Here is a 144179-nt window from a genome sequence, read left to right on the forward strand (position 1 = left end):
TCTTTCCTTCCCACTAAGATGTGAATACCCCAGTTTATAGGCTTATTTGTCCTCCAGTCACTTTGTAAAATCTTTATTCGGCCGAAGATATCTTTTTAAATGCGAGCCTCGCTGGAAGGAATGGCAATAAAGGTTTTGGGGAGGGGTGGGAAGAGAGATCAATGCAGAATGTATTAGCCGGCACTACCGAGACCGACTCCAATAATAAAAGCATTGATCCTTTAAAGTGAAGCTTATTCCGGGTTCGGCGTGGTGACGGGAGGATGGTCCATTCCAATACTGCACACGGGCCAGATGGAGAATCACAGCAGGCGGTTTCACCCCCCCCTTAATATTCACATTATATTTCAAACCCATATTAGATTCAGTCGCACAATTACTGAGGGATTCTTGTGGAAAAGCATGCATTATGGAGGAGCATGTCCAATAATACAGCATATGGAATAACATATTCAATTGGCACTACTAAAGCTTTGCCAAGTACAAAAGAGGGCGAGGAGACAAGAACAGAAGGACATGTAAGGAGGAGAATAAAGTTAAATGAGGTGGGAGACTTTTAGGCGCACTACAGGAGGACATTTTCACTTATAATTATTTTTTTTATTATAGCACAATTCAGATAACAGTTATGTGTGACACAAACTTGTTCCATTTTTTTCCCTATACCCTAATTTTCTATGAAACGTCTTGTGTTCAAAACATGAGCCGCTAATATTTCCATTAGTCACCGGACACATGAGATCCCAGCAGTGTCTCTGTACACAGCCATCGGTAGTAAAGCGGCAGCAGTAATCAAGCGTGAGGGCTGGATATATAACAAGCACACTTCACAGTATGCCTAACAAGCACACTTCACACACTAATCAGCTCGAGTGGACTTTGCTTTGCATCCACATCCTGCCGTTTAGTTTCTGCCTCACAGACATGAGCCCCTGGCTTAGATTATGAAATTATCTGGAAAGCATCGATCGATAGATTATTGGGGATTTCCCCATTGTAACAGGTATGGTCTTTGTATAGTGGGGAGGGGGATGGTTTCTGTGTTGTTAGGGATAAAGTGCCAAAAGTAAGTTTAGGAAGTACACACAATGTGGCTTTTTTCACAGCACACTCAGTCTTAAGAGGCCTGGAAATGTTGGCTAACCTCGAAACAGCTGCAAAAATTGCCACCTTAAGCACAATAATGCACAGAGAAAAGCATGAGGATGATATACGAGACTATAATCAGACGCAGCAATGAAGCTGCACCCATCTAGCACTTTCCTTAAAGTTGAATTTGTTTTTTTTATTCATTATAAATTATAAGAAATAAGCACCAGTCGCAAGTTGGGAGAGCTAGTGGTTTCTTTGAATGTAAATAACCGCCCTAAACCAAAATGCATTCAGTTCTACAAATTTGACAATATATTGATTCAAATTTTCCTTTTTTTTCCGATGAATCTACTAAGGGGGTTCAGCTCTATTCAGCAGCTTGTGAAAGCGTCATTTTCACCTGAGAAGCTAGAATGAACGTGAGATTATTCCAGCATTTAAAAGTTAAGAGTTGTTGATTTTCTACACTCTGCCAATATTTAGATCCACCTTTAAAATATGTGTTGTATACTTGTCGTATTTTCTGGGAGTCCAAAAACACCTCTTCACTTTGTTCTTCTTTGAATTTTGTACATAAGGTTGCCTAAAATGTTAATTACTTTGCAGCCTAATTTGAATATCACATTTATCAGTTTAAATATTAAGATACAACTACACACACACTCACTCACACACACACACACACACACACACACACACACACACACACACACACACACACACACACACACACACACACACAGTGACTCCCAGCTCTATACCTATTGCTCCTCCACTCTTTGAAGGACAGGGCGAGCTGGGGGTAGAGGGACAGAAACCCGCCCCCCCCTGTAATCCCATCAACTCATGTCAGACAGCAGTCTGGATACAAGCCTATCTGTGAGGCCTGTAATCCACGGCTAAGACACACCACACACACTTATCTGGAAACACACACTCACACACTCAGACATACACAAAGTCAGCCGTAAACATACCGGGAGAGGAAAGTGATATCTGGTGGCTGCTTGTAGAAAAACACAATATTGTACTGTGAGGTATATAATGAACATGAAGAGGAAAAGCTCGTCACGTCAGCATGTGCGCCAGGTAATAAGCCCGCTGCATGGTTTCTACACACAAACACGTATGGATTGGGATATTTCAAAAAAGAGAGAGTAGAAATGGATTAGAAATAACAGAAATTTACTATTTGAATTTAACAGGAAAGGCTGAAAAGTGGAGAGAGGGGTCAAATAATTTTAAAGGTGTTAATAAATCAGAAAATCAGTTTTGCAGTGTTTCAGGCACAGAAGGAAGAAAGAAAGAAAGAAAGAAAGAAAGAAAAGAAAGAATGAAAGAAAGAAAGAAAAGAAAGAAAGAAAGAAAAGAAAGAATGAAAGAAAGTGTTTCTTAATGTACAACCTCTCAGACTTTGACAGATCTTAAAATTCAATTTCTGTCAGAGAGAATAAAAGTGCACTATTCTGCCTGTGTACATTTTCTGTGTGACATATGTGCACATTTTAGACGCTTCCTCATTCAATGACATGCTTTTCTTTTCGGGACAGAACAATCTACCTTTCTGAAGCCCTGCACCCTCCCATTGTGGTTAGAAATCAAACAATGTAGTGTTCAGATTAAACATGAAAAACGCATCAAAAGAGATTCAGATGAAGTACATATTGAAAATAGTACTCCTAAAGGGCAAAAGACAATATAATCTACAGCTGGGCATGCACAAATCCAATGTCAAGACATTCAATCAATCACTGGTCCACGGAACAATATGTCCCATTATCATTCAGATACATGCAAAACGCCACAAAGAAGAAGAAAAAAAGAACAAGAGAGAGAGAGAGAGAGAGAGAGAGAGAGATAAAAAGGCACGTCGGACAAGGCACCCCTGCTCATGTCTTGCTTCAAAGAGAGAGAGAGAGAGAGAGAGAGAGAGAGAGAGAGAGAGAGAAAGCGAGCAAGAGAGAGAGAGCGAGACGCAGGGTGCAGGACCCACACGGTGTAGTTCCAGCCAATTGCATTCCAGAGAAGTGACCATGGCCAGTGATAAACAAAGCACCATAGATCATTCCTCTCCCAGACGGAGCCCGGCGCTGGAGGCAGCGGAAGGGAGAGCGGTCAGACAGACAGAGAGAGAGAGAGACAGAGAGAGAAGACGACAGAGAGCTCACCGCCTATATGCATCTGCCCCCTCTGCTATCCTCTGATGCTACAATTTGACGCCCTTTTTTGCAACTGGAATGCCATTAAAGCCGGCCGCGCCGCACGCCTGCAGATTTGCTTTCCATGACAAGAAACGAGAGAGCGAGCCAAAGAGAAAGACAGAGAGAGAGAGAGAGAGAGAGAAAGAGGGAGGGAAGAGAGCTGCTGCTTCCCTCTCCCACTGCCACTGTGTTGATGCATCGCATTCAACCAAAAAAAAAAAAAAAAAGCAAAAACCTTAAATTGTTCCCATTTCCCTTCGAGAACAAAAAGAGGCATTCAACACTTACCCACTCCCAGACACAAGCCTCAGACTCAGTGTTCATTTGAGCCCAGTGTGCGTCACAACAGAAACCTCAGATATTCCTCCAAAACAGATGTGCAAAAAGAGGAGCAGTGAGGTTCTCCCTCTTTTGTTTGTGAACCTGCCTGGCTAGGTTTCTCTATTTGCATCAGCCGGCTTTTTTACAGCTTTGAAGCAGGTGGATGACAAAAACATCAATCTCTCCAGGCACATTGTGTGGCATGCACGCTTTGACACACTCCCCTCACCAGCTCTGTACAGTATAATCACACATTCCTATTCTCTCCTCACAGCTCCACGAGTGAATATGGGCTCGAAAGGAAACTGAAGGACAAGTGTGCATTGTTGGAGTGTGCTTTTGTTGTAATCATGTTTTGATTGGATTAAAATGGGAATTCGCTGTATCTCCAGAGTTCCATTATCCGCATGTTGACGCAATTTTTGAACACTGGTTTAAAAAGAGGTTTTGGCTGATGGATGGAGGATGAAAGTAACTTGACAATAATCAGGATCCACAATCTTTTTTTAAAAGATATTTTTTTTGGCATGTTTTTCCTTCGTTAGATAGCACAGCTGTGAACAGGAAATGCTGGGAGGAGAGAGTGGGGGATGACATGCAGCAAAGGGCAGAGGTCGGACTCGAACCCACAGCCGCTGCGATGAGGACCATAGACGCACATGGGGCGCGCAACATAAGCGCAAGGCTATCGGCGCCCCATGATCCAGAATCTTAACATTACGTTGATTCCCAGTCCAATGGAGGTCAAGTCAAGTTATGACCAAAGTGCAAAAGAGTTTCTTATTAATATTGTTCATGCCTATCGTATCAGAGTTGTACTTTCACACATTTTCAGTTCAAATAATATCTGTCAAGTCACTCTTTATCGCCCAATAAGTGAGTGTGATTGTGATTGAGCCTACAAATCGTTAAAGCCTGCAGCATTCATATTTCTTTGTTTTCTTCGTATTCTCATTCACTTGGGGTCATGCAAAAAAAAAACTCTTAACAGTGATTGTCGGTCTGCCAGAGAGTGTGCTCATGCTCGATGACTGCAGATGATGAGTCTGTGAAAACAAGTGCAAATCGAAAGAAAACAAAAAGTCCGATTTTTAGATAAAGACAAACAGCGAAAACTACCAGTATGAGAACAGTTCAGATCAAAGGAAGGAAAAGCTACCTGTAGTTATGGCTTACTGCAATGGGTGCCACCAAAAAGAACAATACTTATATGTTTAATATTTTGTCTTAATAGAGGGACCATAGACTGTAAACATTAATGGACGAAGCCTGAGTGATGTCAGCTATCTCTTCCTGCAGGGGTCTCCGGAGGCTCATCGGCAGCAGCAGCCAAATGCTGACTCAGCCTAACTTTCAGTCAACCTAACGACAGGCTGAGAGCTGGAGCTGAGGAGGGTTTTAAGCCTCTTGACAAACCGTTACATTGCTTCAACCTGTTGATCATTTCAGCTACGCGCCTAACTATGGATAACACGTATTGTTTAAAAAATCAAAACAGAGCCGTTCACCCCCCGTACAGTGTGTGCCAGTGATGACAATAACTAATCAGGCTGTAAACATGTTCATTTCTGCTTTGAAATCGGCTTTTTTGCCTGCTTTGTGTATGTGACTTCCTGGGTTCCTGGAGCCAGCCACAAGCAGACGCTCGACGAACTGCAGGATTTTGCACTTCCGCATTGGCTTAATTTTTCAAGACCTAAGGATGCCGCTTGAGTGGGACTGACCAGTATTTGTTGTCATTTTATCTTTTTCAGATCAATAACACCATTCTAATAAACATTCTCTCGCTTTAAAGCAGATGTGTTTTTTTTTCAGTGAAGAAGTGCTGATAAAACAACTATTTACTAAGTACACGCCTGGAACTAAACACCTGACAGACATAGTATGTGCCTCGGTAGTCATTTTGATATACGTAGCTTTAAGTAACTAAATGAGAGCAATAAGACAATATACAGGATTTCCTAGCTTAGCTTAAAGCAACAACAAACAAAATACAGTATTTTTATGCATTTCATTTGTTAACAAAGTTACATCAAGGTTAAATCTTCTTCTGAGTGGGTCTGTAATGTGATGATGCAGGCCTATACCAGTTAACATCCTGGTTCCTTACCAACCTGACATCAGCAGTGGATGAAACATTCCTGGATGATTTCCTTTACAAATGATTTTTTTGGACACTGGCTCTGCTCTGCACTTTCTCTGACCTGAGGATGATTACCTTCTCTACATCTTCCTGTAATGTTAGGTAATTGTCTAACATCGTTTTTTTTTACTTTCTTTTATCAATAAAAAAAAATGCCATTAAGCATGGTAATACTTAATGGCATGTCCAGCTTTAAACTTCACACATACTTGAATCTACAAGCATTGTTTCAGAGACAAGAAGAGTAAGTTTGGGAGAAAAATTAGAAAGAAATAAAGGCTATAGTATGACATCTTAGAAAATGCAACATGATTATTTGGAATTTGCCTTAATCCACACGTATCATATCAGACTACCTATCAGATATGATTTTAGTTTATGAACCAGTACGGCCCCTCACATCCTCCAGTTCCTCTCTCTTAGTTGTTCCACAGAACAGGACAAAAACCTTTGGTGATGCTGCTTTCAGCTGTTACGCTCCGAGACTGTGGAACAACATTCCTGAGGGTCTGAGAGGAGCCCAGAATATCGAGATTTTTAAACGCAGTCTTAACACTTATTTATTCAGTCTGGCTTTTATATAGTGCTTTATATCAATTCAAATCTTAACATTACTGTATTGTCTTTTTTATCTTACTACAATTTTAAATATTTTCCTCTTATGTATTTATTTTAATATCTTGTTGCTTTTATCTGTCGTTTTTTTATTGTATTTTATTTTTATACATATTTTTAATTCTTATTGGTGTGCATTAGTCTCTCAATGATTTTATAAACTACTTTTTGTCATTAACTTTTCTGCACTTTTCTGCACTCTTGTAAAGCACTTTGAACTGCAATTTAATTTGTCTGAAAGGTGCTATATAAATAAAGTTTGATTGATTGATTGATTTATTGCGGGCAAAATGATTATTATTTTTTTACTTGGCTAATTGAAATTATATAGCCAATGACAACACATTAGTTCACACTGCTTACCTGACCAGACTTTATGGCATATGCTATTTGAATAGACTCATTTAATAATGTTGTAATTAATCATCTTTCAGTCAGCTTTCATTCAATATTACAACTTTTCGTTTCAAAATCAACTTGCAATACTAACCTGAGCAGGTGACTGGTAGAAAAAGATTAATCAAGCCAGAGAAGTGACGCTTCCGGTATTACTTTCACAGTTAATGCGACGTTGAAATGCATCAAGTAAATATAAAAATTCTCTCTGAGTTCTAAATCACTCACTGTGTCTACGCGCTCTCTCTGTCAAAAGTAACTACTAAATTGACCTTTTAATTACTCTAACTAAAATTATGAACGTACAGCCAAATGATACGGCTATAAAATGTGTTTACTTACTCTAATACCATAAGACATATCGAGTGTTTTTATTGGAATTCCGATATTTCTCAAGGTCTATGAACGCAGCTGGGTGACGTCACTTGTTTTGCTTTTGATGGCGGGAGGCGAATACTTCACACTCTCCTTTGCAAAATGATCCTCGACTCAAACGAAGGGACTACGTGTTTTATGTTTTATCAAACAACATTTATTGAAATGTCTCATTCCGAAATATTGAAACGTCACCAATAACTACAGTAGTTCCTGTCCGGCTTCCTGACGTTAGCGAAGTCTTCCTTGTTTGAAATGTGCCTTAAAGTTGGATTAATGAATGTCAACATGGATAATTCGATGGCTGAAGACAACCCAATGCTTTTACCCCTGAACAAGGAGAAAACAGTCTATGATGGATTCATTACAGTGCAGGTACGATGAAGTGTTAAAAACAACGGGGGTACCAAACTACATTACAAAAATGCAACAATCATTACAACAATGATTTTGACACATTGAGATGCTATGTACATTTTGTCTTTATACATTTTACAAATGTTTATATGCAGCATTTAGATTCGGCACATGTGTCATCCTCAAACACTTTACAAAATGCTCTTATTGGCGTCATTTATTATTTGACTGATGCTTAACATTTTACGTTGTTTTGTGCCAGAGTTATCTGCAATCTCTGTCAGTCAAATAAGTAGCCTAATGTTTGATGTTATATTTACTCTATGTTAGGTTTAATGAGGGACAAAAAATGACTAAAGTATAAATAAATAAATGAATGTTGGGAGAAATGCATACAATAATGTATAAATAAATAAATAATTACATAAATGCATCAATAAATATATAAATAAATATATATATATAAATAAATGCAACAATTCATATAAAAATGAATATATAAAAAAATATATTCATATATTTATTTATATATTTCTGTGTCCATGTTGTACAAGGAAAAGTAAATATGTAAATTAAGTGGGCTGTCTTAACATTACTGAAGTAGGATTGGTCAATTTTGAAAAACAGACAGAAGCAAATTTACATATATACTTTTCCTCTTACGACCTGGACACAGAAATAAATAGATGTGTAAATGTAAAAATACGGAAATATATTAATAACTCAATTAATGTGGAAATGTATGCATTGATACATATATAACTGTAGAAATACGCTAATAAATGAATAAATACATGTAAAAATATATAAATAGCCTTTTTCATTAACAAAGTGTATTTATTATTTATTCATTGACGTATTGTTTTCTGCATTTATATATTTATTGATGCATTTATTTAATTATTTATTTATTTATACATTATTGTATGCATTTCTCCCAACATTTATTTATTTATTCATTTATTTATTTATTTATTTATACTTTAGTCATTTTTTGTCCCTCATATAATGCTGAGTTGAAGAGTTGATAATGTTGGTGCAGATGTGAAGCAATGCTATGTTAAACCTAATATGCACACTTAACAACTTGTAGCCTATATTATTACTTTGTTAATGAAGTTTGGCAGGTCACATGTTATTAATTCATTCATTTCGGCTGTTTAACTTGAGAACTTGTGACTATTAAATGGCAAACGTACTAAACATGCTGCTCAGTGTCTGTCATGTAATTAACAGTCTTGATTTTCTTCTCACAGGAACAAGACTTTCGAATGAGAATTTTACTACCACCTGATCGTCAGATGAAACAGGCCAGGTATAATGTTAACACCTCACCTTCATCTTTTAATATGACACTAAGACCAATTGATTCTGACAGACCTCACACTCTTTTTTACAAACGGATTGTTCTCATTTATGTGCTTTATTTTCTAAATGAGTCACTGTATTTAATCATGACTTTGTTCTTATAGGCTGCATTGCTGTTGGCAGTTAAAACACCTGTTGCGTGGATATGAGCACATAGTGAAGCAGGTAAACTACATGCAGTGAAAAACCATGGGTTGTATTTGGCTGAACAGTGTGCCCTGTATTTTTTTTGTTGTTGTGTTGCATCTGCCTGCTCTGACTGCATTAAAGAGCCCATATTATGCCCTTTTTGGGGTTTGTATATTTAATCTATGTAACTACTTTTGTACGTTCACAATAGCTAAAGTCCGAAAAAAGTGTCTGTTTTCATGTACTGCTCCTCCTTGCTCCCTCTCCGCTCTGAGTCCGTCAGCTACGCTCTGCTGAGCCCAGACTGCAGAGCCCCACGTGGGCCAAGTCTGCTTGAAGTCTTGACTTTGAATTTTTTCACATAGATGTTCCTAAACATGCACAGGACACTTGGAAAACACACTAAAGAGCATATAAAACCAGAAAAAGCAGAATATGGGACCTTTAAGGCTGATTCGTCTGTGATTAACATTTTTTGTTGCGTCATTTTGGCTCCTTTTGTGTTTTCCTGCATCATGCCAGGCGTCCCTCTCATACTTATGTGCCACCACTCAGGCCGGCCCTCACTCTCAAGCAGAGAAAAATATTTTTCACTGTTTAATTAACATCGCCTGGAAAATGTCCCTATTTGTTATGTGGCCCCTCAGGGTTATTTGGATGAGATTGATATTTCACCCCGGGCTGCAAAGTTCATTATTTTCACAGCCTTTAAGCTATCATTAATTATTAAAGCTGGTGGCAGCCCCCATTAATCACAAACAGTGTGTTTGATTTGAATGGCTGGCTAGAGGAAAAATCGACACTGTCACTTCATTATCCTCCCATTCAAGGATGTCTTTTCTCTCTTGTTTGACTTCGCACAGAGGCTGCAGCAGTCGGCCGAGCTTGTCAGTTTCATTCTGGAGCTGAAGACCGTCTTGGTAAGGAGGAGAAAGACACAGTGGTTAGCACGGTCACTGTGACATTGTCGCTTACGAATAGGAACCTTCAGGCTCTATCAATAGCCTTGATTGTGAGGCACACATGTACATGTATATTTTGTTAGATTAATGAAAAGTGTAGCAGCCTTTGTGCTTGCCACCAAACAAAGCATGCGACTTATTGGCCCTGATTTATTTCTGCTGTATTAATGATGTTGTGCAGAGTGGTGAAGCTGTGCTGTGATGTGTATAGTATGTAAGGTTTAGAATAAAAAAAGCCTTCTCTCTGGTTTTCTAGGAAGTGTGTCTGAAGAACCGTCCTGAGTGCCGCTCCATCCCGCCTCCTCAGTATTACTCTCAGCTCATCTCTGAGATGGAGACCCTTGGGTGGGACAAGTAAGTGACCACTAGGAGCACCAATATTGCAACTGGAACTAGGTTAACACAAAACATGACAAGATAAGTATTAATGCAATTAATATAGGGAGATGCTGGTATTCTTAAACCTGGACCCTATTTTTACATATGTAATGTCTATCTAAGTATGTCCACTAGAAGTGCTTGTTCTCGCCTCTGAGTGACTTAGACTGTTATTACAGCTGATTAACAATATGCCACCCAGGCACACTCGCACTCAAGGATGAACAGATAATAGTTTGGTGATCAAGGACGGTGAAGATTCCAGTTTTCAAAAATGTTTTGGCCTTTCCTAAATAATTTATCAACTTGACTATGACACAATTTCAAACAGATGTCTAACTGGGTATACCACCAACAAAATGATGGGATTTTATACACAAAATATCTAATGTCAACTTCACTGTGATGTCATAAAGTCCAGGAAAAGCTCTTATCTGGTACTCATTTCTATTTCATTGTTGTGCATTAAGTGTGTCAAGTATGTATGAAAGGAATATCTTTAGATTAGGCACAAACATCTACTTGTGCTCAAGGATAAACTTGTCATATTTCTATGGTCACAAGTCAGCGATTTAACATAATTTCTGTCCTGATATCACAATTGCAATTGCAGCAACTTTTGCAAACTGAAAGTCTATTGAAAGTCTGCTCGGGGGGAGAGCGGGGCTCAGGAAGCAGGACATGTTGTGTTGTAAAAAGGACAATGGTAATGAAGCAACAGAGTTTGACATTGATTACAGTTTTTGACTTTATATCAATGCTATGTGTAGTTTGACATAGTCATGGTACCAATGAAAGAGCAGAGAAGAACATACTGGGGAACAGAAAATCTATTGAAGCAGTTTCATTACATGTACACGAGTTCACTACGGCCACAAGATATAAACATCTCCATCTCGCTCACTGTGAATTTTCCTGAATATTTCCTCCTGCGTTCTTTTCACACCGACTCACTCAGTCGGAGTGTAAAATCCGGCAGGTTGCTTTCACACATGAAGCTCACCCTGAACATTTCAGGAAGTTTTCGGGAGTTTTGTTTTTACTGTAAGTCCACTGAATGGTTGCTGCACGGGAAATTAATTAACCCTGTCATTCTGTTCCAAAGGGTGACAGGTATAAACTGCATCTTGACTGGTTGGTGGAAGCAGACATCCATGAGGGGGTAATTCTAGTTTTAGGAGTACCATCATCACTTTTGATGTGCTTCAGATAAAACTACAATCATTGGTACCACAATAAAATACAAGTGCCACACTACTTCTTAAGGCATTGCCACTTCATGTAAACAGTTGTTTGAAATTGCTTACAGCACGAATCAAGTGATAATTAAATAATTATTTTCTCTCAATATACCGGTACAACATGGTAATGTTCCCATTCCCACTTACATGGTCCCATGATACTCTGGGAGTAATTTGCTCCGTGATGAAGATCCAAAATAACCACTCGGGTGTTTTCTCTCGCCTCTGTAGAAGTGCCTAAAGGAAATGTGTAGTTTACTGTAAATCTCAGAGATTGTGGGCCAAAATTTTTTACTGTAAGTTATTAATATAGACCTTTTTTTTGGTGCATTCTCCCAAGAGGTAAGATTAACATAGAGAGGTGTATAAATGTCTCCAAACCTCCTCTGCTTAGAACAGCTTTACAGAGCTCTCCTTGTAGTCCTCCCAGCAGCGTTAACTGATTGGAGAGCCTGCAACAACACAGCTTCACATTTACAAACGGCTCTTAATGACTTCCTTATTTTTAGTTATTGAGTTATAGTTAAATCCAGGTCACATTTAATAACTCTCAGCCCACGCGTGGTGACAGGCCTGGCTAATACCGTCGTCTCCACTCATCAGGAGAGGAGAAGAAGGAGGAGACGGAGGAGGAGGAGGGGGGCGGTGGTGGTTCGTAGGAGATATCTATTCTCCCCCAGCTCGGATTAAGCCTTGACTACTACACTCATTTTCCACTTTCCTATTAATGACCGCGGCTACAATTATGATATTAGCAAAATGCAAATGGCTCTAATTGAAGACTCTCAGGTTTTAATAGGAGAAGAGGGGGTGAAGGTATGCTTTATGCTGGAAATGGGACCAACATCATTTCCAGTGTCGTGTTACGGTTAGAAGGCATTATACACAGTGGGCCTCAATCTCCAAAGCACTCGAGATTCGCTTAGCGTCTTAATTGGTATGGGCCGTGCTAATAGCCACCAGGGGTTTTCAGCTGTAATTCTGTCTGCTGATTGGGCCAGGTAAGTGAGTCTTTCTCACTCTCCATCTCCCTCCCTGTGTCTCCATTTGAGAGTGTGGTCATCTTAATTGGCTGAAGATGGCATACCACATGTTAATTAATGGAAAATGAGGTCAAGTAGGTCAGCCGCCATCACTCGGTGGCCTCAGAACGTGGCCCTGGAAGCTCCGGGGCTCATTACGGGCACAGCTGGCACTTCATGTTCACAGGCTCTCAGTGAAACGTACAGAGTGTCGTCTCTTCTTCTCACAGTGTTATCGCTCTGTCACATTGTGTTGCTGCTCTTCTGAGGACAGTTATTGTGGCTCTCTGACAGCAGGACTCTGTTGGGTCAGCCAGGCCCCAGGGCTGAAGGGTTAGATGTTTTCTCACCATTGGGTTTATCCAAGAATTGATGTCACCCATTAGATTGTAGAGCCTTGAGTTCTACGTTTTGCCCATTGCCATCCCGCCTGGAATGACCATATTCAGACGAAAGGGAGGCTGGTTGGAGGTGTGTGTTGGTAACCTCGATGTTATCAAAGTTATACATTTATACAGTCCATTTCAGGCTTGTACATTATCCAGCTAAGTATCTAGTTTAGGCTTTCCCACGGAATTACATTCTATTTGCTGTTGTAGGACTGAAGATATTCCTGTACTAGTCTAGAAATGAAATAAGAGCTTGTGGAATGTAGTAAACTTATTGGTTGCTGGCGGCTTTCTGGCAAACATCTCTCAAGTAGGGAGAGTCAGCTGCAGGTGAGGAAATGAACTGGGTTCATTTGGAGTCTGATTACCTGCATACACCACCAATGTTAGCCAAAACACCGGTGAGGTATTTTGCCCTTATGCTGTAAACCAACACTTCCGATTAGGGATGTAACTGTACATTTGAATATGGGGCTAAAGAAACCGCTTGAAGTAGTCTCAGCCTCTAAAACTTGTTGGTGTCATTTCTCAGTGAAATTAGTCTTTTTGTGTGTGTGTTGTTTTCACCATGTTTTTTTTGTTCCATCATTTTGTTACGTAAGTAGGCCAGCTAATTAATGACTCCTTTAATGATTTGATGTAAATACAATTACAAACAGTATCAGGATTTATGCAGTTAAGTGTAGTAATTAATGAGAGTGGCCTGGTTAGTGTAGTCTGACTGCATGCTTGGCTTATTAATATTCAGGTGTTTTTGTGTCTTATAAGATAAGTGTGCATGTTCTTCTTTGTGCACATGATCTGTACATACATAACTTACACCGCCCTCCACTTCCTTTTACCCAAACCCTGTTTATACCATTGCATGGATATTCATTTCTAATGCCCTACACACATGCACTACATATGTGTTGCTATCACTGTTCATTAATCATTTTGTCGACACAAAAAAAGAAGACATACACAAATACACACAACACACACAAGCACAAATGTGCGTGGTGTGCTCTGTCTGGAAACGGCTCACTTGGCTGTTGAGTTGCAAATGGGATGCTCTCATCAGTCTTCCCAGTAGGACGTCTGACTGTCACGCTGTTTCCATCACGGCCAAGTAGCAGCGGCAGCTAGTCTCTGCTATCCTCGGTGTAAGAACTCAGAGGAGAGGAGATGTGTGTAGGCGATATACTGATGATACTTTTTCACTTCTGATACTTTTTTCTAAAGTGGTAAACTTTAATAAATGGTCAAGCACTGGTCTGACTAGTCCGCTCTTTATATAGAATGAAATACTCATTTGAACTGTTAAATGTTGTTTTTTCTGTCTGGTCAAATTCAGTTCGACTTATTAAGCATCTAATCTGAAATCGAATTGTTCTTTTTGTATCAAGGCATCAGGTCAAGTCAAATTGTAGGGGTTAGAGTTTGGTTTATCACAATCTGGGAACCCATTGGCAACCATTGTCTGATGGGGATATATGCCTCTGGAAATGAATGTCAGCCGTGAGACGTTAACATTGAAGATGTATGCTGTAGTGTCTTGGTCCATTACATCCTCTGGAGTAGTGCCTGTTCATCTGTTTCTCGTGAGTCTCCGTTCAGCAGTAAATAAGAGTTACACAGAGACTTCACTCTGGCTTCCTTCAGTTGTTTCACTTGTGTGTTGATATCTGTTTATAAAGACTGGTGATTTGTTGTCAGAAAACTGCTGATGGGAGCTGGTATGTCAATAGCACAGAATGTGTTCTGGCTGCTTTGGCTTTCCTTATGGACTGATATCCCTGCATGCACCAAAGCCTGCTGATACTGTATGTGATTGGTCACTTCAGACCGCAAGCAGACTGCTGAAAAGAAACCCTCTTCCCATGTTGAAAATCCAGACACACAGGTACAGATTCTACAACTTTGTAAAATCTGTAAATAAATATATAGTCGTTAGCAGAATATGGTGGTGGAGAAAAGTAATATTGGATTTCTGCAGCCCCAAAAGTAACCAAAATAGAAACTACTCATGAACGCGTAGTATCCAGTTGCTGTACAAGTGTTCTGCTCCTGCATGTATTTCACTTCTAGGGGCAGTTGGTAGAGTCGTCGTCTCCCAACCGGAAGGTCTAGGGTTCGACAACATGTCCAATGTGTCATTGGGCAAGACACTTAACCCTGAATTGCTCCCACTGCTTCGTCGGCGGTGTATGAATGGGATTAGATAATACTATAATACTAATGGTCTCACTACATAGCAGCCTCTACCATCAGTGTGTGAATGTGTAGGTGTGACATGCAGTGTAAAAACTCTTTGAGTAGTCAGAAGACTAGAAAGGTGCTATACAAGCTCAAGTCCATTTACCATTTACTACTGGAGAAGTACAAGAGCTTGGGTGTTTGTCTATCTTAACCTTAGCAAAGAACAACCCAAATTGTGATGTTGGTGGAACTGCTATGGTGCACTGGATGAGATTGGATTATGAAGATAACACTTACTGGCCATAGGGGGCCACTGTCATGTAATACATTGTGGTCACAGAATAACTTTGTATTGCCACAGGCCATTGGGCTATGGTTAATGAATGAAATCATTTTGTCCTGATTGGTGACATTAATACATTTAAGTGGGTGTGCACAAGTGTTTGTTTAATAGGGAGGTTTATTTAGGATCTCTTAATATAAAGATGATTTAAAAAATAGTGATGGGTGTCGGTGAAATTGCAGAAATTGAAATGTATAATTTCCCATGCAAGAAGGGCAACCAGAGTCAAGTTGGCGTTATCGTGATATTGGGTGTGTATGAATTGTAAATGTAAGTTTACATATGAACTTCAGAAGCGTTGCCCTTCACTGATGTTTGGTTTCATGTGTGTGTGCGAGCAGGCGCCTTTGTGAATCAGGCACATTGGACTCCATCATTCCATCACTTCCCTAAATGTGTGTGTGTCATTCCTGAGCACACCGCTCACATCACTCCTTTCTATCTCGACTCCATAAATCCTTGGCAGATATACAGCCCATGTCAGCCTCGGCACAGAGCGCCCGTCGTAAAGTACTGTAAATCTAGAGGAGGACCATCCACATCCTTTGTCTCAGATCAGTCTTTTGTCTCCGGGTCTTCAGTAGACCAGAGAAGGACTCGAGAGGGGGAGGAAGGAGCGACTCCTGCATAGTGTGCAGGAGCAGCAGTAAATCTGACTGCAGTCTTAAGAGTGTGTGCTCTGGCCGGATCAGTGTTTTGTCCTCGGCCTCATAGGTTATAATTAGCTGAGGGAGGAGGGGGTGTGATTTACAGGTTGACTCAAGCCTGAAACTGTGAACCAATGCTAAAGTCACCAGGGGACGGATGATTTTAAGTAGGCTCTGACTGACTGCCTACTAAAGTCCCTGTAGAGTGAGCATTACATTCATTTACTCAAATAGTGGCAAGTTTGTTCAGAGTCGTATTACTGTCAGACTGTGCACATGTACTGATAGTCTTGATCACACCACTACAGCTTTAATAACATACTGTCCTCTGGTTAAATGATTCTCCAGGCCGTGTGATTGGATTACTTTTTTCAAGCTTTGTACTAAGGCTGTCTAGAATTTTTCAATACAACATATTGTAAAACAATACAATCACCATTATTTTAAGGATCAATAGTATCGAAAAGTACTGAAGCTTTAAAAACAACCTCAGATATTCAGTCACTGTATATCTTTGACCCAAAGCTGCCATGAGTTAGAGATAGAGAACTGTCTAAATTACACAAATTCATTGTGAATCAAAATGTTGACAACATATTTTTGCAACTTCAACTGCAGAGTGCAGCAGTTGCCTGCCTGCATATTTGGAAAGCAACAAACAATTAGTTACCCAAATTACAATGTCTGGGACTTGTGTTTTTGTTGCCATGGAATCATAAAAATGGTAACTGGTAAATGGACTTGAGCTTATATAGCACTTTTCTAGTTTTCTGACTACTCAAAGCACTTTTTACACACCTACGTGTACCTATAAGTCACACCTACACATTCACACACTGATGCTAGAGGCTGCTATGTGAAGTGACCATCAGAAGTAACTTATCACAATAATACACATTCATACACCGCTGGCGAACCAGTGGTAGCAACTTGGGGTTAAGTGTCTTGCCGAAGGACACATCGGGCATGTGGCTTAGGTTGACTCAAGGTTAGGCTGAGACAGCATTTGGCGGCTGCTGCCGATGAGCCTCCTGAGCCCCCTGCAGTAACAGATGGATGACGTCACTCAGGCTTCATCCATATATTTATATATCCAATATTTACAGTCTATGTATGAAGCATGATACTGTATATGATCTATAATTATGATAATATCCTGATACAGCAACTCTGCAATTATTGTTATATTGTAAGACAGTGATACATCCATTATCTGATTGACTTAAGAATACAGAATGCTACTTGAAGGGTCAAGTTGTATTCTTTACTTACTCACCACAGTTTCAACTCTCATCACAAATCATCTCTTGACTTCTTTTACCTGCTGTCTGACATTTCCTGCTGTTTTCTTTTTCTTTGACCAGTTATCTTTAGTTCATGTTACTCCCATGTATGTCATCAGCACCGCCATGAGGAGTCATGAATTGGTGACCCAGTGAGTCGTAAATAACCCACATGTCATTCCCCTCTCTGTCCCCTGGATTTTATATTGCTCTATCTTTATTTTATCCGTCCCAAAACATGCATTCAGTGTGTTTTATTCCAGAAAGCATGTCCATGATGTTTCTGTGTTGACTCAGCATAAAAATAAATGCTCTCAGCCTAAGCGTGATTGGATTACATTCCTCCATTAGAGCATTACAAAATTAGAATTTAAAGAAGGAAAGCATGTAACAAGTCGCGTATGTTTATAAAAGTGAAGCCGTCGACTGATGCAATGTCACCGTGTTGGTACCCGGGGTTATAAATCTAAAGAGTTGATGTCTCAATATTGCTCTCTGCCGCTGTGATTAATGATGGATGATGGCTGCTGTCAGTTTACACTGTTAAGTGTTCCCTGCTCTGTGTACGGATGTTGATTTATCGTGTTATGTATTGTGTGTGTGTGTGTGTGTGTGTGTGTGTGTGTGTGTCCATCTTCAGGCTGCTCTCTATAGACACAGAGTTTAGGACGGTGAAACTGAAGGCAGAGGACTCCTCTGGAAGGCAGCACGTCCTCACTATTAAACTCAAGTCTAAGGTAAGCCACACTCTCTCCTGAACACACACAAACACACACACACACACACACACACACACACACACACACACACACACACACACACACACACACACACACACACATAGAAACACAGTTTACCAAAAGGACTTTTCACACTGAAAATTATCCCCCATCAACTGGAAAACTCTACAATTTGAGGTTGACCTACAGCCAATCCAAATCCAAAACAGGCCAACTCCACTGAATGCATATGGGTTGTTCAATTTGCTGATAGCAAATCAGTGATTTACATCTGCACCCCGAAATCTAGGTCAAACTGGAGAGGCTGTGGAGAGACATGATAACCCACTGTGACTGAGATGTAGCACAGATAAAACATCTCCACATAGACCTCAGCATGATGGAAAACCTTCCTGTATGCATAAAGAAAACCAATACACCCACACTCATCTGCATAGTGTCTGTTTGAGCTCGCTGCTGTTGATGGGGGCATGTACAACCTTTCCCTGCTGTAGATAAAGGTAAATGTAGGTTTGTTGGAGTATCAGGATGTTTGAAAGTTTCCATGTCACAGATCTCTAAATTGTCAGACACGAGGTGACAGAGTGTGTTTTATAATCCCAGGAACGGAAAATTGCTCTGTGTTGTTTTTTTGGTATGAATTGTAGATGCATGTCGACCAGGCTCCACAGTCATCTGAGTGTACTAGAACATCATTCTCAGAATGTGATAATTTTGTGTGAATTCAATTATTGTGGCATTAGAGTCGCTGGTAAGTCCCTCTAATAGGCTCAAGGATCCCCATGAGTCCCCCCAGCCCCATTATAAAAAAAACCACTAGGCTAGAGAAAGACTGTTAATAAAGAATAACAGTCCAATCAGACGTTATTGCTTCTTGTTAACCTTAAAGGGTAATTCCAGTTCATTATGACTCGGATCTCATTTTCAGCCTTGGCCATCATTTCTGTCAGTTAAGACGAAATTGTCCTCACCATATTGTTCTCCTACTCACCAGCTTAGAATGATCGGTAAGTTTACCATCGTAAAATCGTTTATTTAAGGGTGCCTTTCAGGTCACTCTAGGTCACCTTGAAAAAAATAAATAAATAACAGCGCACTATCAGGGTGCTAAAAGGCGGAAGCAATACACAGTAAAAAGCAGAAAAGCGCATGAAACAATGATAAAAAGTATTGTGCCAGGATTTAAAAGTAGAGAGAGAGTCAGGGTCAACGGATGGCTTGTAGGAGTTCCAGAGGCGAGGGGGCTGCACAGCTGAAAGCCGGAGACCCCATAGGGGTTAAGCAGACAGGAGGAACAATGAGGAGCATGGAGGAGGAAGATCACGTGTAGGTCTGTACATATGAAAGAGATCAGAGAGGTACGGAAGTGATGCAGAGCCTTGAATGTAAGAAGGAGAACATTAAAGATATCTATTTGATAGATATTTGGCAGCCAGTGAAGTTGTCATTTTGATGTGATTGAAATTGCATTAAAGTCATTGTAGAATCTAAAATGTTTACAAATACTTCTTAAAAGTAACCTTCACATTTCTTGTAAAAATCCCTTTTCGCATGGGATAAGTTTAACTTGGACTGGATAAGTCTGTAATTCATTTCAATTTACTGACACTTCCGATTGTAAACATTGAGGAGCTGCATGACACCCATCTTGTAGTGCACCTTTCGCTTTGCACGCGTCAATGCCTTAATGAACACATAACCTACTGTTAGCACAATTTGAGCTCGAAAGACAGAAAATTTTCTTTACGGCATGCTGTAAAACATGTCATCCATCAAATCACTCTTCCACATCTGGTTCTGCTGACGGATTTTAGTTTGCTGTTTTTTTGCGGATGGCATTCTGTGAAGCCCTGGAGACCTTTTACAAAAAAAAAAAAAAGTATCACTCCAAATGACTGAGATGCTGATTCGGACTGGATTACTGCTATCAGAGGACTTCTTGGTTTTGCTGAGATCTGGTGGGTAATTTGCCCTTGACTTTTTTTTTAGTCACATGGTCAATTCAAACAGGATTAAAATCACAGACGTCCTCTGCAATTATTACCAATCATCAGAGGTCCTCAGGTTATAGTAATTCAGTGTGAATAGGGCTCAAGTAAAGGCACATCTCTCTGTGTTCATGAACCACATGTTTGTAGATCCTGGCAAGAGCACCAGTATCTCCCAGTGCGGTTGTGTATATTCCAGGCGTAGTGGAAGAGCAGCAGGGTGAGGTGGTGCTTATCTACTATAGGCGCAGATGACATCCACTAGAGACAAGGGAGGGTGGTGGACCCCACTCTGAGCCCACCTGCCCACCTGGCCCTCCTCACCCCTCTGGCACTGGGTAAAAATAGCTTGAAGTCCTCCAGCTGCTTCCGCCAGATTCAGCGCCAGGTCATCCCTCACCAGGCACAGCCAGGGAGGAGGCAGCACTGGCATGGACTCGTGGATGGGGCTTGGACGACAGGGGAGTGAGAGAGGAAGAGCTCGGGGAAAGGACAGAAAGTCGCTGGTTGGTGAAGGTGAACAGAGAGAGAGAGAGAGGAAATCTGGCTCATATATTCTGACCAGAGCCTCTTATGAAGGAGCTTAAGGAGGTTTGGCTACATAAAAACACTAATGTTTATTGTTATTTCATAAAAGACGGGCTCAACACAAATCATGAAGAAGTAACCAGTTGCTAAAGAAGAAAACGGCAAGGACAGATGGAGTTACCCTTTGTTATAATGGCTCTCATGTAAAATTCAGCATTATCATTCACAGAACTAACTGCTCATTGGTGCCTTGTTTTATCAGAGACTGTCATTTAGTAATTCTAGTAAGAACTATACCATTTTGTCATACACCCACAGCATCCTGCAGAGGCTCCTGAATGCTCAGCTGACCTGCCCGTCCCTCTGGCCTTAACATGGACACCACAGGTACAGTATGTGTATGTGCACACATCCTCTCACCAAACTAGTCCTCCATCTCCAATTAAAATGACTAACTTTTATTTTTAATTTGTTTAAAAAATCACTCACTTAAGGCCACAAACTTCCAGCTGTAATGTCAAGGTGTCAGCTTATCATGCACACTCTGTATCTTAACTATCGGTCATATGCAGATGACAAAATACAAAGTGTTTTGTTTTTTTTTGGCTTAACGTAGGGTATGGTCTCTAATGTGTACAGGGATGTGTGATGTAAGCTGATGTTATGAAGCCCTCTGAGACTCCATGATTTAAGGGATGGCTAGTGTTTTTTTTATCAACAGTACGTGTACAACATGCAGAACACAACAGTCTGTCACTTAAATGTTGTCTGACATAAAGGACTTTTTTTGAGGTACAGTACATGTTTTCATCAACCACATCTGCAGCAATACATAGCTAAGTGAGGGAACACCAGCTTCTCTATACGAAGAACATGAAGACTTTTACCTACTATACATAGTACACTTGCTATTGAAGTACCTCATACAACTCCATTTAAAAAAAGAAAGAACCAACAAACTATCCTTTTAAAGGTCACATTATACAAAATCTACTTCACAATGGATTTCTGGCTGTAACATATCTCCCTAGTCTGTCTACAAACCTCCTCAATTGTGAGAAAAGTCCATCCTCTTCATCTTTTGCCTGCTCCACTTTTCAGAAAATGTGTGCTCAAACAGGCCGTTTGGGCAGTAGCCCCTCCCCCAGGTGGGTGACACTCCCACAGCTAGGTGTTTGTTCTGCCCTCTAAGTCTGCCTTCTCACTGTAAACAATAGTGCTTGGAACAAGAAAGTCCAAGCCATTCAAGCCCTTGAAGAGGGGGCGTGGTCAGACATAGCTCATTTACATATTTAAAGGTACAGACACAGAAACAGTCTGTTCTGAGCAGGGCTGAAATAGAGGGGTTTATAGAGATGATCAAATACAGGATCAGAGTGGATTTAGAACAAGAAACTTCACACACATGTTTTGGGGAGCTCTGAGGCTTATTTTAAACTTGTTAAAAAGGAAGATAATATGTGACCTTTAAGGGCGACACAAATACACTTGTCTTATCCTGTGCTATTCATTATTCACCGGTTGTATAAAGACATGTTGCTTTCAGCACCTAAAGTGTAGTCCACTGTTTGCATGAAACTATTTTGATTGAAAAACCAGCTCTGCTCTCCCTTCGTCTCCCTTTGCTTCCTAGTTGTTTTTTTTGGTTTGCTTTCTTGCTTCTTTTACTGTGGCTCTGCTTCTTCTCTCTGTCAGTGCCTTCAAATCTGTGTGTCATTTAAACAGATACACATACTGAGGTATCCAGTTTGATTTCATTTTTCAGTCACACCAACAGATTTCTATCATAAAAACTACTGCTCCGTGTCTTAGCATTGCACTGGACCGTTCTACCCAATGTTTCAAATGTATAACAGGGGGGTGTCTGTGTGTGTGTGTGTCTGTGTGTGTGTCTGTGTGTGTGTATCTGCGTGTGTGTATCTGCGTGTGTGTGTCTGTGTGTTTGGGCAAAAATCAGAAAGACAGTGAAAAGGAGAATTTGAGCTGAGAGATGCTAATTTGTGTGTGTGTGTGTGTGTGTGTGTGTGTGTGTGTGTGTGTGTGTGTGTGTGTGTGTGTGTGTGTGTGTGTGTGTGTGTGTGTGTGTGTGTGTGTGTGTGTGTGTGTGTGTGTGTGTGTGTGTGTGTGTGTGTGTGTGTGTGTGTGTGTGTGTGTGTGTGTGTGTGTGTGCTGTTGAGCTGATACATGGCAGGCGTACAGTGAGGACCAGCTTAGAACAGCGCTACCGTATGGAGCCTGTCTGCCTGCTGGGCTGTTGATGGATCTCTCCCACACCGCAACATGAAGTGTGTGTATATTTGTGTGTGTGTCATATGTGTATGTGCTTGCCTCTGTGCCAAGTGTGTTTCTTTGTCGTATTTGTGAAGTGTGTGTGCGTGTGTGCGTGTGAGCGTGTGCATATGTGTGGTGGGGGGAAGGGCCTGTCTGTCGGCAGTACTGACATGTTCATTTGAATGAGTAATTATTGCCTGCTCTGTTGCAGGGCCAAGACATGCCACTCTGCGTTTGTGTGGAACTAGAATGGCAAGAGAAATAAACCTGTGTGTGTGTGTGTGCGCCTGTGTATGTGTGTAGTTTAAGTCCTCATGTCCTGCTTGCTGTCCATGTAAAAGGTGATTTTTAACAACCAAAAACGGCATAAATTCAGAAACCAAGGAGGTTGCACTGTTAATAAAAAATAAATAAGGCTGGCCCATTGATCCAATGTTAAGACTAAGTGCAGTAGCTGTCAGATCTTTTTTTTTTTTTTTTTTTTTGTTTAAATGAGTTTTGCCGACCTGGTTCAAAAAGCTTTAAGGATTGACGTCTTTATATCAGTTATCAAACGTCTTTATCAGGCTGCATGCTTCTCATGTTTTACCTGTAAGAAGCTCGTTCATCAGAGTTTCAACAGCACCAGCTGTCGGCTGGACATTGAAAAACATTTACAGCTGTCTACTTTCTCTGTTTCAAGATCTCAGTAGTTAAAGAACAAAAGGTATATTATGTCAAATGTAAAGTGGGAGAAGTCAATAAGATTACAGATTAATTGTAATATTAACATATAATGTAACTATGAACACAAATATTCTGATCCTGAATGAACGGAGTTAGCTGGAACACCATCGTCACCATTACTGGAACCCTAATATTCATGTTTCTGGATTCCAAGGAGAGTATGATAGAATGAACTAACTCTGGAATATGTGGGAATTCTTCTGCTCCCTGACAAAGGTTAAAGGGGCGATATGTAAAGAGCACATAAACAACATGTTGTAAAGACGTGGATTTCTTCAAAAGGGTGGCTGTGGGTCAGTGGGTAGAATCGGTCGTCTCTCAACAAGAAGGTCGGGGCTTCGCTCCTGCAGCCACATGTCAGATGTGCCCTATGGCAAGACGCTTAACCTCTAACCTCTAGTTCTAATCTCCACCACTCGAGAGTCTGAAGAAGATAGCTGGAAGAAAAAATAACAAGTCAAATCATTTCATGAAGATACTTCCCAATGTTTCTCGCCAACTGTGTCTGCTGTGTCCGCTTTCCATCTGCACGTTCACTTCCTCATGCACTTACCCTACATACTGACAGGTCACAAAAAGATTAAACATTTTGGGGGTTTGTTTAATGCCTTTATTTAGAGATAGGACTGTGGATAGAGTTAGAGAGAGTTGGGAATGCCATGCGGGGGAATGGAGCCACAGGTCAGATTTGAACCCGTGCCATCCACTTAGAGGACTGTAGCATTCGTACATGGTCGCGGGCAATAACCCCTAGGCTACCAATGCCCCTGAACTCTTAAATTTCTTAATTTTTCTGAAAAACATGAAAATATCAATCATGTCAACATTTATTCTAACCATTGATATATGAATTAAATCTTGGTTTTATTCTTCAAACTAAGCACCAGTACAGCAGATCACACCTCCTCCTTTTAGTGCACGTCAACTCAACCATCATAATCTGATTCAAAATGTGTAATTATGTTTTTCTTTACATTTGTTTCCTCTTACTGTTGGTCCCTTGGTGTTGGCCACTGGGCCTTGACTGCTCTCTGTCAGAGGTTCAGCTCAGGTATTAGAGACGATCAGCTCTGGTACCTCTTCCTACACTTGTTGGCCTCCTTTTATTGGATCAGACAGCAGTAGTTTTTTTCTATTTATCTCCCTGTGGGACCTTATGTCACTGGACTTGCTGCTGTTTTATCTTTGTGTCTTTGCAGACCCTCCTCTGGCTGTTTTCAAACAGAGACCCTAAGAGGCCTCTTGATCTTAAGGGCCTAAATCAGCATGTGTCCTCTGAGGGGCCTTATTGGACCTTCTGCAACTCAGATTTCTGTTTTTTTCACACCAGTAAAGTTTACTAGCATCCATGCAAAGAGGAGTGAATTCTTCCAGCCCAGCTTTAAAGAGCCAGATTGAGGTCATTCAGAGAAAGCATAAATAGATAATATCTCTGCTCCGTCTTCTTTCATACCATCTTACAGCCCTCCGCTCTCACTCATGGTCTTCTCTCAGATACAGCACGAATTCAATTACCAGCTCTTCTTCCCCCGTTCTTTTTTTTTTTTTCTCTCTCTCTCATTCTGAGCTGGGCCTTGCGTAGTTATCCTGAGCTGTAACCGTAATCATGCCACTGGCATTAATTGGGCTGTAATTGCTGAGGCTCTCAGCACCTGGACGATGCTTAATTGTGTGCACTGTGCTGGCACAATGACCCATAATTTTTGGTTCATTTTTTCCCTTAATTCTTTCCCTCTCATTCCATCTGTATTGCTCTCCGACACCTCTATCAGCCTCCCTTTCTCTTCTCTGTGTGTGTGGGTGTAAACGAGGACGTGTGTGGGCCTTAAGTTGTTACAGTTTTTTTTTACCAACTGGTCAATTTCTGTCTGCACTTTGAGTCACTCTAGTTGCCTCAAATGAAATGTAGCAGTAGCGTTCCTTTGCATCTCATTGTATGAAAAAGCTGATGATAGCTTGTGGTCAAGGCAAACATGGACGTTGTGTTATAAGCCAGTTAAGGGACTGTAGCCAAAACCTTGGCTCAGAATGTATTTCATAAATCCAGCAGACAGGGGGAAGCAGGACCATCTTCTGCTCTCTAAAGCCTGGCTCACACTGCAGGATAATTGGGCCGATTTGAGCTCCGATTCTTCCTTCCTGACAATCTCAGGGTCTCTCCCGACTCGAGGCTGCTCGGACCCGATTATCAGCTCAGATTATCTTGTAGTGTGAGCGGTACAAAGATCCAATCTTAACGTCCCCGGTCTGCACGGCGATCGTTGGGGACGCCCCGATTTATTTCAAACATGTTTGATATTGGGGCGCTGGTGGAGCAGTGGTTAGTGCACGCTCCCCATGTATGGAGGCTGTCGTCTCAAGCGGGCGGCCCGGGTTCGCATCCCACCTGTGGCCTCTTTCCCGCATGTCATTCCCAACTCTCTCTCTCTCCCTCTCCCTGATTTCCAACTCTATCCACTGTCCTATCTCTCCATTAAAGGCACGAAAAGCCCAAAAATAAATCTTATTGATATTTAGAATTTAAAATCTTGATGTTTACGTCATGAAAGTGTCCAGCAGAAGTTGTGTGTGACCACAATATAATCACCAGAGACAAGGGAGGACCGTAGTCATGGTGACCAGCGGCAGGATGTTTTTTTTTTTGGGGGGGGGGGGGGGGGGTTTCGGTACAGATCATCAGTGTAGCACTTTTCTGAAACTTGTATCCATATATCTATGATCGTATCAACTTTCCTCTATCCTACAACAACTTCCACTTCCTTTTCTTTCACCAACCGTCATCCGTTGGAGTTTTCAAATGAAACTTTATTAACAATTGTCAACGCTCCGTCCCAATTTCACTCGTACAGTGTGAGCTCTCCGGCCGTGTCCGAAAATCGGGTCGTACAGTGTGAGCACGTACATCTCAAGGTCTGGTCAGGCGTCGTAAACAATTCAGTCGTACAGTGTGAGCTGACATGCCACCCCGACTTTTATACAATCAGGGAAAAATCGCACAGTGTGAGCCAGGCTTTAAGCAGTTTTTCTCATATGCACTCAGTCTATGCACCGTGCAGCAGTCACAGAATGTGAACTTCAACCCCCCCTACTGGCTCCAGGTGAATTCTCCTGATTATATCCTGCAGCGTTCTCACATCAGCTCACTCTGACTTTCTGCTGGAAAAAATACTGAGGAGACTGGCAGGAGAAACTCCAGGGAATGTGTCTCTTTGCGTTCACACATACAGCTCCTCCTGGAAATATCAGGAGTTTTTCAGGAGTTTTCTGCAAGTGTGAAAGCCGTGTTACTGTCCTTTTTCAGATTTTTGTAGTTTTTCCAGTCGATACTCCACAGTTCATTTCCATCTCTGTATCTGATCCGTGGCGGCAAGGAAGTGTGGACAACAGGAGCGCAAGGAATTACAAAGGAGAAATCCTTCCTGCATATTATCCCATATGCTCTTTTGTAAAGCGTCTTGAGAGAACTCTTGTTATGAATTGGCGCTATACAAATAATGATTGATTATGGCTGTAACTAAGCTTTATTTTGAAAATCAACTAGTCATCAATTATTGAAACTATTAATCGACTAAATGGATAATAAATGAATACCAGTTATCTCCCATCAGTAGGTCAACAGACAGCCCAACACTGATGTCACTGCAGTGAATACATGTAATCATTCATGTTTCCAGGAGCTGTTCTTATTGTGTTATTGCTCATATTGTTGTAATGTTCTGTGTTATGATGTAAGTCGTTATATTGAATGTTGTCCTGTTTTTTAGTGTTGTTTTGATTTTAAGTGTAAGATGTCATGACACAGTCACTGTATACTTTGTTAAAGACCTTAGGAAGATTAGCTGCAGCAATGCTAAGGCTAATAAACTCAATTTCACAACTACTTTATTGCTCATATTTAGCCTTCAGCTTTTACTCTTTCAGACTCAAACATGCCATTAAAGCCACATTTTCATCTTGGCTTTGACATAACTAGTGTTATAGTGAGAAGGATATATGTTTTAATTTTGTTCTGATTTGTAGAGTGGTTACTGCAGTTTATGTTAAGGGTTTGCATCATTGTTTAGTAGTAGAAGCAGAGAAAAGAAAAGATGAAGAAGAGAAAATAAAACTCCAAGTAGTGCATTTTCGGTCCAGGATTAAGTACTTGTAGTAAAATTTTGTGTTTCTAAGGCCTTAATAAACACCTGTTCACCCCTTTTGAACTGCTCACACTTCTCTTGTGTTGTAAGTGACTGGTGTGCTCGTTCTGTCCTGGTTTGCTAGAGTACTCTGGAGCAGCTTCACACTCAGTTCCTGCTGGTTTTGGAGTCTCTGACAGAATTCTGGGACGTCGTCGATGAGATTGACAGTAAAACCTGGATCCTGGAGCCAGAGAAACCCAGCCGTTCTGACACCATGAGGCGCATTGCCATCGGTAAGGAGGACTTGGCACTGTCAAAGACGAGTTCTTAAAGTTTTTTTTTATTAAAAGAATCCAATTGTTGTTGTACATCTGTGTCTGTGTGTGCAGGAAACAACGTATCCATCAAAGTGGAGGTGGATCCCAGACATCCCAAGATGCTGCCAGAGTGCTGCCTGCTGGGGGCTGAGCATGGTGGGTAGGACCGCAGACACATGGCACCACTTGTCAGAGTTTCAGGCAGAGCCCGAGCACGAGAACTGTATCTGCACTAATACACACCAAGAAGTGACACACTGTGTTGTAGCAGGTGAAATCTTGTTATGATACAGCCATCAGGTGCACACAAGGTATGTGAGTGAACTGCTTCCCAGGATTCTTGAAGGAATTGAAGGCAACACGCCGAGATGAGAATGAACCACCTTCCTCATGAAGTGGATGCTGCTGCAAACTTGGTGGCTCATAGTTAAGTTATTGGAGTGAGATTTACCATAAAATCTAGCTTGTATGACGCACTTAAATACCTGTGTTTTCATCTAAAAAGCTGGCTGCGCATTATATACAAAGTGTGACCAATATACCAGTATAAAATGCTGACAAATGCTGTCATTACCGAGAGTGCAGCCACCACAATCACACGACCTGAAATGTTTGAAAGTTCTCCTACATTCATTGTTGCTTACAAGCTGTGGGAATACATACTGTAGTGACGCAGACCAGGCTGGCAGCGCCTCTTTTCAACATCTTTTCTCCCTCATTGGCTCCAAATCATGCATTTAAAGAAAACGGTGGGATATTGTTCAGTAAATAAACTTTGTGGATTGCTGGATTGATTTAAAGACTCCTCAACTCAAGTCAACAGGTGACCAGTGAAGGTGGAAAAATTTGACTGACAGGTTTGCCGTCTGTACTTCCGAGCGTTCACCGTCGGCTGAGATCTCAGAGCTGAACAGAAATTTCACTTTGGAGACTTTTCTGAGCGCAGATAAATCATCATGTAGGAAGACAGTTTAAACTTTTCTTTCGCTCTGAGAGACCCCCAAAAAACAGACTGCGACTTATATACCTGTGTGACTAATATTCCAGATTTTAGATGTGTTTAATGTCAGAGCACAAAACTACCAAATTAATGAACAGTTAAATATAATGAATAAGAAAACATCCTTGGGACCAGGCGCGTCTCACCTGTGGGTGTTGTGACACCCACACTTTCACTGAAACGTAATTTCATCCCCCACACTTTTTACCAGTGGAGTCATTGATGAAAACCTATTGGTCAAGTAAGATTTATTAAGTGACAATTAAGCCAATCGTAGCTGTTTGGTTACAGTTGAAGCAGGGTAAAGTTACGTGTATTTAATCCTCCTGTCACTCATCACTGGTTGAGTCAGAGCTCAGAGCTAACAAATGGATACATGCTACATGTAGCATCCTTCTGAAAGAGAGTTAGTCACCCAAACAAATGTTTTTAAGACAAATCCACCTCACAAAACAACGTAAGTGTAACATTTTCTCCTCTTGTTTGTTATTTTAGCTGTATTTATTTACTCCTGTAACTTTACGATGTAGCAGAAGTCCCCTTTGCAGTTTTTCAAAATAAAAGCATCACAAAGAGCAGTTTTGAATCTGGTTTTTAGAGCATTTTTAATTAAATATAGTTCTTGTAATGTCCTGCATCATGGATCTTCTTTTTGAGATACAGCAGATGTTCCTGACATTAGTTAAAGAGTCATTATTTCATTATTCACTCAATTGTTCCGTCATTCTCAGGATCTCCTGTCCTGAGCCTCTTCATAAAGCCCGTATCACTGCAATCAGACGTCTGTTGTCCCAGAGTAATCTGCCAGCCGACGATCAACCCAGGCAATAAAGTACAAATTGTGCCTGTGCCCAGCAGTATTCAGATCAGATCAGTGATGAGCCATCAGACGTGAATGAGAAAAAGGAGTAATGCTGCTTTTCCACTCACTCCCATGTCTCAACATCAAGCAGGCTGCTTCGTGTTGACTATCGTTTGCCGTCATGTCAGAGGACTTGCTTCCACAATGGCACGTTTTCATTCTCACCAAACGCCAACACCAGAGCCAGCTGGCGAGCTTCGGCTTTCTATTTAAGTCCCCGTCAATTGTCGGCCATTGTTTCTGTAAACCCAAGGTCATGCGACTCCTAGCCTGTTGCCTAGCAATGCAACTCAAAAGATATTAAACACATACACATCTCAGCCACCAAGACGGGAGGCGTGCGGCGACCCTCAAATACGAGGGGTCGCACAGAAATATTGCTTTTTGCATGTAGGAATAACAAATAGTGAAAGTGATGAGCGCTGCACGGAGACAAAGCTCCCCTGTGGAAACAGAGGAAGCAATGATGGTTCATATGTGACAGCGGTGACGCCGGCGTCTGTGCTGAACCGGGCTGTTGTCAAATAAGACGAGACATTTGAGAGTATGCAGAGTATGTTGTTCTAGGAGAGTCTAATTTTCTGAGGCTTATATACAATAATAGTGAATCTGCAGGTGCTCGTAATGTGTGAAAAAAAGAAAGATTCAAATCATATTTAAGGTTTTATTAGTCGCACAGTTTACATGTGACACCTCCTCATTTCTTTTCTTTTGTTGCAGTGGTGACTCCGCTGAGGAATAAGCTCAACGCCAACATGCACTTGTGGTAAGTTATTCTCCATCAAGCTTTAACGCCTATGTGTTTTCACCTGGATAGTAATACAGTATGACAGTTTATCTTTTCAGAAGTTTCAAATAATCACATCATTTTCCAAGGATGAAAGCTCTTAAACCCAGTGTTTGTGTTTCATACAGAAAGGTCATTTAAATTATAATGTAAGGTGGTTCTTTTCTATGATTTTGACTTACTGTCAACAGATCCCATTGAAAGGCCAAAACCAACAGTTGCCCTTGATACAGAGATAACACAGTATTTCTGTAAGTCAGGCCTAAACAGCACTTCCATATCGCTGTCCCAGTGTGTGTTTTTGGAAACGATGACTGAAATTAAAAATGGTTTCATAGGCGTGATGTATAACACAGCAGCGACATGTTCAGCATCAATACTTTATGGTCACTTTTTAAAAAGCTGTCAATCTTGTGTCGTTTGGAAGCTTCCAGATCTTTTTTTTAATTCCCAATTACAAACATATTCAGCTGCTGTGTGGGAGCTGCTCGTTGTGTTTGTGTGTGCGTGTGATCAAATTTGACTTAATTGCGATTTACTTACACATTTACTCATACAACTAACACAGTATGCATGACAGAATTAGAGCCTTATAATAACAGAATAGAAAGATAATAACTGGAGCGCGGATGGCCGGGCGGTTTGGGTCGGCCACATGTAAGGAGGTTGTAGTCCTTGAAGCGGGTGGCCTGGGTTAAGGTCTGACCTTTCGCTCCTTTCCTGCATGTCATTCCCCACTCTCTCCCGATTTCCTTCTCTATCCACTGTCCGGCCTAAAAAAGGTAAAAAATTAAAATTAAATTAAATTAAATAAGAATAATTTAGTAAACTACTTTACCTTTCTGCATCGTTTTAAGTGAGAGAGCTTTGATTTACCTGCTGTATCCGACCTGGACATCACTTAACAGCAGATGAGGATAGAGTTCAGGTGAACATGGTGGAGAATTCAGAAGGCAGAGAGTGAGATATATCTATACACAGCTGGTGGAGACAAAGCAGAGCTACAAGGAGATTGGATAAATAAATTAGAATTATAAGATTGACAGAAACTGTACTTTAACTGAGTGGTAGCGTTTCAATCTGCTCCTCTCAACATGACATATGAAGTGTTATTTGGTAGTGCTACTCTAAAACGGCTTATATATTTATAGTTAGAGGTGGTGAAAAAAAGATCCAGATTCTTATCTTCTGAGATTTTAAAGTGATTCATAACTTCCAAAAATCATTGTTGTTTTTTTTCCGCCTTCCGTCTAGACGTGCGCCCATTTGCGGCCTCCATAGAGCAAGCAACAGGCTAATCAGTCACTCCCTGCTAAGTGCTAAAGCTAGCTCTTTAACTCACTAGAATGCCAAATGGAGCAGCAAGAAATTCAGCCGGTCTCACAGATGACTGGAGGAGATCCTGAAGTATGTACTAAATCAAAAATAGACTTTGAATCGAATCATGACCCCAAGAATCCAAACCGAATTAATTCATGAGACACCCAAAGAAGCCCTATTAATGCAGTCAGTCATTTCCATGGATTGTATTTTTTTTTATTTTTAATAAATGGTACTGAAACAGGAGAGAGTAGGATGATTTCCATCAGCAGTACTGAGTGTTACATCAGCAGTAAGGAGTATGTTGGATGTAGTTCAAATCAAAGGCAGCGTGTCTGTTCCAGTTCTACTAAAGTGCAGCTCAGAGATGTTGTTCCTGAGCTCAGAGAGTATATATCACACATACAGTGACAGTTGTCAACATCACTTCATCGTTGGTTTTGGTCTTTTCTTTGGGGATTTGTTGACTTTTAGCAAATCTTCAGCCCTTCCCCCCCACCCACCACCACATGCATCAGCGACTGATGAGTCAAATTATGCACACCAGTTCCTGATTATCACTCAAGAGGAAAAAAACGACACTTTTTTAAATAAAGTACAGGTTTTACATTTCACCACAGGTTTTAACATTTGCCTCCCTGCATGACACGTCTGAGGAAAATCTCCCTCCTCCTCCGCCACTGTTCAGTTTCAAGCAAGAAAAGATAAATGCACAGGCTCGTTTTTTTTTTTTTTTCTTTCATACTAATGGTGAAAGTCTCCTAATCATCCCCCAGTGTCTTTGCAGGCTCATTTGCATGTGGTTAATTAGTGTGTGAAATAGCTGTCTGTGGTCTGCTTGGCAGGAACCCGGACTCCAGCGTCTTGCACAACCTCCGGGATGTTTTGGAGATCGAATTCCCGTCACCTGCCACCCACGAAAAATCTGTATGTCACACAGTTTGCCCCCCTTTCCATTTCAAACATGTCCATTCCCATCACAGTTACCTCGAGGAGCTGTGTGTGTGTGTGTGTGTGTGTGTGTGTGTGTGTGTGTGTGTGTGTGTGTGTGTGTGTGTGTGTGTGTGTGTGTGTGTGTGTGTGTGTGTGTGTGTGTGTGTGTGTGTGTGTGTGTGTGTGTGTGTGTGTGTGTGTGTGTGTGTGTGTGTGTGTGTGTGTGTGTGTTTACATCTTTGCATGCATACTTCTGTCTGTGTGTTTGAGCTTCAAGTTATAAGGGGGCGGACATACGCTGCTGCCTATTTTTCTGAACATTTCCATATTTTCCTCTCTCTCTCTCTCTCTCGCTCTGTTTTGTTTTTTATTTCTTCCATGAGGTGGGCACAAATTCTCCCTTTAATTGGGTTGTTTACAGAAAAGATCATTAGAATAACAAAGATGGCAGAATTCTCTGCTCTATCAAATCGCTTTAATCTCTCAAAACCATTTATCTCTTTTTTTTATAAAACACTCGTTCTTTTCCCCTCCCCTCCCCTCCCCTCTCTCTCTCTCTCTCTCTGTCTCTGCGGATGGGTTAAAAGGGCGTCGTGTTTATCCGCTGTCGCTGCGGTGATTAATGCCTCGGCTTCATTAACATTCAGAGGAAGTGCAAAAAAAGTTGAGTTGACCAGATGTTGATTTTTTTTTTTCTCTTTTTTGTTTTTTTTACCTGCCACCTTCACACTTAATGGATAGCCCCACAAAAACAGGAGCTTCTCATTACACCGAAATGCAAACGATGGTAGAGAGAGAGGTGTGTGATAAGCCTGTGATGGTGGGACTTGAGAGAGAGAGAGAGAGAGAGAGAGCTTGGGGGGTACAGGCCAGGGTGATGTACGCACTGCAGTTCTAACTTAAAGGTAGTTCAGCACTTTGTGGCTACAGAGCGAGACTGCCAAAGTGTTAAAGGGGAATTCTGGTATTTTCAACACATTTCAGGGTCTAGATGACTTATAGGTACAAACACACCAGAAAAAGACTTCAGTATCTGCCAAACGAGGAGAATCCTTGTTTCCTGATCAGATAAGGATCAAAGAGGATGTGGGTACAAGGAACAATCTGTGGGCAGCAAAACTATGGGGAATATTAGAAAAAGAGCTCTGGTGACGTAAACAGCACCTTTCTGAAAAGATTTTCAACTTGAGCGCTCGGAGCAGCCGCACAAAAAGAGGCTCGGAAAAAAGACGCTGGGTGCTGCGTTTCTTCTCTGGGCGGCCTCCTGCTGCTGTGAACGCTCTCTCCTTGTTGAATACAAATTTTAAAAAAGACACTAGCTGGACACGTGGCTTTAGATTGCTCCTTTCAAAGCCAGAAGACTTTAAACAGAAACTTCTCCTTGGAGAAGGAGGGAGATGTTCGTCTACCTCTGTCTTGATCCAGTTAGTTTGTGTTATTGTGTGTTAGTTACCCAAATCTAACACCAAAGTCACACAGTAAAACATTAACAGTCTCCTTGTTCTGCAAAGAAAAACAAAACCTTTGATCCAAGGAGTGAAGAAGGAAGAAACCAATGGAACAGCTGTTTCTCCTTTAACCCAGATATACTTTACTGGTTAAGATGAGTCATGATTTACAATATTCAAACAGACAGAAATCTAAGAGATCACATGACTTTCATCTCATCTTAAATATAGAAATATCTTTTTTCTATTATTGGTTCCTGGTTGTAATGCAGCAGTATCGCCAGATGGCAGCTACTGTACAGCGTATCTTACATCTGTACTACACATCTGTAGCTGTTTGATAGCCGCCATTAGAACACAATTTTTATTTTTTTTTATATAATTGCCACTGACTTTCTGATATGCACATCCCTTGTAACAAATGATTCTTCTTAAGGGATCATTTCTGTGGAGTTGTCAGGGGCTCTGGATATAAATCAGAGTCTGTTTATGACACAGTTAAAGTGGATATATTCCTTTCACCCTGAGAGATGACTTTTCCAGAAAATTACAGCTCATTTTAGGGGCCGCCTGCTGAAGCGATCAAGTGGAACAATTTAAAAACGGTTTGTACCTATAAGTCAGTAACACATCAAAACATGGAACCTGAGGCCCAGCTGAGGAAGAATTCCTTGAGTGTGTGTAACCATGGTGTATGTTAGAAAGCATCCTGAATGTATGTATGTGTGTGTGTGCGTGCGTGCGCAGAGCTTCAGCGTTGAGTGTGGAATCTGCTACGCTTACCGTCTTGAAGCTGCGATCCCTGATCAAGTGTGTAATGACCCTCGCTGTGGCCAGCCCTTCCACCAGCTCTGTCTGTATGAGGTATGTACACAGGGTTGTATCTTTTAAAAAAATGCTTTTTCAATCCACACACACCAAATTACACACAGTGGGGTTGCTACACACTGCTACACAGTGTGGTCCATACTTTGGTCCACATTGGGACTTGAACCGGCAACCCTCCAGTTCCTAACCCAGGACCTTACAGACTGAGCTACTGCCACCCTGATATGCTACATCTACCCACAATAAAAGACACACTGACTGATCAGCTGCTTATTCTATTGATTGCTTCATCAACTGTCAGGATGTTTTATAAATCGTCCATCACAGATTTAGAGAAACCGACAGGATGTTTTAAAAATGATCGTTCGGCTTCTGAACTGACTGACAGTGATAGGATATTGTAGCCAATTAATTTTCAGTCAATCATCGGATCAGGTAATCTCTTCAGCTCAAAGTTACCATGTATTAGATAAGCAAGCAGGATATGATGTATCAATCAGTCGATGTATGGCAGACATGATGGATCAGTTTTAGTCGCAGTGAGAACATCTGTGAGAATTTGAGAAACAAGAACTGATTTAACTCTGAAGTCTTTGTTACAGTCATTTCAAAGTCTGCCAGTATTACTTAAAATGTTCCCCAAAGAGTTTCTCTGATTCTGGACTCGATGTGGCTATCAGAAAACGTAATCCTTAATCAGAACATGACATAATATAGTCAATCTATTTCACTATGGAGAACATCAGACTTTCATGGTTCTCTCTTGAGACCCCTGGATTATCAGTTTATAAAATTGATGAGCAGATTAATCTAAGTTCCTTTTTTTTTAATCAGAGCTTGATAATGGGGGGGGGGGAATATAACAATATTTCTTCCAGTAGCTTTTTATTTTATTTGTCAGAACAGGTCAGCACTGTATTTTTGGAAGGTGTTAAACGGTCAAAGGTCTTAGTTGTTGTAATGTTCAACAGGGGACTGAAGTGACAAACTAGAACTTTCACACAGTATACAATATGAAGCTTCTGTTTATTTGGGGATTAAACATTTTGACAAGTTTTTACATCAAAAGGAAAAGGAGTTTCTTCCACCTGTTTCACTGATAACCAAAATATCATATCAGGGGTTCAAGATAAAAGCCATCAAACACATCAGAACAAAGTCATGAGTCCTTGTTAGGTGTGGTACGGTTGATTTGAGTGTTAAGACACATGTCATCCTGTCGGGCTCTGCGTGGTAGAGGCACAGGACTGTACAGGAAACAAGCTTGTGAACAGAGATGACTTTATTCATAGACTCTTTATCCAGTCAAACTGTGCATAACATTGAGCTCTCTTTTTAAAAGCCTTGAACAAGTGGCAGGAGAATATGCTAAAGTTCCACATAAAAGCCCTCCAAATGCTTCAAAGTACCGGGTAATCTTGTACATTCCTTTAAAGTGTGCAGTAATAAGTGAGCATTGAAACAAGCGTTATTATCACTTGACACTGACACATCAAATCCAAGGTAATGATTTTTATAAAGCAGTCTTTTTTTTTTCCCCTCCTTTTCCTTCAGTGGCTGCGAGCGCTGCCCTCCAGCAGGCAGAGCTTCAACATTGTTTTTGGAGAGTGTCCTTACTGCAGCAAGGTATGTGTGTTCGCCTGAATGTGACTGACAGCTGCCTTCACTCAAAGGCCTTCAGTGGAGAGTCAAAAGATATTCACATATCTTAATTAGCGCCGCTCCATACATCACCCAGCCTTCTCTGCGCTCAAAGCACGCCGAGTGCGTTCACCACAATGTGTAGCATTCAGTCACTTTCATTCCAGCTACTCCAGCTGGTTAGAAAGTAAAAGAACAGAGGTCTGTGAATACAGCGTGCCATTGAGCCACATTCAAACACACTTTTACTCATGCATACCATTTTTGGAGTATCCCCCCCCCCCCCGAGTCCTTCGTTTCCCAGTCCAGTTAGAATTAAGTGCTCTCTTCATTTTTCCACAAAGCAATCCTTCATAGCACATTTAGCTACACTTTTTTCTTTAGCTACACGAATTTCTGGAATTTCTACCGCGGCTGCATTTTTGTTCATATTTTTGGGTCTACATTACGAGAAGGTAAAAAAGGAAAACGACCCAAAACTAAATGATAAATGGGAAGTATTATTTTCTAAGTATGTCCAATAACAGAGTGTGGATAGATATAGAGATTCCTCGTAAACAGGAACATCGCTTTTGTGGTTTGACGTGCAGTAGACAGGAGCTGTGATTCAACAGCTGCCTTGTCGTATGCAGGTGGTTTTTTCTTCTGGCCTGTACTACAAAGCAGGGTGTTCGGTCAGCAATATAACTTCAAGGTTAACTCTGCTGTCAGGGACTGACCTGCTTGGGATAAGAGATCAGTTTGTACACAGAAACACACACTGACCAATCAGATTCTTGAGAGCTGAAAGAGTTAGTCTTTCCTGGATGATGTTACAGAAGAAAATGTGAATGTAAGTTATTAAAGTGTGCTTTACTGAGTTCATCCTAAAACAGAAAATGAGAAAACACAAAAGCCTTGTTGACATAAAATTATTTCTACTTATCGCTTTTAATTTGATTATAAATAGTTTCCGTCAGCTCCATATGACATCCAAGACTGTCGCCACAAAAATAAATCTGAGCACTGAATAGAGTTATAGGAGTACATGCTGTCAGGGGGATTGGGAGCTGGACACACTTGTTGGCCGGGGGCGGGGTCGCTTCAAGTTATCGTTAAGGGATATCAAGCCATCGAAAGGGGAAGTAGCAGAAATAGAAAGAATGAAAACAAAACAAGCTCTACACTAAAAACACTAAAAAGTGGAGTAAGGCTCACAGACAGTTTCGAAAGCCCTTTATACATCAAGATAAATCAGAGGGCGAACCTCTCACTGTCTCTGATGGTGAGAGAATCAGCACAAAGCACTGGAGCCCAACAGTATATATAAGCTCCTCCACACCTGGTCTGAATCAAGTCCAATCAGCCCCACACACCTGACTCTGCACCCACTTGATTCCCTCACCAGCCTCAGTGAGTAGAAGAGTGAGGGCCATCTTCTCCCCCATTCTTCTGCAATGACCATTTCATTTTCAAAGTTGTCCAATCACCCAAAGTCCAACCGGGTCTCATCAGAGTGTTGTATGAAGCAGCAGTGACCTCCGTAGTCCATTTAGGCGTCAATCCATGGTGATCAAAAAAAACTATGTATGTGTAAGCATGTAAAAAGTCCAGTTTGCAAAGTTATCACCAGCAGTAGTTTGGTTACATCTGCTATTGCACTAATCTCATATAAACAAAAGTGACAGCATCCCACAATTTATGTTATTTTATTTCACTTTTATTTAACCAGGTTGGTCCCATTGAGATTAAGAACCTTTTTTTTCAAGGGAGACCAGGTCAAGACAGGCAGAAGCAAAAACACAAAGTTACTGACAAGAGGCACAAAGAGAGACAAAAATACAATTTACAAAACACTACATTTTACATTTAAATAGAACCATCTGGGAGTCAGTAGTTCAAGCAGCTTGAAAACATCTTACATGTTATCTTATGATCACATGATCTGCTGCTGCAGACTTTGATGTCTTTGATTGGTCGTATGTAGCAGACACTTATTCATGTGAAGGCACTCAAAAAAACTCTGGGCTGCTTCATGGATTTGATGACCAACTTCATGTGACTGTTCAGCGTGACCTCTTGTGTCTGGGTTTAGTGAAGCCAGAGAACTGAAAGATACCCAGAATATGTTTAACTCGCTTCCTAATAAATGCCTCAAGTTTACTTAACTTTAACTGTCTGGTTGGTGGTAGATCAGCAGCGAATGTGTTCTGCAGAATGAATGTATAATGTATATAATGTAAAATGATGGTTCTCTTTCTATTTCAGCCTATAACTGTAAAAATGGCGGCCCAGAAGTCCTGAGGCGCCACCTTGCCTTCCTTCTCAAAAAAAGGGATTAAACTCGCTTTGACAAACTCCAATAACCGTACCCAGGAAAAGGAAGACGCTCACAAAGATGAGCCGAGACCACAGTCCCCCTCGCTGCACAGGATCGGCCTCCTTTTTTGGACCTCGGCGAGCAGACGCTCCCTGTTCACCGTGGCCGTCTCGGTGCTCGCTATCCCACCACTGTTGATAGCTGTAGCCGTCTCTGTGGTTCAGCAGCCTTTCATCGAATCGCTCATGAGAGTCCATGTTTGATTGATCCTCCTTTTCACATTCTGACTGTTTGTGTTTTCTCCTTTGTGGGCGGAGTTGTCGCTCTGAGGTCACAGTGAGGTCGTCTCCTTCCCAGCAGCTCCAGTTGGATTTAGTTTCCTGTTGAAGAGGGTCATTTATGTGTTTGCTTCTTCTAACAACAAAATCTCTGAACTAAAGTAAATAAAGTGTGAAAAATGAACTAATACACGAGTCATTCCTTGCAACCTTCCTGAGAACAAGTCATAACAAAAAAACTTCTGATTTGGGCATCTTTAAAGGATTACTGGTGAAAAAAATACTTGTTTTTAACACACATCTAAAATGATTCCTTTTTTGTTTTTAGCGTTGCAGCTTTCTTGTCCTCACACCTGTTTTGGCTGATTTCTCAGGCCTATCGGGGGGCCTCTCAAATAGCATTCAGGTATGGGTCTGGGTCTGGCCGTCTCCTCCTTCTCCTCTTCATCTTCATCCTCACTGTCATCTTCTTTATAATTCACCCGAGGTCCCCTCTTTGGCCTCAGTGATCTGCTGACAGTTGGTAAAGCATCATCGTCCTCCTGGGAACAGAAACAGAACGTCATTATTGACTTATTTTTCATTGTTTGACTGGATGATTGGGTTTCATTAAATCCAGAATGTGACACATCTGTGTTAATGGCCTAAATGTGCCCTGATGTTGGAGTTTAATGTGTGAGCCGAGTGTCCCTGATGCTCAAAGACTCCAGGCCAGCTGATTGAAGGTTCCACTGGCCTACTTAGGCCAGTTAAAAAACTGCCTTAAACATAAAATATCAGTAACATAAAGTCCATAGTTTCAAATTGTTTTCCTGTGATACGTATTTGTCATAGTTGAAAGGCAGCTTCACTGCTGTCACTCCTGCAAACACGCTCACTACACTCAGATTTTACACTCGGGCACACATCATAGATAAGAGTTTCTGAATCACCGGTTCCTGGACAATGGTTGGGCAAAAGTTAAAATATAAAGAAGAGAAAATACCTTGAAGAGTGAGAGAGAGAGAGTGACAGTATGAAAACCAAAAAGAGAGAAAGTTCCAGCCACACTGGCAAGACCACTGGAGTTGGCTGGAACACGATGCAGCGACATGTGCCGACCAATCAGTTGAGTATGGAGTACAACCACTAGAACTCAACGAGCTAGAAAAAGGTTTTAAATTAATTACTTTTGCATCAGATTGATTCATTTTTCTCTTTTCAAGAGTAAATTCTTGGCTGTGACTTTTCACATTAAAAGTAATGTTACCGAGCCGTAGCTGCAGAGATCCTGAAAAGCCACTGAGCCTCAAATTAAGCTTATTGTCAACCCTGGAAGTAGGAATGTTAAGATTAATATTAAATCAAACTTCTAATGTTAGCTCATATGCGCAGAAGAGAGTTACTGTAAAATCCAGAATATAAGTTGACCCGGTATACAAGACGTAGTCTGTTTTTTTGGGGGGAAAGGTTTAAACTGTGTTGTTCTGATTCTACCTGTTGGGACTGAGGTTTAGTGATGGGAGGTCCTCTTGTGTTGCGAGCTGGTACAGGTTTAGACTTTCTCTTCTCCTCTTCTGGTTCCTCATCCACCTCAGTGGCTGCAGCCTTCACTTTGGATGCCCCTCTGGCTCCTCCCACTTCCTGTTGAGACAGAGACGGGATGTCCTTACTGATACTGACGCTGAGTGTCCTCATTTCAAAAATACAACTTTTTCTTTAACCAATCTTTGCCTCACTACATAACTGTAATTATACTTAAAACAGTTTCATCTTTACACAACACTAGTGGCAACGACTCAGTGAAGGTGCAAACTGAATGGCCTTTATCTCGGCTGACATTTACTCCCCTCGCTAAACCGCCGGTAAATGGCCACTTCTGCTTAACTAGGGATCAAACTGGCCAGCACTTTAGCATGGAAATGAAATGGCACAAGAAGAGGAAATCAGGAGCATAATTGGAGACGCCCTGCTCTGTGTAAAGTGTGTGTCATCAACTTCTTCAAATTGGGCCGTTGAGAGGGCGCTCGCTGGGCCCCGAGGGGTCAAGAAGTGATTGTGGCAAAATTGAGGAGAATCACAGTCCTCCTCCAGCTTAAGACCTGCACACCCCTGGTTAACATGTTCATAGAGGGGGTGAGAGGGGGGAGTAGAGTTTGGGGTTAGAGGAGGATTAGCCCTCCCCTTCACTGCTGTCACGTTTCTCCACTCTGGGGTGAAGAGACTCAACAGAGGAAACAGTAATCATTGTGACCAACGCTCAAGTTGTTGAATGTTCACTGAATATAAAAAAAAAAATGTCCTCTCCAACTGAATCTCGTTTTTATGTTTAAGATTTCATGTTCAGGCTCTGAAACCTCCGATGGAGCAGGTCTGTTCATTACTTCATTACGGTGCTATTGTAATGTGTTAGTTCTAAAGTATTAAGCCATCATCACGTTTTACTGCAGCCCTCCATCCAGACTAAAAAAGATATACTTCTGGCCCCAGACCAGCTTCTCCACAACAACCTCCACAGTATGTGACTCCCAACTTGACTTGGTGTTCAGCTTTTTTTTTTTTGCTTTTCCCAACTGATGACTGACGCTGATGAGGCGGTCCCTGTTGAGCTCTGTAAGGTTGTTCACATGTTTCACCATGAATATTAGTCCGTCTCAATCAATCTAAAAGAGCTCATGTGGATGGAGGCAGGGTTTATGACCGACAGTATACTGCAGTCAGTCTGCAAAAAAAACCTGGAGGACATTATACAACAATTAAATTCCTCCTCCTGCTGTCTTGATATTCTACAAACAGGTTTTTCAAAAAAGTCTCCCAAGTCATGGCTCCAGATCTGTTACAAATTGTAAACCTGTCTCTTCTCTCAGGTGTCTTCCCACAGGCCCTGAAAACAGCAGTCATCAAGCCACTATTAAAAAAGAACAGGCCTATATCAAATCTTCCTTTTTTAAGTAAAATAATCGAAAAAGCTGTTTTTCAACAGTTACATAACTTCTTGACATTGAGCGACTGTTTCAATGTCTTCCAGTCAGGTTTTAGACAAAATCACAGCACTGAGACAGCTCTGGTTAAAGTGTTTAATGACATCCGTTTAAACAGACAGTGGCAGAACCGCAGTCTTAGTTTTACTTGATCTCAGTGCTGCGTTCGACACAGTTGACCACAATATATTACTCGACCGACTAGAAAACTTGATGGGAGTTTCTGGCACAGTACTAAACTGGTTTGAATCCTACTTAAAGGACAGGGACTTCTTTGTGTCTATAGGTAACTTCAAATCTGAGCAAACAAAAATTACTTGTGGAGTTCCCCAAGGTTCCATCCTGGGGCCTCTTCTGTTTAACCTCTACATGCTCCCACTAGCTCAGATTATAAAAAACAATAACATAAGTTATCATAACTACGCAGACGACACACAAATATATATTACAATGTCGCCAGGCAACCATGGTCCCATAAAAGCACTGGGTAAATGCATAGAGCAAGTCAATGAGTGGATGTGCAAAAATTTTCTCCAGCTAAACAAAGACAAAACTGAGGTTGTTGTTTTTGGAGCAAAGGAGGAGCGACTAAGAGTCAGCAATCAGCTTCAGTCAGTAAGACTTAAAACCACAGACCAGGCAAGAAATCTGGGCGTAGTGATGGACTCAGACCTCAATTTTAAAAGCCACATTAAGACAATTACAAAGTCAGCCTACTATCACCTGAAGAACATATCAAGAGTTAGAGGACTTATGACATCAGTCCAGTTCTGAGGTCCTTACACTGGCTCCCAGTCTGTCAGAGAATAGACTTTAAAATCCTGTTGCTGGTTTATAAAGCACTTAAAGGTTTAGGGCCAAAATACATTAATGACCTCCTGATTAATTACAAACCATCCAGATCACTCAGGTCGTCTGGGACAGGTCTGCTCTCTGTCCCCAGAGTCAGAACCAAACATGGAGAAGCAGCACCACACCTGTTTACAGCTGCCTTTCATTAAACAGCTTTAATAAGATTTTAAATTTTAACTCTGCACTGTAACTTTTAACTCTTTTTATATTTTTACTTCATTTATTTCAATTAATTTCATTTGAATTATTTTTATTTGAACATATGTTCAGATTTAATAATTCCAGTGATTTTGAAATGCTCTATTTTAATGTTTCTTTTCTTTCTTCTGTCATGATGCTTTTGATGTCTTGTGTGAAGCACTTTGAATTGCCTTGTTGTTGAAATGTGCTATAGAAATAAACTTGCCTTGCCTTGCAGAGGGAGCGCTAAATATTTTGTCTTCACTCCCAGGCAGCTGTTTCTCCGTCCATCTCAATATACAGGATATGGCTCAGACCAACTTGATGAAAGCTGTACTTGAATGAGTCATGACACAGTTCCTGAAGTGGTGAAATGAACCCAAATGGTTTGAATCTCTGGGTGATATATTATAATCAGGCACAACTGTCTGGTTTGAACATATCTGAGGGGGGAATATTCGCTTGTTGTGGTTAGCCACAAACAAAAAATCCTGTGTCCAACTTAAGCAAGATGGAAAAGCCAAACTTGACTTTGATTTTAGTTATAAGTCAGCTGAGCACTATATGGCCTCTTTCATAGTAGCACGACTGGAACTTCTCACCTTTTCCCTGGTTGTAGGATCTTGCCTCTTTGTGGTGGGCTTTTCAGCAGGGTCTTTAGGCACAGAGAGGTCAAGCTTTCCTTTGACCACACTTCCCAACAGTTTCTTGACATGCAGGTAGTCTGGCTTTTCCTGGTAGTCCATGGTTTTGACATAAAGAAGGAATGCAGCCACCTCATCTGAAGACAGAAACAGAGCGAACTTCAAATAAAAAGTCAAAGATTTAAATCTTACATTTTGAGTAAATCACTGATTGAGCTGTTAATCAACCATCTGATACACGTGTTGCTGTTATCAGGCACTGCACTGATTTTACTAACTGAGACTTAATATTTAATACAAGCACCACCTTCAGTAACGCTGCATCCTCTGTTTTATTATTTCTGGCAGATCTGAGTCATGGAGCAGCACAGGCAAGATGAACCTGAAGGTCTCACTGTCCAGATAATACACCAGTTGGCAATGTTTCTCCCACAGAGGGTAGATTAGGCATGGCACAGCTATGGATATGGATATGCATTTGGTGTGTGTGTGTGTGTGTGTGTGTGTGTGTGTGTGTGTGTGTGTGTGTGTGTGTGTGTGTGTGTGTGGAGGTGTCATACACAGTCAGCTGCTATGCATCACACACTGGCCAGATGACGCGTATGACACATACTGCACTCCAACTTGTATCTCTCTCACACACACACACCGTTGATGCATTCCCTGGCTCTTATCTGAGGCGGGCAGCTGGGCCTCGTCAGCAGAGGAGCACCCGGTCCCAACTATACATCACACACTGTGAGCCTCCACACAGGAGTGACCTCTCCATAAAGAGGAGAGATAAAACACGACAAAGTTTGAAAGGCGTGTCAATGGGACAGCTGTTTTAACAGGTACAAAGTTATTCAGGAGCTTCAGGTAACTGAGGGAGAGGAGGAGTGTCACATCGTAGATCGTCTCGGTTCTGTGGTTCGGGAGAACCCAGATTGAGGCTGTTTTTGAAAACGCCTACTACACAAGTAGAGCGTACTGATTGGACCAGTATGAGAACAAATGTGAAATCTGCAGAATGACAAAAATGTCGTACCGATTCATAAAGATTTCACAGTATGCATCAGAACAGTCCTTTTCACGTATTGTTGTTTCCCAAAATTCAAAGCACCAGGTCAGATATCGAGGAAATAATCACAATCAGACCAAACCACTGCATTTTGAATTATAAAATACTCTAATTGTATTTGCTAATTAGAATACATATATACCATGTTCAATTTGTGTTTTGGATAAAGTTCGAAACATTCCACTATCACTCATTATTTAAATGATCTCTGACCTTTGACCTTGTTCAGAGTTATTTTTCCATGTTACATGTAGCGGAGCACTCGGCGACTCTCTGCTCTGCCTGCACGTAATAAAACTTTAACGGTATACTCTGTCATGTTGAGGATTGTTATTTCCCTTTTTCTTTGGTCTGGTAAATAAATTGCGCACCGGAGCCTAAAAAAAAGTCCGGACATGGCGGGCGGTGCAAGCTGATGTTCACGACCACAATAAAAGCCTCCTACACAGAGCGGACTTCACGTAGCAGATAAAAGTTCTGACTGTAGCCTACATTGAAATGCCACACTGACGCAAAACTACACTTGTGTTACAGGGTTCAGATAAATGCCTGACATTAAAAACAACAGTTTGCACATTTGTCACTAACCCACATTCTGCTCGACTTTTTTTTTTGTCTGATTGACACTGACTAAAAATATTACAATTTTGGAAATTGACAGAAATCCGTCGTAGAGACGGAGAACTTTAATCCCTGCATGTATACAGGACGACACATGTAGAACAGCTCTGGTAGACCCTGTGCATGTCGGCCTGGTTTCTAAATGAGTTTTGGCTCTGGCCTTTCCTCTGGCTCTCCATTAAAAGAGCAGAAGATTAGACACACAGATTCCTCCCCTCTTCTCCACAGGCTTGTCGTCTTATTTCCAATTTTTCTTTTTTCGATTAACCTAAGAAGTGTAAATGATGTCATAAAACCTGAAGAAGCCCTGTGGTCCCTGGCTTACCTGTGCTGGCTCCACTCACAGACAGCTGCTGGACGGAGCCTGGCAGATTATCCATCAGCCTGAGAGAGGAAGAACGAGAAGGAGATAAAGCAGAGATGAAGAGAGTGCTTCTGAACGATGGAGTTCAGGGGTGGCCTGTTGCTCCAGCTACTGTATGTATAAGACCTGTCACACTAAACCCTACAAACAGTGACGAAAATGTACTGTATGTAAAACATGACACAGCATTATGAAAATGTGATTGTAATGACTCAGCACGTTGGGGAAAAGAGAAATGTTAAATAAAACCAGATGTTTTTGGCAAATTAAAGGTATTTATGAACAAAGAAGAACAAATTTTGCTTCAAGAAAAAAGGGGTAAAATGTAACTGTCCTCTGATTGGTTGATTGTTTCACTGCAGCTGCACACTAATCAGGCTTCACCAGAAGAAGCCTAAATAAACTACTTTGGCTTCACTTTTCACATCTGGAGACATATATGTATTTTTTTGAAAGGGATCTATGGCAATGCAATTCATCTGTAGAAAAATAAGCTTGGTAATGGAAATGTTAACATATTTATGGTATTTTGTGGACATATACAAACTCCCCCACAGAGTACCTGGCTAAACATGTCTTCAGCAGAGGTCTCTGCAGTGAAAAATGCTCAAGTGACTTCTTACCTGGCCTTGGCCTCTTGGACCTGCACTGGGTTCTTGAGATCGCTGTCCCACGGCAGAGATCCACATAACCAGTGTAGAAGACAGAAGCCCAAGATCTGGAGGTCACCCCGTCTAGATGGAGCTACATAACGACAGGAAGATGAGGCGGGGAGAGTTTAACATTTAACCTTTACAAGCTGCTTCTAACTTTGACCAATGGATCATTCCTGACTCCCTTATATGTGTCAGTTTGTAAAAGTTTTGTTCAGTTATTTCCTTGGGGAAAAAAAAGATTTCTACAAAAAAATCTAAAATGGTTCAGAAAATTAAAGAAAAAGAAAAAGAAAAATCAGTAGAAAGGTAAGACTTTTCACAAAGACACTCCTAAAATAATTTCTAAATAACAAATCTTTCCCCAGAGGAGTCAAGGTTGGACACGAAGCGGCAGTTTGCAAGGTCAAGTAGAACGGTAACTCACAAATAAGTAAAAAAGTGAAGAAACCCTCTCACAAAGTGTCACCTGACATTTTTTTTCAGATTACAAAAAAAGAAACAATGATTCCATCTTTTGATTTAATATCTGTTCTATAATTTCAGCTATGAAGGAATCACAGTGAGATGACCTACAGTAGAAAAGTAAGAGGATGATAATCAAAGTGGGGGCTGAATTCTGTGAAAATGGATCTTAGTAGTGTCTGAAGCTGTAACCAGCTTTTTTGTATACTTGAAAGTCGGCAGTGTTGAAGTCAAAACCACAAGAGGCGTTTTCTTTCTAATCCCAGTAATGACGTGGAAAAAATAGCAAATCAGTAGGTGGTTTTGATGGGTCTTGATCTAAAATTTTGAGTCCACCCAATGTGAGACTGAGACGAGACCAGGTCAAAATGCTTCCCATTCCAAGACGAGACCTTCAAAAAGTGGTTTCCAGACCGGTCTTGGATGTGCAGCCGACCAATCAATCTGCAGCAACTGTGTGATGCTGTCATGTCAATATGAACCAAGAATATCCGGGGAATGTTTCCAGCACCTTGTTGAATCTGTGCATCAAAGAATTAAGGCAGTTCTGAAGGCAAGAGGGGGTCCAACCCAGTACTGGCAAGGTGTAGCTAATAACGTGGCCGATGAGTGTTTATGTAAGGGCTGCACGTCGGACAGTTCAGGCCTCCACGTCATCCATTAGTTCCTGATAATGGACACCTCGTTGGTCATTATTCTTTGCTTAATGCATTAAGAATGACACTTATGCTGAAAGGCATTAAAATCAGTTCTGTAACAACACTCTGAATACCCTCAGTGCTATTTTATGACTGTAAACAGAAGTATGTCTGTGTATTTTGTACAACGCTTTGGTTAATTCTAATTTCTCAAACACAGAAGAAATCACAGGTAGGACATAGTTTTGATTTCTCATGCACTAAGTTTTCTTTAAGCACACGTCTGGAGTGTGTTTGTGTCTTATAGTGAGTGTGTTTGATTGCAGGGGTCTACATTAACGTGTGAGGTCTATCAATACTTGTCGACCAACTCCATCCAGAGGGGTCGAGCTCGGGGGAGTTTTAGCAGCTCAATACTGTAACGGCCGCCACACGTCTCCGGAGAAATTACCTATCGACTGGCTCCATCAGAGGGGAGAAATCTCCTCCCTGAGCCACAGCACGCATTGATCCTCTCCATCCAACAGGCCGGTCTAAAGAGGAAGCATGGTCACTGCCACGCTGGACCAGATTACATGGAATGGAACGGACTGTTATCTGGTTACAGGTTAACCACATTTCTGTTCATGAAATATGAGTGTCCAAACCCCAAGTTAAGATATCCAGACATAGGAGATATTTTCTTTTTAAAGCAAAGAATAGATGTTTGAGTAATTGTCCCTGAACAAAAAAAACTTCAGGGTAAGCTGGGAAAAACGAAACATGAGAGGGCTAACAGGGCTTTCACACTCCTGAAAAACTCCTGATCTTAGCAGGAGTAGCAAACAGACACATTAATTTACTGGCTTTATCCGGAGTTCCTCCTGCCAGCGTCAATTTTTGTTACGTCACGTCTTGCCTCAGGAGACCCCCCCGCCCACCCCTCCAGTCTGAAAGGCATAGTCTTTGCTGTAAGGTACAAATGTGAACAGCCAGGTCAAGAGAATTTCCTAAAATGATCTAGATATTTTCACTTAAATGATCAAAGTGGACGATTAGAATCGTAAATAAAGATAATGTTGAAGGGGTTTGAGAGGGGCCATGTCCACAGTTGTCCTTAACGGGGATGTTTCTAGCTACGATGTTCCCTGTCGATTTAAACCAATATTAAAATTCAGACAAGTCGGCCACTCTAATGTAAAGAAAAAACTCAGAAAACAGTCAAAACTTCACAATTTATGTAACACACCTTAACATGGGATCACAGCAGCTGAAGCTACACAATGTCAAATTGGTTTGCCGAGTGTGGCTAACGTTTGCATAGCTAGCGATACAAGCCTTCAACCCTCCTTGGAGGTTAACATCCCTGTGGTTATGTGTACAGTATTGCTCGAGTCAAGTCGTTGATTGCTAGATTAACCTGACACGGCCTATGTAGAACTCTATATTTGTCTTTTTAACAAATCTACAGTGTCATTTAACCAGCATTGCTTGTCTGAATTAGCTAGTAGCTAGCACTAGCTAGTAATGCCACCTAGTGAAGATGACGATGCTTAATTACGCAAATCCCTTGTCCTTCCATGTTGGTATTTTACAACTTTGAAGGTATGAAATCATGTTGAGGTCCAGGCACCTTTTTCAAAATGATCAATGTGTCTTTGAAATGTGGTATTGATGAATAATTCATTATATCTCTGTGTAAAGCAGGTTAGGCCACAACGTCAACTCTAGGTTTCCTCCAAGTATGTCACTGTCTGTTACACTACATCTGAGCAACTCTGATGATGAATGAAAGGTCTTGTTGCCCTTGTGGGATTAAAGTATGCGTTCACTCAGCATTACAGCGGGGGCTTCCTATTGTTGTAAATAATTACACAACTCTTCATTGCTACTGAGAGGCTGTTAGAGGAGAATAAAGATGAAAAATACATGTGATACTGACACTGGAAAAAAAGTGTTGCAACTCCCAGAGCAACATAATAGATTAACAATTAAAAAGATCAACAACTACATTTAGCACTGCTGCCCTCTGTGCGTGCTTTGGGCACCTTATCGCAGCTCATAATAGTGCTGTGTGTGTGTCTGCTCTTCTGTATTTAATGTGTTTTGCCCTCACATGAGGGGAGACAAAGGACAGTGGAGCAGAGAGATATGCATGTGCATACGCACTTAAACAGCTCTCAAAGGGAAGTTCCTTGAAAAACACACATGCACATACAATCACACACACACACACACACACTGCTTACATGTTCTCTACATGCTTTAGACAGGGAGGTGAGGCAGCGGCGGTGTTGTTGTTAATTATCTCCTATTGTTATTCAGATTCCCTAAAGCATGCTGCAGTGTCACACTCTTAACCCTTGTGCTTCACAGTCTTGTCGTTCAGAGCCGGTCTTCTGTCCGCTGGACGCCCACCGAATAGTGGTAATTACACCGTTTAGCTCGCAGTTCAAAGGCCTGCCAGTCGGCAGCTGCATTCAACCAAACCTCACCATGGCAACCTGTCAACATCTTTATAGGGATTGGTGCCATCAGGTCAGGAAAGGGTAGATAAGGGTCTCGTCCTCTGTCATAATCTCCGTGCAAAGTGGAAAGTACACTCATCTGTTTTAAAGCAGGTGTTTGTGGCCTCGTCAAATGAAGCTCAAAATAGAAAAAATGCATCACAATTTGGATTTTCAGTTGTTTTCAGATGACAATATGAACATGTTTTCTTTCCAAAGCTGGAGGTGTGTACAGTTTTTTAAAAGACTGATGTAATCGATGACTGGATTTATGTTTAAACAATGCTCATCTCTTTCGGTTTTACCACGTTTTCAAGGTTCTTATTATCAGTGTCGGTGGTACCACGCTTAAAAAGTAATCTGTTAGGGCGCGGTCACACTAATTTCCATTTTGCCCTGTTAGTGTTTCTGTTCTACTTCTGGTCAGGTAGCCGGGTACCAGATGAAGGTTAACATCCAGCTGTGTCAGTGTGCATGGGTATCTAGCTAATTCAACTAGCAACACAGCAGAGAAGACAGCGTATCCCTGATCTGTTGATTGCTTTGGGGTGTAAAAAAGGGTCAAGAACAACATCATGATGAAATGTTAGTTCAAGAGCCTGTGTTGTCATGTTTTCATTGAAACAGCTGTGGCTTATACCGTATTCCTCTGCCCAGCTCATTTTTCTGATTGTTATCATAGTAAAGGTTATCAGGTTTGTTATTCCTGTTATTAGGCTGCAGAGTGACAGATTATGGGCTGTAATCTAGGCTATGCAATGACAGTAGTGTCTGTACATACAATTTTAATTGAGTAATCTGACATGTTACTTTTTTTAGGACATAATGCAGTGACTTTATGAGTTACTTTTTAATGGCATAATCTTGTAAATTAGAAAAAGGAGGTTGTTATACGCACATCAGCAGACTGAGGAACGGGGGGCGGGGGCATAGGTATACATTTCAACACCTATTGGTTGATAGGCTCTATGTTAGCAAGTGTGGTCAAACATAAAAAAAAGTCCCAAGGTGAAAGCCATTTAGAGATGATCATTATAGATGTCTTTAACCTTTGGACATTTAAAAAAAAAAAATCACCTGAAGAAGACCTCTGGTCGAAACGTTGTGATTAATAAAACCCTTTTTTGTGGCATTTGAGCATAATCTTGTAAATTCACAAGTTTTAACTTTTTAAAGCAACGTTACCATGGCGCTGGTAGCATAGTGTTTAGTGTGCATGGAGGCTGTAGTCCTCTGGGTGGGCCGCCCAGGTTCTGGACTGTAGCCCCTTTCCCGCATGTCGTTCCCCGGTCTCTCTCTCTCCCTGATTTTTCTGACTCAATCCAATGTCCTATCTCTACGATAAAGGCACAGAAAGCCCCAAAACAAAATAAAAAGTAACGTTACCCAACACTGCCTATGAGAGCACATTTCTTCATTCAGGGTAGTGAAAGGTGAATTCTCTCACTCTTTCCCTTCTCCATCCTCAATCATATTAAAATTGACTTTCATCTCATAGTTATTGCTGACGGGGACATTTTTCTGGCCCTCTTTTACTCATCGATCCTGTTGATAGAAACACTACCGAGGCGATTAGGCAGTCTGAACCATGCTAACTCACAGTATCGAACCGGAGGAGGAGTGGAGTTGGCCTGTGTGGAAGCTCACAGAGGTTATCTGTGGCTTGGTGCCTCGCTCTAACCAAACATCAAAGCTCTTAATTAATGGGGGATGAATACACGATGCAGGTTATGACTTCAGCTAATTAGGGAATTGTTAAACAGAGACGGTACCGGGGAATTCAGGAGGGGCTGCGGATGGAGAATCGATGGTCAATGAAGAGAGGGAGCATGTAGGCAATTTGCCAGTTAATGTGTTCCCAATATCAGCCGAGGGAGGCAGAGGGTGGCGGGGCAGGGAGGCTATTTTACATGTATTGACAAAGCAAGACTGGGAACTAAATGGGACACAGTCCATTGCAGTGTTGAAATAAATACTGTCAACATGTATACATTTTTGCTATAGTGTCATTCACTATTACTCAACACCAGAATCAAAACTCTTCTTAGTGAAATCAGCAGTTTGAGACAAATCAGAGAATATCTTTGTTCTAGTTGTTATGTGTAGTTGTTGTGTGTGCAGATGTTTAGTCCTGGCACCTACAATGACATATCCTCTGTGACTTGGTAAGGGGAAAAAAATAAGCCATTGGGGAAAATATGCCATTCAGTTGAGCTGCTGATTGACATGTGAGTCATATTTTCAGTTTAACTTTGATGGGAGTATTTTTTATGTTTGAGAGAACTGCGCATGCATTGTTTCACAGCATGCCATGAAGCAGCTAACTGTCTACCTCACTGTTGTTCCCTTAAGAGGGGAAAAATAACACTCAAAGATGGCTGCCTGTAGCAGCATTGCCACAGGACAAATGCTGCCTTCATGTGCTCCTGGGAAATATCGCATTTACTTTATGAAAGAGTTATGAGCATAAACGGCCCTCTGGTCGTAATAACGAGTGGGAAATTGGGAAATATTATATATTATTATATAATTTTGATAATACTCAAGTTGCTGAGTTGTAACTTTTGTATTGACTTTTCATGGGAGAATGGTAGAAAGTTTAGAAAGAGTGTCAACAATAGACGGTAAAAAATTATAGATGTTGTAAATAGAAGCTAACATTTATTTTTAGTGTTCTATTAGCAGTAACAAGCAGGCACGCCTTAACTATAAATCATGCCAATTGAGTATATTAACATTGATAATGACGTTTACCTGAAGCTCATTTTTTGTTCTTCTTTCTGCACGAGTACTTGAATGCGTGCATGCCGTTTTAACGACTGTACAACTGGCAGTTACAATGTTTCTAAGGAGCACGTGAAGGCAGCAATTATCTCTGTTCATGAACCACACCTCTACTTGCTCATGCATTTTAGAGCTTACCAAGACCTTTGTGGGCATCAAGGCTGGTGTACTCCATGGTTCCGTTGTGGCCCTTCTTGGGGTTTTCTTTGTATTCTTTGTGGTCCCCATCAGGACAGTATCTGTAAGACAGCCCATAGTCTGCCAGGTAGACCTAAAACACACAACCGGAAACACATATACACACTCATTTGAGCAATTATTTCAAAGTCATTCAACTGATAGAGTGAATACTTTTGTCATCTTAAAGAAATAACCCTGATTAAAACAGATACCTGATAACTTTGTGTTCTGTAATGTGCAAGTGTATACTGTAGAGTACAGCAGACCTCACCCCCGTGCACATGCAGGATTATTTGCGGTGATCAGCTGTGGACTAACCTGTTCAGGGTCTCTGTAACCCAGCATGAGGTTGGCAGCTTTAATGTCTGCATGAACGTACTCATGTTCATGAATATATTCCAGAACGGACACCTGGTACAAACAGAAACAGAGACACTTATAATGAGGAGTTTGTGAAGGTGTTTGAGTGGCTGCACAATATCCAGATATGTTCTGTTACCCTCATGGTTTAAAGAGGTCGTTTTCTGTTTAAGTGGCATTTGACCCTGGGTTTTTGTTTTTTTATCTGGACTACACGAGCTCGAGCTCCATCCAGATGCTTTGAACAACAATCAATGAACAAAAAAAAAAAAAAACAGGGTTGTCCTTTTACTCCATGAGGATGAGCTCACCAGTCCTTGGCTAAGTTGCAGCACGGTGGCCTTCTTCAGACGACCTCCGTTTTTCTCACAGACTTTCTGAAGGTCACTGCCCAGACGGTCCATAGCCATGAAACGATACCTGCAGAAGAGAGAACAAAAACATGTGTTTTTCAAGTTTCTTAAACCCCTCCCAGTTTCTAATTCCTGATTAGAAAACAGTTGTGTTCAAACAGCCTTGCAGTACATGTTATGGTGGAATGTTATCATTAACTTTGTGTGCTTTCAATTGATGTCCTATTTTTTACCAAGTCTCCAGAAGTATCGATCTGACCCATAGACTGTTTATCAAGAAGGACAAAGCAACAGCAGCCTTTCAAGTGAAGCCAAAATATTTAGAGCTCCCCCTATTGACTGACTGCAGTATAGGTCATAAGTCCTGCCTTCTCCATGTTAACAGATGGGAAAAAGGTCAAACTATAAAGTTAAAATACACATAAAAAATGTTTGTCAGACCTGGATTCTATCATTATAGTTACTTCCTATCATTCTGATTATTAGTTTAATCTATGCTAAGAAGAGTGGGTAAACATCACTATCAACAGCTCTGTTGACAAATGTGGCTCCTGGCACAGTTCTTCACCAGAGCCAAACCAGTCAACTCTCTGGTTTGGCCGGCCAGCTCCCTACTGCACAAACAAATTAATATTTTTCCACATGACATACCAGCATTTAAAAAAAAAAAATACATTACCTGAGGTTATTATGTTCAGCAAGCCCTGACCCCCAGTATGTCGGGATGCCAAGGAAGTCCAGCTTCCTGCTTGTCTTCCATTTCTGCACTGTTATGACAAAAAAAGAAAAAGTAATGTCAAGTTGTGTTGGTACATCTCTATTTTCAAACCCTTAAATTATATTTCTGAATAGACTGAATAACAGGAGTCAAACCACCAGCTACATTAAACTCAGAGTCACAACGGATGTATTGAAGAAGCAGAAACCTGTGGACCATGGAGTTGTACTAAAAAAACATTTAAAGGGAATGGCTGGCAACTATACAAACTTTTGATGAGAGTCTGATGGTACCATAACCTTGAACTAACCCCAGGCGAAACACCTCCTCAATTCTAAGAGTTTTCTGAACAAAGGCCCTCAAATTCTGTGGAAGGAAGCTGAAGTTTTGTCCAAAATTCCAAATTGTCCTTGAAAGGGTATTAAAGCATATGTGCAAATATCAATCTTACAATATTGAGGATGAAAACAACTGCAAACACACACAGACACACACACACACACACACAGACAAAGCAGTAGGCCTGGCTCGGGGCTCTATGGCGGCTGGCCTGACTGGCGCTCAACCAGGCTGGCAGGTGGTCAGGGGCTCAGCGGAGGCCCGGCCATCATTACGTGTGAGTGGCTCCCTCTCATAACGAAGGCGTTGGAGAGCTCAGACAAGCACGGAGAGGGGGGGCTAACTGCCACCGAGGTGCATGTTTGCTTTGGCTTATTATTAATTACGGTGCGGCAGGCAGCTAAGCCTCTGTGTCTGCGGCCACTTCATCAGTCAAACACACTCGTGCTCCGGCGAGCTGCCGTGGCGCTGGACGGGAGGTGCTACTCACTGCTCTCTGGTTTGGCTGCCCTCTGGTAGAACTTGAGCTCCGAAAACAGGGGGCCATTCTCCTGGTACTCCTGCACATAGAAGCACACATACATTATTAAATACCTCTTATCCCTGATTAAAGAAGCACAAGGCTTGACAAAAAAGAAACATGTCTGGTATTTAAGTCTTAGCAGATTAGAAATGATATGTTTTTCTATTTGTGTAACTAAAACTGGAGGCGCATCATGTTCTTTCATCGAGCTAAGGGGATTCAAACCTTGGCTCTATGTCTATATTTTTTGAAGTCTAAATAACTGAAATAATAATAATACAGAAATAAATCTATCTCCTGCTGCAGTCTTGTTCTGATCAATCAGCCACCTCTGATGATTTTGCATGAAAAATGTACACAATTATCTCACGTCATGTTTGATGAAGCTAGAACTAAAAAAAAAGGAAACATCACTTTGCTTTAGACATTTTACACTTCCATGTATTGTTGTCTGTAACCATGGTAACAACGGCAGAGTGCAGAGAGAGCATTGAACAGTTTTGTCTAAAACAGGTCTCAGATTAAAAAATACTTTGTGGACAGTTTATCAACACACCAAATGATCAGATACTCTGAAGCCTCTATTCTGATGATACATGTAAACATGAAACACATGGTTAAAAAAATGACATCACAAAACATCAACCATGGGATTATAAGACCCTGCTTAACATAGATAGGGTGTCTGTGATTGTGCAGAACAGATTCACTCACCACTTTTATGACAAAGTCCGTGTCTGCTGCAACGGGGCGGTCTACATCCTGGGAGGCTTTGAGACAACAGGAGACAGTGAGGGAAAGTACAGACAAATGCAGGCTACAAAGATGTGAAACCTTTCTTCTTCTTTTTTTATGGATGTGTAAACTGGAATAGTAGCTGATTGTTAATGTCTTCAGACATTAAAGAGAAAATGTTGCTCAACAAGCTGGAGGGTTGAAACAAACCTTAGAAATCAGATCGGATCAAAAAGCTTTACAATCAAGATGAACCCTGATCAATCAGAGTATAGGCACTCTGAAATAACATTTGATTTAGTTGGTTAGCATGTATCTACTTATTTACATTTTATGGGACAGATTGTATATTTAAAGGGTGTGTTATAAGGGAAATAATTCCTATTACCGAGATAGATCAGTCCAAAGCCCCCTTGACCGATGATTTCCCCAAGTCTCCATTTCTTCTTCTCAGTGTCCGTCAGTATGAAGCCCTCTGGGAGCGGTTTGGGTAACGCTGTCTTTTTTGGTGCCATAAAAACTGCACAAACTCAAGGAACTGTGTGGAAGAAATATTTTTATGAAAACCAAGGACAAGTATGAATGTAATGTCAGTAAGTTATTTAAGCAAACCTGGTTCAAATAGTGAAGAGGCCAAGTGGAACATAATGCTATGTACCATTATACCGCCAGTTCTAATATAGAAACAATGTCATAGGTGACAATATTGTTGGAAGCAGACTCTGACTCTGAGTGTCATCATAAATCATATATAAGATAGAAAATATGAGACAAAATTTATTAGGAATAACTATAAAATGACATATTTAAATGTTTTGGTGGACTTACTTAAAAAATGACAGACTTTGATATACATACCTTTTGAATTTTTGTTTCAATTTTCAATTTACATGTGAAACTACATGTGTGTTTAAGTGTGAAAAATTCAAAAAATGAAAATGGTATTGATAAAAAATGTTGCTTAATTGAAATTAATAACTATCTGTGAACATCCTGTCCAAATTTGGTGAAATTCTGATTCTGATTCCCAGAGATACATGTGATAAGGCTAGAGCTGTCCCTTTTGGAGAAGCCCTAATTTGACCTATTTTCGTTTTTTGGTAAGATGCATAAAACGTCCAAAAAAAGTTATTTTGCAGTAAAAAAAAATTATACAACCATCCGTTTCATAAACTAGACATGTTCAAGTTATGAGAAAATATGGTTGTGCTTTGTTCTACCTCGGGTAGGGGTCTCTCAACTTTTAGGGGCCCAAGTTCCTCTACTACATGGAAACATCTGTCAGCTTGAAGTCATTACACAGCACACACTGTAAATGATCTGGTAACTGTCTTTATGAGAGGGGTGGTACTGGTATCTATAGTAACAGTCGTTATTAGCAACACACTTACTTCATAATCACATATTTTATCTTTATTTGAGTGACGTCAGGATAAACAAATCAATGTCTGGTTTGTGTGCTCTATGACTGACAAGTCATGATTGAATCACTGCCTGGTTGGCTAACTTAGATAAACAAAAATAAAACAAATAAAATATAAACAAATGGTTTGCGATGTAACATTATATTAGGTTTAATTGACGACGCTGGAATTTTGCCTGCAACCAAAACCCCGTAAAACGAGAGGAAGTTAAAATATAAATAACTCTGCTGTTCAGCATGTAGTAGTTCTACCAGCTACAGGAAGCTAATGTTATTTATCATGCTCATACATACAGCGACCTCCGGAGATAACTCAAGCAGTAGTACGTCGTCAGTGGACCTTTTCGTGGAGAAACATACCGACGAACTGCCCTTATTTATACTTTAAAGAGAACAATCTCCCCGAGTCTCTTCCCCTGTCGTCCAGTGTAAAACAAAAACAAAAACCGAAACCACTTCCTGAAAGTTGTCCCTCCCCGCTACGCCCCACAGCCAATGGCGTGAGGGGAAAAGTTTCTCAACAGTCCAATGACCAATAGGAGGAGCAGAGGAAGCGGAAGTGTCAGTATTATTCTCTCAGCAAATGTCATTTATTAATAAGGCATTTAAAGATAACTCTGCATTAGCTCTTCTAAACCACGGGCTTCTTATAAAACAACATATTTTCAATTAGTTGATTAGGTCATACTTACAGTAAAATTCAAAGGCAGAGTAGTTTAAAATCAGTTTTAAACAGACCCAAAATGAAATATGGCAGTACTCTTGCCAATTTGCTAAAATAGAATGAATATAAGGAGTGAATGTAAACTCTAGCTTCACTAGTGAAACCAATGAATTAGTGCATTTAAACTGTATTGGTTTTGTTGGTATGTAAGTCTATTTCTTACTTTATTTATCTTAACAGTTTATACTGTATGTCATCATTACGGTCACATGAGGCTCCAACAAAGATGGCAAGGGGAGAAAACAATCTGAATTCATTCTATATGAGCTGTTTACCACCCAGGGGAACAATTGATCCTGGTGTTGAGGACTGCAGCATGCTAAAAGTAGACGGAATTTAAAAGAAAATAAACTAATGTGGGATTTCTTCTCTATTTCTCAAACATCCTGATCTTCAAAATATCATCCATTAAATCTGATCAAATTCAGTGTTGAGTGGTAAGATTAGCAAAACCTCTTCAACGTAATGTTTTTTTTTCATTCTATGCCATGATCCCTGAACTCATTCAACTGTTCACACAGTGACATTAGCAGTGATCCTCCATCTACCTTGTTTCATTTAAAAACACCACTGAATCATTGAAAGTCAAAAGATTCATCTCATATACTCATATTTACTCACCCAAAGTTTCATAGGCCGTTCTTTTATTCATCTTTCATTTTATTTAGTTTAAAATAAATACTTTATACAGCTGCTCTGTGTCCTTCACTTGCAGTATGATGCAAGTATAAAAAAAGAGTCTTTCATTTATTTTATTCATTAATTTAATCATTCAGAAACATTCAAAATATGTTTTCATCAAAAGGCCTAATTATTGCTTTAGAGTCCCTGCTGTTGAATAGATATGGTTCCTCCTCCTTGAAAGAGAAAATCTGACCCTGCTGAAAGCAAAATATAGTTTCATACTGATCCAAGTGCGTTGAATACTCGAATGTGCTCAACTGTACTCAAATGTAGTCAATAAGGGCAGCCGATGTTAGCAGCAACATGCAGTAAAATGGAAGCAGAGGTAGTGCTGGATCCTGACATGGGGCCTCTTGTATACTGCTTATTCAACTTACTTACTCAAATCAATACCAGTTTGTTTCAGGAATTCTGGCGTCCCTGTTGTAACCCAGCTTGATCTCCGTTTTGCTGTACAACATGGTCAATACCCCGCCTGCCTAATGAACACAGGCTTCAGGAACAAGTGTAAAGCCAGGAGCCGGTGGTGGACAGGAACTCACGCACTTCTCCCCACTCATCGCTCCCAATCAAGCTTGTTTTATTCGGATGAAAGGGGGGAGAAAATGCCTTCTCTTGTTGTTCCTGTCGGCGTGCACCTGCAGTGAGCCTATCGATCTGCAGACACCCCTCAGGGCCTAATTTAAGACTCAAGGATTCTGCTTTGAAAGGAAGAAAATAAAACATCACTGGTTGAACATCAGGTAGTCACAGGGAAAACTGGGGAAGTGAGTCTGCTTTGGATTGAAGATGAGCTTTAAGTCAAGTGTGCTCTTTGTCTGAAGATCAAACGAACAACACTTCCAATGAATGGGGCCTAATTATTGCAATATAGAGCCTATAGCATCTAAATACCTGCTATTTACTGAACTTATATCTGATTGGCTCGGGAATATGTAGAATTGCATAGTTCTCCCCGAACATCTGTTTACAAATGTGTACATATTTTTTCAGTATGGTGTTGCAGCATGTTCTCACTCCCAACTTTTCAAATATATCAAGTTGTGAGTGCGGTATGATTCAGTTGCCTCCTAGTGTTTGTCTCGCAAATCCTAGGATTGTGCCCCAGTTAAGTTTTCAATCATGAATTATAAATGTTCTGTCAGAATTTTAAATTACATTTTGATGAGAAACATTTCACATTTTTCGTTTTGGATGTGCCAAAATATTGAACACTTCACAAACTGTCAAGGGTTTAGGTTCAGCGTATAGGCTCCAAAATAACCTTCCGGGGGTTTTTATTCCTGTTTGTTTTGGTCTATTATTGGCACCTGACCATTAGCAAATGTGGATTCCTCTTACCAAATCAACATGAAGCTACAAGACAGCATCCAGAAATGGTTTTCAGAAGTCGTTGGCCAATCTCTCTGAGGCTGTTTACACCTTGTGATTAACATCCATCTTGGAGGATCTGATAACAAGTGGAAAGTCTTGATGCTAGGTGTAAACATACCCACATGTTTCCTGAGGATCGATTGAGATCCGACAGCTGAGACCACATACAGATCAGATTTGGCATTAAGGCAGGAGGGAGGGTGCTTGATGGGAAATGAGTTTCAACATATCTCCACAGCATCAATGGAATGCAATTGACAATTATTTACTACTAATATTGGAATGATGATACAGAATTAGGTGATGTTAAGCAACTTGCCGTTATCGATTTGAGGATGCTTAGAAGGGGATCTGTCATAGCTCCTGGGCACAACCAAACACCCTCAGGCCCCTAACAGATAGAATGACGGACAGAAAGAGAGAGAAAGAGGTGGGAGGAAGGAGTGCAGGGGAGGTGGGGTCATTCTCCTGAAACTTTGGTTTATATCATTGCTGAAGTGCTTGTGGAAGGGAATTATTCTGACATGATATTCATTATGAGTACAGCAAATCCAAAAAGAAATATGTAATTATCTTGGCGTGACTGAATGAATCCTTTTCAGCCAAAAGTTGAAAGTAGTAGCTGTTCTCCTCAGGTGCATTATAAAGAAATCATCCTGTATTTTACATTCCCTTCAGACTTTTTCCTGAGTGTTGGATATGTGTTTATCTGTGAGCAGGTGTTGGTTATTTTGTACTTTGCGGACATCAATCTGTTTGGATCAGCGAGACACTTTCAAAATGTCAAACTATTCCTTTCCCAGAACAGAGACTTCACTTCAATGGGACCATTAGAGGTTAAATGACTGACTAAACCCCCCCCCCCCCCCCCCCCCCCGTCCTTGTACAGTAGGACATCCACACACTCAATCCATCCAAAAGTCACAAAATGTCAACTTCATTGATACTATAACCTCTCTCTGTGATCCAGGTTTTAACCCCAGACCTCTTGCATCTCTTGTCCATTTTGTCTCTGTTTATTTTCCTCCCATTCACTTGCCCTCGACCTCTCTTGCTCTCTCCTCTCTCTCACACCCGCTCTCCGACTCTGCCACCTCTCACCCGGGGTAATTGCTCTGTGAGCACGGCGCTGCCTGTACAGCTTCCTCCCGCCGCCGCCTCTCATAGTCTGGGCTTGGTGACACCAATCTCGGCGAGGGCGTGACACCATTTTGTGCAACCGGCCCTTGTGATGGAGATGGCGTAATTGTCCTAATTAGGGGGGCGCAGATCGGGCGGCCGTGGCTCTGACCCCACCCCGGCCCGAGTCCATATGGTGGGAGGTTGATAATGAGCCTGTTAATGTGCTGTGTCCATCAGTGAGAGATACTCAGTGTGGACGTTGTGCCAAAGAGATGGAGGAGGTTTCACTCTCCTTGCCCTCACTTCTATTTCCTCCCTCTTGCTCACTCGTACACACATACATTTACATTTTGGCTCCAAAGGAAAAAAGAAATGGACAAAAATTCACTCAATACCTGACGTTTTTAACTGCTTAATTACCCACAGCAGTCAAAGCTGTCAGCACATTAGTGGGCGTTACATTTTGTCAGTAACAGTCTGCCCCTGATCATAAACGACATTTTCAAACTGTTTCATTTTATGAATCATTTGTTCCTGGCCCTGTCTCTCAGCTCCCATCATGCAGCTGTGTCACTATTTCATGTTGTGACTTTGTTCCGTTTATGAATATGAGATGTATTGCCAGTTCAAATGAAAGTAATACAAATCTAATGGCCAGTAATGAGATGCTGTTTCGCCATTATTGGACGTGGGCTGGGTCTATGCCAGTGTGTGTTTGTGTGTGTGTGAGAATTCTCAATGCTGCGTATGATTTGATGCTAATAAAACCCTACTTTCTGCTCCAGGGAGCAAGCACTGACCAGGATTCAGATTAGGCCTTAATGGTTTCCAGGCCTGGGGCTAAATTGAAATGTAAAAACCCCAAACCAAACATCATTTACTCCTTACGTTTCTTGATGTGGCCCAGCGAGCAAAAATTAGAGTGATGTAGTTGTTTAACTGTAATTTGCTTTATTTCATGCAAACATTGACTTGAGGAGGCCCTACTTCATGAATGAAGATGCACGTCTGGATTTGCATTGAGATGCTATGACTGTTAATCTGTGTCCACTCAGCAGCTTCCCTATTCAACACTTTTTACTCTTGTGTGTATTAGCCAGACAATACCATCTGGCCTCCTTCAGCAACGTCTTCACAACATTTTCATTCAACTCGTTCTGAAGAAAAGTCAAAGGTAGATTCATGAACACATCCTTAAACTGCAGGATTGTTTGCATCTGTGTTCTTAAATTGATGAAAGCCATGTCCTCCTAATCACTCATTCAGAGAGCACTGTCATCAGAAAACGACGCCTATGGGATGAAGTATAAAATAACTGTAACCCTAAATCTGCAGTTTTTTTTCAGAATGAATACTATCTGATAGTACATTTAGAAGCTGCTGCTGCAGAAAGACGGAACTTGAGACAGATTTAATACCTGTGTGTAAGATGGGTTGTTTTTACGTTGTGCAGTTTGCCCAATTTTGGCCTGATCTCTGTTCAACAGACAGTTGAAAACACAGGCGGTTAGCTTGTGCTAGCTTGCTAAATTATCAGCTTTTCTATTACAACAAAGGTGATGTTCTCTGGTAGCGTGTAGTGTATAGGCTTGTTACAGTACAAGCAGAAAAAGCACCTCCTAACCTCTGCAGTGGGCATGCACCACACAGGAGTTGGGATCTAGTTTGAATGTTTACAAGCTGCTACAAACATTGTTACTGACTCATATGTAAGGATGTGAATTCCCTTTTCCATTATTGGGTAGTCATAGTAACAGTGACATGTGAAGATCAATTAAAATGTTGCATAGGAGTCAATTCAGCTTAGAGGCTTCTCATAAAGAACCAGTACAAATCAATTCTGCAATAAAATCATAATGTATCATATTCATCATATTAAAGGTGGACGGCTCGGACTGGACCAGATGTGAGACCAATGTTGTTGGCCTGACAGATCAGCTATTGATCACATCAATACACTGGTCAGTAGATCATAATTGAATCTGTTAAGGGCCAAAGCATCATCAGCATCCTCAAGTGGACTTTCAGGCTCTATGTTCTCATCAACTGCCTTCCTTCAGACGTCGTGTTTCTGGCCAAACTAAACGATGAATATGATGCAATATAAGGACAAGTGCCATAAACTGCAGTTAGACAGTATTGGGCGGGGTATAGCCTCAAAGTTGCCAGGATAATTTTGACTCAGTATCTAAAAGAAATCAGATTTTCTGAAATACTACCTCTCAAAGTCAAAAGGTTCTCTCAGATGAAATCTATGTGAACAAATAAGCAATCAGACCATTCTCCCTCTCTGGCTCACTGTGTCTGTTCAAGGTCTCCCTGACTGAAGCCATAGTCTCCAACAGCTAGAGACCCCATATCAATTATCTCTTTGGACAATGAACAATACAAAGCCACTGAAAGCTCTTCTGGCTATCATTACTCATCAATCTGGGGAACACACACACACACACACACACACACACACACACACACACACACACACACACAGAAAAAAGTATTAAAAAATGATTGAACAAAATGAATTGTCTTTTTGTTTGGAAGGTGCACAGAACTCTCCAGCTCTTGACTCTTTCTCAGCTTGATAGATTCCCTTGGATGACCTTGTCAAAAGAAATGCCCAGTCCAGTGATAACCGGTTGAAAAAAACAAAACACTTTTGAAAACATTATCACAAGATTTTTACCTTGGGCAGTATTGAGTGGTTAATGTCTATAGCGTTACCATGCCTCTGTTCACTTGTGAATGTGGCTCTGTCCGACAGTTCATGAACTTCAGTCACTGCTATCTTTGATTTTAAAAAGCATTCACACATCACATCAGTTTCTTCTTATAGTTCAATTGTAAACTAAGTAAAAGTTGCATCAGTCTTAAGAAAAAGACAGTGTTCAATGACTTCTCTGCACTTTTTCATAAATAAGTCCTGCAGTTTAAAACAGTGGCTTCACCAGGATATCCAGGATCATTTCCTTTATTAGAGTTTTCACCAAGCAGCAACCCCCCCTTGTTGAAGAAGCCAATGCGGATGTGAAAAAAAGATGCAGTTCATCAAGTGCCCACTTGAGGTTGGCTGCAGACGTTTAAAATATCCATTTCAACATCAGAAAGTAATGTGTTTACAGCCTGGTTCAAAAAAGTAATTAGTTCTGGATGGCTCATTACTTTATTGGCACACATATATTTTTTTAACTCATCAGTTTTGATTTCAGAAATGACATGGCAACCACCGTCAACAGGTTATGTGAGCCGTCTTCAGTAACCAATGAGTGACGTCACTCAGGCTTTGACAATGTTTAATTACAGTATGTGGTTTTCACAAATGCACAAAACTTCCAAAAAATTTCTGGGTGAGCTGCATGTGTGAACCGAAACAGTCGTTTTTTTTAGGCTGATTTTTGGGCCTTTATTTTAAGGATAGTACAGTGGATAGAGTCATAAACTGGGAAAGAGATAGGGAGAGATGGGGGAATTACATTTAGGAAAGGAGCCACAGGTCACACTTACAACTTAAGCCTCTGTACATGCACCCTGACTTAACTTATACTCTTTATAGCCAGCCTCCTAAAAAAATGTCCGTGTGCTTTGTCCGCCATTACCACTTGTCCTTTTTACATCATATCCTGTTCTTGCATTCCTGAAGTTGTTCTACAAAAATTAAGGAGTGTATGTGTGAGAGGGGGGGGGGGGAATAGCAGCAAAAATGGCTAATTATTCAGTCTTACAGGAGTACATCAAGGAAGTTGTTTATCTTCTTCTGACTTGTTTAAAGCAGACATGACTAATAGACAGAAGCCCTGTCTTGGTATTTGTTTATACATTGGAAATATTTCATCAGTTTCTGAAGAATATTCTAAATAAAACTTCATATCGTTCAAAGGCTCTTCAAGCAGCTTATTGAAATGATGCTTTATTGGTCCTGAGGGATTGTATGAGCCATAAATCAAGCTGTAAACAACAGCCCAGCAGCACTAATTTTGTCTGAGGTAAATTTAACCATGTGTCATAGCTACCGCTCTAATTGCTCCTTAGGGGTTCTGAGAAGACATGATTCAGATATTATTCAGCAGAGAGAAGGTTAGCTTTACGTAAAGGATGATACCCAAAGAGGTGTACGCTATCAGTAATTTATGGATGACGTGGAGGCCACAACTGTCCACCAAGCACTGGAGGATGGTTGCTTCCACAGGCCATAAAATTCCTGATTGAGCATGCATACTCCTTCTTGTACCATGGTCATTTGCGAAAGAAAAGTATAATGCAGTTTCCATGCATTTTGCACTCAAATGTTAAAGTTTTAAACAAGATCTCAGCTTCCCTGTTAATCCCTGAGGTTTGCCTAGTTAAAAAATCGTCCCATTCAACTTGATTGTAATACAATTGTTCACTACTCCAGTAGAGAGAACATTGTAGATTCAACTTGGAAACCAAAATATTCTTACTTTGTGCAGGAAATAGATGTATTTTGCCCAGTCGTTAAAAATATGATGGTAGGGGGCATTGTTACCATAGTGGTTAGTCGTGTGCCCCATGTACAGAGGCTAAAGTACTTGAAAGTGCCCTGTAGCATCAATCCTTTTTACTTTGGAAGTTTGATTAAACTATGGCGAAATCTATTGAGTCTAGGTTGTCAACAATATGTTAAGAGAGTGTATGTAATGTGTTAATATTCCCTCAGATCTTTATAATATGACCTTAATCTATATGTTTTTGTTTGTGAATAGGACTTGGACTTGAGGTTGTTCAGAGCTGTTCTAGTCTTCTGACTACTCAAAGAGCTTTTACACTGCAGGTTAATACCCATTCACACACTGATTGTAGAGGTTGCTGTGTAAAGTGACCATCAGAAGTAACCAATCCCCTTCATACACATTCAGCAGTGGAAGCAACTTTGTGTTCAGCGTCTTGCCCAAGGACATGTCGCACATTATTTATTGAACCCTCGACTTTCCGATTGAAGCTCTACGAACTGAGCCACAGCCGCCCCATAGAGTTAAAACTATGTTTTGTTATTCTTTGTTTCGGTATCCCTTGTAAAAGAGAGCTCTGATGTCATGAAAAGAACATGCTAGATGAAGGTTAATTAAGATAAATAGGAAAACAACTGAATAAGCAGGAGAGGGTTAAGAGGCAGAGACGTTCGATGTTCGCCTCAGGCCAGCCTCCTTTCTTTTCCACTGTAATTTGAAACAGAGAAAAGTAAAGTCCTTAAAGGCATCCTTTCTTTACACAAAGAGCATTGTATTCAAATGCACCGAATGACACGAAAGCTCAATGAGCTGAAAATATGTCGGCGTAACCCTTGTGTCTCCAGATGTCTTTAAATTCAAGGGAAGATTTTAGTATGTCAAATATGTGAAGTAGCAATGTATGAAAGGGCCCCATGGAAATATGTGGAAAAATGTGAATATCCAGATTGAACAAGCACACATTCATCAAAACTCTGCTCATTTTTGCTCTTTCTTTTCTGCACGTTTCAACATTTTCTTTCTGTGAACACCTAAAGCGGGTGCTGGCCTGCAAGCCATTCACTAACAAGACTCACCTATTTTTCCTTCTCACAGCAACACCAAGCGTCAAAAACAACAAAGGAACATTGCTGGCAGAAAAGAAATGTATTGATTTATTCTTTATGCTAACTAGACTTTGCAGTTGCACAAACAAACAGCACTTTGCTTTTCTTTTGTTTCATCCCAAATCCCGCCCCTAAATCATTCTGACCCCAATAAACAATATACTTTTGAAAACACAAAAGCATCTCTGATGTTGATCCCAAAGTTTCTCTCCAATTTATGCAGGTGTGTGTGTGTGTGTGTATGTGTGCAGACTTCAGGGGGAAGCAGAGATCCGGCCCCACTGTTCTCTCACCTGGGGCTCCTAACTAGCTCAGAGAGTGTACGGTCATACGGCTCGCAGGTACCGCAGGGCAATTACACAACGATCATTTGCTGGAGACTACCTTTCTCTTTGATGTTGTTCCTCAAACAACAATGCCTTCTTTCTCCGCATCCCCACTGGTACGCACAGAGTGTTAATTACAGAGGCGATTACCATCTGCATCCAAACCACTGTCTCTCAAATACTGGGCCAGGGTTCTGATGTGGGTCGCACACAGTTCTGAGGACACACTCTGAGTTCTTGAAGGTTGAAAGTTTAACACCTTGTCAGATATTAACAACTATATTATATTTAAGGTGATATTAGAATTTAAATATTAAAACAGTGCAGAATACAGCTGTCATATATGAGCGGGAAAAAAACTATACATCTATTCCTCTTCTTCAGCAGTATTCTGGGTCATGAACTGTCATTTGTGCAACAAACCTGCCATTCTTTGCCTTTCAAACAGATGATCACAGACACACCTCCTTTCACATCTGAAAACATGTTCCAACTTCCCATCACTCCTGAAGTTAACTGGCCTTCACTGCCCACTCTTCTCCTGCAATCGTCAACCGCTCCCCCCTTGAATTCTTCTTCCTTTCCGTGCCTTCTTCCTATGTTCCTTGGAAGACTTTAAGTTGCTTTCCCTTGTGCTTCCTGTCTTACATTTTAGCTTCATATTTTCTGTAGGCCTGTTTTTGACTCCCTGCCCTGCATTTTGACCTTCTGCTGGTTGTTGGATTCATTCCTGCTCTGTATTAGTATTTCTTCAATGCCAATATATATTATCAAATCATTGAACTGCATCTTGATTCACCTATGTTGTCTGCATTTGGGTCCTTCCCCTGCTTAACTGAAATTATACAATCTGACAGAAGCATGAACCATTTTCTCCTATTTACCATCTGAAAAGGTTTTAAAAACAGTTATGCCTCAAACATTAAGGTAATACCAACTGATTCTTTGGTCACTTAGCTGCACTAGCAGGAAGTGGCTTAAAATCCATCCAACAGGCACAGAGCAAATTTAAGCAAGAACAACCCCAAATTAAAAAAGAATGTGCAGTTGTGTAAAATATAATTAAAAACGGAATGTGATGATTTGCAAAACATTAATAACCCCATATTTAATTGAAAATCAAATGTTTCAATCAATATCACATGTTTAAACTGAGAAATACTATAGTTTCTGGAAAATGATATACCCAACATCAATTGGATGCCAACAACATGTTTCAGAAAGTTGGGACAGGGGCAACAAATTACTGGAAATGTTGTGAAATGGTTAATACAAGGACATTTTTTGCAGTAGAAAGACATTATCATGGGGGCACATCAAATATAATCTATGAACAAGTAAGGTACTTTCTAGAGTAATCAAGGCGACCTATAGCAGTCAGGCTAATCACACAGGTGTTCTGGACTGAATGAAAATAGAGAAAGCCAACACATACATGTATTGGGAGATTAAACCTTTCTTCATCTTATTTCTAACAAAATGTGTTGCATTGCAAATCATTTTCTGCCTGCTTTGGACATGTGGCATTTGATGGAGGCCTGTCACTGAAAAGCTCCAATGGGGTGGTCTTTGGTTCATGTTAGATGTTACTTGAAATATCCAGATGTGGTCCATGCATCTCTACATCCTGACACTGTCCTTAGTATGGTTGACTTCAGAGTGCCAAAAAAGAAGGTTATGCCAAGAGGAACATGAGAAGACAGCCTAAAAATATCCACTTCTATTGCAGGAAAAGAGACAGGAACAACATTGCTGTGAAGTGTAAGGTTGGTTGTAGAAGCTTCCTAGCAACTTCTGAGGGCAGATGATTGGCCAACTTTGCAGACCCTCCAACTGTTAAGGTCCAAACTTTCTATGAAAGACATTTTCCATCTTTGGAGATGGCTACATCATTAATAAGTACCTGGAGAAAACACAAAGTGGTGTATGCTGTGATGAACACTCTCTCTGTTTTCAGTCATTACCAACTGCTGATGGAAATATTTGGCACAGAGGAATAAAATACTGGTCGCCTAAATTATACTCTTGCGTTTGTTTAACCTATCAAGGGGAACCAGCCTTGGAGAATTTTTATGCTTTCCCTGGTCTGACTCACCAAAAGATAGAGAACAGCACCAGAAATTCACATGGACAGTAGCAACTTCACTATCATTCTTAAAGCAACATTATTTAGGATTATGGTGCCTCTTGAAGAACGCAACTGCACTGTTGTAAGACAGAGTGCTGTTATGCCTCCCTCTCTTGGACAACATGCATCTGTTGTCAAAAAGAGGGTGGTGAAGAAACAAACATGTCGACTGACAAGATACAGGAATATTACCAGGTTATAAGCAAATATGACTCTGCTAGTGTCTTCAGCCTGATGTTTGCAAACTGTTAGCATGTATCTGTGTATTCAACTGTTGCCATGCTATCTATAGGCTGTGGCTAAATGGCTACATTGAAGAGGGTAACTTATTATGCTAGTAGAGATATGTTTTTAAGGTTCCAAACTTATGAAGCTAACCTGAAGATCAACAAGGAAAGGGTCAACTTTTTGAAGTGAGATGGATTTTTTTTTTTTATTTCTATGCAAACCTGAGACATAACTGACTTTCTGCACCCGGTAAAGCTGCTAAACATGACGCAGACAATGATACAGCCAAATATTATGTGGAAATCCTTTCTGAATAATATCTGCAGGGATGTACACTCTGCTTCTTACTAGGTCACTCGCTATTTTTCTCTTTATAGCTTCATCCGTCCTCTTCCTCTTAGTCTCAGCCATTGTATCAAACAGGACCTAGACGGGCTAACTGGCTTCTTTTTAAAACCAAAGGCTTGTGTGTGAACTAGTGCCTTAAAGCCGTACGCACATCTTACTATGACCGCTGCTAACCAAAGTTACATACTGCAGTAAACAGGTGAACGAGCCGTACAGTAGATGTGGTAGAGATGCCATTCTCCCTGTCAAAAGTTATTATACTATTACATCGACCTTTGAAACTTATATTTTAAGATGGATAAATAACATATTGTTGCTTTAAAGCTGCTGTGTTTAAAAAATTTGAATTGAGAACAGGCCAGAATTGATCATTCACTTTTAAATCAGTCTTTGAGTTTCAAAAATGTACATTCACATTAGTGGAATACCTTGGAGCTACACCATCCAAACACATCAACACTTTATAAGATATGTAGTCATCACATAATCCTTCCATGGTGCTAAAACTAAAATCTTAAGGAGTGTCCTGTTCACATGCAAGGTGGATTTTAACAGAGACATTAATTACTTCAGTCTTTTTTAATAAACTGGGGGATCACATGATCACTAAGAGGCCAACGAGCCTTCTTTATTAACATTAAACTGGATGTGTCAGTTTAAGACACAGAAGGATGTAATGCTTCCAATAAAACGCCGGGTAAATGGAGTTCTGCTTGGTTTACCTTTCATTATAAAACACACACGCAGACACACACATCACTTTGTCACCTCCATGCCAAGAACAGTTATGCCCAAGTTTTCTTTTCTTTTTTTAGGCTGAGCACATCGCCTGCACAGTGGGAATGCATTATTCAAATAGATCTTTGTTACTCCTCCAAGATGATTGTGGCACAATCAGCCATGAAATAAGTTTTGCTGTTTTAAAAGTGTTATTCTCCCTCCAGGTCTCTCAGGTGTAGCTTTGTATTCAGGTCGGCTTGCCTGCGCCAAAAATCAATCTCAATCAAAGGTGGCGCGGAGTTTATCATAAATTATCATGAAAAGGGTTCCCACTCAGTAGATGCTTAATTACAATCTCATTTGAATAAGTTTGCATATTAATGAGTTTGGAATGAAAATGGTTTGTGGGGTTTGTGATGGGGGGCCGCGGGGTAACCCACGGCGATAATGACGGCCCTCTAAAATGTATGCGATATTATTGCTGGTGGAAAAGCTTCACACTTTTTCTCTCACTTTCTCAGACACACACACACAACCACACACACATTCATACACATTTAGTGTGTACATAGAAACTCATCTCTAAACTCAAGCACACTCCCTAAGAAAGACACACACACACACACACACACACACACACACACACATGCAGGGTATACACACATTAAGCTCACTCACACTCAGGGGCGTTATAATATGATTAATGGGGGAGTGTCTCTGACATTAATAAACTATAACCAAATTAAAGACTTCATTAGTCTCTAGTAGGGCTCAGCGTTTGGTCACACGGTGAATCAGCGCTGTGTGATATCTGCCTTGCGTGACTTTTCCTTTTTCTTGTCTTTCTTTCCAACCACAAAAGTTTACTTTGACTTAAAGAAACCTGTCACATCCTGACCGTCTGTCACTGGAGTAATGAGACAGAGAGGTGACCATCTCCATCAGAAATGTTCTTTTATCGTACGTCCTAATCCACATCATCGAGGTCATCAGTGCTTCTCTTCATTTAATCTTCTACTTTTAATCATTTGTATCTACCAATGTCTAACATTATATTGTTGTAGTTTTCATTTTAACAGCATTTTATGCAGTGTTGTTACTTTTTGTTCATAATTCCCATTTTTGCTATTTTGATTTTGCTTTATGAAGCACTTTTGGAAGCTTGTTTTAATGCCAGGTGCTTTATGATAATGTAAGTATAGAGATAGGATACAGGCTAAACACTCACTTTCACTGAATGGTGAACTGGCTCTCAGTATCTTTCAGACATTTCTTTTTTTTTTAATATTTGATGTTTGTAATTGTCAAAGTTGTTCATACAGGTTTGACCATCTTCAGCTGCAGACAGTCCTGGATACTGAAATATGCTCATTGATAATCAGGTTCATTTTTTTGTCATCAAGTGACCTGTGTGTTTATTTATATGTATATTCTAATTATTGGATATTTTTGTTTTTTATTTTTATTTTTGGACTATTCCATTTTGGGGCTACTTGCTTAATCACGATTAGGATTCAAGAAAGTATTTTTAGTTCATCATTTGGAGTCTTATTCTCTTTTCTGTTTGGATTGTAATTTAGCTTTTGGCACCCCTAAAATTAAAATTAAGAATTTATCTTTGATTGAGAATTGCCTCTAAAGTCTTTGGTAGCTTTTTGTGTGTGCTCTCAGTCAGAAAGCCGATGTTTGTTGTTTGTTCATCATCAAATTTAAAACCCTGCTGCTGGCTTGAAAAACGGCTCCTCCTTACCTAAACTCTGTCATCCAGGTCTACACTCCCTCTCGCCCACGACGCTCTGCTTATAAAAGGCGTCTGATCCAACCTTCACAACAGGGCCCGAAGTCTCTCACTGGACTCTTCTCCTTTGTCGGTGTTGCAATGAACTACCAAACCCCATTTCATCTGCAGAATCCCTCTGCACCTTTAAGAAAAAGCTAAAGACCCAGCTCTGTATTGAACACCTATGCACTTAACGATGATGATGATGGTCATGATCATGATATTGATGATGAGGATGATGATATTAAAGATGGTTTTGATGCTGATTAGAATTCACAAGAGCAGCTGTTGATGTTCTTATTCAAGACGATACTTACAGGACTTTTAATTTTAAAGAAATAACTGTGCTTTGCCTCAGTGCTCTGCCTGTCAGCACCTGTGTGTCTGTTCAGACATGTTCATTTTCACTTACTGTTGTTGTTTCGTCCTCTTTAGATCCTCGCTAGTGTTGTACTTACTCTGATGTAAGTCCCTTTGGAAAAAAAGCATCTGATTAAAAAAACTGTAGAATTGTAACTTGTCGATTCAGAGCTGATAACATAACGATCATTGGTTGATAGTTTTTTAACAAACTGTTTGCCTGATGAAGGTCTACTACTGAAAAGTTGCCAATAAATGAATGTTTCCAATTTCTACAGTGTGCAGGATATTATTGGTTAGGGCCGATCACAAGTGTCATTGGGAGAGAGGCAAACTGGTAGCTAGTCAATCACATATAAAGACAAGCAAACTTAAACACTAACACCTAAGAGCAATTTAGTCCAAATCCAAACCCCCTCTCTTATTCTTTATTTTAAGTATCAAATAAAACAGAATGAGAGGATTTACTGTGACATCCAAATGTTGGTAGTTCAGCAGGAGGAGGATGCCACCTGCATGACACACTCCAGCCTCACCGAATTATATGAATCCTTTAAGATTACCCAGACTTAAAAAAAATATATCATTGAGCACCGGAGTTGGCATGACTCCAGGGAAATGTGATGTATTTCATATGCGTTTTCCTAATGTTCACTCCTGTCAGCACCGATATGTGGAAACTTAAAGAGTTTATCCCTGCTGCTAATCTGATGACCCATTTATCTGCTGCTCAGTGGGGAAAGAACTCGACATAATGGGGGAAAAAAGAGGAATCTCAGATCACCCATCATGAGAATAAAGTTTGGGGATTTAGTGTCAGAACTGATCAAAGCATGTGTGTCAATCAAACAGTCCTGATCACGTTCATTTTAATCTGTATTAGAAAATAAAAAGTGAGAAGTCTTTGATAGAATAGCACAGATCTTTTGGATATTTCAGCTCTCTATTGTGAAAAAAAAGCATCTGCGGACATGTATCTTGTGTTGCAAATATCCAATTAGTGGAATCACAATCATGAGTCCCAGGTAGTATTTTTGTCAGCTCCACGTTATCGGTTGTGTATGAAAAAACGTGCACTGTTAATGTTTAATTTTATTTGTTACAAACATACTTATTTAATAGAGCTTCACTTCATATTCATATTCAAGGCTCCAGCATTAGCTAGAGAAACAGACAGGTTGAATGTTGGCTGATGTAGATGCTCCTGAAGATGGAACACATTTTTGATGCATGTCGCTTTGGGACAAAAAAGTGTCTGCTAAAAGAAATGTAGAACCGTTATTCACTGGTTCATTTGTTCATCGGTTGCAGGTCTGTAGCCACTTCCTATTTATACAGCTGAAAAAAGCCTGGGGTCAAATTGACCCCAAAGAACACTGATGCATACAACATGTGTACAAAACATATCATTATGTTAATAATGTTTACCCAATTGTCCCAGTTATATTAGGAAATGTCTTTAAATACGAAGCAAAAGAATGATGTCAATCCTTTCTTTAGAGACGTTGAAGACTGAATTGGGTCAAATTGACCCCAAAGATAATAGGAGGGTAAAGATGTCCGGCCTGTTTTAACAAAGGTAGATGGCTGTGACTCTTAAAAGGAAGAAAGTTGTTTCTTGTCACTGTAACTTTTTGCTAGGGAGGCTGTGGCTCAGTTGGTAGAGTCGTCACCTTTCAACCAGAAGGTCAAGGGTTCAATCCCCAGCTGAGCAACATGTCTGTTGTGTCCTTGGGCAAGACACTTAACCCCAAATTGCTCCCACTGCTTCAGTGGTGGTGTATGAATGGGATTAGTTACTTCTGATGGATGATGCTACATAGCAGCCTCTACCATCAGTGTGTGAATGTGTAGGTGTGACCTCCAGTGTAAAAGTGCTTTGAGTAGTCGGAAGACTAGAAAAGCGCTATATAAACTCAAGTCCATTTATCATTTGTTGCTAAGTGCTATGCTCATGATGGATTAACGTCTTGTCTTTTACCTGCTTTTTGTAGAGTGTCTCGAGATAACCCTTGTTATGAAATGACACTATACAAATAAAGATTGATTGATTGATTGATTGATTGATTGATTGATTGATTGATTGATTGAAATTAATAATTTGAGGCCTGAAAACAACAAGTTGTGGCCACAAAATAATAATTTGAGGCCACAAATTATAACATTTTCTCCAATGTCACCAGAGGGCCTTTGTACTCTTAAATGAACAATCTCACTTATCTTTTAAAGATGCAGTTTAGACTTAATTGTTGTTAGTACAGATTTTCATGAATTCATTCATCTTGGACATTTTGTGGATATATAATTTTAAATCTGACTACTGTCCAAGCCTAATTCTTCCCTTAGGTGTGTGTAGCTGTAATACATATGTGTAAGAAACCTCAGCAGAGCTATATTTGGATTGGTGCCAAGTGCATGTTGTGAGCTGGAAAGGAAATATGATTTACTGAGGTTGAAGAAATGTGTCTGACCGTTTCAAGTGAAGGTAATGTCTTATTTCGAGCCTATTAGAAGATGTATCCAAATAGAAAGGAATCTGTAGACTGTACCTGCTAACAGAATCTGTCTCACGATTTGCTCATTGAACATTTACAGCAGAATCAACCCCCTCCTAACAATTGTAGTCGATGATAAGTCATGTTATTGTATGACACACATGTGTTTATTGTAGCTGTACTTTAAGTGTCTAAAGGTCCATGTGGGCAGGGAGGGAGATGGATATAAAGGGACACCTTAGATCTGTGTCACTGTTTTTTAAGGCTGCAGAAACTAAGATTGACCTGATTTACAGGTTTCAAGATGACATCAACATAAGAGCAAACTATTTCACAATCTCTACTGAGGTTGAATATGACGTGTATAAACATTTAATTCCCCTCATGTGGTGACAAAATCACGATTGAGAATAACACTCTTGGTAAGTTCAAAAAGATGAATAAAGAAAGGATTAAAAGTGCTTTCATCCTCCACTCCATCCGTACTTATTAGGCCCTCTATGGGATCATAATGAGCACACTGTAAACATTATGTAACACTCCATAATGCACGATGCTCTGCAGGAAGCGTTCAGCAGAGTGTCACCTCTGTTCTCCATAGGAAGTGAGGTGAGTGGAGCTCAATTGTTGTGAACAACTGTGCTGCGAAGGAAACAATACAGCTGTCAGCGCGGGGTTGTTTGTGTAGTTCGACAGGAATTCAGCGCAGCCTGGGAGACCTTGGGCTTTTAAGAAAGAGAGGAATAAAAAAAAGGAGAAGGAGAGAAAGTGTGGAGAGTCCACTCCAGCCAGAGGCGTCATACCTGATGCAACAGCAGAGACTAGTGGTGAAAGAGAGGAAATACTCCGTCTTTTCATCCCTTGTTTCCAATTTCCCCCCTCACTCATGTCATCTTTGTTTACCTCTCCTCTCCTTTTCAATCACTCTGCTGTTCTTTCTTTTCCTTTTTTCCTCCCATATTCACCTCCCAGACTTGACCTTTTTTCTCTGTTTGCGCGAATATTACGGCTACAATTATTACAGATTACAGCATGGGAAGAGAGTGCACTCACACACATACAGACGCGCGTGCACACACACAAAGCAGCTTCTTATTACAACTGCACAATAGCCCTTATTGACTTCTCATATCACCTAAAGGGCAACACCCATGAAATAGGGGAATTACATTTCTGTTGTTTTTTATATTGACTTTGCATGTTGGAATTGCCTCCCTCAGTTCAGCTGCGGTTGCTAATTTTATACACAATTTCATTTGAGTTGTTCAGGGCAACTGATCACAATCCGTCCAGTTTTCTTACAGAAATTGTTTGGACAGCAGCTTTGACCCCTGACAGGGACTATTTTGAGAATATTTTCTGTAACAAAAGAGAGGGGGGGAAAGGCTTGTTTTTTTTTTTGTCAGTCATTATATTTCCTGACACACAGAAACACAAATCATCAGTGTGTTGATGAGCAGAAGCCAAAAAAAAAGACGGGAGGTGGAGAGTGTTCAGCTGTGTGGAAGAGTCTGAGCTTAATCAGAGCTGAGGGCAAGCAGATTAATTACACCACGACTTATACACACAGCACCAAAAAATACACGCTGCATGTTCACACAAACACACACACACACACACACACACACACTCACAAGCAGAAGTAGACACCGGTGGCCCTGGCTAATAAAGACGGCATGCTAATGAGCAAGTGTAGCCCCTGTTAAGAAAAAGAAAAAATGAAAAACAGACGAGGAGCAAATAATTCATAAAGTCATATTGATCTGTGAGTAGAGACGTTAAGCCTCCATTAAGGGCAACAAAAGGAAAGCATCAGGCCTCATCAACAGGAGAAGCTAAGGGGAGAAACGTGAGATCACAGACAGATTGTCATTAAGGACGTCATGCGACATCCTCGCACATGCACACACTCGTCATGTTTGCACTCATGAACGCATGATGGACACACACACACACACACACACACACACACACACACACACACACAGAGAAGTGGATGCATGCAGCCCTCACACTGTAACACAGAAGGAGAGGAGGGAAGAGAGAGAGAGAGGAAAAGACAATAATGAAAGATTAAGAGGAGGAGAAGGAGAACTAGGAGGGAGGGCTGCTCTAATAAATCAGAAAAAACATGCAGCTCCCGTTTGTTTGGTGATGGACTCAGGCTGAGCTTTTATGAGTGTGCTGCAATCCTGCAGCTCGCTGCATGAATACTAAATCTTTACTGTTAAAGAGCTCAACATGGTCACCAGGACTGGATGGTGCTAGGGCTAGAACAGACACCAAAATAACTCGCCTATGAACATGGAAGACAAAGTAAGTGAATGTATTAACTTTAGGTCCGGGAGCAGGAGCACGCCTAAAACCACACCTCCAATTACCTGACAAGCCTAATCATGCTGCATTCATGTGGTGTCGGACAAATCGGAAAAACAAGTTTCCTGAGTTGTAAAATGCACATGAACACCTGCTCAAGTCGGAACAACAACTCGGAAACTCGGAAAAGAATGAGGTGCCTGACTTCCCGACTTGACGTCATAATCGACGTCACATGGGGGGGGCAAAATATGTTTTGTTACTGTTAACATACTTTTAATGAATTCAGGTATTGCAAATCAACTTTTTGCTCAAATATAACTTTTAACAGTTACATTTCACTGATCTTCTTCTTCGTAGCATCAACGCCTTCTTGTGCTGTTGTTACAACATTCAGACTTTTCCGAACTGAAATCACTGAAGTCGGAAGAACGACTTCCCAACTCGGAAACTTGGACCACCCGAGCAGCACCTGAATGCAGCATCATACCTGGTCACCTCACCACACTCCGTTTGTCTCAGTTCCTTCTACCCACCCTCCCTTCCCTCCTTCCTCATCCATTCACCCTCCTTCCTCATCCCATGTCTCTCTCATTTCAGGTACAGTCTGGGGCTGTAATCAGTTCGGGTAGATGAATGCCCGAGACGGAACCCCCACTCTAAGTCTCCTGTTCGCCCAATCTCTGATCATCCTCCCAGAGCAGCCTGGAAGACGATTGGCCATCTCACACCTACACCCCTCTCATACACATACTGTACATCTGTCTCCATTCGGTTCTCTCACATGTACTGTGTCTGGTTAAAAAGCTGAGGCTAAAACTGGGTTTTTATTTTAGAAACAAGTTGTGTTTTTCTTTTGATGTAAAAAAGCGTCTTGTCGCTGCAACTTTTTCACCTATTTTAGATCATGGTGATCTTTTGTACATGCACGCCTCTGTTCAGTGTCTCCATATGGTTGATACTGCCTACCATGCATCCTTGAGGTTCATTACAAACTGTAAAGCTCTGACTCACCATTGTGAGTTGTCCTCTCGGGTCGGATGGCCCGCTTTGGTGACCCGTAGGCTCATACACTGGTACACCTTTATATACAAGGTCTGCTTCCTCTCTCTGTGTTTTTATCATTTAAGAGAAGTACTGGACAGTATTCTTTGGGTTCTCAGGACCTCTTTATGCTCTCTGTCCCAAACGCTCGGACAGAAATTGGGAGAAGGGCTTTTGGGTACTCTGCACTCTCAGCCTGGAATCTGTTGCAGAATGACTTAAAGCTCAAGGAGCTGGTGTCCTTAAATGTTTTTAAATCTAAAATGAAAGACATGGAAGCAGATTCTATAGGATGTCGATGTTTTAGCTCGGCTGTTTGAACAATTGATTCCCATATATGACTCATAGATGGTTCTATTTTAATCCAAAATGTTGTGTTTTGTAAATTGTACTTTGTCTCTCTTTGTGTGTCCGTCTGTAACTTTGTGTTTTTGCTGCTGCCTGTCTTGGCCAGGTCTACCTTGAAAAAGAGGTTTTCAATCTCAATGGGACCAACCTGGATAAATAAAAATCACTCATTTGTCAAAAACTGCAGCTCAGCTGATCTATTTTTTTTAATCTATTTTTTTTAAATCTATATTGTGGTATCTATATTTGTACATTTTTTTTTTTTTTTTTTTTTTATTTATACTGTGTATTGTGTTCACTTTTTGTTTGCAATCTTTGCTCTTTGCTGCTGTAACAATGTAAATTTCCCCATTGTGGGATAAATAAAGGATTATCTTATCTTGTCTTATTCGGTTGAAAGAGTTAACTTCTCTCACTCAGGCCTATCTCTGTTGGTAGAATTATGTGGTGCACATGCACAAAACTGAATGTTTTTTTTAATTTCTACTGTGGCTGTGGGTCAGTGGTAGAGTTGGTCATCTCCCAACCGTTAGGTTGCAGGTTCAATCCCCAGCTCCTGCAGCCACATGTCCGATGGGCCACACACTTGACTCCGAGTTGTCTCCGGTGTATGAATGTGTGTGATTGGGGTTAGTTACTTTCTGATGGTCACTGTATATAACAACCTCTGCCATCAGTGTGTGAATGTGAATGTGAATGTGAATGTGAATGTGAATGGATAGGAGTTACCTGCGCTGTAAAATTGTTTTGGTAGTCTAAAGACTAGATAAGCGCTATACAAGCATAAGTCAATTAACCATTTACTTTCCACATTGAGTTTGGGTGAACCGTTAAGAGAACGCAGCAGGAAATAAATGACAGGGGGTGATGATGTTTATATCCTGCAACCAGTGCACGACAATAGACAGCAAAGCGTGTGATAGGTGTGATCTCAATGCATGTAATGGAGCTGCTTCATTATGTTGTCTGTTTGCCAGTTCTTTTTCTCTGCTTTTAAGTTATTATAATAAATTTGTTGAACTACATGTACAGTAGCATTGATATGAAAGCAAAAAACATCATCCCAGCGTCGGACTCGTACACAAACTGTACTCAAAGGAAAAACTGGGTCCCTGGAACTCTGTTTGAAGGTAAAAAGCGACCATGAGAGTTACGGTTTCACTGTTGTGGACCCACCCCCGTAACTTCTAGTGTAGCATTTTATCTTCAAACAGTGTTCCAGGGACCACATTTTCCTCTGAGTACAGTTTGTGTTTAGAGTTATGAACATATATCACAGAATCTGTTAACTTCTCCAACTTTCAAATTTCTCTACCAAAACTCTGCAGTGTACCTTTGTGTACCAATGTTTTAGAGCTAAATTTGGGACATACATGTGCAAAGTTGAAGTCAATGTCTAAATGTACCTGATGTAATAACATGCCAGATTTGTAGTAAAAAATCAATACATTTGAGGTTTTATTTATTATGGTATGCAGGTGTCTTTCTCTAACATTGCCTCAGCTAAAAGAAGAATCAAGAAGTAGAGACTGAAAATTCAACAGAAGTTTTTTTTTTTTTTTTTTTTTTTACAGAAACACTGAAAGTTCATGTGGCATGTATTCGGCATGTTTCATAGGAAAGATATTTCTTTAATAGAAATTCTCCTGGCTGTATTCCACTGGGGTTAAGGCTCACGTTACACTTGAATTGCAGCGTCATGCGCACAAAGACAACCGGCTGCAATGCAAGTGGAATTGTTCACATACTTGCTTGTGTACTTTGTGTGTACCTGAACATCTTAAAAAGTATATCCACTTGGATTAGATCAGGGCCAAATGATCCAGAAAATAGAGTTTCTGCCTTCAGACTGTTTTAACATTTGTTTAAAAAAAAATGTCAGTGTGATATTTGAGGAAGTTAGCACTTACAATGTTGGGTTAAGATTGAAAAAAAAAGAAACCCAAAGCAGTCCCATTACTCTTTGAAACTTTCTGCAATTATTGTTTTTCAAGGAAAAAAAATCAGTAGCCATGAGGAACACAGATGTACTTGTTATGAGCATTTCAAGCTTAAAAGTGTATTGAGTGTAATCCTATGAGTATTAAATAGGTTTGAATCAATAGCCATTAAATACAGACATTTTGTCACAGCCCCATTTGCATTACATCTGTTAAGTGGTCTGCGTTCTTCCTTTTGAGCACCTGGTAACGCCCCTTGTGGTCAGGTTTAGGTCCAAACCTTGTTGGTTTGGTTTAGGAGGGTTTAATCGTGTGCAGGATAAGATAATAACTGAACAGAACTTTTTGTTTTATTGTAAGTCCTGCTATTTGTGACCAAGCGGTGACCAAAATGATGCCAATGGGGAAGTCCACTTGAGGCTGGCTGAAAAAGACACGGAAGTCCCATACACCCTCTGAATTAAAATGTCAATTTTGACAGCAGGTGTACAGCCGGGTACTAAAAAACGGTCAGTATAGCTCTTTTGGCATATAGTGTATGGGGGGTGAGTTTTTGTTACTCATCCATTTAGATTTTTATGAAGAATAAGAGTTTTTCATAATTAAGGGCTTATCTGACTGATGGGCGTGTTGTATCTGTTTGTCAGGAAGTTTAAGACCTGCCTCAGCCCCAGCTCTTTGCCTGTTACAATGGCTGAGTGATTGTTTGTTTGAGACAGCATTTCCATATGGCAAACACCATTAATGGGCTTCAAAATACACTCCAGAAACTGATGGGTGACATCACTGAGACTCTGTCCATGTACATACACTCTATTGTGACCCATCAATTACCGAAGACCACCACCATGTAGGTGTAAATTATCTGTCTTTGTCTTTGTGTCTTTGTTGCCTGACCGAGCACAGTGGTGGATGGCTTGGGCAGTCAAACTTAGAGTGTAAAAATGCTGTGAACAGGTCCAAACTTAAAGTGTAATAATAAAAAAAAAATCATGTTAAGTGCTTTGTCTTCAGTTCCCTAAATTGAGTGAACTGGCCCTTAACATGAAATACTGCTGCAGTTTTTCCTTTCTGTCAGGAGTCTCTAGCAGTTTAACACCTGGAGCTTTGACAGGAAATCATTTTCCTTTATTTAATGATACTAAAAGTAAATGTTGGTAAGAGTCTTGTTATTGCTGGAAAGGTGTGCTGTTCACTTGAGAAGACAACAAAGACCAGAATACATTCAAGTATTGATGTTAAGACCTTTTAAATGAAAATTCTTTGTAAACATTGGGCCTTCTATACATGCATTTGAGTGCTAAGCCAATGCAGAGGGTATGTACAGTATTTACACAAGACTTTCTCTCAATCTACATGCATGTATACAGAGAGAGAGAGAGAGAGAGAGAGTGTGTGTGTGTGTGTGTGTGTGTGTGTGTGTGTGTGTGTGTGTGTGTGTGTGTGTGTGTGTGTGTGTGTGTGTGTGTGTGTGTGTGTGTGTGTGTGTGTGTGTGTGTGTGTGTGGTTTCTCTTTGGTGCATCAGAATGATGGAGATTGCCCTGGCACAGGTCCAAACCTTGTTTTGGGTTGAGCCCATGCTGAGAGAGGAGAGCAGAAGCAGAGAGTGATATACTTCATCCTGACTCTCATTAGACAACTCGGGGAACACGTCAAACTGCAATTTGTTTCCCTTGCATCCAATAAACAGCTCATTCACTGGTCAATCAGTCACCACAGCGGCTAGTCAGATTAAACCCAGCGGAGGTTGACAGACAGACGAGAAAAGCAGAGGGGTAAGAGGTTCAGAGGAGGCCCAGGGAGAGGACAGCTGAGGCAAAGAAACAAAGAAAATAATACTGTGCGTGTGGAAAATTCAGGCCTGTTTGCTGGATAAGTGATGAGAACACCACCTGCTCATCTATGCACTGAAGTGTTTCATACTAACACCTTGAAATATATCATGGCATGGTGTGTTGTGCAAAGACATGACACAACATCTGTAATGAGAAACCCTTAAATGGAATGCAAAACCATTTGAAAGATATTTTCCTAAATCTGATCCTATTGTATTCCAGATCATATTAAGGACTTATTTTTTATTTTAAATAAAAGCTGTGGGTAACAGTAAATTAGACTAGGAATAAATAGCAATGACTGAACTGCCTACAGCGCGAGCTGTGGCTGACTATGTGCAGAATATTCTTCTTAAATGCAAGATTCTTTATAAGAAATCCCTGGACAGTTGATGTCTGTTCAAGATACTTTTGTTGATCTATGGTCAGATATTTTACAATTGCGTTGAATGTAGCCCAAGTCATAACCACAGACTAAATGCTATAGCCCTGTGTTCCCCTCCCAAGGAATTTGACTTCACTAATGTGAAGGGTGACACAGACCTCAATATGTTTGAATTGTGCCCTAGGTAGCATCACACCTCGATGACAGATGAGGGGCGGATGTGGTTCATTATAACCGGAAGGTTGGGGGTTCAATCCCCAAGCTTTGTCTGCATACGAATGTGTATGAGTGGGATTATTTCTTATAGCAATTTACTGTAGCAACCTCTGCCATCAGGGTTTGAATTGGTAGGTGTGAACTGCGGCCACTATTTACTTGACGCTAGCTGGTTGCTCAAGCCTGACGCTGGAAAACAAATTTTATTGGCCAGACTCAAAAGTTTCCGTCCAAAATTGCACACTCATCTCCAACGCCCTACTGCCTACATAGGCAGTTCTCTGCAGTGGACTATAGTGAACTCATTGACTCAAAAAAATAAAGAAATCAACATATGACACTACTTGCTGTCCTGCCAGCTGCCAATAATGATTTAATTGCTGCTACACAACTAAACTAAGCAGGAACACTGGTCAGGGCTCAACAATAAATATCAACATATCATCAGCATATTGATAGATATTCAGCATTTCAATGATAATTCATTTTATACTGAGTGCACATTCGTACGAAATAAAAACTAATAAATGAATAAAAAGTAATGTGTCTTTAATAAAATAAACAAACACATTTTTACAGCACAACTCATTCATTTCTGCATACAGACTTTAACCAAATATTGGTTTTGTTTTCGTGTTCATGCTGGCCGTATTCCTCTCGTCCAAAAGCCCCATTTGTCACAGTTAGTCAAAAAGAAAGAAAAGGACCCACAGGCAAAATTAAATTAACACAAAGGCAAAAAAAAAAAAAAAAAACTTACTTCTTCAAAGGTACAAACAAAGTCCAACTTAAAATTCCAAAAGGAGAAATGAATAGAGCCAAAAGAAAATCTCAAAAGAGTCATGAGGAAACACTGGGAGGCAAGACAACAAAAATCAAGGAGTTAGAGAGGTTGACATATGACACACTGCCAAGGAAAAGAAAACACACACAGACACTAAATAGACTTGGAGACAGTTGTGACAAAGAAGAAAGAGGTGAAAAAGGTGAAGGAAATCTCAAAGTGAGGAAAGTAACACAAGACATGTTACACAGCGGCAAAACTACAAAATAAAACTGGAAACACCGAAAACATAAGCCAGGAATAAGAATAGAAAAATACACACAGGGATAAAGCAACACGAGGGAAGAACGAGACAAACTCAAACAGGATATCATAAAGAACTAATCTTGGAAATAATACAATAAAGAGACACACAAGGGAATCAAGCAACAGCAGGGACGAATGACCAAACAAGACATGAAAAAAACAACTAAGCAAAAAAAGGAGGAAAAAACTAACTAAACAAGGGTAAACCATGACACCCTGCACCTCCCAAAAGTATTGCACAGCAATAAATGATGGTATATACAGGGTGCCGGTTGCTGAGTGTATGCCCCATGTAGAGGCTGTAGTCCTTGAAGCACGCGGCCCAAGTTTGAATCCTACCTGTGGCTACCTCCCCCCATGAGATTCCCCACTGTCTCTCTATCGCTCCCCAATTTCCAACTCTACCCAAAGTTGTACACTACATTTCCCAATGTAATGTAGGATATCAATCAATCAATCAAGACCTTTACAAAAGAGCAGGTGAAAGACCTTACTCATTGCTATAATATCTACAAAGACTATTTTTGATTAGTACTGTGCTCACTAAGCAACATTCGATGATAATGCATCATAATCTAGACAAAACAATAAAATGGTGAATGCCCTTGTGCACTACAGAGAGAATTTTTTGATTTTGGACCCAGCCAATGTCTACAGGTATATTATGGATGAACAGTGTTTTCTGCATTGCAATTATTTAAGTAACAGCAGCAGTTGTTTGAAATGTTTTAGCGCCATTGTTCCAAAAAAGCTGAAAAAGCTCAACAGAGGGGCTTAAACCCAACATCACATTAGTGTGTTTGGTGACAGTGATCGTGGAGTTCAAAAGACACACCAGCAAACAGGTACAAATGCACACAACAGTGCAGATCCCTTTTCAAAGTCACCATCAGTTTGGTGCAATTCGCAGTTTCAGCGCTTTCCCAGGTTCTGTTTCAGGTTTGACGTGAGGTGTGTAATATGTGTGAAGAGAAGGTATTTTGAGCTTGATGGTGAGAATGTGGAATATTCAGGTGTGTGTGAGCAGCCACACCAGTGCAGAGTGAAGGTCACAGGTATGGATATGTGTGAATATTTTAGAATGCTAAAGTGCTTATGATGTGTCTTTGTGCGGGATGAAAGTCATGAATGGACATTTCTGCGTCCCTTCTTTTTGTTCATGTGAAAATTTCTGTTGCAAACTGTGTTCTCTCTGTGTGTGTGTGTGTGTGTGTGTCTGTGTGAGACGGCTGTTGTCCTTGTCAGAACACCTGCTGTCTCCTCCCATTCTCTCTCCCTCCTGCTTCCTTTCTTCCAACATTTCATCAAGTCACACTAACACTAAAGTACACACAAACACACACACGCAAACACACACACTGTTAAAGTACACAATACATTACCTTTTCCATAGAAGCTAAATTGCCAAATTTAACTTCTATGGGCAAGAAGCCATGTGCAGTAATATAGAAAATTGAGGATGATGCATTGTGATATCAAATTGAATTGATGACAGGATTATTGAACTGTGAAACTGGTGTTGAAGAACAACCCTAACCTATGTACTGTATATACTTATACACATTGGACTTCCTTTGTTACTACTGCATGTAGTCAGATGGGTTCAGCACACTGTTGCAAACCATGTATTGTCTCACAGACACAGACACACATGTGCACGCACACGCACACACACACACACACACACACACACACACACACACACACACACACCTCTACCTCTCCCGACAGTTTCCTTTATTTTCTATTCTTGTGCCAACTTCTTTTATCCCCCTTTCCCTGTTTTTCCACCTTCCGCCTTTCTATCACTCCCCCTCCATCTCTTGCAATTTGTCCTCCACTCCACAATCCATCCTTCCATCTCTCCCTCCCTCTCTCATTACCTTAATTAGATCCAGCAGATGAACATCGTCTAGTCTGTTGGGGAGGAGGCTAGGCCTCGGTGATGCAATAAGGCTCATTTGCATCGGCAAAGTTAATTGCAGGAGCGGAGCAGGTGTATGGCAATAATGATCATCACACATGACACTCACCTGTGACCGGCGGCGTATGTGACACACACACTAACACACACACACACACACACACACACACACCTCTAGCCACGTGTGTATTGGGTTTTCAACGTGCACTCACATGGACACGACGGTGCAATTTCTTTTTTGTCCCCAAGTTTTTTTTATTTCCCAACTAATCCTCAAATTCCTTCTGGTAATTTCTTTTGGGAGCTGGCCACAGACATTCTTATTCCAATGACACCCTGTAGGAAACAGAAATATCAGTAAAATATGAAGAGCACATGCACACACAATAAAAGAGACAAGTCTGCCATGTTGTGTGTTTGTGTGTAGTGAAATGTGGCAGCAGGGACATTAACAAGGTGATGTTGGACAGAGATCAAAAACAAGAAGAACTGTAGAAATAGACTGTATTTTAAACAGAGTGCTGCAGGGTTTTTATGCAGCACATCCCAGAGATTAGCTGTCAGACTGATGCTATAGCCAGTTAGCATTTATGACGTTTTTTATGTATTCACACCATCATCATTTACTGCAATTGTTCCTGAGTTATCAGTAGGAGTGGTTGAATCTAAAATGCTGTATAGGAACATTGTCAAACACAGCCCCATTCAGCGTTAGCTAAGGGAAGAACTCCTGTACAGATGCTTATGTAACTTGCTGTTAAGCAAGACTCTGTTTGAAATAAACATGAGGATGAACTCTTTGGAACAGAGACATTATGATTGTATAATTAGTTTCTATGCTGTAAAAGGAATACAGAAAACTAGAAATGCAGTTTTGTTGATTTTGCTTATACCTTAGGGATTAAGATTGTTTCTATGTTCCGATTCCGGTATGACATCTTCTGTATTTCGGCTGTTTGGGATGCCCCTCGGTTTGACAGAAATCAGACCAGTTATCATGGCAAAACTAACAGGTGTTATAGGGATGGAAGCGGGCAAGAGAAGTGGTTCATATTCTACCGACATAAAAAGCCTCTGCATGTTTCTAATAAGCTCCACGAGCAGAAACGTGCTCAAACTAGGATCAATATTGGAGATGCTTTTGAAAAATGGAAAGAGGTTAGAACACAGAAAGGTTTACAGACCGATGCAGAGCTGGATAAACACTGAAGCTTCAGTGTCTGCAACATGACAACCTGCATGCACGACGACTGGAGATAGGGGCAGGAGGAGACAAATCTCTTCAACGTTTTGATTTCGGACTGTAGTACCAATTTTAATCACTAGGTGTCAGAGTAACGTATTGCTCCTTTAACTTATTCTGAGCAGCTGTGAGATGTTGCAGTTGGATAGATCTAGTTTAACAAATAGTATAGTGTAGTACAAAGATTATACCAGAGCAGACCACACTGTTAAACTGTTGGCTATGACTTTACGGGTTAGAAATAATTCTGCAATTTCACTGGTAAATTAAATAATCATTTAAAGTCAAAACTCAGACACTGACAAGGTTTCTCAAGAAAAGGTCATATTCTTATGTAGTTACTGTTGCAATTTCAGTGTATGGTTACATTCATACAGACAATTATGGAGCTATGAAGTACCATGATGATCTAGGTATCATTCTCTGAGATGAAAAGACAGACAGGACTGCTGGAGTCTCACCCTCTGTGGTCGCATGTAGTAAAAAGGTGCACAAGTTGTTGGCAAATACATTGTCATTCTGACAGTGGTTAATGGTAGCACACACAAGCAAATCAAATAATTACAACTTTTATTTAAAGGTAGAGTCAGTAGCTTCTCTCAATCATCACTTATAGGCCTCCATACATGTGGGGTGGTGACTGCGTCTGCATAGACTTTGTCCTCTACCTGGATTTTGACGTTTTGTTTTGGTTCACTAGGGACATTTCTGGGGAGGGAGCAGGTGAGTTTAGGAGTCGAAACAATTCAGCGATAGGAAGTGATTCAAACTGGTGAATATGACAGACGTGGACGTAGTGGCAAAGCAGAGAAACTATAACCTTAGTGAGGCGAAACGCTAAGCAGATAAAAACAAGGGTGAACCTTGTGTTGGCTTTTACCCACAGACACTCAGTTGGCCTGCTTTCTATTGGAAAGACAGGTGTCAAAAAAATTGGAGTTAGCTTGTGCTAGTGTGCGGTAGCTTGCTGTGTAGGTACAAGCAGCAAACGCACCTACTATGTCCTGCAGTGAGTGTGCAATTCTTGGGCAATGTGCCCAGGAGGAGGAGCTCTGTTTGAATGTTGTGTTATCAAACTGCAGCTAACATTTTTACTGACTCCACCTTTAATGTATGCCATGTAATATCTTGGTTTGATTATTTTGGAAAGCATTGATTGTTCTTTATCTCAACAATGGGTCTATTTGCTTGTAACAGAGTTCTTAGTCATCTCAAAAAGTTCTCATGCAGTCTGTTTGATACAGTCAAAGATCCAGTGTTCATATCCACACCGATATAGAAAATATTTAAAACCTGCTAAGAATATGGTTTACCCTTCAGGTTTTAAGAGGGTTCTCAACATCAGTGCCCTCTGGGAAGAAAAAAATTGTTTTATGTATGTCAAATTTTCAACTTCCACAATTGTGAGAAACTTGTTTAAACTATCTCTGCCTCCATTATGTGTTACATGATCTATGAATCTAGTGATCTGAATCTTAATATCTTACTTAGCCCTGTCTTTTACAGTTGATGACTGGAATAATGATTGGATGAGATAAAAGCAGCTTGTAAAACACGCTGACATCATTGTTCAACCTGCAGACAGTTCCGGGCTCTGCTGTTTAACATCAAGCATCGCTGTCAGGAAGGGAGCTCGATGGGTCTGTCATCACCATCTGACCTGAATAATTTACAGACCTTGAAGTGAGGATCACATGTCTGTGACGCCAGGTTGAGGGCTTGGTATATGTGGCTCACGCTTGTGTGTTGCCAGGTTGGGTGGACAGGGTGGTGGTGGTGGTGGCACCTACACCAACAGTGTTAGATGATGGTTTTTGCAGTGCATATTTAACACCACTGGATTCAACACCGTCCTGAGCCATATTTAGATGCACAAGGTGTGGCATCACTTAAGAAACAGAGATTCAACTTCAACAGGAACATGGAGCTGAGAGAACATATGAGCTTGTATTTCTCGTGATTACATTGTTCTACATCATGTCCATGCTGAAGTAGATATAGTCTGTTTTAATACTGATACGTTTTTCTTTAAGGTCACATATGATGCAAAAATTTACCATGGTTTCACACTTATTTGTGTCCCTTGTCTGTCTAAAAAGTCTTTAATTATGTGAAAAGTCCATCCTTTTGCTTGCTCCGCTTTTCAGAAAATGTGTATTCAAACGTTTGGAGATTTTCCCTTTGTGACATCACAAAGGGCAGTATCCCCTCCCCCAGATGGGTGATACTCCCAGAGCTGTAAGTTTGTTCTGCCTTCTCAGTCTGCCTTCTCACTGTAAACAATAGGGCATGGTGCAAGAAAGCCCGAGCCACATCCCCTTCCAGAGGGGCGCAGTCGAACACAGCTCTCTTACATTTAAAGGTACAGACACAGAAACAGCCTGTTCTGAGCAGGGCTGAGATAGAGAGGTTTATAGGCATGATCAAATATAGGATCGGAGTGGATTGTTGGCAAGAAACTACTCAGACATGTTTTGGGGACTTCTGAGACTTATCTAATGGTGTTAAAAAGGAGGATAATATGTGACCTTTAAAACTGACTTTGTTAAATGTACCGATGTTACTGTTGCCTGATGTCGGCCTGACATCTGACAAGAACTTGTATGAGCATGCAGTGTGACAGCAGAAAGGCAACTTTCTGTAACCTTCATAGACTGTGTATTGTAGCCGTTATCAGCAGTCACGTTTACAACCTCTCTTCCTGCAGGACTCAGGACTGTGGATTAACATTGCTTTTACCAAGGAACAAAGGAACTGATCAATGATTTAAGTCTCCCTCTCAGACAGGATATTATGAACTTTTACAACACCTGGAATAAACAATCGAGCAGAAACAGAACACTCTGCTATCTACGAATTGACCCCAAAGACATGAACTGTGACCGAAACCAGTCTCTGCAAAGTCGTAAAATTGACCATCTGTTGAAGGACTGCTGAAGAACTGAATTAAACCACAACTTTCAATTCTGCATCAAATGAACATTTGTGTCTTTCTTCATCTAGATATTTGTAATTGTCACATTGAACGTATTATAATCATCTTTTTAAACTCAAAATCTGATCTTCAGAATAGGAATAAGAGTTATATTATGTTTAATAGGAATTTGACGTGGAGCACTATTGCCATCTAGTGTTAGAATATCCATGAATACGTAACCTTCATAATTATACATTTAGACGTGTTATAAAGCAGACTCTTTGATATTAGCTATAGAAGGTGTTATTTAAAGACACCAACTTCTTTTCCTACTTTATTAATATGTCTTATTAAGAATGTTGACTGTATAACATGTTTTTGTTCACCTACAGGATGGGATTGACTGAGGATGTTCCCAGATGGTGTGATTTTCATCTCAACATGAATCTGATAGAAATGTTTGTCTAAATATATGACGTGAACCTACATCAACGTGGATCTGATAGAAATAATATCGAAATGAATGTATGGTGACGTATATATGTTTAGATTCTTATTCTTAATCTTATTGAGTAAACTCGGTTTAGTTTAAACAATTGTCCTCCGTTCAGAATGGGAGTCACCCATGGGCGGCACCCCTCTTTGCCTGCAGACCCCCCTCCTCCCATCCAGGTGATAAGAGCTCACACTGAGCTCAGATCTTTGGGTTCTTTTTAGTTTTGGTTTCTTGAAGTTTAGAGCTTCAGCTCTTGCTCTCTTCTCTTCGGACTTCGGTCCGAATCACTTCTTTTAAGTTTGTGCCGTAGACACGAGTCTCTGCCGAACTTTCTTGTACACGCACAATTTTTGGAACATCAATTCTTTCTGGCTCAAGCAAGGTTTTTGAACTTTCTTCTCTAAAGTCTTTGCTCTTCAATTTTGAACGCCAATTCCTTAGTTTGGATTCATCAAGATGGCCATCCGGTTAATCTGAATTGGAAATCGACGTACCAAAAGACTCTTTAATATTTTTTCCTGTTGGATCCTCTTGGAGCTTCTGAGACGACGGCTGAACCGACGTACAATCTCCATCCCAGCTGCATACTCCGACCAAGGTGTCAAGGCATCTAATCTGGCCCGTGGACCTCTCTGGGCCTGAAAAGAACCGCTTGCCAGAGACTGAAACGTGGGACCAGCCGGCGGAGTTCAATTGAACACATCTCACAGTAAGACTGCTGGTGGCAAGGGGTGTTGGAAGATTAAGTCCTGAGTCGTGTCTATTTAGATCCCTCCTTTAAATCCAAATAGAATCCCAAAATTACTTTATCAACTTTTTCTTTTTGACCATTTTCTGATCAAGTCATTCAAACAATACCGCGTCTTATCTCATTACTAAATATATAATGTCACCATACATTATAATTGGATTATCCTGATCATAATAATCATATTCTTTATCTGTTTCATCTATACCTTATTGTTTACCCCTTTTTATATTAAATTTTACACATAAAATTCAGGACTTTGTCTGTGTGTTTTCTTGTTCAACATTTCCAGAACTCACTTCTTTCAGGATATGAAACTGACTGATTAATTAATTAACTTATACCATTAAAGTTATTTTCTTCCTTTAACAGGAAGTGGTGCCCCTTCTTAAATCTGAGGTTAAATAAAGATATAACATCTTAATAATTTCATTACGCTACAGTATACAAAAGCACAGTGTGCATCAACCTAACCCTAACCCTCGTCTGGAAGAGCCATGGTGTTATCGTCACACTGTTTACACAAATGAAAAAAACATTTAATTTACCAATAAAAAGGCTTAAATCACTCAGGTCCACAGCATAACAGGTTCTAGTGTCAGATTTAAGCAGACACTCACACAGACAGTTTTTTTTTTAAATGGAAATTCAATGACTCGTATTTTGGTGTTTGTTAGTTTTATCTCACTGTTTCTGCTGTATTCTGCTAATCCAGTGCACACAGCGATTCATTCTGTCTTATAGGAAACGTCTAAAAAAAAAAAGAAAAAAAAAGATGACTTGAACACAAAATTGTGTATGAAATGTTTTTATCTGATGTGCATTTAGTTTCTATAGTTTGACCCATGTCCTATCTGTTTATATAGCGGATTTGTGGTTTATGACCTATACTGCAGCCAGTCAGCAGGGGGAGCTCTATATATTTTGGCTTCACTCCCAAGGTGGCTGTTACTCCGTCCATCTCAATAAGTTGTCTACAGTCACCTACTACACCCTCTGTAATCACTTGTTTTATGTGGGCATTAGACTTATGTAGCTGGTTAATGAGCCTATGTAGAATCACACACATTCTCAATCCCAACTTGTAATACACAGCAGCTTAGTCTGTGACCCATATGCTACAAAATAGGACAATCTAGGTAGGCAACCCCGCCAACAATTGCATTGCATGTGATGTGCTCTGCAGTCGAGTAAATTATATATCAAATGAATAAGTTACATTGGGTATGACTTTTAAAATAAAGCCTTTGAAACATTTCAGTTTTTACGAGGACCTGGAACAAAGATAATGTGGTTAAAGTTTGGAAACATTTGCAACTCCATTGGTTCCTTTAAGGAACTCAAAGTTTTTGACACAACGATAAGCATACTATGGGTTCACATGCAGACTCAGAGGGAGCATTCAAAAGGGTAAAATGTTTAAAGAACTCCAAGGTTCGGTACGAACAAACAGCTGGGTCAAAAAACAGGCAGAGATCATACACACCGAGGATATAAGAAAACCATGAGGCCGATGTACGCGAGAGAAACATTACAAACTGGCAACATGAGAGAGCACACACTGGGATTAAATACAAAGACAATCAAGGCATGACGAGACACAGGTGAGGCTAATCAGGGCGGGGCTGACACACAAAGCGGGAACTGAAAAGACAGAGAAAGAGCGAGTAAACTAATAGAACTAAATGTACAAAAACAAAGAACATGACCTATTTGAGAGAGCGAGCTGTGTCAGTTTTTGGTTATTGAATTAAATTACATATATAACATATTTAACCTACTTTAAAAAAGTTAACCTCGTTACAAGGTTATTTGTAAGATTGCTATCACATTGGAATTGAACCTGCTAATTAAACCCTGGTCATCACATCCTGTGCTTGTTTAACCCATCTACTTCCTGCATGGGACCCCCATATCCAATGTGCTTTTTCCACCTTAAACCTCTGTCACCAGTCTTTAATCTGAAATTTATGCTAGAAGGATAACTAATATTTGGAAGCATTGGGCTATTGACCAAGGTGTCGTATTTGACAAGTTGGGGTGTAGAATGTGCTGTTTATCTTTTCGGTACAGTTGTGTGGCAGCCTACAGCAGACCATTGAAAAATATTTGTGAGGCTATAGTGAATAACCATGCAAGTGATTACAATTTAAGAGGTGACTTTGCAGGACCATTCCCTTGAAATCATCCATCCAATTAATGCAAAGTGATACCTGAAGAAGAGGAAACATCCAGGCTTGCCAACACGACTGCAGTATTTTTTTGAAAAGCAACAGAGCCTTGACTGAAGTTTCTTCCATTCATTTTATCCGTCTTTTACTACAGGAAAAAAAAAACTCTTCTCACAGAAAACATTTCAAAATCCATATCCTATTCTTTAAGTACATAAAAGCTAAAATAGAGCAGGGGGCCTGTGCCGTGTTGCATTTGAGATGTTGTGGAGCAGAAATGAGGCAGAGCGGAGCTGCTTTAGCCTGTTAGTTTAAGTGTGAGAATTCAAGGATTGTCAAAGTGAAAATGTGATGATCGCGCCAGATGGCGAGTTTTCCACGCCACTTCAAAGAGGCAGGGATGCCGCTTTGTAGGCATCCTGCCGACTGCTTCTCTTTTCATGTGCGGGTCAGAGAGGGTCAGCGATGCTCTGTCTGAGCCTCTTCATTAGACCCCTATTTCATTCATTATAGATTGTGGTTTTTAATTGTCTCTGGGTACGGTACACATATTGCTTCTCTGGCGTTTTGCTTTGTGTCAACACTTTGCTCGGGGAAACAAAATGGTGGAATTCATTTGAAAAAGTCTTTGCACGACCAAGGACTTGTCTCAGTAGTTGGGTGACATCTGGTGAGGTAAACAAACTGAGAAAGTGCTCGCTGTTTTTTTTCTTTCTTTTTTTACGAGAAAGAACAATTGACAGCCTGCTGATTGTTACACTAACAGTCCAGTATGGCTGTGTGGGCACTTCTGTCACATTCTGATCCTTCAGCAGTGTCACACATTCAAATTATTTGTGAAGGGCCACTACTCTGCGCACTTAGCATTTGTTAAGCAGTGCTAGTCTGACAGTTTTGCATCTGGATCTGCCTCCTATAACAGACCACTGAATATATGAAATACAGAGGCAATGTTATTTGATTTTTTTTTTTGCAGTTTGGTACACACGCCCACACACACACACACACACACACATGCACACACACACACACACACACACACACACACACACACACACACACACACACACACACACACACACACACAAACGCGCACACAAGACCAAAAAAGCTTTTTAAAAAAGAGGAAGGTGAATCAAAATGAAGTCTCCCTCGCCTTTTGCTGACCCATCAGTCAAACAGAGGAAAATAATTTGCCTGAGAAGAACCACACAAACCACACGTAAACAAGCTCCTTCTCCTTTTAATGCATTATTTATGGAAAACAAGGACAGGGAGGAGGTGGTGGTGGAGAAGGTGGTTTATGAGGGGTCCAGCAGAGTTGTGTGTGTGTGTGTGTGTGTGTGTGTGTGTGTGTGCAGTATTGTCTATCACGTCCTTTGTGTTTTATTCATGACTGCAGCAGCGTCCCTGTCTGGTTTACATACTGTCTCTCTATGTATGTACTCACTGAGTGCTGCTGGTCAGTGAGAATCCCAGAGGAATGCAGTTCAGAGGTGATCGATGCCAACAGAAATATCAGACAGCATCATATTCATCTGTGAGAGATGGACATTGAGCTGATTGGATTTTTTTGTTTAAAGGGAAATATTGGGCTGGAAATTCAGATTGTTGTTTTTCTACTTAAATGTGTGTGTGTATGCATCCAACGACAACCTTTGGTGTTGTGCCTGTTGCATCCAACAGGTCAACAGGCTGATCCTGTTGCAGCTTTCAATATTAGAGTGAAGATTTTATTCTAAGCTGCTCCATTATCTTTCTTCCCCTCATATGTTAACTACTCAGGTGGCCCAAGATACTGCAGGCCCATTCAGGTTGTCTTACAGGGAGTCTATTAACAGGTGATGGAGGGACAACTGTGTTTAAAATGGATACACATTGAAACAGTTTGCCAGGCCCTATCCAAAACTTTAAATATTAACGAATGGATATGGATGGATGTTATCTTTATATATATATATATATATCACCATATATGAAGTGTGACAACAACCGTTGTTTTATTTGAGCTGGCGATGAGTTTATGATGTGACAGTGAAGTAATTTTTGGAGACTTTTAGTCATGGAGATTACTTACCAATCGCCAGAAGAACTATCATTGTGGAAAACTTGAAGCTTTGGCTGCAAGATATGCTTGATTTGAAGGTGCTTACGCTAATAAGAGATACAACTCGGTATGATGATCAATTCCACAAATGAAACTAAGCATCCTAATGTCTCAGCTTAGTGTTTGTCTGTGGCTTTCCAGGGAACACCTGTACTCCTTTGAAAAGATTCATCACATTACATTGTGTGATGGAAATGTTTGACACCCGTGTAATTTGATCTATAAAAATATGTTAAAACTTCAATATTAAACTTCATTTTTCTCAAATCGGAGTTGTTTTCTGATGTTTTTGTGAAATGACCTGATATGCAATAGCCAAGCAGAGCACCTCCAATTAAAGCCACTCTGGTTTGGGCCGCTCTAATCCCCTCCGTAATGCCTGAGTCATTTGGTGGGAGCTGGAGGAGGACGTTATTTTTGGAGGTACGTATTGGTTTGCTTCCTTGGGCTTCTGGGTAAAGTCACAGGGGCTATGTGCTATGATTAGCTGTATTGCAGACTGAGAGAGGAAACAGCAGTAGCAGGCATTAGCTGTGTTTGCACAGCTGTTAAAGTAATGCTACCTCCTTCCTCTTCTACTGAGGCATGGCCTGCAAGCTGCAGGGAAGATAACACACTGTCCTCCCGGGGCTCTCGTCACTTTAGTGCTCTCACTGTCATGAATTTGAATTTTTCTCTTTTTCCCTCAGTCTTTGGCTTACTTTGGCTATGGGATTCTTCTGCAATCATTTACTTTTGCAAAAAGGACTGCTTAAATCTCCAGACTGTTCTCTTTCCAAAATCATCAAATACAGACAATTTGTCAAGACCCTCAGCGTCTCACACAGAGACAAAGGATACCCTTTAGCGTCTGATGGGTTCAATAAAGCAGGACTTTAGGTATCAACATGGTTTAAAAGAAGTTAAGCTAAGGTTATAATTGTTAATGTGCTGAATCACAACTGGTGCTTAATACTGTATTTAACATATATGCTATTCTGCCAAAATGTTGATGAGACATTTGACCCCTCTCGCTGCTTCAAGTCAACCAATGTTGGTGGGTAAACTAGCTAATGATTGTTTGCGAGCTGTCCCACAATGCAGAGTGCGACCAGTATGCGTTGCATTTACCTACACATGAGGCTGAAAGAGGCCGTGATGAAAAGGTTTAAAGGGCCCATATTATGCTTTTACTGGTTTTATATGCTCTTTAGTGTGTTTTCCATGTGTCCTGTGCATGTTTAGGCACAAAAATGTCTATCTATCTATGTGCAAAAATTCAAAGTCTGCGGTAACGCAGCTTCTCCTATGTCCTCCTGTTAGCTGTAGCATTAGCTGCATGTAACGCTCGGTTCTAGCCCCCCTTGAAAAAAATGTGTCAGTGTGACGTCTTGTCAGTGTGAGATCACTGATCTAAGCCCATTGGCTCGTTGTGGCAAGCCCAGCAGCTCATGTTGCACGCTTCTGTAGCACGCCCACGATATGCCTTAGCCTGCAGTAGCACAGTAGTGCTAAGATGCTAATGTTTTTGCTCCCCGCGAGAGTGGCTGAGTGACTGATCAATTACGGCAGAGCCGACAGGCCGACCAATCAGATCGGACTTGGCACACGTGGGGACTCTGAACGTGGGCACTTCAGAGCCTTAGAGAGAGTCAGAAGCGAGCCGGTGCATGGAGCGACAGTACATGAAAACAGACACTTTTTTAGAACTTTAGTTATTGTGAACATACTTTAGTAGGTACATAGATTAAATATATGAACCTCAAAAAGGGCGTAATATGGGCTCTTTAAGGACAGCCCTGCGTTTGTGTGTGCTTTGGCCCGCTTAGCAATATTGTAAGTGTGAAAACAACAAAATTGCCAAAGGGAAAAATGGAAGAATGTATCATTTTATTAACTGAATTGGAACAAGGCAAATGAGCTACAGATGTGAACGCACACTTCAAATGTTTTTTTTTTTTCTTTCAATGATTTCAAATTGATCTCAACTTATCTAATGTTCAGTTAACTGAAAATGTTAAGGCAGCCAGGACACTTACTGTTTTCAGTTCAAACATCTTTTTACAATGAGAGTTAATAAGCAACATATACTGTACGAGTTGATGGAGACCATACATGAGAAAAAAAGGAGGTTGAAAATGTGATGAGAGTGTGTTTAAGGCTATTATTCACTTTTTATTGTTTGACACATAACATTTTAGGGCATTATACAATGTCACATATTGTATTTTGCTAAGCATAGTAGGCTACCCACATTGCCACTCCTGGTTATTAGAAAATAAATGTTGTGTTTTTGGCCCAATTTGAGGCAACTATATCGCTTTCTTTGCACTACATTTTCTAGTGACTGAGTTTTCCCATTCTTGCATGTCCATATTGTAATTGCAAGCGTATTAGCACACTATGCACACCTTTTCTTTCAAACTCTTCTCATAAAAGTGGAGCTAAAACTTCCAACCCTGGAAGTTTAGCTAACTTGTGTCATATAAATTAGCTTACCATGAGAGGAAGACAACAAATTTATGAGATCCACTAAGATATAGTTTTAGGGAACTTAGAGGTGAGGGATGATTTTATTCTTTGAAAGCTGTAATAGGGTTAGTGAAATTGAAAAAGTAAATTATGGAAAAATTATTACAGCAATATATTGTCCAATACAAAGCTAGCCCTGATCTCCTCTATCATCCCTGTTCTATTATACAAGAGAATATCCCTCACTTATTGGCTTTTAACTGGCATTCATCCTGATGTCTATGACATGAGAGTAGGCTCTCTGCAACTGTCTGTTTTAGCTCATTTGGCTCGGTACCGACACTCTAATGAGAGATTGGGACATCGACACTGGGTTCAGGATGTGCAATGACTCATAGAGAAAAAATGGCCCATCATGAGAACCGTTATAGTTCTCATTCCACCTTTGAGCCAGAGAGTTTAGTTTTTCTCATTAAATGAATAACATGGCAGTATTACCCTGTTCGGAGGTATTATAAAATCTCATATTTCCCAAAGCTGCAGAAATAAAAGGACTCGCTGTCAGATTTTGGTCCACTCCACCTCAAAATGTAACCAAGAGGGTGATAAAGCCAGCCAGGGAGGATTAGATGAGCAGGACAAAAAAAGAGGAGGTGGAGTCAGGGGTGTGTGGTACCAACAGATTGGTGTGCTAATGCTAATTTCCTTGCATTCTTCTCTGTTGATGGGGGGATAAACAGGAAGCGTTGTGGTAAATTCCGTCTGAAGAGTGTGATTGCTGACAGGCCTGACCTCTGCGCTCTCGCCATGTTTCCCCATAACTCACAATTAACGCTGACATTAGAGCATCCCGAGAGGCCCGTCCGGCTTTATTTCCCTCCACGCCAGAAACCGGGCAGCGGCAAGCGAGGCCCCTGGATCCGAGCCCAGTTCTATGATTTAGCTGGAGAGAGAGTGATAGCAAGAGGAGAGAGGATGAAGGGAGGTGGTGGAGGAGATGAGAGGGTAGAGGGGTACCCTGAGCACACTTTGGGGGTTTAGGGCTGTTATGGATATGGCTGTGGTAATTACTCAGCGCTTGTTATTGCCCACGCTGCCACACCTGCGCCATGCAAAATGCCGGAACAGCGCCGGAAGGCGTCCGACACATCTGAAGAATTTTCAAGATGGCATCAAGCTGGATTAGTCAAGAGTAAAAGCCTGAGATGAAAACACAAAACACGCTGGAAAGAAAAGTCTTCATGAATTGCTTTCAATCATAAAAACCTCAATGGTGGAAGGCTTCACATTGTTATGTGTTATTTTGGACAGGCGGGTTGTGGCGCCGATCTTTTATTTGGGGAAAATAAACGAGCACCTGTTCTTCGACGTGTCAAACTCAATCTCACGGCTCGTTAGCGGGGCCTCTGCCCAATAACCCAGCTTTAGCGCTGCTTTGGCTCCTAATTCCCATCTCTGGGCTGTCACACAGTGTCATCGCCACAGTCATTCATGTTTTTATTCATTTCACATTTCATCATTTATTTATCACCTAGCCAGGCTGGCACGCTAACACAGGGACCTCGGACAGCAGGTATGGAGAGGCTGACAGAAGACAACATTATTTCTCTGTTTAAACCGCTGACCACTGACAGTGAAGGCAGCAGCCACTGAGGAGAGGTAACCAAGCTTTTTCTCAGGTTTCTCATTTTAAAGTACAGCCTCCAGTAACTTGAGAGACAGTACTATAAAATATGAATTGTTGGTATGTTTGGAAGTGTCATGATCCATGCAGTCACTTTACATCTACTGGGTCTCATTTTATTCACCGCTATCACACTTTGATTTGAGCTTGATTAGTACAGTAGCATGGAGTGAGTATGAAGAAGCCTACAGAGACACCAGCCGCTCTACAAGACTGAAGTGGTCATTTTCAGGAAGATCAGGAGTTCTACTTTCTAACTCATCGTGTCCAATTTTTGATTTAAAGCTGTTATGGTCAAATGTAGATTTGAATTTAAACATTTTGAGTCATGTTGGGAAATGCTTTTGGCAGGATTATGTATTCCTAGAGTGAGAGGGTAAGGGTGTCCTTTGCTGCCTCTTCCTGTGTGTGGTGGTTTATGTCCAATGTGTGAGTGTTGGAAGGGAAGCAGATGCCCTTTACTCCCCCCCCCCCCTTTCCTTCCTCCTCCCACCCAGGTAACAGAGCTGTCACCCTGCTCTTAACCAGATCTGAAAGCATTAACACCCTCACCCCTTGTGCTTCTTCCAATGGGACCTGGGCCATGGGTGACAGCAGCATTGCCCTCCAACAGTAGTGCCATGGCCAACACCGGCACATAAGGATCAGCGTGGCGGGTGTGTGTGTGTGTGTGTGTGTGTGTGGGGCGCGGGCTCGCATGCGTTGGCAGCCGTGCCCAAAGTCACTCTGCAGGTCCTGGCGTCGAGCCAGTCAGTTGAGCCAAGGCCAAAAATAAAAAAGACAGCCAGAGAGGTGGGGAGGGAACAAGGGACGGATGAAGAGAGAGAAAAGTGGAGGAGCATTTTCTCTTTCATTTAGCCGTCCAACTGTTTTCTCACTCTTCCTCTAATTGACAGAATAAATGCACCTGCCATTGTGGGGCATCACAGAAATGAGTTCTGGCGCCTGTAGAGACACCAGAGGGGGAAAGTTGGCTGGAAGAGAACCAATCACGGGTCAACTGCTCCAGTGCATATTTCTTCCAGTTACCTAACTGCACAACTACAACACAGCTTAACCCAAGAGTGAGTATTAGTGAGTTAACGTATGGTACAATGTTTTTCATCTCCCTGTCTCTGATCCCTGGCCCTATGCATACTGTAGGTTCCAGAGTTTTCAAAAGGCCAACAATCGGACACTTTTTGAACTTGCTACTTGAAATCCTTACATGTAACCATGGCGATGCTTTGATAATGTTCTTTATTTTGTTTACTTTGAAGACTTAGTTTCATGTGCTGTCTTGTATGGTTGTTGACGTCGTTATGCTCTCAGTGTAATGCATAGTCCCCCTAGGGGGCAACAAAGGTTTCATTCATTTGACAATTAACCCTCTTTTAACCTTTCTTTTTCACACATGCACTCCTGAAAACTTCAGGACAAACTGCCCTGAAATCCTCCTGACTTGCCCGTTAAGATATGGCCAGACACGACGTTTAAAGACTGACGCGGAAACTGCAAAAAAAAAAAAAAAAAGCAACAGTGTCCAACACCATGACAGTTTTTTTTTCCCTTTATATCAAAGCTACATGTAATTGGACATAGGATGGCACATTGCGTGTTTGGCTCAGCATCTTTTCATCTTGGATTATTTCTGGCCAGGGTCTCCGATCTCCGTTTTTCTTTCCTTGGATTATTCTTATCTTTGAGTATTTTTTGGGTTTAAAAAAAGCTTGTGGGTATCAAACTTTTAAATAAATGTGACATCTCTTATTTTGATATGTTTGTGGTCTCCTTTTTCTGAGCCTTGTTTCACTAGTTTGTTAAAGAGGCTGTAATATATTTGTGGGCTTGTTCAGGGTGCTGCTCCGGCAGTCGATTCTTCTCCCATTGAGGAGCTTAGTTTGCTGAAGTTTGTATGTCATGGAAGCAATTTATCGTTGTTGCTCCGTTTAATGTTTGGCTTGACTTATTATCTTTTATTAGCAGTAGTTTTTGACTTAACCACAGGTAACCAGGTAACCACAAAGATGGTTACCTATTCATTGTGTGACAAAGAAAGAAAACAGACAAAAGAAGAGGAACCAGAATTGGCAGCCCTCCTAATTAACACATTGGAAATGCAAAGGGGTCATCATGACATTACAGCATTTCCTGCCTTCTACTCATCGATCAGCGCTGATTACAAACTCATGTTGATGTTTTTTTCTGACAGTCTCCGTGAAAAAAGAATGATGAACCCCGATAACTACTCAAATGTTTGTAGAGTACTGAAAAAACAAAACGCAGGCGCAATGCAAAGGCCTTCAATTACACTGTAAAGAATTCCCTAACTCACCAATGAATATGCTCCTACTTGATTTAGCACAATGATGTTTCATGGCTATCACTCACATTAGCTTCCCCCTCCTCTAATATTTACATCTTAAATGGATTTTCACTAAGTGAAAAGGGAGAAAAAATGACGTGTGTGCCTGTGCATATGTATCTAAAGCTTTATTCTCTGCAGTGCTGTGTGTGTGTGTGTGTATGTGTGTTTATGCTGTACTGGATCAAGGTAGGGAGGGGGAGGTGGACTGGACAGATTCCGACGCATAATTTAAATTTAATTGGACCGGGCCTGACTGGCTGGGGTCAAAATGAAGAGAAAATCAGTCACATTAATCAAGATAAAATTATCAGCTGATTAATCAGTGTTCTAATTATGGTGCCGGCGCTTCTCTTCTTTGTTCTGTTTTAATTACTCTGCTTCATTGTCTTTTCCATATGGCTAGCATGTCCCTCTCAAAATGCCCAGTGAGCACACGGACATGCAGAATCTCTCTCTCTCTCACACACACACACACACACGAACACATCACCGCTAACAGCAAAAATAATTAGTGCATGCTCAAATATGTGAATGGCTCTGTAAGGACTCATCTTAAATCTAGAGTTCCCCCTTCTTCTCCTCTCCTACACATTTATGTTTGTCAAGGACTTTGCTTTCAGCCAGCATGTCTTGCACAGGGAAATAAAAAATGAACATATTTCAGCTCGACCTTTTACCTCGCTTCAGTTTCTCTTACACATTAAAGTCATAGGCCCACTGTTAAATCCTGGAAACCTGCATTGCTGAGTTTGCAAATGAGATAAGACAATTTTTTTACCTGGAGAAACCCTTAAAATAAATCACACTCAGTCTTGTTGTGCAGATGAGCACTATCAAACAGCACTGACTGCATTAAGTTGGGTTTGGATAAGGCTGTTGAAAACCCTTAAACAAAAAAGATGTATTTGCAAAATTAGGACATCAGGTATTAAGTAAACACATTCTGCAACAGATTTCTTCCCACATGGAACGATAGGAACGTTTTATTTTTCAAAACAACATGTTCTCTATGCCTTGAATATATTATTAAAAACTAAAAATTATTAACTGTACATCAAAATTCCTGGCCACTTTAGAGTTACAGCTGATGCGGGGAACAATAAGGTTTTAAGTTGAATCGACCAGGGATAATGCGATTATCCTGTTTATATGGTGTAAGATCTCCCCATCCTTGTTAAGCTGCTAGCCTTTGAATACATTTCTGTGCTATCTTATGCTAAGTGCTCACTGCTAACTATCAGTGAGTGTGGACTGGGATGTAATAAGTTGGTGAATAAAACATGCTCTGTTGCCACAGGGGCTCCACATTAGGCAGGGCAAAGTGGTGATTAGCCGACCCATCAGACTCTGCACTGTAATTCCCATCACTGATTCCTCCATCTCTTCTGTTTTACTCCCTTTTTTTAAATTCTCCATCCCTCTATAGTTACATAGTTGAATGAATGCATTCCTTTCATTATTATTTGTCCTGTTGTTTAGCAGGTAATATGTTCAAATATTCTTAATACTGCTGCCAGTAAACACGCCTGCCAAGGCTGCCACTGTTTGGGAAGCTCAGCAAGGAGCTCAGTGAATTGGAGATTAATTTTTTTTTTTTTTTTGTATGACTCCAAAAATGATGTTGTGATACATAGTATATAGAAAAGAAACATGATTACAGTAGGCAACTGTGATTGGTTGGTATAGCAACAGAACATGGATGTTTTGTTTTCACTTCATTTAAATGTCTTTATTTTACCTCAATTTGTTTATCAAATTCACCATGAATGTAATTCTAAGAAATTGATTTCACATCTTCTGCAAACATGAATCGTGCCCTCGATCAGTGTGAACACAAACATACCGGACGGGTGGACTAAGTCTGCTTCCAGTCATAATTCAAACAACTGCTGATGAAATAGATAAGAACAACCATGAGCACAAAAAACACTTAATCTATATCATACATACTCTGCATGTTCATAAGACTTGACATGCATCACATTTCATATTCCATGCATTCTCATGCAATTTGCCTCAAACCATATTTGGGATGAAAACTTTTGGTTTGCATCACATTTTTACACATTTTGACCAAAGCAGAAATCCCTGTGTGAAGACAACTGTAGAGTGAAACACGGAGCTAGCTGAAATAGAAACAATGCAATATAGAAATACTTTATTTTGAGGGAGTCTTGTGTCGCAGAGACTCAACAGCATGCAGATGTTTATTGCGTGACTATTTAACAAGGTGGCATGGATGAACGGTGCCACTTTGTTTTTTACTTTGTTGCACACTTTGCACAGTCATTGTAAGCTACTGTGCCTATTTTCCATTCTTGTGAACTTTGGGCCAGAGGTCAGATGTTATCTTTGTTTTTCAAGGGGTACATCTGATTGCCAAATGAGCTGTGTGTCCTTTTGATTCTCTCAAAAACATCCTGTGATAAATGCTTTAACAGCAAAATAGCAAGAAACTGAAGGTACAAACCCCTCCACAAAAGATGGGAGCAACCTGAAAACTTTATGTTTAGGTATACACAATCAATCTCTTTTTCTTTATTCAAATGTCCATGTAGCTTGTTGTCCTTTCTTTAAGGAACATTAATACATGCATTTATGTAGCCAGTTGATTTGGATGTCTGGACACTGATGACACATGCAAAGGGCTGAAACGTTGCTCTTGTCTCTTGTCTCAGTGTGTCTGAGTTGAATCAGACCACTCACACCACCACCAGCGACCAAACCTCTCTGAATATGTAATTAGCTGCAGCAGTACAAGTGTCTCATGAATATTCATGATCTTTTTAATTAGGCGGCTCTCTTCACAGCTAGCCGCCACAAAAAGTTACCTCCTCATCACACTGTGTGTGTGTGTGTGTGTGTGTGTGTATGTGTGTGTATGTGCGCGCATGTCTTCTCAGTCCTCATGCCTCATGTTGGGGGAAGGGTTTGACAGAAATAATATATGAAAAGAAGGACTAAAATCTATTCATTCAGTTACAGCTACAGCTAGCAGCTGGTTAGATTAGCTTAGCATAAAGACTGAAAAAAGAGAAAAACGCTAACATTAAAGTAGTTACCAGAGCCACCAGCTCCCTTATCATCAAGTGGCTACATCCTGGTGGCTTAATTTGTATAACACAGTTTCAGGTTTTGTTAATTTTTGGGACTTTGTGTCTTTTCATCTTTATGATGGTGCCAGGCGATCTCAACAGTCATCTGCTTAAGATGATGATGAGGAGGATGTTTGCTTTGGGGAGCAGTGGACGACGTATACTGTAGGTGAACTCAGCAGTTAGCAATGAAGGACTTCCAATCAGACTTCATTTTCCATGCGTTGTAGTAACTTGAATGGCAGACAAGAATTTGGTGTCGAGACACAACAACTAAGAGCAGATCATAGGCTGCACTAGTAGCAGTTGTCTGTTGCATTACATTAGTTGCGACTAAATCGTGTCTAGATGACTGTCAGTTGGTTCTATGATTGAATCAGGTCAGATTGCGTTCCGCTGCGCTTTTTGCTCTCCACATACATTTGGGTACCCAAAATTCAGAGCTTGATTTACTAAGAAAGAATTGCAACCGCTAATGGCTCCAAAAGTTGGGCATAATTTTCTCAGTTTTAGGATTTTGAGACACCAAGCATTTAACATTATAGCACAAAAACACTCATACCGCTAGCTGCTCCGTGCAGTTCGTGCAAGTTTTTTGTCTTAATGTCGTTAGAAGCTTTATGGACCTTTACTCTGCATGAAGCTGCACTTTAATACAAACAGAGCTTTCGGGGGGGGGGGGGGGGGGGCGGGTGTCATCTCCTGCAAGATGGCTCCAGACCGTTTCCACCCATGGATGAAGTTTCACATAGCCCTAAGCTGATTTAAACCCTGTTTATATTAATATTAGTTATGTCAGTGTAATATTAATAGACTTTATTTTAAATTCATAGAGGGGCTGAAATGTTGTCCTGATCCCTGGAAAGTTTGAGTGTGCAACCAAGTAGTCTCAACCGACGGTGTTTGTGAATTAGAAGCTTTTGGCGGTGAGGCTTATTTGCCTAGACCGGGGTCATTTCTTCCCCCAATGACTGCATAATGATTTGTTTAAATATGCACAAACAGCAATGGCGCACAGAGAGGCTGTTTGCTCTACAGCGCAGATAAGGGATGCATTTAACCCGGTCTGTGTGTTTTGTGAATTAGACGGTGTCTTTTTGACTCACATGCGCAGGCTTTTTCAAATCAGGAAAGTCCTTGTGCATTTTCTCGCAGAATCTTTTGCCGGGCAACTGTCTTTGACTCCAGGAAATTCTATTGAGAATGAAAGTAATCTTAAATGCTATGTTCTAGCTCAAGGAGAACTGGCATTATGAATGCAAAATATTCTTAATAAAATAACTGAATAAAAGTTAAGGAATGTCGGTCAAGTGAAACATTTGAATCATCCCAGGCTCTCAGTTTCCAGCTGAAATAAGTCGCACATAAATATGTCTACTAAAGTTACACACACAGGTTCAGTCTTTTATCTTAGCAAGAACTGAAATAAAAGGAGACGCTGTAAAAACAAAGCACTGACGTTTTCAGAAGTATTTCTAAACCTCAGTATGAGGACAAGACCTAAGGTCATTGTGACTGGCTTTTGTTCACCAAGATATGTTAAACCAAGTCAAGAAATACAGTGAATGAATGAGTGAGCCATGACAGAGGTGTAAGAGGTGAGGTGTGTTATTTTCTTTCAATGTGCAGAGAGCCAAGCTAGCTGTTGACATCTGGTTTATCGGGATCAAGCTGTTAATCTAACTTACGTCAAAGCATTATTTGACCATTATTATGAACATTTAGTTTTTGTCTCTCTGATTTTAAACTTTTTTGGAGTTAAAAAAAGGAAAATACCTTAACAGAAAAACTGTGGACATATAAATCCTTTCCATAATGTTCTCAGATATTTGAGTCATAATCTGAGCTTGTCAGTGGCAGAAAGAGGCATCTCTAGCGCACATTTTGACCAGTCACATATCACAGTGTGAAATGACATTGCAAACCAATCCTGCCTGTCTCACGGCTGAAGGAGTCCAATGGATTAATTCAAACACTGTGCGGATTAGTCATTTAGTGCAATTGTTTTCAAAAAGGTCACCGTCTCTATCGTCATGTTAACTGGCAAAATGCAGTCCCTCCGAAACCGGAGACATTTTGCGCTGCACATTACGATTCCAGTCAATAGCAATGCACAGGAAGGTGGACTACAACAACGATGGCGGACTCTCAAGTTCTCTTTGTTTAAATGTCGTCTGGCATGACTCCCAGTTGGCTTTTTTCTTGACTCTTTTTCTTACTCATAAGTTTAGGGTCACTTGGGGTAGCATCCCCACCTCATTGTCCATCCAAACAAACTTTCCTGATTTACACATCACCGCTCTGTACAGGGAAGAAGAGTATGTGTGCGTATGTGTGTTGTTTCGTCACAAAATCTGTCCAACAATTACTGGCATGTCACGTATAATCGTCTTTTTAGTCATTTTTGCGGATCAGCGTACACAGCGGTTCTTTCCTAGATCAGATGGACAGCACGTTTCTTGTCTTAGCATTGGCTATAATGGCCCAAAGTAGCCTGTTGTCATTTGAACGCCGTGTGACCCCCACGTGGGGTCAGGACCTCAAGGTTGGGAAAGCCTGCCTTACCCCCAATCCCCACATACTCCGTGCGTGCTGTGGTCAGTCAGCGCCATGGTTTTATTCCGTCAGACATTGGCCCCACTTGATCCGTTTCTGGAACGTGAGTGCAGCCATAATCAGCTGTACACACATCACAGGAGAACTACAAGATCACACAGGAATAAAGAGAAAAACTTGCAAACAACATATTGCTTTGTCTTTCTCAGGATGATTTGTTGTTCGTTTGTTGCCTGTTTTTGGCGTAATGTTGTTAAAGTGATGAAATCTACGATAGCATGTCCGTATGTTATGTTTTATTTTGAAACTGTCCGGATGCTCTGTGCGTTCCCTTGTCTGACTTCCTGTCCGGGTTTTCATATTCTGTCCAACTTGACGCAAAACTGCAACGTACTCTGTCGAAAATAGAAAATAGATGGTAGTGGTGCTGGTGGCACGGTTTGAACAGATATGATATGAGGTTTGTTGAACTCTTCACATATACGTCGATTTATTGAAAACATTCCTTTGAGCAACTGACCCCAACAACTCAGCAGCTGCCATACTGACTGCAGGGCTCCCAGGTGAAACATTTACCATACTGCACTAAAGAGTTCATTTTACTGCATAGAAAAGGTCAAACGTTATAAATGACCTTCGATCAGATTGTCTTATTTATTTAAGTGGTCAGTTGAGAGCATCCGTGCTAGGTCCAGCAGGCTGAAGGTGGCCGCCAAGCTATCATCGCATTAAGCTCACAGTGACTGACGTGTTTACGACTGTCACATGTAAGAAGTGCTATTAGGTATTACCAACATTCAATCTCATAAGTGATCCATAGAGGCAGGAATGATATCAGCATAGTGTTTGGAAAAGTGACTTTTTATAGGCAGAGTTTGTGATGTATAAAACATGCTGAGTGACACTTTTGTCCACAAAGTAGTGCAGCTTTATTAAGAATTTGTTGTCTCTACATCAAATGCAAGCAGCTCGATTTATTGGGCATTAAATTATTCTAATGTGTCTCCCAGCGTGACTTTTATATGAAAATCAGGTGCAGCGTTTCACCGGCATCAAGATATTACTTCAAGCTCCGGATAAGATTTGATCATTTTAGAACATCTGCTACTTTCCAGACTGAAGATGTTTTATTGGAGGGCATTTATTCACAATATGATTAAGACGGGCGCTGCTCAGATGAAAAATTATTATTATTTATTGATCATCATAATAGATGAATTATAATTTGATTGCTTTTTTGAATGGGGAATTCTTCAGTCCTCGGTGTGATTACTACGAGCTCAGTGTTGATTGGGTCCTTTTTTCTTTTTACTGTCCAGATAAAGACAGACTCAAACAAATAGACGGGGTCTAAGGTTCACAATTCAAATAATTACTGTTTCACCAATTCACCTGCAAAATGTCACTCTCTTTCATGCTTCTGCAATTACTTCAGAAAGAACAAAAATACACTGCTAGGTTCCTCAGTCCACTGATGGCTGAAACAGCAACATTTCATTGCAATTACAGAACAAGAGCGATCTCTTCTGGACATTTAATGCCAATACAACCAGCTGCATGGCGATGGAGAGCTGCAGGAGAAGGACCTGCAAAGGGATTCAAAATGAGTTAATGTGAATATTAATAAGTATATTGAAGCTTTATTGTTCTCTTCTTCTTGGTTGGAAGTCACAGAGAGATCAAATGCCAAGTTTGTTGAGGAGTATTTGGACACAATTTTTCATAAATGACAAACCATTATGATGAAAAGGAGCAATATTCCTGATCTGACAGAGGATAAAGAGAAGAAAATATGAAATTCATAGACAATGAAGGGGATGTTTCAGAGATTTGTAAATTCTAACAATACAACAGATATAAGAAACAATTTAACAAAAGGCAAGGCAAGTTGATTTCAGCAACAAGGCAATTCAGAGTACTTTACACAAGATAACAAAAGCATCATGACAAAAGGAAAAATAATTATTACAATATACAGTTTTAAAATTACAATTACAATTTAAAAAATCCCAGAGAAGATCAAATATGAAAATATGTTTTAAAAAAAAGATACAAAAGAAACACAGAAATATGGTATTAAGTGAAAATAAGACATTAAAATACTGAATATATAAATGAATCAAATTTGGAATGCAGTGATGGTATCCGCTCTGTGTGCCTTTCAATGTTTTATTGTTCTGATGTCCCTGACTACAGAGTCTTAGTAAGACTTCCTGCAATTGTAATGTGGTTGTGCTTAAAACGTTTTAAATGGTCATTTTGTATTGTTCTATTACTGTCGTAGCTGACGTAGAGACAGGGTGAGGAGCTCAGACATTCGGGTGGAGCTCGGAGTAGAGCCGCTGCTCCTTCACATCGAAAGGAGTTAGTTGAGGTTTTTTGGGCATCTGTTAAGGATGTCTCCTGGGTGCCTCCCTTTGGAGGTTTTCCGGGCACGTTCAACTAGGAGGAGACCCTGTGGAAGGCCCAGAGTTCGCTGGAGGGATTATATATTCTGTCTAGCCTTGTGATCCCCCAGGAGGAGCTGGAAAATGTTGCCGGGGAGAGGGACGTCTGGGATGACTTACTGTGCTTAATACCACCGCGACAGATAAGCGGAAGAAAATGGATTGATTGATGGATATTACTATTTATTCTATTTCAGATGTGAGGCTAAGATAAGGTTGAATCCTTCAAACATGAACAGTTACAAATATGAAATAAATACACAAAAGTAATCGTCCAAAAACATCCTCTTAATATCAGGTTCTCTGTCAATTACAACTTCAAAGAACATAAGAAAAATACATTCAATTATATTTGAGTGACAGGGACAAGTCAACTCTTTAGGGATAAATGTTATTGGACTGTTGTATAGACTTGCATACTCATCAGATCACGCACTTTAGGTTGTATTAGACTTTTCAGTATAGGTAATGTCACTGTGTATTTAATGCTGTTATGGTTGTTGAAGATTCAATATAGTTACTCACTCTCACAGGCTTACTTTTCTACATTGCTGCAACTTATCTTTTCTAAAGGTTCATCAAGCGGCTTCAACCAGAGTTTCAAGACTATACTAAAACGAGAATCACCTGAGAAGGTTTAAGTAATATAGCCTCAGACAAGTGAAATGAACATCATATGTATAAAAGAAGACTTGATACTACCATCTGAGAACAAAAACTCATCTGAAAGTGGTTATTAAGGTCATAAATAAAGAGAGAGGTATAGGTTGATTTCTACAATGCATGCTAGAGGAGTTGCCCCCTGCTGTTCATTAGGAAGAATGCATGTCTCATGTATTTTCCCTTTCCCTTTTTCAAACAAAAACTATTTTCAAATTGTGGGTGCCCAGTCTTTGTTTGTTGGTTTCATACTGACTGTACTGTACAGACTTACAACTACTAGTTTAGTAACTTCTTCTAGTGTCAGATTTCTGCAGCCCCTGCATCCCCTCCTTTCCCCATCATTCTGCTGTCTAATCATCTGGCCTCATTAGGCCCCGACTCCTCCATTAGGGGCCCGTGGCTTGGCACAAAATGGCCGCCCTCAGGCCCTCCCGCTGCCTGGCGAGGAGCCGCAAAACTGTGCACATCTATCCATCACCTTACCGTTTATCACACTCGTCCGCTGGCAGGCCTATCCATCAGAGCCTAAAGTGTCAGGGACTGCTGGAAAACTCAGCGGCTCCTGTGGTAAATAAAGAAGAAACACAGCAGGATCACAGAGGAGCAGGGAGGGGGCGCAGAGAAGATGGTTGGAGGGAGAGAACATGAGGACAGGGAGAAAAGGGAAAAGAACAGAACAAGGTAAGAGGGGAAACTAACAGGGAGCAGAAAAGAGAATATATGATGGAGAGACAAATCCCAGTGGATTTATTTGGAAAGAGGTGATGGAGACAGACGAATAAGAAGGGTGTAAGTGAAGAGGATGAGAGGGAAAGCATGCTTGGTCATCTTTACGCTGATTCATGATTTCTTAATTATTGGAATAATGCCTATGTCTCTGTAATGTGAGTGATGGGAAGTTCATCCTGCCCCTATACACCAAATCAATAAAAACTTAAAATAACTGTAACTTAATTATTTGCTGTCAAAATTTAAAACACCTAAGAATGTAAGTCAGTTACCAACCAAATGCGCCAGAACATGTGAGGATCACATTAATCAAGCAAACGAGTAGACAGTCTGATACAATGTTAATGTATAGTGTTGTTAAAGAGTGGGTCTTTTACTTACCATGTCGGGTACTGAAGTATATTTGAATGATGATGCATTCACTCACAGGCCCCTTGACCTTTACTTTTGCCTTACAGTTACGACTGCTATTATTGGTTTCTTGACAACTCTTGCATAGATTGCCAATAAGTTGGTCTTAACTTTAATGTGCAAGCTGTGGCTTGCTGAAGCAAAAACCCGGATATGAGAGAAGTTTGGGAAGGTTAATGGAGAAGGACTTTTGGTTGGCCCAAAGGAAAATTCTGGCAAGCTGTTGCAGGGCTTAATGGCTCGTACTGATCAGCAGGGGAAAATAAGTGCTGACCGGGACAGGGGATATTGTTGAGCAGTGGAAGGAACAATTCTAAGATCCTAAAGACAACCCACCTTTCCTCTGAAGAGGAGGCAGAGTTTGAAAGTCAAGGGGAATGCCTACGATTATCCCTGGCAGAGGTTGCTGAGGTGTAGGCCTGAGGAATATGGGGTCTGAGAGGAGGGTCTATTGCTGGGCATCAGAATCTTTTCTTTGTTTGTGTTTTTGCAGATGATGTGGTTCTGTTGGCTTCTTTATGCTGGGACCTCTAGTAGGCATGGAGGCTGTATGCAGCTGAGTGCAAAGCGGTTTGGAATGAGGTTCAACATCTCTAAGTCTGAGGCCATGGAAAAAAAGTGGATTCCTTCCTCAAGGTGGGGAGTGAGACTCTGCCTCAAGTGATGCTATCAGGGTGTTGTTCATGAGTGAGGGTAAAATAGATTGTGAGGTTATTTGCTGTTGACACCATATTTTATTTTCGCTGACCCTAACAAACCCAATTCCTTTGGTGTTTTTTGATTATCAGTATGCTGGTCGTTTTAGTCATGCCAGGGAAAGTGTCCTCCGTCTCAGTGGATTTGTTTAGACCTGTTTCCAGAGAAGCACAGATGGGCTTTGAGAGAGTCTCTGATCCTGACCCAAATCTCCCAACCTTGAAGGTCAGTGGAACCACTAGTGTATGTATCTCTAGAGTGTTTGCATAGCCTCCCCCCTTCCATCAACACAAATGTTTGAATAACTGTTCTGTACAATCTTAATCTACAGTTCTGAAGCACAGACTGTTTTAGTATTATCTACATCAATGTGTCTCCTCAGGGTCAGAGTTGGTGACTTCCCACTGACAGGACAGCAACACTGAACTTTACTAGCGATGGAAGCTGACTTCCTTCTGAAATGTCAAGCTTAATGTCGAGGTGGGACCTCAGGTAAAGGGGTCAACACTTCACCTACAAAGCAATGGACTGTGGCTAAAAAAAGCTGCTTTTGACATTTGTCTGAGAGAAAGAGGTCTGGTGTTTAAGCTTCCAGTGACCACTAAATGTCCCCACTCAATTAAAACTACATTATTATGAAACTCCATTCTCGACCACCTCAAATGCTAATGTTAGAGTAACCTCTATGTACAAAATCTAATTCTACTTACAGAATCAGAACTAATACCAGAATAAAAAAATCTAGAATCTGTACACCGATACAAGGCTATGGTTTGAGAAGTGTTCTGGTTTCTGTTTGTTGATGGCTGCTATTCGTAGTCTGAGTAGTATTGACAAATCACAGGTCAGCAGGTTATAGTGTATGTAAAAAAAAAAAAGTCTGCATGGATAGTAAAGGCAGACGAAGACTACAATCCGCTGTAATGATATCTGAATGCAGCTAACAATCCCTTGTAGATGAAACATTTAAACTTGAGCAACATCCTGGAAATGAATTGATGGAGGGATGCCAGAGTGAGGGGGCTGAACTCAGGGGGGCACACCAGGCAATTGGGGGTACAGTCTTGCTGAAGGTTACCTCTGCAGTATGTGAAGTGGCACCTCTATACACCACACCAATTTCCACAGTTTGATCATTACTTGGACTTTAACTGGCAACTCCCAACCCAAGCCACTTCTGACTAAGCCTGTCATTCCCCTCTTTTGCAAGTAAATTACAAGAAAATGTTTCTTTTATCAGGGTCATTCAGGCTGAAGTAAAGACTTTGTATTACGTAACCCACTATTTGCAATCAAACAGAGACTCACCTGAAACAAATAAACAAGCGCAAATCCAATTAACCAACAAGTGACAGCATTTATTTGCAGACATGTCAGGGCAGGCTAATTTCTATTGCTACTTGGATTGTAAACAATGCAGCACATGGAAATGGAAGTCATTTTTGGCTAATCGCTAGCTAATCATCACCATTGATGTTGAACAAAATGTGCTAATCTGACATTTTTGTATAGAAATATGCCTGAAAGAGTTTAATACTAGGTTCTTCTCTCATGTCTGTATGCAAAGATCTAGTCAGAGCCAAGATGTCATTAGCTTAGCATAGCGTAGGTCAGCTAAGCTTATCTTAGTTTAGCTTTGCATAAAGACTAAAGAGAGGGAGTAAAACAGCATGAACCTCTTTGTAGCTCAAAAATACTTTAGTAAAGTATAGTTTAGTAAAGAATTGAAGCAGGGATTTCACTCCTCATTTTTGACTTAAGGTTAGCTTACAGATTTATGAACCAAGATGCAACAAGAAAGTCTTGGATCCTCATGTATAGCCAACTCATATTGATGATTGGAACAGTGAGCTTACATAAGTATAACCTTTCATGTTTAACCCAGAAAAAAACAAATTATTATATTTAGCTTTTTGTTCTATTTCCATTTGTTCCATTTTTTCCTTTCGAGACAGAAAACAGCTGCTGAAGGTCACCCTCACGGCCCCCTCCCCTCAGTTCCCTTTCTTTCCCCTGGTGAACTTTCCCTCTGAATAAAAGGGGAAGACAGAGAGAGACAAAAAAAGAGACAGGAGCGAAAGTCCTGAGTAAGCGTCGCCTGCTGAGACAAGTTTTTCCCCGCCATCAATCCTCTGTTGGTGTCTGGCTCCCTCGCCTCGTTAGCTAATTGAATAAATGAAAGATTGCTCTCTGCTCCTTGGGCATTGTGTGTCCCTTTGGCTTTGAGTTTTTCCTTCCTGATGTTCCTTTCTGTCTTTTCTGTCCTCCCCCGCCTGTTTTCATGTTGAATTCGCATAAAAATAACATTATAGTAATGACACCAGAGGTAATGTGTGTCCATGCTGATCTATGCGTGTGTGTGTGTGTGTGTGTGTGTGTGTGTGTGTGTGTGTGTGTGTGTGTGTTTGTGTTAGGTCCTAAAGGGATGGATGTTTCAAATGACACCTCCAGATGTGCCGATGACAAGTGGGGAGAGGTGGAGAGAGAGACTTCGGGGGAGTGAAAGGAGAAGAAAAAGAATGAAAGGAGGGAGAATGGAAGGACAGAAGAGAAGACCGGGAGTCAGGGAATTAGTGGAGAAATAGAGGAAAAAGAAGTAAGGGGAGAGACCGAGAAAAAGGAGAGACGAAAGTGAAAAGGGCAAAAAACAGGAAAGTGTAATATAAGACATGTTACAAAGAAATCAGTTTTATTTTAATAAAATCAATTGGTAAAGATTAATAAGAGACACATGCTAACACTTGTCAATGAAATCGAACAGTTTTGAACACACGATGTGCAATAACAGTTTCAGCACTTTCCCAGGTTCTGTTTCACATTTGAGGTGAGGTGAGATATGTGTGAAGAGAAGGTATTTTAAGATTGATGGTGAGAATGTGGAGTATTCAGGTTTGTTCAAGAAGCCACACCAGTGCAGTATGTATGTATGAATATGTGTGAGTGAATATTTGTGTGTTTGTGTGAGATGCAAGTTATGAACGACATTTCTGCATCCCTTGTTTTATTTTTGTTGTTTGTTTGTTCACATGCACATTTCTGTTGCAGTCTGTGTTCTGTGTTTGTGTATTAATGTGTGTGGTAAGGAGGGATATGTGTTTTGTGTGTGTGTGTGTGTGTGTGTGTGTGTGTGTGTGTGTGTGTGTGTGTGTGTGTGTGTGTGTGTGTGTATGTGTGTGCTGCTTTAATAATGCAGAGGAGGCCTGTGCTGCTGTCATTAAACCTTGACGTGCAGATGGTGGGAGCCTGTTAAAACGCTCTCACCTCAGTCTTCGGCTGCATACTGTTTATGACCAGCCACCATAATGCACCATAATGCACTGCCGGCTATTAATTATGATCAACAGCCTCTCCTATAGAGTCCTCGCTCTCCAGCTTCTGTCACTGTCTCAGTTCCTGTCTGCTCTGTGATTAATCTTCAGATGAACTAATGTTCAAACTGTCTCCTGCAGAACTCCTGAAGATGGAATGAACTTTTGGACACGTGTGACCTTTGTTGACCTCAGTTCTGGTTATCATTGGAGTTCTACCTGAAAGGATATTAAGGTAACACTTTTCAATGAGGTACAACATTTTTGTAGTATCTGCTTATTAACCATTAGTTGACGGGCAGATTGTGAGTAACTTCTTATCAAGTAGTTTATAGAGTAGCTGATGATTACTTATAAAACATCTGTTCAATATTAAGTTAATGAACTAATAGTTCATGATGAGTATGATTCCTTTACTTAATGCAGAGTTTTAGATTATTTCTGAATATTTCTTTTTCTTAACTACCCTCCTCATTCTGATGCATGAAACTGCCCCACACACTTTATTCCAACATTCATATTAACTCAATATATGATGGAATGACTTACCATAACTAATCACAAAATCACTACTCCTGCACTTTCACCATATCTCCTTTAAATCTTTTGTTTGTATTATTGTGTTGCATCTTTGCTAATATTTTGCCATCTTGTTATTTGTTTGCTGTTTTTGTTTGTATGTTTTGAACAAACATGTTGAAGAAACAAACATTTCTTTATATTTCGATAGAGAGTGCGCAATCATGATAAAAACTTGTTTTATTAATGCACTTTCAAAAACAAGGCTTTACAAAGTGCTTTGACGTGTGCAGAAGTAACAAAGCATAAAAACCCAAATAACAACAAAAAAAACACGACAACAAACTAACCCACTGATGAGACACCCAACCAACAACAACAACAACAACAACCTCAACAGTAAAAGAACCCGAACAAAAACCCAAACGACATCAGAACCCCCCCTAAAAAAGTATTCAAGCAACATAATAACTCATGACATAAACTCATACTTGACAATTAACATGTCATTTTTTATAACCCTTACCTATGAGTTAGTGAAGTGAGTATTGAATCATTTTATGATATCCTGCTCATTAGGTACCTATATTGTGTCCCCTTAAGAAAATGAGAACTCATAATGAGTACTTAATCAGCACTGAATCATCACTTCATCATTACCTGTTTATCAGGAGGGGTATAACAAGTATTGATTAGTTGATGGTAAAGTACGGGTCAGCACAAAAGTATTTAAAAAATAAAAATAAAAAAACCTCAGGTCCAACCTGCACAGGGTGACATACATGTATTTAGAAAAACAGTACCTGTGCATGTTTAAGTGAATACCTGCTCTCCGTGAGACTGCCATGATGAATTTGCTGAAATGTGTTTCCTGAAAGGTATGAGGGCTCAATAGGATGATATTGCAATGCCCTCTGCAGGAGAAAGTAGAGTACCTCCTGTTTTGCTGAATGAAACAAGCTGCTTAGATTTATTTTGTCATGACCTTAATGAACTCTGACTGTTGAGATTAGTAGAGCTGTCCGTTTAGAAACATTAATTCCCACATCAGAAATGTGTTCTTTGTGAGATTGAGCTTCATTACTAAATGACTACCGGTGAAACAAGGAGTTGCTCATTTGATCCAGTTTCTTAATATTGTTTTGGTTTTTGCCTCACTGGGCTGATACCTCCAGAGTGATCAGAGTCACTCCATTCCTTCTGTAAAATCGCTGCCATAATTTCAGTAAGACTCCAGCCTCTGTGCAGACATCTTAACCCGGGAACAGACTTATTAAGACAGATGAGACATCATTTGCTTCAAGGCTTTTACCTTGAAGGGGAAGAAAATGTATTTTCAAAATACCCCATCACTTGCGTTTCTGCCTCTACAGTAAGTGGTAACTGTAAGACCTTTGATTTGCTGAACGCATGCTGCTTCTGCTTTCAAATGATGTACTTGAAGGTAGAGAGCGCCTTAATGGTTTTCCAGGAAATGCCACTTTTGTGTTGGAGTGCTGTGAAGTCTGCGTGTGAGTGTGTGTCTTGTTAAAGGATAACCTTCTTCTCCTCTTGTGCATTAGAGGGAAAGTGTGTGTAGCCTATAGGCGGCATCGGTGTGTCGAGGGAGTGTGTGTGACCGTGCTCTGATAGCGTGTCAGAGTGAATTAGCCTCCGCGTGGCGTCCGCCTGGCACACACTGCCGCCTGCCCTCTGCCCACCACCCCACATATGTGCCCAAGATTAGAATTAATAACCAGTGCTGCCAATCATGCTTTAATCACAATAACTCTGCATTTAGGGGGCACAGGGAGGTCACAGGCATCTGGGCCTCAGGATGGCCAATCTGGAACAGCTAATAAGGTGAGTTTGTGTGTCTGTGTGTCGCTGATGGGCTCATTTTCAGTGTTGGTGGTGGCAGCTGCTCAGGTAAGCCACAGAGACTGACAGGAGGAGCACAGGATTAAAAAAAAAAAAAAAGGCAGGACAACACTGCAACTGCTGGGAAAAGACAAAAAATCCATCTGGAGGCAGTGAATGTTGTACTCAAAACCCTTAGCTGCTTCGGGTGGACAAACCATTTGAAAGTAAAGGGAGGAGACACTGCATTACTTAAAGTAGATGACTTAGGGCGCACTCATACTAGATTAAGTTGTCCTGTAGCGTGCTTAAGCAAGATTGTTACTTTTAACAGGATGAAGAGTTTCTCAAGCTGAGGAGAAAAAAGAGAAATGTTCTCCAAACACTACATGAGGAATATTATTGACTCATAGTTGGGCAGTCTCATCTGCCTTGTCATGGATGCCAAATCAAAGAAAAGAAAAATCTTAGATGAAAACTGAGAATTTAAAAGTGAATGGGCGGATTTGTTTGCTTTCAGCACCAACGCTGCTGGCTTACCCGTTTGCCTGGTCTGCAGAGATAAATTAGCAAACAAGAAAAAAAGTAATGTAGAAAGACATTTTCAAAACAAGCACACAGCATTTGCTGAAAAGTATCCAGCTGGAGATGAGAGGAAGAGAGCGATTTTGGATCTACTGCTGAGAAAACAGAGCAAAGTAGAGGTACTTTTAAGAAGTGGATTAATTCTTCCAACTTCTGCAAGTTTTGTGGCAGGTTAAGAAATTGTAAAGCGCGGAAAGCCGTTCACGGACGGGGAATATGTGAAAGAAACATTCATCAAATGTCACATCTATTCTCTGACTTCAAAAACAAAACTGAGTTCGTTCAGAAAATTAAAGAAATGCCTCTCTCTGCGAAGACAGTCAAAGACAGGGCCATAAGAATGGCAACAAACATCACCAGCCAGCAAATCATGGACATTAATTCAGCTCCGGCTTACTCAATTGCATGTGATGAGTCAAGTGATGTGAATGATATCGAGCAGACAGTGCTGCTGTGCAGGTATGTGAACTCTGATGGGCCGCAGGAAGAAATAATTGAGCTGATACCGCTAAAAGGCCAAACAAGAGGAGCAGTGAGGCTGTTGTGAAATGTTTAAAGGACAAACAAATAAACACCAGCCACATGGTATCAGTGGCTACAGATGGAGCACCAAGTATGAGAGGGACACATAAGGGCTTTGTGATGTTATTACAAAAATCCCTGGATCGAAAGCTGCTCACCTTTCCCTGCATCCTAAACCAAGAAGCACTGTGCGCTCAGAGTGTGTGGTGGTGATGGACCTCGTGATTCAGATGGTAAATAAAATTATAGCGAAAGGCTTAAACCATCGTCGGTTCCGTGCACTGCTGGAAGAGGTTGACAGACCTCCTGCTGCACAACAAAGTCCGGTGGCTGTTCAGAGGTGAGGTGCTGAAACGATTTGCTGCATGTGTGGAACATGTGAAAACTTTTCTGCAGAGCAAAGGCCTCGATTATCATGAACTGGACAATCCGGAATGGCTGGAAAAGTTGCACTTCATGGTGGACATGACAAATCACCTCAACACGCTAAACTGCAGGGAAAGGGGAGCACAGCACTGCACCTGCTGGACGATGTTTTAGCGTTTGAGCGCAAGTTAATTAGCTATGTTTTGTACATCATTTGTAGCCAACCAAGAAATTTTCCATTGAAGTTAAATTTTTTACATGTTTCAAATATATAAGGCCACAGTACCCTATCAAAAGCCTTTTCCGCATCGAGTGTCAACATGAGTAATTGCTGTTTTTTATGTTTAGAGTCCTTCTTACGTTGTCACTCATGTGTCTATTTGGAACAAAGCCAGTCTGGTCTAAATTTATAATATTAGGGATTATTTTCATCAACCTGTTTGCTAAAATAGCTGTCAGCAGTTTTTGGTCAACGTTCAGCAACGAAATTGGTCGATATGACGCACAGTCTGTTGGGTCTTTGCCCTCTTTGTGTATTACTGTAATTATTGCTGAGTTCCATGTGGGAGCATACTCATTAGTATCGAGGGCCCAGTTGTATACTTTACATAAATATGGTATTAATTCTTGTTGAAATTCCTTATAAAATTAATTTGTGAAGCCATCACTACCTGGGCATTTCCCATTTTTTGTTTTTCGTATAGTTTCTTCTAGTTCCTTCTCTGTTATTGGTTGTATCAGCTCTGTGTTTTCTTCTTCAGTTACCTGGGGTAAATGTATATTTTCAAGGTAATTCTGAACTTTTTCCAGGTTACTTTGAGACTCTGGGGTGTACAACTTCTGGTAATAATTTACAAATTAATTTGCTATTTCTGTCCTGTTAAATAGATTTTTTGAGTTACTGTCCTTTATTTTCAGTATCTTTGCTTTTGTATTTTGTTTTTTCAGCCGGAATGCCAGTAACTTTTGTGCTTTTGGTCCGTTATCATAATACCTTTGTTTAGTGAAGGTTAATGGTTTTTCAATCTTTTCCAGTTCAATTTGGTCTAACTTTTTTCTGATTTGTCTTATTTCATTTAAAGTCTGCCTTTTGGGGTATTGTTTGTGTTCATTTTGAAGTCTATTTAAGAAGATTAATAATTGCTTTTTTTGCTTTTCCTTTTCCTTTACCTTAAATGAAGCCAGCATTATCAGTTTCCCTCTAATTACTGCTTTAGCCCCCTCCCATACCATGATGGGGGAGACCTCTCCATTATCATTAATCTCCAAATACTCTTTTATTGCTTTTCCTTTCAGCTGTAGAAGTGCAATTACATATAGAATTATCAGCTGTGCTGTCATGTAAGTTAATGTATATAGTTTAATCAAATCAAATCTCTACATTGTTAACTGCATTTTATTTTCTTATCACAGACCAACAATGCATATTGCATCGTCTCAGTGGGAAATGTATAAGTTGTAAAATTCATTGATCATTCAGTTCATCTTTATGTAATAACTTTTCTCTTATTTTTGCAGCCTGCAGTCCAACTGATACATCAACCGATACAAGAAGGTGTTGAGGGCATACAATAATGGAATGAAGTTGGGGGAAGCGTGTGCACATGCTGGTGTGACAGAGCTTACGGTTAGGTCCAAAGCGGCAATCCCAGAGCTTGCCATAGCTTCCCCAGAGAAATTTCAAGAAATACTGGCATGATACACCAACAGGGATAAGATAGCTGACTTTGTCAGCAGATGTAAAGACATCATTCAAAATGATGCAGAAGTCAAGGCCAGCGTAGCTAAAAACAAAGTGGTGTGTAAGCTGATACCATACAACAAGAGGGAGCAGAAATAATTGTCTGGCGTGATGTTGTACTGTTATGCAAAAAGGGCCATGCAATGTATAGTGGAATGAGCCACTGTTTATCATAACAGAATATAATTTATATATTTCTGCTCTTAGGCCATTGTTAAAAGGAATTGTTAATATTGTTCTGGCAAGAATAATTCATTGTTAACGAGCAGTATTTTTTATTTATTTTATTTATCACATGCACGGATACAACGTTTTTCCAAGTACCTCAATGTTCTTTTAAGATGTTATCTTGTAATAAAGAGTTGACTACTGATCTGTTCTCATATCCCAAGCTGTTTATTTGTGGTGCAATGCTACTAGTCAACTTTAACTTAAAGGTTCGTAAAATATAACAATTTTGTGTTTTCATTTTTCGATGCGCAAAAAATGTATCTTCTGTAGGTCATCTATGAAACACTTAATGGAGTGCACAAAAAAGCGTATACTGTATAATGCCTTTAAAAAAGTAACTATTTTGAACATCAGCTGCAACTTTACAGTCACTGAAATATTTGTTTGTTTTACAAAGCAATTATCCATTTACAAAGTAATATTAACACCAGTTGTAACTTAAGTCATTCACATAATGTTGATGAATGGTTTATAAACCATTTATAAAGCAATTGTTAAAGTTTTATAAACATCAGTTCCAACTTTATAATAACCATCCAAATAATGTTTATAGATGCTCTACACATTATTTATTAACCATTTACAAAGTATTATAAACATCAGCTGCAACTTTACAATAACCATCCAGATAATAATTGTAGATGGTTTATAAACCAATTATTAATCATTGATAAAATATTAATTATCTATCTAAAAAATATTTATAGATGCTTTACAAAGTATCAGTAAGGGATTATAATCTTCATTTCCAACTTTATAATAACCATCCAAATAATGTTAATAGACGCTTTATAAAACATTTACAAACCATGAACAAATATCTGGTCCATGTGTCTCTGTAATGTTTATAGATGTTTTATAAACCATCTCTTAAAGGTTAATAAATCATTTGGTCATAATTAACAAATATTTTATAAAGTGTATAAAATGTTATAATGTGTGCATCAATAAACTGTTAACATAACGTAAATTATAGCATTACAGATAGTTAGCAAACATTATTAACTATCAAATCATTGTTTGTTAACAGTAAATAACTATTAACTAATGGTTAATTAACTATCTATTTACCCTTTATAGATGACGGTTATTATAAAGTGTTACTCATTAGTTTTTAAATAACCAAAAAATCTATTCATTTGCTCCCGCTGCTTTAGTGGCGGTGTATGAACGGGATTAGTTACTTCTGATGGATGATACTACATAGCGACCACTACCATCATTGTGTGAAAGGGTGTGAATGGGTGGCTGTGACATGTGGTGTAAAAGCGTTTTGAGTAGTCGGAAGACTAGAAAAGCGCTATATAAGCTCAAGTCCATTTACCATTCAGTGAAGTTTATATTTACGACAAGCATTCAGTCAAAGTTTAAGGATATGCAGGGGGAAAGAGAAAGTTTCCCGATAAACGAGGGATTAGATGTACCGAGTCATACCAACCAGTACACCGTTAGAAGTTGTCTTCTTTAAACTTAAAACAGTTTTCCATTTTTTTTTACATGTGTCTCCGTCCATGTTCTGCTATCTTGGCTCTGTCCAACACCATATTTCAGTCTTTACGACATTGTTAGGTTTAAGTAACTTAAAGTAATAGAAAGGCTAGATTTATATATAGTTCATGTTTCTTTTTTAATTATTTACCAGATTACCATTAGTCTAATTGTCCTGAAACTCCTCATGCGTGCTCCTCTCTGCCTTGTGTCTTCGCTGCCGTTCCCCCTTGAATGCATGCGTTTTGCAAAAATCTCCCTCAAGCAGCTTCTCCTCCAAGTCAGCAATGTGAGATCTTGGGATCTGTATATCCAGGGCTTTACCGGCTGTATAAGCGTCTTCGTAGATGTCTATTCGGTCTTTTTCAAACACCTTTCAGGGTTCCCACTGTCATGGAAAACCTGGAAAGTCATGGAATTAGTAAAATTCTTTAAAGTTTAGGAAAAGTCATGGAATTTTGGTGTGTGAAATGAAATTAATTGTTACAGTGGATAACCTTCCACGTAATGTAACATAACGGTAGGATTTGCCGTTAGCGGTTTGTAAACAGAGACCTCGGTTGCCAGGCAGCAGAACACAGCCCAGTGTACCACCTGCAGCATCACATACCGACAAATGACCAACTACCTGCAGGAAAATTAGTGATGATGTATCTGTATCTGTATGTTGAACAGGTGTATTGATAAAGTATTAGTGGGCATGGTGTCATGCGTGAGACTTGGCAGCTCGGGTTATAAAGCTGCTGCGTCATGCTCGCTGAAAGTTCAGTGTGCGCTGAAAAAAACACTCCGATCACCACCTGTATCACAGTGAGAACTAAACTAGATTGTAAATATTACGTTCACCTGCCTGGGAGCTGGAGTCTGACGTCACTTTCCTGCGCCGTCCACTTTGCCATTTCGTTTTCGAGTTGGTTTGAATTATGATCACTTTTTAGCACGGCAAGTTTGAAAACGAAAAGCCAAAGACCTTTTAGTTTTCATTTGAATTATGTCATACAATATGCATATATAGAGAGTAAAAGTATAATGCAGACTGGATGACTGAATATTCATTTTAAATATAGGTCAAATAATGCACCTATATTCTGAAAGTTAAAAAGTGTTTCTGTTACTGTATTTTCATTTTAAAATTAGCTTTTTCATTTGAATTATGATATAGATTTAGTGGGGCAGTTTTTGAAAATGATAAAGCAAATGTCATTTTCTTCTTCATTTTAATTTAGTCAAAGAATGTGCACTTTTGAAGTTGAAAACTAAAATTCAAATTAGATAAATTAATCATCATTTTATTTTTGAGTCAAATAATACACTCATATTCTGAAAATTAAATAGCATTTCTGTTAATGCATTTGAATTTTCAAATTAGCTTTATCATTTGAATTTTCAAATTAGCTTTATCATTTGAATTTTGATCACTAATCGCTTCCATATCATAGACACAGAGCAGCACAGAGAGGCTGAAGATGATGATTAAAATTACACCAAAACATTTTTAAAAAGTACACATAAGCTTATAAATGATAATTGAGAGGGATTTTTTTTAGTCTACACATTGTTTTTTTAGGAAAATCCTACTCTTGCCTTTAACATAACGTTAGCTCTAATATGCGGTGACAAGGTGACAACTGCATGTCACGTTTCTCCCTCCACGTATACCAGCTAGCTGAAATGATGTTTGAATAATGCCGGGCTAAGTGTGCATTTAATATTTCATGGCTCTCTAAAGACTGATACAAACTTTGGTTAGAAACCGAACAAGAGAATGACCAACGTGCGAGATGTAAGCTTTGCAAAAAGAGCTTTGATGTTAGCAATATGGGGGAGGCAGCCCTCACAAGTCATGCTAAGGGAACGAAACACATCCAACACAAGAAGACCGCGAGAGATGGCCTACCAATCCAGGCGTTTTTCAACTCGACGAAAACAACGGCAAGACCAGCAAGTGGACTGGGGTCTGTCTCCGACATGAGCACGGTTGCTACAGCTAAGCAAAGCACTTTAAATGTAATACCAGCACCCATTGCTACCGCGACTTCAGCCGCAGAGATACTTTGGGCACTTAAGGTGGCGGATTCACATTTTTCATACAATTTCTGCAGCTATTTTCGAGAATGTTCCCAGACAGTGAGATCGCTAGACAGTTTACATGTGGGAGCACCAAAGCCGCCTATCTCAACACGTTCGGTGTTGCACCTTACTTCAAATCTCTCCTCCTTAGAGAGATATCAAGACAAACTGGATATGTGATGCTATTTAATGAGTCACTGAACCATGAATTGCAACGGAAACAGATGGACTTGCATGCTTGCATTTGGGATGGTGGACGCAGGTATGTTGGCTCTGAGTTTTTTGGTCATGCAACTGCACGTGATGTTGTTGACAAAATGATTCCCGTTCTTGATGGGATTGGAGTGAAAAATCTTGTTCAACAGTCGATGGAAGGTCCTCATGTCAATTGGAAAATATTTGACATGCTACAGAAAGAAGTTCTCGGTGATGTGAACAAATCTCTGCTCAATATTGGACCATGTGGATTACACGTTATGCATAATGCATCCTGGGATGGGTGCAAAGCAAGTGGCTGGGACATTGAACATGCTCTGTCTAGCCTGTACTGGCTTTTCAAAGACAGTCCTGCCTGTGGACTACACTACGGTCACAGGCAGTGACACCTTTATGCTGAAATTTTGTCAGCATTGTTGGATTGAGAACATCGACGTCTGCAATCGAGCACTTCTCATGTGGCCACATGTTGAAGCGGTCGCTCGAAAAGATTTCCCAGAGCCTAAATGCAAGTCATATCAAGAAGTAAAGGAAAGTGTATCTGATCCACTCTTCCCTGTGCGGGTAGCAGTGTATGAAAGCATTGCGAAGCAGGTCACTCCATTCTTCAGCCTACCAAACGGATAGACCCATGCTTCCCTTTATGACGGACGACATGTTCAAGTTACTCAAAGGTAAGCCCATTTTTATGGACTCAGATCAGTCTTATTATTAATGAATGCACACAGGATTCACAAATTTATTTTGGGATTTATATATGTGTGTTTCTACACAAAAAGATTTTCCAATGCACAAAAATAGTTAATAAGGTTCACGTATGTATTTCTGATGCACACAGTGTTTTAAATAAATGTAGTAGAAATCCACAAATATATGTATTTAAAAGTATTTGCAAGTTTCATCAAAAACATATTTGGATGTTACATTTATATACCAATTGTTGAACCTGCATTTACAGACTGCTTGTCATGTGTGAACTTCATTGCATTTGTGTGTGGGGTTTTTTGAGACTCCCCTGACTTGGATCATTCATAAATGCATTGTTTTCAACAGGGAATTATCTGTAGCCAATCAAATGGCTCCTTCCCTTTCAGCTTAGATTTGAGGGTATCATTTAATGGGATCACTTAACATCTCAAAAAACCCACACACAAATGCAGTGAAGTTCACACATGACAAGCAGTCTGTAAATGCAGGTTCAACAGTTTGTGTATTAATGTAACAACATCCAAATATGTTTTTGATGAAAATTGGAAATACTTATATATAAACAAGGATTCTAAATGCTGAAATAATTATTTGAAATCTAAATGATGTTTTCAACAGAATTGAACGTCTCTGGCGAGATGTCTTCACAGCGGTCACATGCCTCTTCTACAATGTGCTGCACCAGCTGGAGGAGGATGGCTTCCTTGACCTGTCCAGTAGTGTTCACCTCTTCTGCTGCCATTACGTGTTTATTCCTCGCTTGCAAGCCCAGCTTTATGTATTCAGAGATGGCTGGGACATCATCCCATTTCAACTGAGAGAAATCGCACTCCTAACCAACTGTGGCACATGGGACTACAGCACAACTCCGAAGAGTACAATAACGCTCTATGCTCTATTTGAGAGTCTACAGGAGACTCTGGAGGAGATAAGTCTTCGACTTCAAATGACATTTCCGTGGCTGCTTACGGAGTCGTCGCTCATGGCTAAATAACCTAGTTAAACCTACCGGTACTGTTTTTACTTGTGTGTGTGGGGCAAACATTGTATCATGTTGCGGCTCATAACGGCGCGAAGGAGTGAGTGGGCGAGTTTACCCCCCTCCCTCTCGAAGTTGATACATTGACATTCTAAATGCATTTTTTTAAATTCCAGGGTCGAGCACTACAGCTGAAAATGTGGGGTTTAGTTACCCTTTAAGCTCCAGCATAGACGCAAAACTGTACGCCAATCTTTGGCAAAATCAGCAAAACCTTGTATCCTTCAAAACCTAACGTGTCTAATGACTGAGTCTCCGATTATGAGAGTTTTCTGTGGCTCGGGGAGAGCAGGAGAAGGGGTGTCGGCGCGAGACTGGCCACCACCAGCAGCCTGGAAAGGCGCCGTTGACTTAGACTGTCGATGCCTCCATGATGGGGGGCCGTTGAGGGACCTCTGGTTTCCGCTGCGCTGCTGGTCCGGGCCGTGCGGATGATTCTCGCCTGAGGAGTTGGCTCCTAGCAAGGGAATGTCATTCTTGGAAGCTGAGTGAGGTCCAAGTGCATCGGGGGAAGGAAGACATCCGGAGTGTCGGATCACCGCCTCTCTTACCAACTTTCGGCGGGAAGAAGATGTTCCTTTGACAGGTAGCCTCGCTGCCATGGACAAACCCGCCGCTAGAGCTGTCCGCTTCACGGGAGGCATGGACACAGCAGGTGTCCTTCATAAACCGCTCCATAAGCCCTTATAAGAAAGACAAAACAAGGACAAAGACCCTATGACCCTACCCTACAAAATTCACTCAAATTGTTCACACTGAAAATGAATGGTGTCAGATCAGTCTCAATATTAATGAATGCACACAGAAGGATTCACAAATGTATTTTTGGGATTTATATACAAATGACTCTTTGCACATAAATATTTTTTACACAAAAATATTTATCGTTGTACAGTATATAAATGTAAAAAAACTCCAAATACATTGTATTTCAGATGCACACAAATATTTCTTGTTTTAAATAAATTTAGTAGAAATCTACAAATATATGTAGCACCTTTCATGCACAAGTGCAGCTCAAAGTGCTTCACATACAATAAAATTAAGAACAAATAAAATCGAAACAATGTAAGAAAAATACAGTAATAAGAAAATTAAAGCAGTGATAATTATCACCAACAAAAACAAAATAAAAACATGCCAAGACAGTAACAAGAAATCAAAGACTACTGCTAGCAATTTAATAGTGCTGTTTTGTCAATAAGAGCAAAGTTGAAAAGGAAAATACTGTACTCATGTTGGGTAAGTAAGGGGAGAGAGGACACTAATCCTGCCCTGGGTTTGAATGAATGTATTGGCCTTCGCGTGTAACCTATAGTCAGTGCAAAATTGTAATCAAGACAGCCATAAACAGAAGAGACAAATCAATCTCGAAAATGAAACAAACAAGAACTTTGCAAAAGGTTTATCACCGTTATAACTCTAACTATGAAGCCTTGACTAAGGGGAAAGCACCATCCCATTTCTTGAAAGTCTGAAATGGATGGAGTCTGATTTTTTGCACGGAAAGTACGAGGATCAGAGTTACACTCTGGTGGTCAATCATTGCCTAAAGTATGGGCAGCGATGGGCAAATATTGCGTAGGACTCTGAACCAAATGCTATCAGCCACTATAAACCAATGGAATACCTATATGAGAAGACGTAATTCCTAAATATTTGAATGTCCCCATATGATCAGAAATGCTGACAGCTTGACAGGCAAGTCACTTAAAATGTAAAGCTTATAAAAATGGTAAGAGAAAATAAAAATGATCTTTTGCTTAGTATTGGCATTAAATCTGAAATGCGTCATGATTCAGAATTCAGATTTCTAAGGACTGTTTAAGTGAAATAAGAGACTTTTGTCTCAGGTTTTCAGCCAGGAAATGCCTGTTAGAGGAAGAAAAAAAAAATCTCAACCTAATTCAGCTGAAACGAAACCTAAGTGCCGGAGCGGCTTACAAAACAGAGAACAGAGAAGCTTGAATATCAACAAACACAGAGGGAGTGTGACGTTATTCTCTGCTCAGGAAAACATTACTCCACCGTATCAATAATGTGCAAAATATCAGATGTCATATTAACTTAGACACACACACCCAGACAAATTAAGTTTGTGTGACTTTGGGGTTACCTCTGATTATGCACACTTTTCCCTGCAATGAAGCTGTTTCTCCCAGCTCCTCGGATGGAGAACATAAGGCAGGCCACATCAACATTTTGGACCCCATGGTCACCCCGAATCCTTGAGAAGTGAATGGTGGACATTGACAGTTTCCTCCTCCGGTAAGTTCTCTTGGCTAGTACAATTCGTCGTTATCATGAATCTGTCAATCAAATGATTAACTGGCTAATTATTACTTCAATGATATGATTGATGTTGCCTCTTGTGACGTGACCTATGATTACTTACCAGCTTTATGTAAACTGTTTTTGAGCTATTATAGTATATACTACCTCTCCAATCTTGGTGAAATGTACCCCTTCATCTGTTCGCCTGACAACAAAGGCGGGATGCAGCGCTGTAGTGATATCCCAGCTTACAAAGTGGGCGGAGAGACCTGCTCCTTGGCTGCTCCCCACCATCGTTCAGCAGTAAATTACTTTGTACCTACTGGGGCCGGCATCAGTGCAGACAACTGTGTCAACTGGAACCAGCAACAAACACTTACGTAAGTGTAACATCCAATTCTGTTGTGTCTGAGAGGTCATTTCACTCTTGTTATAAGGTCAAACACTGAAAAAGAATCAAAATCTGAATTGCCAAGTACCTACTATCCGTGCTGTATACTGTTAGTACCTACTATTCAATAGGCGCGCACAGTAGGCAGATATTTGTTCCTACTTCTTCTGATTCATTCAGTATGGAAGTGGCGTCATTTACGTTATCCGAACCGGCCGCATCCATTTTTTTTTTTTTTTTTTTTGTTTAGCTTTATTCAAGAAGAGTAATGCTCATATACAGTCAGGTAAACAAAACAGTATCACAATGTAAATCAAGTAAAAGACAGATTAAATAACTAAATAACATACAGTACATAAAGGAAAGTACACATGAAAGACTATATATAAAGTAAAATAAACCAATAAAGATGCATTTAAATAGTGACATCATTATTTAAATAGAGGGGGAAAGGTTTTATAATAATGCAGACATTTGTTTTATTTTCTGTTGTTAATTAAAAGTAGTGATTTCAGACAGGACTTTAACTCTAGATTAAAAATTGATTCAATTAATCCACGCTCGTTTGTTTTGATTTGGAGGCGGACGTGACGTGACGATTTACGTTTAATATCGCACTGCATTGTGGGTGGTAAAATACAATTCATTTCCCATACTGCATGAAACCCGGAAGTTAGTATCCATACTGAAATGTTCAGTATACTGAGGTGGACCCAAAAAATTACCACAAGGGTTCAGTATACTGAAACTCCCTACTGAAAAGTACTGCATACTGAACTGTGGCTATTCGGAAAGGGCCAGGGAGGAACAGACAGACAGAAGAGGGGTGGGGAAACACAAGAATAAACAGGGAAAGCCGAGGTTGTGGCCAAGGCCTTAACATAAACAACTCTTAAATTGCATCTCAAATCTGTTTCTGTATCTGCTTTTTATTCTCTGTGTAGCACTTTGGTAAACTTTAACTTTATAAGTAAGGTCGACTGGATTGGTTTATTTGGTTTATGAGAAAATATCTGCACAAAATAATTCAGTCTGCGTTGTGTTAACTGTGAGTTAGCAAAGGTTAGCATGCTTACAGACTAAACTTAAGTAATGAAAATGAAATGATAAATACTGTATTAAAAGCTAAACTCGGTATGGTTTCATTGTGATTGTGAGCATTTAAGCAAACAGATGTTAGCATTGAGCTAAAGTACCACTATGCCAGAGAATAGTCTCACAGGGCTTTTAGAATAACATAGACCATTCTTGGGCTATGTAGGCGTGGGTCAGTGGTCAAGTGGGTCTTCATTCAATCAGAAGGCTGTTGGTTCAATATTCAGTCTACATATCGAAGTGTCCTTGGGTAAAAACACTGAACCCGCAGTGAACGTAGTGGTTAGCACTCTTTATTTGATAGGACAGTAGATAGAGTAAGAAACCGGGGAAGCCGTCTGCTTGGAGGGATATTTTTTATTTTTATTTAACCTTTATTTATCCAGGAAAGTCCCATTGAGATTAAAAACCTCTTTTTCAAGGGAGTCCTGGCCAAGAGGCATCAAGTGCTCTCAGCCTGGATTTAAAAGCATTCAAAGAAATCAGTTCAGTTATTTTCCAGTCTTTTTACAGCATGTTCCATGTAGAAGGAGCAGAGTAGACGAAAGCCCTTTTTCCAAGTTCTGTGCGGGCAAATGGAACAGACAGCAACAACTGATCATTTGAACGCAAACCGTAAGAATCAACAGTTCTCCGTGTGATTAGGTTACAGATGTAGGAGGGCAGTAGCCCAAGCATGGCCTTGTAAATAAAAGTGCACCAGTGTTCCAGCCTCCTGGTGGACAAAGAAGGCCATCCCACTCGAGAATACAGTTCACAATGATGGGTCAGGGCTCCACAGTTAGCAATAAACCTCAGAGAAGCATGATAAACAGCGTCAATCTTACTTAGACATTTAGCTGAGGCATTCATATACATCAGGTCTCCATAATCTAAAATGGATCAAAAAGTTGCAGTGACAAGCCGCTTTTTCACCTCAAAAGAGAAACAAAATTTGTTTCGGAAGAAAAAACCCAATTTAAGTTTCAGTTTCTTCACAAGATTGTCAATATGGGGCTTGAAGGGAAGGGAGTCATCAAGCAAGACACCAAGGTATTTGTACATATGAACCACCTCTATGACATTTCCCTCAAGAATGGACACTGTGGGGACAGTTTGAGGTACTTTCTTAGTGTTAGTCCTGTTTGAGAACAACATTAGTTTAGTCTTGTCAGTGTTGAGGACTAGTTTGAGCTGCAGGAGTGTGTGCTGGACCACATCAAAAGCTTTCTGCAGAGATTCAACAGCTTTAGCAGGAGTTGATCCAAAACAGTAAATAATTGTGTCATCGGCATAAAAATGCATGTTAGCATCTAACACATTTTTTCCCAAATCATTAATGTACATAATAAACAGGAGGGGTCCTAATATTGAACCCTGTGGCACCCCCTTGTGGACACTCACAAATTCAGAACACAGACCATCATATTTAATACACTGAGTCCTGTCACTCAAATAATTTGTGAACCAGGAAACTACATAATCTGATAAACCCAAACAAAGAAGCCTATGCTTTAAAACAGCATGGTCCTTTTGACAGATCAATAAAAAGTGAAGCACAGTACTGCTTTTTATCAAGAGCAACAAGTATATCATTGATCACTTTTGTAGCCGCAGTGATGGTACTGTGCTTTTTCCTGAAGCCTGATTGCAGTTTTGAGAGAAGATCATTTAAGGTTAGAAACTCTTTTAGTTGATCACACACAAGAGATTCAAGAATTTTTGACAAGACACACAAGTTTGATATTGGCCTGTAGTTAGTTAAAGCTGCTGGATCACCTCCTTTTAATAAGGGGGTAACAAAAGCTGACTTCCAGACGGATGGAATTTCTTTGTTTTCGATTGAGAGATTAAAAAGGACTGTTAGAGGCTGTGCTACAAAAAGAAAGGGCCAGGGAGGAACAGACATATTTGTTATTTTCAAAAAGTAGGGCTCTATCAAGTCAGGTCCAGGGGGTTTTCTGTGACCTAACGTTTTGAGGGCTTTATGCACTTGCTGCATAGTAATATCACTTTCGTACATGGGGCGCAACCTAACCAATAGGCTATCTGTGCCTCGACCACCAACATTTAATACAATAATCTTTGAAATGTGTAAAAACCTCCTTAAATGTGGAGCAGCCGTTCCTCTCTGTCCTGAAGCATTGAGGTGTGTCCATACTGCTGCGGCCACAGTCCACTGCGTCTTTAATACACAGACAAACCCTCTAATTGCAATCAAAATGACAAAACAGCATATGTCAGGTCCTCAGAGAGTGGCAGCAGCGTGTCCAGCAGGCTCCACAATGATGAGTGATGCTTGACAAATGAACACTAGATTGGCTACATAAATTAGCTTCTTTGTGTTGTCACCCTGTAACAACTAGAGCCTGGCATCACCACATCAATCAGAGCTCTGATTGAAGGAGAGCAGGGAAAAGGAGGGTGGTATGGATGGGGGGAAAAAAGCACTGATTAAGATTATAATAATATATATTTAGAGATATGAAGAGAAGGAGACAAAAATCCAGACACACCTATATTCCTATATATATAGAAAGTCCTATATTGGCATATAACCTTGCAATTAAATTATTTAATTTTTCTGTCAAATTCATCCAGAATCCATGTTCTGATAAAAAATGCACAGGGGGCCCCTCAAAACAGCGTCCACCCCCATTAAGTTATAAACACTGTCTTTACCAACTCATCTTTTGTCTCGTCCATATTTAAGGCTTGAGAAGCATCTTTCAGTTATTGACTTTTATATAAGTTAGTGCTGTAAAATGTAAATTTAGTCCTGTCTTTAATTTCCTACTGTCTTTACAGATGTTGCACATTTTGAGCCACTGCTGTGGTTCACACCTTGGGGGCCCCCTACTGGCCAGGGGCCCCAAGCAGTTGCCTGCCTTGCCTGTTGACAAGCAGCGCCTCTGATTGCAGATTAAGGGTCTTTTTCAAAACGGCCACTACACCCTACCCCTACCCACTACCCCTTCGTTTGCGCGTCCTCGCAGAGGGTCCACCATATTAAGTCCGTCCCAAACCAACTAGCGGGGAGTGGTAGTGGGTTATAAAACCCTCCACCAGCGAGTGTGCACCGATGCCGACTTTCGGATCACGTGCAACGCCTATTGTGTCCGGTCGTCATGGATGAAGCAACCTGTGAGTTCAAACACTGCTCCAACTAAGATAGATATTTAATATCATCATACAGACGTTAACAACTTCAAATGTGTACTGAGGATCAAATATATGTTTATTTATTGTTAAGTGTTTTATATTTACAGGGACTGTTGCAAAAACAAAATAATATTAAATCATGTTGCAGAGAACTTTTCGCTGTTAATATTTGTTTCTTATTTTTCTACTTTTTATGTCTTTGTGAAATCTCAATTCAACAATAAAAAATACACTTGTTGAAATACACTGATGTTCAACAATATTATCCTTATCTTTGCATTAATTTAGGACACCCTGTTCTAAAAATTACAATAAATTAACTTAAATGATAAATTACAATAAACAATGTCGGCTCAATCTCATAGTTTTGTTATAAGTCTACACTAATATAACTAAAGAAGAAGAAGAATAATCTAGGCTACATAAATATTTTTACAGAATGCATTAGCTACAACAAAAAAAGCCGTTTCCTCAAGACACTGCTGAGTAACCATGGTAACATACAGTTCCCGTTTCCACCTGAGAGAGGGAAGTTTTTCCCAAAGCCTGCCGCTGTATTTCTACCTACACCTTGATGAAGGAGACTTCATTCAGCTGAGAGTGTGACTTCTAACGGAGGGGGAGGGTGTAGGGGTTGGTTTGAAAAAGGGCCTAAGGCTCATCTGTTTATATCTCATGTGATCTGATAGTCAGCTGTTTACATGCACTAATGCATTTAATTGAAACAGCTGGCTGTGTAACATGCACATAAGTGATGCACACCTTCATCAAACCATTCAGTAATATGTGTTGGAACATTAACATGAATATCTTCTGCTCAGGGCTTATTGTTGTTTCTCAATCGAGCAACAGTTTGAACACTATGTTCCTAAAAATGTACTCCTCCAGTCCAGTAGAATAAGCACATAGCAAAATGACGACTAAAATTCAAAGCACACATGCCATACACACTGGAGTAGCTGTGGATCAGTGGTAGAGTCGGCCGTCTCTCAACTGGAAGGTCAAAATTTTGATTCCCCATTTTGGTCATACGTCATATGTCCTTTGGCAAGACACTGAACCCCAATTTGTTCCTGCTGTTACGCCTGTGGCATGTGTATGAATGGGATAAGTGATTACTGATTGGCTCTTTACAAAGCATCCTCTGCCATCAGTGGGGGAATGTAAAGTATGAGCAGCTTTGAGTAAGGCAAGGCAAGTGTAACATATTAACCTGAGATCAACCCAAAACTCACAGGACATGAATGAAAACCCCCACTCTTCCTGTTTACTGATAACAAAAGCCATTCAGTTGATTAACTGTGAAAGACACTTTACATCGGAATGTGAAGAACAGAACATCATAAAAAAACAATAAGCCTTTAATCCAAGTTAGCAAACCAGACCACTTGGATACGTGTGAAACGACTCTTAGAATAAACAATCCCAGGAAGACAGCCGTCTGCCGAGTTAATCAACACGGCAGGGGAGGCCTTTGATGTGATCTGGACTATCTCAAACGGACTTAATAGCTTTTAGACCCATTGAACGAACTGCCTTAACCAACATAATCCATTTCTGTTATAAAATAATTTTGGTTCAATCCCCGAATCGGATATATGTATCCATGACAACAAGACTAACACTTTCATGCAAGGTAGATTCCGTTACGATCATATATGACGAACTTAGATACCATGGCAACTTAAACAATTCAATATTATTATTAAAGTTATATCACTGTTGTAATTATACTGATATTACTTGTGCATTTCCTTTAAATTCTTCTGTTCATCATTTTTCTTTATTAAACTTTCATATAAACTTTCAATACTTTGTCTGTGTAATTTTATGGTTTTTACTGCTTGAGAATTCATCCCAATGATGAGACCGATTTATAGATTCATTAATTACTACAAGTAATATTAGTTTCCTTACTTAACAAGGATGGTGCCCCGAGTTATACATATATAAATATTAAAAGTAGATACGCTACACAAGTTTATTTATATTTATTTTATTCAAATAAATATATAGCATAACAATGGTTTCCCTGTCAGTGATCTGCTTAGGAGCCTCATCTTCAGCTCGCAAGGAATGATTCCCAAGTTAGATACATTTGTAGAATAATATAACTGCCTTGTGTTTCTTGGCAGAGTCCCCTTTTTTCTTCTATTACTTACTTATTGCTAGAGATTTTACTGACATATAGGGCCACAGAGTATAGTCAGAAGACTAGAAAAGCACAACAGAAGTCCATTTACCATGTCTAGATTGAGACCATGCGAAGAAAGAGCACAGACATGGAGCAATCAGGTTTATCTATTTACATTGTACAAGTTCTTTTAACCATAGGTTTAAAAAATAAACTCCTATATGCTGACAGATAATAGTTGAATATTTCTGAGTCAGTATATTCTTAAAGGTCACATATTTTGCTAAATACACTTTACCATGGTTTCTAACACTAATATGTGTCTCTAGTCTGTCTACAAACTCTTTCATTGTGAGAAAAGTCCATCCTCTCCATCTTTTGCCTGCGCCCCTTTTCAGAAAATGTGTGCTCAAACAGGCCGTTTGGAGAGTTTCCCTTCATGACATCACAAAGGGCAGTAACCCCTCCCCCAGGTGGGTGACACTCCCACAGCTGGGTGTTTGTTCTGCCCTCTGATTCTTCCTTCTCACAATAAACAACAGGGTATGGATTGAGAAAGCCAAAGTCACATCACCTTCTAGAGGGGCGTGGTCAGACACAGCTCATTTACATATTTAAAGGTACAGACAAAGAAACAGCCTGTTCTGAGCAGGGCTGAAATAGAGGGGTTTATAGGCATGATACAGGATCAGAGTGGATTTAGAACAAGAAACTTTCACCGACATGGGAGCCATGAGACTGATGGTTGTAAAGGATTATAATACATGACCTTGAAGGTGTTTATACGTTATATTTAGCTTAGATTCAACTTAAGTATCATTGCATAAGCACAAGTACTGAACAAGGAAATGTTCTGTTTTGGCTTTTAAAGCATTTACATGGTAAAACTTGCACAAGTAAGCAACTATCTGTTGAAATAGAGAAATATTTGGAAGCTTAAGAGTAAAGTATTAGTTAGTAAAGTAAGGTTTACATGTCAATATAAAATCATAATATTGAAGTTACATTTAACAACTTTCCATTACTACAGATACAATTTTTTAACAGCTTTAATGAGTCCAAAAACCAGGACAATTATTTTTGTAACAAAAGGATTAACATTTATTCTTACTGATTAAACAGACGCCACAAAAAAGATCAACATTTAGAAGTTTGGAACTGTCAAATACTGACATTAATCACATCCAAGATTACATAGTCTTGAACGACTGATTCAATTACAATTGATAAAACACAAACAGGATGTTTGCAATGTAACAAAGTACATAGTATACATAGATATTTTTAACACATGACAAGGATATACAGTAAGCATACTTTTAACAAAGCAACTAACTGCATTAAAATTTGGCATCAACGCGAGACATCAAGGTAATCCAACTCTGGTTGAAGCCTGAATAAAATTCTTAAGAAATTCCTTAATGAATCCAAACATCCCCTCTGTCCAGCTTGATCCATGTCAGTGGACAGCATTATGTCACAATTAAATAAATATTAAGCAGCAGCACTAATATTTAAATCAACAACATTCTGGGTGCGAGCCTCTCGAAGCCTCCGTTTTTGGACACTATGACGGACCCCGTAGCTAAAGTAGATGATCAGACCTGAGAAGAAATGTTGGAAAATCACCATCCTCTACCAATTATGGACAATGATGAAGCTTGTTATTTAGGCATGTATAGGCGGGAGTACCCTTACCTACTGCCATCCAGACACCATAGCTGATCCAAGTCTCTCCTCCCAGTTGAACCATCAGGTAGGTATTAATAAGAACACTTAGAACTGGAATTACAGGCAGACCAGGAACCTACAAAAATATATGATCTCATCAGTGGTTCTGTTTGGTAAAATGACAGTTTCCCATATTGGGAATTTTTTTCCTACTTTCAAAGATAAATATCACTCTAAAGGCATTCCTCCATGAGCTAGCTATAGCCAGTAGCAGGTAAGCATATTTTAGCACACAAGAATAAAAAGAAGGGAGAAATGACAATCTTAATTTGCCAAAATTAGCAGCTGTAGCCATCATTGTGCCCTTTCTGTAATGGTGTTATATTGGTGTCCTAGTGTGTGAATTTATATTGCATTACAGTGTAGGAGAAGGGTGAGAGGCACAGTGTGTAAGCGTACGTTAAACATCGCCACCATCAGTCGCATCATGTGCGTTGCATATTGTGTGACAGGCCTAATAGGGGCATCATTATCCCACCTTTAACTGGCAATCTGTGAGCCAGCAGCGGGTTGTTCTAATGGGGGTTGGCCTGTAACATACTGTTGAACTTGATGTGCCCATCATCAACCCTGAAGTAAAACCCACTGATTTCACCCCTAGACAAGATATCTCAGTAAAACTGTCAACTGTTAAATCTCCACATACATGGTTACCTCCCCAATACCACCACAACTCAGTTTACCATGAAAGCAGCTTTAGCTGTGCTCTGTGGCTGCCTCCAGATGATCACAACAGCCAGGAACAGTGTCACCGTGAAAACGGTGACGAGCAGTGTGCTCCACCACTCTCGCATGCGGAGGGAATACAAAGCCTCGGACAACAGCAGGCTTAAAAAGACGACCAGGAACACTGCAGAGGAATCAGAGACATCAGGGGAGATGTTTGGACAAAATTGGCAAATTTGAAAAAACTCAATTGTACAGTTCAGTTAGCAATAAGTATGAAAGGGGCACTAAATTGCCTATGGTAATTCAGAAACATCACTTCAACCATTAGTGGAATTTTTCACATGCTCTTTAGAACAGCTGAGCTTGCCTGTCAAAAAAAGTAAATGTGACCAATCAAAGTAGCTGCTAACAGGGATTGCATAACAGCCATTACAGCTCATTTCATAGGTGCCGGGTAAGATACTTACTGGAGTGATTGCAAAACATTTTGATCCATCTCATACATAGAGAACAGAATATGTTAAAGGGACCCAAGTTTAAGATCTTTAAATTACTCTTAAGGTAAAATGTCAGCTAAAGCTGGTCAAACGTGAGCATCTCAGAGCCACAGCCACATATAGGAGAAAATACAACCACGCCAGTGTCGGAGAACATACAAATGATAACAGTCATGATGTTGACATTTTTAGAGGTGCGATGGGTGGGCCGTGATGGAGGCCTGAACAGCCCCATCACAGTAAACGGTTCTGATCTGTGGATGAAACCAGCATCTTCTTTGTACCTAAGGAGAACAAAATACAACATGTTTAAATGTAGCAATCCCTGCATGACCATAATTAAAATAATCATAAAAAGCATTTCCATCTACTCTAAGTTTACATACCTCAATATGAGAACACATATGGCAACAAGAGAGTAGGCGAATATGGTCCCAATTGAACTCATGTCAACCAGCGCCTTCAAGTCGAATAACAGGACCATGAACGCTGCAAAGAGCGTCAAACGTTACTAACTAAGAACATGCTAGGATGCTCTTTATGATGCCAAAGACTTTAGGCATTACAATACATCAATTAAGAGTTATACATCTTGAAAAAGTCCTATGGTTGGGAGAAATGTGTTCAATCTGCAGGTCAGATTTTTCTGAAATATTTCAACTACATGGAGACCAATGAAACCCATTATCTACCTAACCCTGTCTCTAAAACCCTAGATGATTGGATTATTTGGTGGATGATTACAAAGGACATGTTTTTTTATTTCTACAATGTCTGAGAATGATATCCACAGTATGGGTCATTAGGTAAAAAGTGAGGCTACAACCATAAAGCAAACTAATTTCAGGTTTTCCATGAGATGTGAATCAGTCTCATGCATGAAATTCAGATTTGTTGGAGGATGCAAATCTACTACCTCCTTAGTCTCTCTCTCATCACTTACAGGGCAAGCACACTAGTTCTGATGTATACCATCACATACAGAATGGTCCAATACGTTCACAATTATTGAAGTTTTGCTGTTCTAAACTCCTAATTGCCACTTAGAGGGTTGTTAAAGCCACATCTGTGACACCATTGCAAAAAGGTATAACTTTTGACAAGCTTACCAGCCACAGCTCCTGAAGCCAGTGTGGCCAAGACAGGACTCTGCCTGGAGCTCATGTAACAAAGAGGTTTGAAGAGCAGGCCGTCTCTCGCCATGGCAAAGAGCACACGTGGCATCGGAAACATCACTCCCAAAAGACTGTGGGAGAATAAAAACAGCCAGAAGAGTAAAAGGGAAAGCTTGGAAACCCCAATATTCATTTCCAGATGTCAATCTTATGAAATTTATGGCAAGCAATCAGCATTTTACAGATAAGTTTGTTTACCAGTTATGGTGAGTACTGCTTACTCTTTTTGATATTGTCTCCTTTCGCTTTGGATTACATGTCATGCCTGTCAAATGTAAAACAAAATGGCCTACAATGCAAACTGACACTTAAAATAGGCTCTGGATTTGATATTGAGAGAAACCTATGGATCTAGCCTTTTGCGTCTTCATGCACATGCTATTTTCTTTTTAAGTTGGAATTCTTTTTTAATAAAGAAAATATTTTATTTCAGTAAGAAGAAGAACCATGTCTGAAACACCTGCTGTGATTTAGCAGGACCATATAACATGTTGGTAGCAGGGATGGCATCTCCACCAGCATTCAGGGCTCTTGCTGGAAAGCTCTTTCACTTTCAATCAGGAGACCATCATTCTTGCTCTCTCTCTTGTGAAACCAGTAAGCAACACTGGCGTAAAGCCTTAACACAAACAAAGTGTTTTCTAAACCAAAGTAAACAGCTTTGGTGCCTAAAATCATGAGAGAAAAAACCTAGCTAGGACCAAAGACTGTAAAGAAAAATATGGATTAAGGCTCAGTGATGTAACCCACTGGTGACCAAAGAGATGCTTTGAACCCGAACAATGTCGGTCGCCATATTGGAAATGATAACACTACCTAACTTTCGGTCATCCTCGTAACAGGAAAGAAAATTGGGGTCAAGGCTTTCCTTAATTCTCCCGGCAAACAGCTGCCTACTAAACAAAATACTGAAATGGGTGTTAATAGAGCTTTTGGAAACAGCCTCAAGAGGACACTCGAGGAACTACAGTTTGTGCCGCTTGATTTGGACCCCAATTACTCAAGTTCTCCTGGGTTCAAGTCTTGTTTTTTTACACCTTCCCCCCTTGCAACAGTTCTGGATAATAATGGTTTTAATGTCAAGAAATTCTAGGTAATCATTATGTTTGTATTTGCAATAAAAAGTACCAAAAATAAACTTCAGACATTGAACTTCCACCTCCTCACATCAAATCACATTAAGCTGTATGTCCTAAAAGGGACAGAACACCAGTACCTTGTTGAGAGTGCACATAAGGATCCTACAGCCACAACATACTTTGCAGGCTCCCAGCCAATGTATTCAAAGGCAACAGGTAAGGGGCTGTGTGTGTCGAGCAGATAGTAAGGCATCATGAGTGTCAGAGCAGCCGACACACCAAAGTAAGCCAGGAAGCAGATGAGCAGGGATGCCACAATCCCAATAGGTATTGCTTTCTGTGGGTTCCGGACCTCTTCGCCTGAAAGAGCATGTGAGTTAGCTTCTTTCCTTCATAGGACAATATATAACATTTTCCTTTAGATATTTAAACTCTCATGTTACAAAAAATAGTTTACAGTCATCAAGTTGAGTCATTAAAAGTCATGCATAATCATACGTACCCGTTGTGGCAATGCAGTCAAACCCAACAAAAGCATAGAAACAGGTTGCTGCTCCGGCTAAAGTTCCATCAAAGCCAAATGGGAAGAAGCCGCCAACGCCAAAGTCGAATTCAGTTGTTTCATTTTGCGACAACATAAGGTTCCTGTAGAAACAATAACATAATCAGTGAAATCAAGGTACAATAATAAAAAAATACCTATACTACGAAGGAAAAAAAAACTATGAAGACATGCAGTTGCTAGGGACACATGGACTGTTATATCAAGCAACAGAAAGTTGTGTGGTTGATTTGAGGTTGGACTGAAAAGAGAAAAGGAGAGAGAAACAGCTGTGCACGTGTTAAACAAATTACAGTCTTGTATGGGATATGGTGGTGTTTTATTACACTAGTAAAGAAATAAAATGTCAACAAACTCTGGAAGTGACATGATGGAAAAACTCAGCAAGGGGCTGTGCAGAATCATGCAGACCGGTTGACTTTGTCTCATCTCTATAGCCTCAGTGGAAATGTTCAGTCCAATGGAGTGACAACAGCTAGGTTATCTCATTATAAGAAGGCTACATAGATAAAAGTTGCTATGGACCAATCCCTAACTATAGATTTCAATGGACTATTTCGCAGAAGAAATATATAGTTCTAAATCAATAAAATAATTATTTGATTTCAAACTACTGACTTATTCAGTAAGTCACCATGTAAGAAGCTGGATAATGTATGGTGAGCAGGTTTTAATAGTGGAGGAACCCCTTCAGGTTAGGACTACACACCTTAACACCCTGCTCACTAAACACAATCAGTTACATAGTTTTACATTTCTACACATTGGCATCTTTGAAATTATATTTCCCTCCAATTGAGCTTTTTTTGCAGTTTGCCCATTAATATTGAGACAAACTGGATTACATTGAAGAAAACAATAAACCGGATGATGCAAGTTTTGCAGTCAAACGTTTTTTCCCCATCATTTCTTCAATGACATCCCAGTGCCAATAATGTACGCCAATAAGCTGTAAGGTGAAAGTATGATCTTACTCCATCTGCCGACTGGCATTCAGGATGGTCTCCTGACTGATCTGCCAGTTGCTGATGTCTCCTTTTATAAAGCCAGCAATGATAATAAAAACGAGTACAGCTACATTCACTGCAGTAAAAACTGTGTTCACGACCGCTGACTCCTTCACACCATACGCAAGGACCCCTGAAATTAAAAGACAGAGGTTTAACATTGTAGCTGATTTTTTTACAGTGCAGAGTATCCTGCATCCTCT

At 40.3% G+C, this 144179-nt stretch overlaps 3 protein-coding genes across 5 annotated transcripts in view; 1 reads left to right on the plus strand and 2 right to left on the minus strand.

Moving 5' to 3' along the window:
- The first annotated feature begins 7190 nt into the window (after positions 1-7190).
- On the plus strand, positions 7191-39711 carry fancl (FA complementation group L). Its single transcript, XM_061040815.1, has 14 exons — positions 7191-7518; positions 8757-8815; positions 8973-9033; positions 9861-9917; positions 10216-10313; positions 18084-18180; positions 21018-21086; positions 27960-28110; positions 28207-28290; positions 30717-30762; positions 32949-33030; positions 35232-35348; positions 36867-36938; positions 39201-39711. The coding sequence occupies exons 1-14, from the start codon at positions 7399-7401 to the stop codon at positions 39234-39236; spliced, it is 1149 nt and encodes a 382-aa protein (XP_060896798.1). The 5' UTR covers positions 7191-7398; the 3' UTR covers positions 39237-39711.
- On the minus strand, positions 39258-58313 carry vrk2 (VRK serine/threonine kinase 2). Of its 2 annotated transcripts, none has more exons than XM_061040813.1 (14): positions 58169-58313; positions 56834-56983; positions 56425-56480; positions 55678-55747; positions 54810-54897; positions 54089-54197; positions 53736-53828; positions 53376-53508; positions 46835-46955; positions 46173-46231; positions 44125-44303; positions 41007-41153; positions 39884-40072; positions 39258-39632 (listed from the first exon to the last, which is right to left on the minus strand). In XM_061040813.1, the coding sequence occupies exons 2-14, from the start codon at positions 56958-56960 to the stop codon at positions 39258-39260; spliced, it is 1746 nt and encodes a 581-aa protein (XP_060896796.1). In that variant the 5' UTR covers positions 56961-56983; positions 58169-58313. The 2 variants fall into 2 exon arrangements, with proteins under 2 accessions (XP_060896796.1, XP_060896797.1); XM_061040814.1 differs by having other exon boundaries at positions 58163-58313.
- Positions 58314-138328: 80015 nt separating this feature from the next.
- The window catches only part of LOC132975919 (cationic amino acid transporter 2-like), a 9217-nt gene continuing 3366 nt past the window's right edge, over positions 138329-144179 (minus strand). Inside the window, exons 4-12 of one of the 2 annotated variants that reach the window (XM_061040816.1) lie at positions 143944-144109; positions 142910-143052; positions 142545-142767; positions 141263-141399; positions 140540-140642; positions 140313-140437; positions 139671-139837; positions 138955-139063; positions 138329-138860 (exon numbers count right to left, since the gene is read on the minus strand). In XM_061040816.1, the coding sequence (XP_060896799.1) occupies positions 138751-138860; positions 138955-139063; positions 139671-139837; positions 140313-140437; positions 140540-140642; positions 141263-141399; positions 142545-142767; positions 142910-143052; positions 143944-144109 (1283 nt within the window). In that variant the 3' untranslated portion in view covers positions 138329-138750. Of the gene's footprint in view, positions 138861-138952; positions 139064-139465; positions 139585-139670; positions 139838-140312; positions 140438-140539; positions 140643-141262; positions 141400-142544; positions 142768-142909; positions 143053-143943; positions 144110-144179 lie in introns of those variants that run through there. The other variant, XR_009673338.1, reaches the window with a different exon arrangement.

This window comes from Labrus mixtus, chromosome 6 (genome assembly GCF_963584025.1).
Source record: "Labrus mixtus chromosome 6, fLabMix1.1, whole genome shotgun sequence".
In the NCBI taxonomy this organism is placed as follows: Eukaryota; Metazoa; Chordata; class Actinopteri; order Labriformes; family Labridae; genus Labrus; species Labrus mixtus.

Excerpts from the sequence above, each read along its gene's own strand:
- fancl (XM_061040815.1), top strand. The coding sequence starts at position 7,399 with ATGTGCCTTAAAGTTGGATTAATGAATGTCAACATGGATAATTCGATG. Across the intron at positions 28,291-30,716 it reads CCTGCTGGGGGCTGAGCATG|TGGTGACTCCGCTGAGGAAT; the intron begins GTGGGTAGGACC and ends CTTTTGTTGCAG. Across the intron at positions 36,939-39,200 it reads AGTGTCCTTACTGCAGCAAG|CCTATAACTGTAAAAATGGC; the intron begins GTATGTGTGTTC and ends TTTCTATTTCAG.
- vrk2 (XM_061040813.1), bottom strand. The coding sequence starts at position 56,960 with ATGGCACCAAAAAAGACAGCGTTACCCAAACCGCTCCCAGAGGGCTTC. Across the intron at positions 46,956-53,375 it reads TGATGCCCACAAAGGTCTTG|CTCCATCTAGACGGGGTGAC; the intron begins GTAAGCTCTAAA and ends GTCGTTATGTAG. Across the intron at positions 41,154-44,124 it reads ATCCTACAACCAGGGAAAAG|GAAGTGGGAGGAGCCAGAGG; the intron begins GTGAGAAGTTCC and ends CTGTCTCAACAG.